Source organism: Lathyrus oleraceus, chromosome 2 (genome assembly GCF_024323335.1).
Source record: "Lathyrus oleraceus cultivar Zhongwan6 chromosome 2, CAAS_Psat_ZW6_1.0, whole genome shotgun sequence".
Classification (NCBI taxonomy): Eukaryota; Viridiplantae; Streptophyta; class Magnoliopsida; order Fabales; family Fabaceae; genus Lathyrus; species Lathyrus oleraceus.
This window is the reverse complement of record NC_066580.1, coordinates 337,964,044-338,085,939: the sequence shown is the minus strand read 5'-3', so window position 1 is coordinate 338,085,939 and position 121,896 is coordinate 337,964,044. Positions and strand designations below refer to the sequence as shown.

At 36.4% G+C, this 121,896-nt stretch overlaps 4 protein-coding genes and 1 non-coding gene across 10 annotated transcripts; 1 reads left to right on the top strand and 4 right to left on the bottom strand.

Moving 5' to 3' along the window:
* Nucleotides 1–2,459: 2,459 nt before the first annotated feature.
* Nucleotides 2,460–73,416, bottom strand: LOC127119392 (putative disease resistance protein RGA1). Of its 5 annotated transcripts, none has more exons than XM_051049619.1 (3): nt 72,401–73,416; nt 46,750–46,803; nt 2,460–5,013 (listed from the first exon to the last, which is right to left on the bottom strand). In XM_051049619.1, exons 1-3 carry the CDS (start codon nt 73,204–73,206, stop codon nt 2,586–2,588), a joined length of 3,288 nt encoding a protein of 1,095 aa, XP_050905576.1. In that variant the 5' UTR covers nt 73,207–73,416; the 3' UTR covers nt 2,460–2,585. The 5 variants fall into 5 exon arrangements, with proteins under 5 accessions (XP_050905576.1, XP_050905575.1, XP_050905578.1 ...); XM_051049618.1 differs by having other exon boundaries at nt 46,750–46,967; nt 72,565–73,416; XM_051049621.1 differs by lacking the exon at nt 46,750–46,803 and having other exon boundaries at nt 2,460–4,946; nt 72,280–73,416.
* LOC127119395 (uncharacterized) lies at nt 7,162–9,593 on the bottom strand. Its single transcript, XM_051049624.1, has 3 exons — nt 9,235–9,593; nt 8,708–8,875; nt 7,162–7,701 (listed from the first exon to the last, which is right to left on the bottom strand). The coding sequence occupies exons 1-3, from the start codon at nt 9,461–9,463 to the stop codon at nt 7,487–7,489; spliced, it is 612 nt and encodes a 203-aa protein (XP_050905581.1). The 5' UTR covers nt 9,464–9,593; the 3' UTR covers nt 7,162–7,486.
* On the bottom strand, nt 32,792–93,988 carry LOC127119394 (uncharacterized). Of its 2 annotated transcripts, none has more exons than XM_051049623.1 (4): nt 93,376–93,988; nt 34,173–34,380; nt 33,291–33,752; nt 32,792–33,207 (listed from the first exon to the last, which is right to left on the bottom strand). In XM_051049623.1, the coding sequence occupies exons 1-4, from the start codon at nt 93,932–93,934 to the stop codon at nt 33,123–33,125; spliced, it is 1,314 nt and encodes a 437-aa protein (XP_050905580.1). In that variant the 5' UTR covers nt 93,935–93,988; the 3' UTR covers nt 32,792–33,122. The 2 variants fall into 2 exon arrangements, with proteins under 2 accessions (XP_050905580.1, XP_050905579.1); XM_051049622.1 differs by lacking the exons at nt 32,792–33,207; nt 33,291–33,752; nt 34,173–34,380 and adding exons at nt 89,958–90,230; nt 90,314–90,775; nt 91,196–91,403 and having other exon boundaries at nt 93,376–93,986.
* On the bottom strand, nt 74,511–76,892 carry LOC127119396 (uncharacterized). Its single transcript, XM_051049625.1, has 3 exons — nt 76,536–76,892; nt 76,008–76,175; nt 74,511–74,988 (listed from the first exon to the last, which is right to left on the bottom strand). The coding sequence occupies exons 1-3, from the start codon at nt 76,762–76,764 to the stop codon at nt 74,774–74,776; spliced, it is 612 nt and encodes a 203-aa protein (XP_050905582.1). The 5' UTR covers nt 76,765–76,892; the 3' UTR covers nt 74,511–74,773.
* Nucleotides 93,989–94,067: 79 nt separating the features above from the next.
* Nucleotides 94,068–94,141, top strand: TRNAV-AAC (transfer RNA valine (anticodon AAC)). The gene has a single exon. It is a non-coding gene; the product is annotated as a tRNA-Val (tRNA).
* Nucleotides 94,142–121,896: the final 27,755 nt, after the last annotated feature.

The following is a 121,896-nucleotide window of genomic DNA, read 5'->3' as shown; positions in this document are numbered from 1 at the left end:
ATTTTGAATTAAAATATGTTGTCTCTTATTGGGACTTTATATTTCTTCCAACATGTTTTTATTTTTAATTTCAAGGGAAGATATACTAATTTTAGAGATGGAGACAAGATAATTAATTTCTTACATATGTGAAATAAATCATGATAAGATAAATGTTAAATTACCTTATCTTCTTCATGACCTTCCATGAGACAAATGCTACTTTTTTATCATCTGAGGATTCCATGTCATTGGTATTCCAAGCGATGTAGGTTTTCATGACCTCTCTTTAAGGTTTCTTGTACTTTCTCTAGTTCTAGTTCTAAGGGTGATTTTTTTTTATGTGTCATTTCTTTCCACAATGATAACATGTAGGGACAGATGATGACTTTCTTTGTTCATGTTTTAATCATTTTGTTGTTTTGAAATTTTGAAATTTGTTTTTCGTGCCTAAGAAATTTATTAAATTTGAGAAACATGAGATTTATGTCTTCATCACTTTCACTTTGACAATCTTTATTTTCTGACTCCATGTCTTTTACATTTGTAACTTTTAGAGCAAGAATTTTTTTCTTCTTGTCACCTTCTTCATTATCTCTGGTCATTTCACCTTTATCTTGTGTTCCTTCAATTTACCAAAAAAAGTAGCCAAGTCCATGAAAGACAGGTCCCATGATTCAGAAATCACTGTGACTTTTGGTTGCCAACTACTGTTTAAGCATCTAAGAATTCTACAACTCATTTTGAAATACTTTCCCTAGAGTTTGCATGTGATTCACAAAGTGAGTGAATCATTTTTGCATATCATAAATGTTTTTCTTTAGGTGTTATTCTGAAGAGTTCATACTCATGGTTTAATGTTTGCATCCTTGTAATTCAAAAATGATTTATAAAAAATTAAAGCAAATGTTTATGTTAGACCAATCAAAGAGAGATAAAATAGCAAAAATGAAGAGATTCAACATAAAGAAAAAAAATGTCTTTGTTAGGCAAATTTAGATCGTAAAATAGAGAAGAGAAATGTCTCGAGGATTTATCCTTAGAAAAACCTATATAAATAATTTTTATATGACATTTTTCTAGTAAAAAACCTCTCAAACTTGTATTGATATAATCAATTAACTTGCAATATATATATATATATATATATATATATATATATATATATATATATATATATAATATATATATATATATATATATATATATATATATAATGGTATCTACATTTTCATAGTCTTCTACCAATAAATAACTATGTGTACTCTCATTGTTGTTTAAGTTGTGAACTTTTTACATCATTAACATCTTCTACTAATAAATTTATATTATTTGTATTCTCCTTGTTGTCTAAGTTATGAACTCTACTTACATTATTAACATCTTCTCCTATTATATTTTCATTTCTGTCTATATTTATATTGTTAAGTTCTTCATCATTACCTTGCTCATAGATGAGCAATCACCTAAAATTTCAATTTTACTTTTTTTAATAAACTTTTCTAAATAAAAGCATCAACTCTTTTTTTTTAGGTTTCAAACCTCCGGATTCAAAAAAAAATAGTAGGCATTACTCTAAAACAAACTCTAATTAACACAAATATAAAATAAATAAATTAAAATACAAATTTAAAATTAAATTAAAAAAGGTTAGATAAATAAAATTTGATTTTATATTTTTGTGTTAGTTTCTTTTCTTTAACTTCGACAATTTCTGTACGTTTTTTCTTATCTTTGTATTTGCAAGAAAAGATATTGACAACCCATATTTAGAAAGATGAAAGAAAAAGATAAGAAAATAGGATGAGAGGTTTAAGAAGATGAAAGAAAAAAATAAAACAAATAGAATAACAGAGATTACATTATCTTATTTTATTTTATTTGAATATTTATTATTTATGAAAAATGCTAATAAGTGTTTCCGGGTCCTAGTTAAGAAATTAAAATGATAAATTAAAAATAATATTTTTTTTAAAATATATGTGTATTCAATGCACTGAAAATATACATAATCAATATTTATACAGAATATTAAGTGTACTCAATAAATCAGACATAACACATTTTATTTATCTGAGATTCTTAACCAATAATCGGGGCACCGGTTATCATGACCCATTATTTATTATGATCCATTATTTATTAGCAAAACAATACATTAGTAATAAGTAATAGATATTATTAATAAACTCAATATTGTACTCTTTATATTCCCTATAAAATAAAAATATCCAAACATAAAAAAAAAGATTAATTACTATCCTCAGTGTAAAAGTTTTACACCGTCGATTCATCACCATTATCCGTTTGTATTATTTTATAGATTTTTAAAATAAAAGTCAAATTTCTTTTAATATCCGACGTTTATAATTAATTGACAGTGTAACTTTTACACTGACGATGTATTTCAATTAAACTCAAAAAACAATTGCATCCAACAATATAATGCTCTTCAAAGACTCTTAAACACAAGCTCAGTATGTACGATGTGCAATTTTAGTTTTGCTTAACAAAATAATTAGAATTTGCTTTCACGATTTTTATTCATAGAGATCAAATACATTATTATAAAGGAAAAGTTTAAAATAAATAAAAAAAGAATTATCTTACACATGCATATAATCAAACCTACTCCATATGTCAATATCTTGAACGTGGGCTATTTTGTGCCAATCCTCACCAGTGTTCTCTTTACATCGTTTCCCTAATTCACTGCAAGCATGAATTCCCAATCTTTTCAAACTAGTAAGACCTTGAATGCTCATGGGAAGACATGTCACCTTTGGACAATTAGAAATAACTAATCTGTCAAGCAAGATTAGGTTTCCTAACCAGTCAGGTAAGGATGCCAGGTTCGGAAGATTAGCCAATAACAAAGATTGAAGAGCACACATATGTTGTAATGCCTCATGCAAACCTTCTATTTCTGGGCAACTGTAGACTGTCAAATCCTCAAGACAAGTGAGGTATTGAAAACTTTCTGATAGGTTGAACTTTTGGCACCTCTTAATACTCAATCTCTTAAGAGAGTGCAATCCATGTAATACTTCATCTGCCAATGACTTGAGGTTCTCGCAATCACTAATAAATATCTCTTGGATATCATTAATGTTAGTTGGAAGTTGCTCAAGTTTAGAAAGACCATCAATATCAAAAATCTTTAGAGAAGGGAGGTCTCTTAGCATCCCATCTGGAAAGAAAGTTAGCTCTTTATGATCTTTGAAACTAAGTTTTTCAAGACTACCGAGTGTATGAATTGAACTTAGTAAATGTTGGCTGCATTTCCCTTCTACAAGCAAATCATTAAGAGAAGGAAGGCAAGGCAACTCCAACAGTACAGGACATTCCGTAATTTCAAATTTTGAAAGGCACGGAAACATGTTATCTCTATCCTCGCTTGATAGCCTTACCAGATTCGGCAACTGCTCTAGTACCAATTTTTCTAGTTTTGTGAAACCTCCTGCAACTCCACCATTGCATGAATCCTCCTCATATATGTATTCTACATGGCTCATGTTAGATACTGTTAGATTCTTTAGAGAAGGAAGTTTCCCCAAGTCTGGAAGGTGTAAACAACTTTTGCAAGCAATGAGCTTTAGACTACTTAAAAAAATTAATGAAGAGCTAGACATCCATTGTGGAAAATAGGCACCTGTATATCCTCTCACTGTCAGACTTTGAAGTTGTTGGGATTGAGGTTCAAGAACTTCAAGAATCTCCTCAACATTTTCTTGTAATTGGGAATCTTCATTTGTCCTCCATTCCAATTCCAAATTGCTCACGTGCTTTCTTACCATATTAGCTTCTTTGGCACTCATCACACTTTTAACTCTCTCCAAGTGTTTAATGTAAAGGCTTCCTTTGAGGTTCATTTGTCCTAGTTCCGCCAAAAGAAATCCTTTTTTCTTTCCAACTACATACTTGGTTAATGTTTTTAGCGAAACCAACATCCCTATATGCGGAGGCAAGCTTAATAATGAGTAACAACCCTTTAAAGATAGATGTTGTAGAGCTTTCAACTGTACCAACCCATAAGGCAACCTTTGGAGCCTTGAACAATAATCTAACTTTAAAATCTGCAAATTCCATAACTCGCATAAAGATTCTGGAAGAGTTTTGAAATTTCCAAGGGAAAGATTCAAGTATCTTAAATGTTTCAAACGAAAAATCGAAGATGACAACTTTTCCATTCTTTCGAAATCAAGTACTCGTAGAGAATAACATTTTAGTACTTGAGGTGGGGAACCATTGTGTTCACGCGTTAAAAAGGTCCTTAATGATTTGATTCCATGCAACTGTGTTGAACTGACTACCATAGAGGATTTCTCATCATAAGTTGACATGTGGAGGATTCTTTTAGATAGGTTTGGTTTTGTACTGTAACAACTAACCTCTTCAGCGATAGATTGAGCAAGATCATGAACAAGGTCGTGCATTTTAAATTGTTCAATTTCACCAATATCATCTATCTCTATATCTTGAAAAAATGATCTCCAATATAACTCATTCCACACCTCATTGCCAATATCTTCTGCTTCCAGCATTGCATTGGATGAAATAAAACCATTAGCCATCCAAAGACCAATCAGAAACTTCTTGTTTATGATTTCATCTTTGGGAAACAGTGCACACAAGGCAAAACACGGTCTCAATTTTACCGGCAAATTCAAGTAGCTTAATCTTAAGGCAGGCATGACATGATCTTCACCTTGTAAGTTCCATAGCTGGCTTTCCTTGACATTGAGCCACTCTATTTCCTTTCTTTTGAAACGCAAGAGACTTCCTAATGCCATTGCCGCAAGAGGCACTCCCCCGCACTTCTTTACTATCTCCTTTCCTATGGCCACAAGTTCTTCCCTCTCTTCCTCATTTGGTCCAAAGGCTCTTTGTTTCAACAACTCCCAACAATCAGTGTCTGATAGGATTGATAAATCATGAGGGGGTATTGTTCCCATGATTGCTGCAACCTTTAGAAGACGAGTGGTGACCAAAATTGACGCGCCTTTTCTTCCACATGCTAATACAGATTTCAACCTCTGCCAATTCTCTTGTTCATCATCCCATACATCATCCAGCACTAGCAAATACTTTTTTCCTTTCAGCAAATCTAAAAGTTTTCTTTGTAAAGGCTCTAGGTCTAATTCCTCACAAGCATGGCCTGATGCAGATTCAATGATGGCTTTTGTCATTCTGTTCAAACTAAAATCTTCAGAAACACATACCCAGATTCTCAGCTCAAAATGACTGACTACCTTGTCATGATTGAATATAAGTTGGGCAAGTGTTGTTTTTCCAAGTCCACCAAGACCAACTATTGGATAAACAGACAAATCCTCAAAACTAGAAGCATCACCTACCAAAAACTCAATAATTCTATCCTTATCTTGTTCTCTTCCGTAGACTTGAGGTTGAGTAATGATTGAAGTTGTTTGGCGCCAGTTAAGGACTCCACTTCTCTTGTCTCTGACAATCTCAGTCAAATGAAACTTGCTCCTTTCTTGAGCGATTTCATCTAACCTCTCTCTTATCCTCTTCATTCTCTTAGCAATTTTGTAACGGAAAACGGCATGCTTTGGATGAAAAGAGAATAAGAAAGAGCTTTGTACCTTGTGTGACAGACCTTTGCACTCCATCTCCAAAACTTGAGTGGCGCACTCGTCCAAGATGTCATCGAGGACGAGAGCAGCATCTTTGAGCTTAAGAAGCCAGTCCTTGATAGCTCTATCAGTGAACTGTTTCTCCTCAGCATCTTCAAGAGTAGCCTTGATTGTTGTCAGCAAGCTGGAAAGACTATTAAAGTCTTGATCAAAACCAAGAAATAAGCCAAGCTCTTTTTGAATGAGTGAGCTCAAATTATTAAGGACAACTTCAATAACAGCTTCAGCCATATTTCAAATTTGTAACTGAAGAAGAATGTAAACGCGAGTGATGAGGATGTATTATGAGAAAACAAGATTATTAACAAGGAGTGAGTGAGTGGTAGGAGATGTTTTGGGATAGACTTTGTCAAGTCAACAACCCACCAACTATGACTAATGAAACTTTGAAATTATGCGCACAAAGTTGTTTGATTGAAATTTCAGAGACACAAACAGAGAAAAGAAAATGACAAGTTAGAAAAGAGAAATAAGTCTGAAACTTCAATCAATACCGACAGTATTGAGTAGGGATACGTGTCTGTTTCCAATTGGCCTGTACGAAACGGTTGTTTCCAATTTTATGGTTTCTATTGGTCAGTAAGAAACAAGGCTACGTTTAGAAGCATGGAATGAGTGGCTGTTTCAAATTTCCACAAGCATATTTGACATTAAAATTGGAAAGCATTGTTTAAATATTTGATTATTTATGTTTAATTGATCAATAACAAACATACCAATGTATTGCAACTTCTTAGGAATTCTTTTATACAAATAACCAACTTTTTAAAATAAATTTCTATAATAACCACTTTTCCCACATATTTCTGAAAATAATTCAGTTTTAAGTAAAAGAATTTTGAAACAAAGAGCTCTTGTAAGATGAATTGACGGTACCGTTTAAAAAAATCTGAAGTGTTGTCAATTGAATTGGCGACTGCAATGTTGTCAATTCAATGCATGACTCAAGTACTAGCATCAATTCATCTGGCGCATGAGTTTATTTTTTTAATAAAAACTATACTAGCATCAATTCATCTGGCGCATGAGTTTATTTTTTTAATAAAAACTATACAATATAAAAAAAAAACTAAATAATAAATATGAAAACAAAATTAACACTAACGAAGACGACCAAATTGGTCATATCGGTCACCGATTCCACACTCACTAGCTACTCTAACTCTTTGCACTCGTTGTTGATTCATCCCAAGTGTTTGAAGATTTGAGGTCTTTGAAACATCACCATCACAAGGTTCCTTAATAACTTATTTCTAAGTACTCTTATAAATGGAACGACGACTTAGTATTTCATAAATAATTACCAAAATGAATTTTTATTTCACATGAGTATAAGCATACCGGTCTGCAAAGTGAAACTAGCAGTTTTTTAGAGCTAAATTGATTTGAACATTATTTTCAGAGACTAAAATAAATCTATGCTTTTTTTTTCTGATAATGCTCCCTCTAGGATTTATACAAAAAGTCAAAGAGGCATATTATTTTTGAGGTACGAAGATTGCTTTTCCCCTATACCTCCATTCCATACGGGTAATCAAAGAATGATTTGTATATAGATAACAAATAAAGAGTAATACGGCATCAAATGAAGTGTATAATGTGATGTTTGATTAATATTTCCAAATTCTGCACAATACAGCATCTAGAAAGCGTTTAAATAAGATGAATGATAAATCTACACTTTTGCTATTCATATAATTCTAAAAGTATAACTAAAAGAATTTGTGATTGATGTTGGGTGAAGGATACTACTAATTGTGGAGGCCCTTTCATTAGACTAAAACATAAACATTACTGTAACATTAGTGTTAATTAATCTATCATGATTCATGAGGCAGCAGTTATTAAAACTAGGAATCTCGTTTCATCATTTCGTCCCTATCTATGAAACGCTCAAGCAGCTCCTTCTCTTGCAAAACCAAACAATCTTCAGCCTTGCCAAACCATTTGTACCGGTTTTTTGCTATATAATCATACACAGCATCCCTTATTGGAGTTGGTATCACCCACAGCCAGCTCAAAGCAGAGTAAGGTAATGGCAAGTATGACAGTACACGCAATGCAGCTGCATAATAATGTCACAATGAGATCGACACAAGAAAAATGACATGGAAAACAAGAGTAGTGAAAATGTAATTAACTTATGTTCATCTACTACCTAAATAATCTAATCATTTAGACAAAATCCTAAAGGATGCCTTTGGCAAGTTCCCTTAATAAAGAGCTCATTCATCATCATACAATACGAAAGATTATGGAATACACAAGAAAATTTACACATTCAAGGAAACAAATGCAACTTTTGAAAAATTCACAGTTGGCCAACAATAATCAATAAACCTCTCCCAAGTATACATACTCACTTGAAGATGAGAAGCATCATCATTGTATGATATAGTACATTGGAGAGAAGATCGTGAGTTAATGAGAAATGAACTAATTTTTCTCTTCATCCAAATTAGAGGACAGAGATTTTTATTTATATTTCTTGTGATTTTCTCTTCTTCCAAATAACCTTTGTCAATTTTGCTTCTCTCCATTGTCTTCCCTCTCATTTTCTTCTCTCATCGACCAAACAGGGTGTAAAAGCTTCTTGGTTTTTTATATATCTGATGTAGGGATCTCACTTTCTCCAGATTGGGTTGAAATCACTTAACCCATTCTCTTGTCCCTCCCTTTCCTTTTCCTCCAATTAAAAGAAAACGTCTCTGTATAAAACTAACACTCTTACTTGATTGTTAATTTTTTTTGTTAACTCATGTTTCTATTGCGAAGACAGGAAAAGGGGACAGTTGAATGCAATCCCTACACTCCCCACCGACAGTGGAAGCCTCAAGCACACTAGGTCACCCTTTATTTTTACTTTTATTTTGGTAACAAATCATGATTGCTAGATTGAGTAGTTAGTAAAATTCAGAGGGTTTTATATAAAGAGGTACGAGAAAGAATAAATACTTTGCATTATGAATATGGTTTAACACGATTGATGATAATTAGACACTAAACACTAACCTTTATCTAAACTATAACTAAGCTCATAATTCTAGTTAAATAGGTGAGTGAATTCTAACCAGTAGATCCCTGAGAGAATACATTCAAGCCTTCAATGAATAAAAAGCGACGTAGAACATCGTCTCGTTGAAGACCAGATGCTCTCAAGTATGGCTCAGCAGCATTAGACTGAACGCAGCAAAATTTGATCTTCCTATCCTTGTCAGCTCTGATCACCCATTTCACTCCTGCCAATACACAATTGTTAAAACTGTAATAAAGAACATTAGACAAATGAGCACAAACCTTCAACAATGCATAAGCTAATAAGATTTGGAACATTGACAAGCTAAACAGAATAAGTTATGACTGAAAATAGCTTATTCATTATTGAACTGAAAATAGCTTAGCTTATTCAATATTGATTATTAGATGCTTAAGACATGATGACATTGTAAACCCTAAAACCTTGCCCTAATTATGAAATTCTTAAAAAAAATCCCTTTAACAAAACCACTATGTGTTCCTATTAACAATCCATAAAAGCACATGAATGGAAGAGTGTTTCCTAAGAGAAAGTGAAGAGTGGGAATAAAACTGATAGTACCTTGGTGACAGAGATGGCAAACGCCGTCGTAAAGAACAACTCTGGGTTGAAGGAAAGTGGGAGTGACAAGCTTCGCGACGGAAGAAGCAGAGACGTCGACGTCGACGGTGGTGCTGGAAGTGGAAGAGAGTGAACGAAGGAACGAAAGTGAGGAGGATCTGAAAGTTGACGTGTCGGTCAAGCTTCTAGCGACGCCTCTCTTCATTGTAATCATATTCATCTTCTTCATTTGTGCGTTGGTGTGTGAAATTTGCAACCAAAAAAAAGTGCTAAATACCAATAGAGCTTATTTTCTTTACTCTAGAGCTTTTAAAAACATAAAGATTCTGAAAAGTTCTAAGAAAATCATGATACAAAAAAATTAAAACTATCATAGGTTAAATTGATATTATGCGTCTCTTAACCTTTATTTTGTGAAAAGAGAAATAAACTTGAGATTGACATTTTTTATTACTTTCTAAAATTTAATTTTTAAAGTTTGTTTTCTATATAAAGTTTTGTTAGTTTAATTTAATTAAAAAAAATTATAAAATGACATCTTTTTATTTTTTAAAAAGAAAAAAAATAACAAGTATTAATTCCATTGATTTGTATGGCGGGAAATAAATTGAGTCGAGTCAAATCTGATTTATTTAAGTTCGATTTGATAAGAATTTATTTAATTTAATTTATTATTAATTTTTTTCCGCTCGAACTCGACTCAATAAAATTTCATAAATAATTTGATTCAGCTCGATCGCTCGAATTCAGTCCAATTTATTAACTCAAAAAGGATCAAAAATTAAATATAAATAACTATAAATTAAAAAAAATTAAGGTTTAATGCATCTTTTGGTTTCTTAAATTAATTTAAGGTTTCACTTTCTTCCTTTAACAAATAAATATTTACCTCTCTTTCCCATACATGTCTCTGATAGTATGGTCCGGGTGTTGAGATAACAACGATAAATCGAACAGATGAAACACACAACCATTTTATTTTCATGGTTTGCTTATCAACCATAATGCCTAAAAGAAAAACACACAAACATTAGACATATGTAACATATTAGGTCAAGCAAAAAAATGCAGAAAGATGAATTCTGGAGGTGTATCTCCGGTTTATAGAAACACATTGCAACTTTGCGAAAATACATCTTAGTAAGGTTCTACAACTCAGCAACACATAAATGGCGGACATGCAGTTTGACCCAACATCCAAAATAATGCATTTTTCAATTAAAAAACCTATCAAACACATTGTTCATGTAAATGACATATCTAAACTAGGAATTTTTTTAAAAAAATAACCAATGTTTTCAAATAAAATCTCAAAATAATCAAATTTTCAAAAAATATTATAAAATAACCATTTTTCTACTGATGCGCCAGTTGTACTGGCGCATCCAACTAACCTAGAGAAGAGGCACCTAGAGCCATGGTGCATGCATGCAAAGCCAATGCATGTAGGCGCCACATACATTGGCGCATGCATGTGGGCGCCACATGCATTGGCGCATGCATACACTACATAGTGTATGCGCCAATGCATGTGGGTATGCTCCTTTCACTTTTAAAAAAAATTAATGTTAAAATTATAATTAATTAAATGAAATACTGAAAATAAAAATTATATTATATTATAATGAAAAATTACATAGAATTGACAAGAAATCCAATGACCCGCCCGATTGAAATGCCCCCATGTTCCACATCCAGGTGCGTTAGCCTGTCTTCGAGGTCTCCCACGATTTTTCTGAGGTGTTTGGGGTCTTTAAGTGCTGACATGATCCAATGGTGACTGGTGTGAAGGTTCGATAGAAGGTTCAATGGTATTTGATAGATGTGTCATCATTTGTCCCCAATAGCTGAGGGGGTTGTCGCCAACAGCGCTTCCGTAATTGAATTCAGTGTCCATGTTGTCGTAGTTGGGTCATTGTGGTTGGGGTGAATTGTGGATAATATGGTTGCTTGAATTAGGACATTGAATCGGTTTGAAAACGAATCAATGGTTCCTAGGGTGTACAATAGTCAAACAATGGTTAGGTGTTATGGCGATGAGGTGTTTGGATGGTCATTGGTGGGGGGTTACGATGGCATGACGATGAATCATATGAATCATCTGGGCTATAGACTTTTGTGATGGATGTGTATGGTTGTTGGTGGTTAGGTTTCGATTCTTGGTTTTGAGTTTTGGTGTGTGGCATGAATGGGTTGTAAGGTTTGGTGTTTGGTTGTTGGATGTATATGGTAGGGTAATGGTGTGAGGTTCGTCGTTGGGTTTGGGTGGGTTGACATTGTTCTTGGATGGGGATTTGTTGTTGGGCGTATGTTGACGAAGCTAGTTGGCGTGGATCAATCAAATACCTTGGCTTAGACACAAATTTTGGCGTTGTAACCGACCTAAATCATGCCATATAATGTTGAGTTGGTCTAACACTCTGTATGACTAGTTTGTTTAAGATGTGTTGTCGTTGATTCTTCCAATGACAACACATCTCTTTTGCGAAGTCTCTCCAGTCAGAATAATCCCATTGGACATCGAATCTTTGTTGATGCCAATCTCCCAAACACGTCGGAGGTTCTGGAATTTGTTGTTGCATGTCGAACTGCAGTTTTACACGACCACTCTGGTGCATCTCCACGGTAGTGAACCGGATAATTTGTGTTTTTGTTGTCCAAACTGCATCATCATCATGGTTAACCTGGTGATTAAGACCCGGATATGGCCTCCAGATAAACTGTACAAGAATATGACATGATTAAATGATATGTAATTGGATATTTTTTTAAAATCAAATATAGAGTTGTGTAGTAGTATTACATCGTCTGGTCCAATGTGGTATAATAGATTGCAATAGACTACTACAGCGTGTTTCAGACACCTGTTGTAGTTCATCCCTTTAACTGACCACCTAGATCGAAAAGATTTGAAAAATATTATTTATAGTTAGTTGTAATATAAAGTATAATAAATTAGATGGTAAAGTTTTAAACTTACTTTGTTGCAAAGAGGAATATGAATGGTTTCTCGTTTACCGGGGCGAGTGACGACATTCTTGACCAACCTCATGCTTGTAGCAAATACGCGCATGAATAAAACGTACAAGTATTTTTTTTTGGCATTTTTACACAATGCAATGTATAGATGGGCCAAAATAGCTTAACCCCAACTATATGTGTACCTTATTTATGTTTCTTAACAACGACAAATACATAATATTTACCGTATTACCAGTACTTTTAGGAAATAAAAAATTACTAAATAGAATCATAATAGAACACCGAGCTTTAATTATTTTTTCATACTCGCTAGATTCTTCGGTTAATGTTATACTCGCATAATATTATTTGAGATATTTTAAGTTAATACCTTGACCCATAGCTTGACTAGAAGTCTCTCTCGTAGTTGTGTCGTCACACAAAGTGTAACACCCTTCTAAAATACCCCAAATATTTAATTAAAATAACAACATATATCAATCAGAGTAATTATGCACCAAGGGTGTCACACAATATTTCACACCATTCACCATGATTATTTAGTCATGCTCATTATTTAATCAAAATAAACATTTTTGCATAAATCGCAGCGGATAGAAATCTCATCAAGCATATAAAACATGTAACGCATTACATGAAAATTTTCCAACAGGGAAAACAACCCGTCCCGATGTTACATCTATCAGAGCATGACCCACTAAGGAGACTACACTAAACTCCATAGCACTAGCTTCTACTCAACTCACTGCTCGTTACCTGAAAAATAGTTGTAAGGGTGAGTTCCTCAATCGATATAATAAGCATTATAGAACAACGTGTAATGCTAAGTAAATAACACATTTCATCACCCAAATCAGATTTACACATTCAGTAACGGCAATATCAACTCAACATCATACTCAACATCAACACAACTCGCAACATACAACACACAACACACATATAATACTGGAATACATCCATTCATATTATATGCCATACATACATTATGCAATGAGACTCCATGCATGCGGTACCGACTATTCATGAACATATAGTTCAACTCACCGATCAAACCCAGATACGGCTACCAAGCTCACTAGTCCCACTCATTTGAGACCTAGTGACTCACTCACTAATTCCTCACCATGGGAATTAGCTACCACCCCAAGGGCTATGCTATGCACGCTAATCACCTAGCATGCAAACATCACAACAATCAACAATGATCTACTCACTAATTCCTCACCATGGGAATTAGCTACCACCATAAAGGCCACAATATACATGCTAATTCACCTAGCAATGCAACATCATCAACAACAATCCACAATGGACACATGCTCACACTCTAAGCCATAAAACAGTCCATTCACAACACATGCATAATATATACATTCACAACATCATGCATTTTTCACACATCATCAACATATTTATCATATAAGCATATCATGCCATGCCAAATAATCAACCACGGTATTGGCACACTCTACTGATACCTATACTGCTCAAAACAGCGAGAAATTATCCCTATTACATCATAAGCCAACATAGGCCAACCCTCAATTAAGTTCACAACATTTAAAACACCAATTTTCCACTCTGCAACAGTGTTAACCGGTTAACGCCCTGGGTTAACCGGTTAACGCAGGACAAACACGCTTACTGCCCAAAACTTAACAATGTTAACCGGTTAACGCCCTGGGTTAACCGGTTAACGCAGGCAAAACAGCACTAATTTCACAATTTACAACAGTGTTAACCGGTTAACGCCCTGGGTTAACCGGTTAACGCAGACAAAACAACAGTTCCTGCGCTAACACAGGCAGAATGCAGAATTCTCCGCATTTTCCGCCGTTGGAGGACTTCCGGACCTCCGAATCAAATTCCGTAAAAAGCTACACGTCCAGTAAATTACGACACACACAATTATCGATTCAATTACCGCTTTTACACAACTTATTCATCACAATATTTCAGCATTTCAAATCCCAATTAGGGTCAAATCAACGGTTTATCACTACCCATTACATGCAATCCCATAATACCCATTAAACGACGATAAACCCCCCTTACCTGATTAATCCGGCAAATCTTTGAGCTCCAAGCTTTTCTCTTCTCCAACCTTTGCTCTTGCTCTTCCTCTTTGCCCTTTTCTCCACTTTCTCAATCGCTTCTCTGTGTTTTTCACGTAAAACCCTTTTTACCAATTGGAACTCATTTTCCTTATTTCTCACTTATATATTTTCCAAAATAATAATAATAATAATCCAAAATTCCAATTATTCAATTAAATTAATAAATAAAATATTAATTTAAATTAAATAATTATCTTATTTTAATTGGGGTGTTACAACTCTCCCCCACTAAAAGAGTTTTCGTCCTCGAAAACATACCTCAAGCGAATAACTCTGGATAAGACTCCTTCATCTGACTCTCAAGTTCCCAAGTCACATTGCCACCTGCTGGTCCTCCCCAAGCTACCTTCACCAAGGCAATCTATTTACCCCGCAACTGCTTCAACTCTCGATCCTCAATCCTCATAGGCGATGTTTCAACAGTCAGGTTATCTCTCACCTGTACATCATCTATTTGGACTACATGCGACGGATCAGGATTGTATCTCCTCAACTGAGACACATGAAAAACATCATGCAGATTCGCAAGCGACGGCGGTAAAGCGATACGATAGGCTACCTCTCCTATCCTCTCCAAAATCTGATAAGGACCAATAAATCGAGGTGTCAACTTCTTCGACTTCAAAGCTCGACCAACCCCAGTTATCGGAGTAACACGAAGAAACACATGATCTCCCTCTTGAAACTCAAGTGACTTCATCCTCTTGTCATGATAACTCTTCTGACGACTCTGAGCAATTCTCATCTTCTCCTGAATCATCTTAATCTTTTCTGTAGTCTGTTGAACAATCTCTGGTCCAACCACAGCACTCTCACCGGACTCATACCAACACAAAGGTGTCCGACATCTCCTACCATACAAAGCTTCAAACGGTGCCATACCAATGCTCGAATGAAAACTATTGTTGTAGGTAAACTCAATCAAAGGTAAATAACAATCCCAAGCACCTCCCTTTTCCAAAACACAAGCTCTCAAAAGATCCTCCAATGACTGAATCGTCCTCTCAGTCTGACCATCAGTCTGCGGATGATATGCAGAACTCAATCTCAGCTTAGTTCCCAAAGCCTTCTGCAAACCTTCCCAGAATTTCGATGTAAATCTAGGATCTCTGTCCGAAACAATACTCGACGGAATACCATGCAAACTTACAATTTTCTCAATATACAACTCAGCTAACCTCTCTAACGGATAATCCATTCTGATCGGAATGAAATGAGCCGATTTCGTCAATCTATCAACAATCACCCAAATAGCTTCAAAATTCTTACTTGTCCTCGGTAAACCCGAAACAAAGTCCATACTGATACTATCCCACTTCCACTCTAGAATAGCCAACGGTTGCATTAGCCCAGACGGCTTCTGATGCTCAATCTTTGACTTCTGACAAGTCAAACAGGAATAAACAAAACTTGCAATTTCTCTCTTCATTCCCGACCACCAAAATAACTTTTTCAAATCATGATACATCTTCGTAGCTCCAGGATGAATACTCAACCCACTACGATGTCCTTCTTCAAGAATACTCTTCTTAAGCTCGGCAACATCCGGAATACACACCCGATTACCGAATTTCAGAATACCATTCTCATCAACTCTGAATTCACCACCTTGACCTTGATTCACTAAAGTCAACTTATCAACCAAAAGCACATCGGATTTCTGACCCTCTCTGATCTCATCCAGAATACCACTCGTTAACTTCAACATTCCCAATTTAACACTATTGTGAGTACTCTCACACACCAAACTCAAGTCTCTAAACTGCTCAATTAAATCCAATTCCTTAACCATTAACATAGATATATGTAATGATTTCCGACTCAATGCATCAGCCACTACGTTTGCTTTACCCGGATGGTAATTCAAACCAAAGTGTCATACCCCGATTTTGACCCTGAAAATTTTCCATTTTTTCTTTTATTTTTTGCATTTGCATACATTCATCAGTATAAAATGGATTTTAATATCTTGACTCTTTTTATTTTTAAATTTGATTTTAATTTCAAATTAAGTTTAATTCCAATTGTCAATTTAATCTTAATTATTTATTTTTACTAATGATTAAAACTCTAACTGATTTTTATTTCCAAATGAATGTTAGTGTGGATATCCAAGTAATTTTAAATGAATTATAGATTAATTTGTTTTTAATTTGGTTTTGGCTGATTTGTTATTATCAATTAAATTGATGTTCAAACTAATATTGGATTATTCCTAAAAATCCACATCCATTTTTATAATCAAATATCCAAAACCCATATATTTTCATTCATAACATTTCATACAGTCAACTACATTTTCATTCATAACATTTCATACAGTCAACTACATTTTCATTCATAACATTCCATACATTCAACTACATTCTCATTCATAACTTTCCATGAAAATCAATAAAGAACCATTTCCATATCAATACATTGCTAGTATTTATCCATGAGAATGAGCATTGATACTAAAATGTGACATTACATGTTGTTCTTACAAAAAGTTCTAATCCTACACTAGACAATCCGTCCCATCAACAAGCCCACATCATAACCCGCGACACCTTACTCTCTTCTGCTAACTTTAATACTGCTGGAAACTTGTTCTCCACATCACTTCGAAGTACATTCTCCCAGTGTTTCAACCTCTCAGTCACTTGAGAGAGAATAGATAGGAAAGTGCCAATGCGTCCTAGATCAAAATCACGTTCAAAAATCCTGTTTATATTCCCTAACAAAATCAATATGCTCATTTACAACATCCGCTGAAAAACCATCCCTACAAACACCTGAGAGCTCTTTCTTGAGAGATGGAGGAACTTCTGCAGTCATAGATGTTGGATATTTGTAGCAGCCGTGATCGTTATAATTGTGTTTGCTGCTGTTGTTTCATCTTGTTGCAGCTTTGATGTCGGGTTGTTTCGGTTGCGGCGGCACTTGCAGTTGGCTTGGTAATATTGCTGAATGTATATTGGCGCAACCATTGCGGGAACAACAACAACAAGAACTATCCATGTGATTGAAACCGTTATACATATGACAACCCACGACCTGCACAAGAAAAACAAAAGCAGCAACAACCAACAATCCGCAGCAACTTTCCTCCACACCAACCATAACCTGCAAACCACAAACATGTCGCAAGACCATGTCAAATACAAATGCAGAGTCGAATGCTGTTCATGATAACCTTTTTGCATCTATAATTCTCAAGACCAACCAAATTGAAAACTTGTGAAGAAAATTACCTCAGCATTCATGTTCACAAATGAGAAGCGGATGTTACAAGAACAATACAAACATGCATCAAGGGACCGGTTGCACGGTACAGGTTCTAAGGATGTAGCATTCCAAGAATATGTCATACTCAAAATCCTGCATGAAACCAATTACAACAGTTCTACAATGCATACTTCACCAAGCTATGCAACACACATGAAAGATGGGTAAAGACCAAGAAGCTCACCATTTTTTTTCTATGTCGTGATTGTCCCTAAACCGATCTGTCATCGAACCTTGCAGCATACCTCAATCCTCTTGAAAATAACATGTTGTTATGGGAGGCAGTATCTAATCGTCAGATGCTTTCCCTTTACCAAGGCCTTGGAACGAAGAATCTTCAATCCTTCATGTTATGAATGATTCTTTTGCCCTTAGAGACTTGATTGATTTTCTCCAAAGGAGTCTTTGTTGTACTTCCTGTAATGGTAAATGAAGCAAATGAAGCAGCTATTAAATTTTCAAGAAAATGTCAGAAACACACATGTACTGAAGGGAAAGCGCCAGCTACCGAGTTCATAGCTTTTAGCAATTGCTTACATGAGAGAACCATGGGCGTAATTGCCTTGACAAGTAAGGTGCAGTGCATCACTTGGAAGAAGTGCGCATGAAAGCAATACGTCTGGTAGCAAATAAACTTTATCCTTTATCATCAATTTCTAAGCAAATAGAAGATTTTGCGAAGGAAATGATGTTCTCGGTGATGAGTAGTGATGCTTCTGAAGCTACAGATACGGAAGGGTCCATTGCTGATTCACAAAAGCTTCCAAATGAACCACTATCTTTGAGTGGCAGTACTAAGGATGTCTCAGATAATCGGCAGCCAAACGCATCTGAGGCCGCCTCACTCCTTTCAGTTTCTGAGGCTCAGAGGGGCATGTCATTGTATTTTGCTTTGTGCACAAAGAAACACTCCCTCTTTCGCGAAATATTTGTCATCTATAGAAACACATCAAAAGCAGCGAACCAGGCTATTGTTGAGGCGATGGAAGGGGAGAAAATGATTCACATAATTGATCTCAATGCTGCTGAACCTGCTCAGTGGATTGCACTTCTCCAAGTTTTGAGTTCGCGTCCTGAAGGCCCTCCGCATTTGAGAATCACCGGGGTTAATTCGAAAAAAGAGGTTTTGGATCAGATAGCTCATAGACTGATTGAAGAAGCTGAAAAATTGGATATACCATTCCAATTCGATCCTGTTGTTAGCAAATAAGAAAACTTCGATTTAGACAAACTTCGTGTAAAAACCGGGGAGGCATTAGCAATTAGTTCGATTCTCCAATTACATACCTTTTTAGCCTCAAATGATGAAACCATGAAGAGAAAATCTCCTCTTTCGTTGAAATCTCCAAATGGCACTCACTTGCAAAGATTCCAGCCAATCAACCAAACTACCTTAGGCGATTTGCTTGCGAAGGATATGGTTAACAAATATACCAAAAGTCCCGACTCAACCTGCATCATCAAACCAATGCTCAATTTCACTGCAGTAAAAAAAAGAGCACAAACTAATTAAGGCAGTGAAAATCCAGAAAATTCCCCAAATTGGGATCAAGACAAAATTCAAGAAAAAAGCTTAAGCTCTGATTACCTGTTCCAAAATCCATCATCAGTTAGGAAAAGCACTTCTGAGCGTGAAAAAGCGCTTCTGAAAGCTTTCTCTTTTGAGCCAATTACACTTCCAAAACCCTAAAGCTGTGAATATAAAGAGGAAGCGAGTGAGAGGCGAGAGGGGAGGGAGAAGCTTAGCAAAAACGAAAATTTTTAAAACGAAAAGAGAGAAGAGTTAACGGCAAACTGCAGAAAACCCTAAATCGAAAAATCAATCAAAAACAAAACCATTTCCTTTCGAGAGCACCAGTATTCGGAGAAGTGAAGGGGAGATTCCAGCTTTACCTGAGCTCGTCGTCACCGCCACCGAGGGTGAGTTTTTTTTTCGTTTAGGTTCCTCTGAGCTTTTGATGGGGAAGGATTGATTGGGTTTGAGAGCTTGAGTGAGAGAGTTTTAACGATTGAGAGATGGAGAGGACGAGAGAGAGTGAGACGAGCGTGTTGAGAGAGAGAGTTTGCACGCGAGAACCAGAGAGGAAGACGAATGAGTTCGTCTGCGTCCTTGATCTTTTTTTTTCTTTCTTTTCTTTTTTTTCATTGCTTTATTTATTTATTTATTTAGATTTAATATCACTTAGACTTTGTAGGATAATTAGAAATTTAAAAAATAATATTAGTTTAGATTTTTAAAATAATATTAGTTTAGATTTTGTAGGACATTTATTTAGATTTGATATCACTTAGACTTTGTAGGATAATATTAGTTTAGATTTTTAAATAATATTAGTTTAGATTTGGTAGGGCATTTATTTAGATTTGATATCACTTAGATTTTGTAGATTAATTAGAAATTTAAAATAATATTAGTTTAGATTTTGTAGGATATATTTAAAAATTTAAATTAGATTTAGGTTTAGAGTAAAATACTAATTAATTAGGTTTTTTTATTTTGTTTAGTTTAATTAGGTTTAATTAGGGTAGTCCAATAGTTTCCTATTTATTAGTTTTTTTTAGTTTTATTTCTTTTTTTTTTAATTTATTTTAGTTTATATATTTAAGTTAGCATTAAGATATCAATTAGTTGTTAAGTGGCCTGGTGGAGAGGAGTGGTGCTTAGGTCTTTAGTGTAGTGGGTTTGATACTCCTAGGTGTAGTTTTTCATTCTTTTAATATTTTCTTTTTATGCTTTATTATTCATATTTCTTTTTTTTTCTATTCATTGTTTAATAATATGATTTGTTTTTTCTTTTAATTGCATCATGCATTCGAAACCATTTTTTTTTAACTTATAAAAATCACATTTTCTCGATTTAATATCGAGCCCCCCTTTTCAAACCCTTGTAAGTCGATTGCTTTTTTAAGCATCGCCGCCAACCTCACATAGCTTACTCTTGGGCTTTCTTACAATGAGCCGGTTCTCTTGCACCTACACTCATGCATTATTTGTTTGGTTCCGATTTTATTTATTTTATGATTGTTTAATCCCCATTTGACAAATGTACCCCACTCCCCCAATGTGTAATAATTTTGTACTTTTATTTTTTGGTTGTTTAATTAGCTACTGACACAAGATTAAAATCAACAAATTTCAAAAATACAAAAAATATGACTCGATCCAACGTCGAGCTTTCTCTCAATAAACAAATCAACTCATTTCTTCCTCCTATTCCATCCCATCTCAAAACTTCATCAAATGCTTGATCCAACGTCAAGCCATTTTTCATAATAAAAACTCAAAAAATATTAATTCATATTCAAACCCTTTTCAATAAAGATGGAAATGGAACGTGGTGTATACCGCGCACTCCTGAGACTAGGATTCGAGATGTATATCTCGCCAATCCTAGCTCTCGCCATCATCCCAACTTATCACTTAGTTTTCTTTCAAACAATTATCCAAATCTTTCTCAATCGTTCATCAAAGGCTTGATCTAATGTCAAGTCATTTTCATAACAAAAACTCAAAATACCTAATTTTTATTAAACACTTTTCTCAATAAAGGTGGAAATGGAACATGATGTATATCATGCACTCCTGAGGTTAAGATTCGAGACGTATGCCTCGCCAATCTCAACTCTCGCCATCGCCTAAAAATTGTCAATGCGGTTTCTTCAAACCCTTTCTCAATCAAATTCCAAAATACTTAATTCTTATCTTAAACTCTTTCAATAAAGATGGAAATGGAACATGGTGTATACCATGCACTCCTGAGGCTAGGATTCGAGATGTATATCTCGCTCATCCAAGTTCTCGCCATCACTCAAAATACATCCAACCCATCAAACTTTTTCTCGCCGCCGTGCGATTAATCAAAAACCTTTTTCATAAACGAAAGGTATCTTGTCTTAAGTGATACAAAACAATGTTTCGGCCACGATTGTTGAGTAGAGATAAATGACGCTTTTCCGAATGTAGATTTATAAATCCGTTCGATGTGTGGTATGCGTCCACTCCTCATCTGTTTTGGGTAAAACAATGTTTTCGTCGATTAATACAGTATAGCTTTCGCTAAAATCGACCAACAAACAAACATTTTTCTACCCAGAACTACGTAAGCCTTGATTTCTCTTTTGAGATACGTAGGAGCAGGATTTGTAAATCTTGTCAGGCCCACTAATAAAAAACTTAGGTTTAGTCCTCCGTTAAAAAATCCAAAAACATTTCTTCTTCCTTCTATTCTTTCTTTCCCACCTAATAACTGAAAAGCCTAACATTTCAAACTAACATTAACGCACACAACCGACCTAATGGTTCCCGTTGAGTACAACGGACGTGAGGGGCTAATACCTTCCCCTTGCGTAATCGACTCCCGAACCCTGATATTGGTTGCGATGACCATATCTTATCCTTTCTTTTGTCTTGGGTTTTATCGATATTTCCCCTTTCCTTTTTAGGAATAAATAAAGTTCGGTGGCGACTCTGTTCAGTCCATCATTGCGAGCGTGCGATCGCGTTTCGCTTTGAAGTCGTATTCCCATAAATTGAGGTACGACACAAATTCATAATCCTTCAGAAACTCTAACCATCTTCTCTGTCTCATATTCAGCTCTTTCTGATCAAACAAATACTTTAAACTCTTATGATCACTGAAAACCTCAAATCTTGACCCGTACAAATAATGCCTCCATAACTTCAGAACGAATACCACAGCTGCCAACTCTAAATCATGCGTCGGATAGTTCCTCTCATGAACCCTCAGCTGTCTCGAAGCATAAGCTATAACCTGCTTATTCTGCATCAACACTCCACCCAAACCCAACAATGAAGCATCACAGTAAACCTCAAATAGTTCCGACGGACTCGGTAATATCAGAATATGAGCAGTAGTCAACCTTCTCTTTAACTCTTGGAAACCTTCTTCACATTTTGAGTCCCAAACAAACGCTTGCCCCTTTCTAGTCAACATCGTCAACGGTAACGCCAACTTAGAAAATCCCTCAATGAACTTCCTATAATAACCAGCCAAACCATGGAAACTTCGAATCTCAGCAACAGACTTCGGAGCTTCCCACTTAGATACCGCTTCTATCTTAGAAGGATCAACAGCAACACCACCTCTTGAAATCACATGACCAAGAAAACTAACCTCTTCTAACCAAAATTCACACTTGGATATTTTAGCAAATAACTTCTTTTCTCGTAGAACTCCCAAAACCACTCTCAAATGTTCAGCATGCTCCTCTTCAGATTTCGAATACACCAAAATATCGTCAATAAACACCACAACAAACTTGTCTAGGTACGGATGGAAAATCCTATTCATATACTCCATGAATACTCCAGGCGCATTTGTCACACCAAAAGGCATTACAGAATACTCATAATGTCCATACCTTGTTCTGAAAGCAGTCTTCTGAATATCCTCAGTTTTCACACGTATCTGATGATACCCAGATCTCAAATCTATCTTGCTGAACACACTCGCACCAACCAACTGATCCATTAAATCATCAATCCTCGGCAAAGGATACCGATTCTTAATCGTCACTTTATTCAGTTGCCTGTAGTCCACACACAACCTCATAGTACCTTCTTTCTTCTTAACCAATAACACTGGTGCACCCCACGGTGACACACTCGGACGGATAAATTTCTTATCCAACAGATCTTCCAACTGACTCTTCAGTTCAGTTAACTCAACAGCAGACATACGGTACGGAGCCATCGATATCGGCCTAGTACCAGGTACCAAATCAATCGAGAACTCAACTTCACGCTCTGGCGGTAATTCATTCACTTCTTCAGAAAACACATCAGGAAAATCACACACCACGGCTAGATCGCCAATCACCCGTTTATCTTTAGCCTCTAAAGTCGCTAACAGCATAAACAACTCTGCCCCATCTGCTACTTCCTCATTCACTTGCCTTGCTGATAGAAACAAACTCTTTTCTTCCTCAACCTCAGGAAAGATCACAGTCTTATCAAAACAGTTGATATGGACTCGGTTAAACACCAACCAATTCATACCCAGAATAACATCAATCTGCACTAGTGGAAGACACACTAGGTCCACTCCAAAGTCTCTACCAAAAATACTCAAAGGACAATTTAAACAAACTGAAGTAGTAGTCACTGAACCCTTCGCAGGAGTATCAATCACCATACTTCCAAACATCTCAGATATCTCTAACTTAAGTTTCACAGCACAATCCAAAGATATAAAGGAATGAGTCGCACCTGTGTCAATAATAGCTACAAGAGGAAAGCCATTAATATAACACGTACCTCGGATCAAACGATCATCTGCAGAAGTCTCAGAACCCGATAAAGCAAAGACCTTGCCTCCCGACTGATTCTCTTTCTTCGGCTTAGGACACTGTGGGCTGATATGACCCACCTCTCCACAGTTGAAACAAGTCACAGTCTTCAACCGGCACTCTGCAGCAAAATGACCACCTTTGCCACATTTGAAACACTTCCTCTCAGCACTGGTACACTCATGAACACGATGTCCAGCCTGACCACATCTGTAACACTTAGCAGGGGCACTAGAGTCTCCCCCACTAGGCCTCTTCATCCCACTCTGTCTCTGAAAACCTTTGCCAACTGCATACGGTTTTCCACGGTCATTCTGATTCTTGCCTTTCCTATCAACCCTCTGCTGATAGCTTTCCGCTCTGGCCTTGGTATCCTGTTCAAAACTCTTACAACAGTCAACCAAATCAGAAAACACTCTAATCCGCTGATACCCAATAGCCTGCTTGATCTCGGGACGTAACCCGTTCTCAAACTTCACACACTTTGAAAATTCCCCAGTAGCCTCATCATAGGGAGTATAATACTTCGACAGCTCTGTGAACTTAGCAGCATACTCAGTAACAGTCCGATTGCCCTGCTTCAATTCCAAGAACTCTATCTCTTTCTTTCCTCTGACATCCTCTGGAAAGTACTTCCTCAGGAATCTCTCTCTGAACACTGCCCAAGTGATCTCAGCATTCCCAGCAGATTCCAACTCAGTGCGGGTAGCAACCCACCAATCATCAGCTTCCTCTGACAGCATATGGGTACCGAACCTGACCTTCTGGTTATCAGCACACTCAGTTACTCGGAAGATCCTCTCAATCTCCTTCAACCACTTCTGAGCACCATCTGGATCGTATGCTCCCTTGAACATTGGAGGATTGTTCTTCTGGAACTCACTCAGTTGACGAGCAGCTCCCATTCCCACAACATTCGGATTCCCTCCAAGTACTCCAGCTAGCATACCCAGAGCCTCAGCAATCGCGGCATCATCTCTACCTCTTCCAGCCATTATATTCTGAAAACCCAACAAGCTAAAACAATAAGTACTGATAGGGTTACACAACACCTATCCCGTACAAGGGAAACAAAATAATTACGACTCGACTCGACCGACTATGCTCTGATACCACTAATGTAACCCCCTTCTAAAATACCCCAAATATTTAATTAAAATAACAACATATATCAATCAGAGTAATTATGCACCAAGGGTGTCACACAATATTTCACACCATTCACCATGATTATTTAGTCATGCTCATTATTTAATCAAAATAAACATTTTTGCATAAATCGCAGCGGATAGAAATCTCATCAAGCATATAAAACATGTAACGCATTACATGAAAATTTTCCAACAAGGGAAAACAACCCGTCCCGATGTTACATCTATCAGAGCATGACCCACTAAGGAGACTACACTAAACTCCATAGCACTAGCTTCTACTCAACTCACTGCTCGTTACCTGAAAAATAGTTGTAAGGGTGAGTTCCTCAATCGATATAATAAGCATTATAGAACAACGTGTAATGCTAAGTAAATAACACATTTCATCACCCAAATCAGATTTACACATTCAGTAACGGCAATATCAACTCAACATCATACTCAACATCAACACAACTCGCAACATACAACACACAACACACATATAATACTGGAATACATCCATTCATATTATATGCCATACATACATTATGCAATGAGACTCCATGCATGCGGTACCGACTATTCATGAACATATAGTTCAACTCACCGATCAAACCCAGATACGGCTACCAAGCTCACTAGTCCCACTCATTTGAGACCTAGTGACTCACTCACTAATTCCTCACCATGGGAATTAGCTACCACCCCAAGGGCTATGCTATGCACGCTAATCACCTAGCATGCAAACATCACAACAATCAACAATGATCTACTCACTAATTCCTCACCATGGGAATTAGCTACCACCATAAAGGCCACAATATACATGCTAATTCACCTAGCAATGCAACATCATCAACAACAATCCACAATGGACACATGCTCACACTCTAAGCCATAAAATAGTCCATTCACAACACATGCATAATATATACATTCACAACATCATGCATTTTTCACACATCATCAACATATTTATCATATAAGCATATCATGCCATGCCAAATAATCAACCACGGTATTGGCACACTCTACTGATACCTATACTGCTCAAAACAGCGAGAAATTATCCCTATTACATCATAAGCCAACATAGGCCAACCCTCAATTAAGTTCACAACATTTAAAACACCAATTTTCCACTCTGCAACAGTGTTAACCGGTTAACGCCCTGGGTTAACCGGTTAACGCAGGACAAACACGCTTACTGCCCAAAACTTAACAATGTTAACCGGTTAACGCCCTGGGTTAACCGGTTAACGCAGGCAAAACAGCACTAATTTCACAATTTACAACAGTGTTAACCGGTTAACGCCCTGGGTTAACCGGTTAACGCAGACAAAACAACAGTTCCTGCGCTAACACAGGCAGAATGCAGAATTCTCCGCATTTTCCGCCGTTGGAGGACTTCCGGACCTCCGAATCAAATTCCGTAAAAAGCTACACGTCCAGTAAATTACGACACACACAATTATCGATTCAATTACCGCTTTTACACAACTTATTCATCACAATATTTCAGCATTTCAAATCCCAATTAGGGTCAAATCAACGGTTTATCACTACCCATTACATGCAATCCCATAATACCCATTAAACGACGATAAACCCCCCTTACCTGATTAATCCGGCAAATCTTTGAGCTCCAAGCTTTTCTCTTCTCCAACCTTTGCTCTTGCTCTTCCTCTTTTCCCTTTTCTCCACTTTCTCAATCGCTTCTCTGTGTTTTTCACGTAAAACCCTTTTTACCAATTGGAACTCATTTTCCTTATTTCTCACTTATATATTTTCCAAAATAATAATAATAATAATCCAAAATTCCAATTATTCAATTAAATTAATAAATAAAATATTAATTTAAATTAAATAATTATCTTATTTTAATTGGGGTGTTACACAAAGGGGCACCTAACAATTCATTGCATATAGAGTTATCCTGGTTAACTCTACCATTTACGGTCTTATCATCGATACGTAGACCTAACAACATGTAGACATCCTCAAGTGTGACGGTACATGGTTGTACGGGAAATATAAAGGAATGCTACTGACGACAGTGACATAAGATGGCAACAATAATATTTTTCCAATCTCATTTGCCCTAGTTGAAGGGGAGACTGTTGAGGGATGGAGTTTTTTCCTAAAAAATCTTCGATTGCATGTTGCTCCTCAAGCTAACTTATGTTTGATCTTTGACCGACACCCTTCAATAGTATTTGCCTACAAAAACATTGATAATGGCTGGAAGGATCCTCCATCGATGCATGTCTACTGTATTAGACAATATCGCTCAAAAATTTATGTGGGATATCAAAGACAAAACGTTGCGGAAGAAGGTTGTCAACGCAGGTTATGCATTAACAGAACCTTCTTTCAAACACTACCGCGAAGACATCAGATTGTCAAATGCAGATGCAGTACGGTGAGTCGATAGTATTTCATTGGAGAAGTGGACTAGGGCATACAACAACGGTCAATGTTGGGGCCACATGACAACAGATCTTGTGGAATCAATGAACTCTGTCTTCAAAGGCATTTGAAACCTACCTACAACCGCTTTAGTGCAAGCAACATATTTCAGGCTAGGGGTGATGTTTGAGACAAGACGTTCCAAATTGAGTTCAGTGTTACAATCTAGGCAGTTGTTCAGTGATGCTTCAATGAAACTCATTAGACACAAAGCTGCCAAAGCTAACACACACGTGGTCATGATGTTTGACCATACTGAAGGTTGCTACGGTGTTGCTGACTCCATGTATCACAACGAAGGCATGTCGATGGGATAATATAGAGTAAAACTAGATAGAGGTTGGTGCGAGTGCGGAAAGTTTCAAGTCTTTCGTATGCCCTGCTCCCATGGCATAGCGGCATGTTCAAAGGTTCGACGGGATTCATCCTACTTACTATCCGAAGTTTACAAAATCATAAGCTTGTCAAATGTTTACAAAATTAGCATTTCAGTGGTAGCAAAAGAGGATTACTGGTCTGAATATCAAGGGGACATTCTCTGGCACAATGAAGTAATGCGAAGAAAGAAAAATGGTCGACTAAACAACACCCCTATTCGAACCGAAATGGATACGGCGAACAAAATGGTTTGATTATGTAGTTCATGTCACCAGCCGATCACAATCGTACTAACTGTCCTAGTGTTGGAACAAACACAACATGATAATTTTAATTGTACCTCTTTTGTTTTATATTAAAAATAACATTTTATTTCATATGATAATTTTGTGAGGAAATACCATCACAAACAAACACTACGCCAAAAACTGGAATAGACAGCGCACCTTAGAGGGCGCTTTATTACAAAAGCGCACTCTAAAGTGAAGCGAAAAAATAAGGAGCGAACAACTAGAATAGACAGCGCACTTTAGAGGGCGCTTTTGTAATAAAGCGCCCTCTAAGGTGAAGCGAAAAAATAAGGAGGAGATAGAGGGACAACAATACAGGGCGCTTTTTAGAAAGCGCCCTCTAAGGTTACCCTTAGAGGGCGCTTTTAAAAAAGCGCTCTATAAGTCCATGTGCATTTCCAATTTATAAAGCGCTTTTGGAAAGCCTTAGAGAGCGCTTTCATAAGCGCCCTCTTAGGCCCCCTTTAGAGGGCACTTTTTTGCCACAAGCGCCCTCTAAGGTCCCCTTTAGTAAACATTAAAATTATAACATACTGCATGTTTTGTTATTTCACTCTCTGTTATTTTCGTTCTTTTTCACGTTAGGGTTCTCACTGCTACGATTTTCGCTACTTCTAAGGCGTTCTCCTTCCACCTCTGTTAGATCTACGACGTTTCCTCCTTCTATTAATTCGTTGTTAGCTGTTCGATTTTGACACCATAGGTATTTTTCTAATCTTCATATTACTTGGTTTCTCTTCTGACGTTCGCTATTGTTCATTTTTGGTTTCATTTTTCTTGGTTCATACATTTATTGAGTATTCTCAACAATAATTATTGTGTTGCAATGCTAGCAATGGAGACTAGGCATTATGGGTTAAATTTCACCAACTGTTCCATTTTTTTAGTTCTTTATTGTTAACTATGATTAAAATGACTCTTTATTTATTGATTTATTGATGTTATATATATATATATATATATATATATATATATATATATATATATATATATATATATATATATATATGGTTAGGGTGAAACTTTTTTCGAATTGATGCAGATACTATATATATATATATATATATATATATATATATATATATATATATATATATATATATATATATATATATATATATATATATATATATATATATATATATATATATATATATATATATATATATATATATATATATATATATATGGTTAGGGTGAAACTTTTTTCGAATTGATGCAGATACTTGTGTCCTGAACCCTATCCGGAGGAGAATTTGGAGTTTCTTAAATCACAGAATATTCGTCTATTTCAATTTGGAATTGAGGGGAAAACGGTAATTTTTTATATTCGTATTCATCATATATGTGTTCAAATGTGTTTAATCATGTTATTTCAATGTATGATGTTTTGAATTGGGTTTTGATTGTTGTTAAAAAGTCTGTGATTGTTTGAATCATTCTGAATTTTGTTAATGAAATTTCATTGAAATCATGAAATGTGTGTGTATTACTCAAAGTTTGAATTTTTTCTGTGATTGTGTTATTTTTGCAGATTATTAGATTAGGGTTTTAGGTTTAATTGTATAATTAGGGGAAAAAGGGGGTTTGGGGTTTATCATAAATATGGGTTGGTGTTAGCTGCTAATAATCATGAAATTTGACCTATGTGGATTGGTGATTCATTTTTGGTTTTATCTCTTTTTTTTATTTTTATTTTAGAGTTAATAAATCTTTGTATTTTTCTGCAGGAAGTTTCTTTACCTATTCTCAGTGATTCTATTATGGAGGCTTTGAAAATTTTACTTGGTATTTGAAGCAAGCTTATTTAACTTTGAAATGCAGATTTTTTGTATATCTTTGTTGGTGTTTCTCTTGTTTGTTAGATATCTAATTCCTTAATTTTGTCTGGTTTCAGATGTGAGAAATCACCCTGTTTTGATTCATTGCAAACGAGGAAAGGTATAAGATTGATCACTTGCAAGTTTATCTTCTCAATTCTGAATTTCTGTTTTGAATTCCTAATTGTTTGTTCTAAAGATGATTTTTCTTCTGTAATGCAGCATAGAACAGGTTGTGTAGTTGGTTGCTTCAGAAAGATGTAGAACTGGTGTCTGTCTTCTGTGTTTGAGGAGTACCAGCGCTATGCTGGTGCTAAATCCAGGACAGCGGATTTAACATTTATAGAGATGTTTGACATCATAAATCTTAGGCAGTGCCTCTACAGCATCATCTACCAGTATCAAGGTGCTTCAAAGAAGCGCAGATTGATGTATTAAGGCGAGACTACGCAGAAGCCACCCCGTTTGACATCGTTTTAGCTGTTGCACTGGCTATCAACTCCATTTTTGGATTTGGTAGAGAACTCATACTTCAAAGTAATTTTTTGGAGTCTTTGAACATATATCCTTAGGGTTTTTAAAGATCTTTTGAGTACTGCTATTGACATGCATATTCTTAGAGATGCTTTTGCTACTTAGTTTTATTCATAGTTAACAATAAAGAACTAAAAAAAACATACATCTCAGAGATGCTTTTGCTACTTAGTTTTATTTCTTTTTAAGTTATGAATTGGTTGTATATTTAGAATCTTTAGAAGTTAAACGATTATATATCAGTGGATTGTTGTATATGTACGGATTGTTGTATATAAGGCTTGTTGAATGCAATGTGTGAAAAAAGGCTTCAAATTATACAGTTTTAGGTGTACTGCTTCAATATACAGGTTGTCTAAAATAAATAAAAAATATAGCGCTTTTTAAAAAAAAAAATTAAATAACCACCCACTTTAGAGGGCGCTTTCCAAAATAAGCGTCCTCTAAACCCTTTAATTTTCCACTTTAGAGGGCGCTTTCCAGTAAAAGCGCCCTCTAAACCCTTAAAAGTTTCCACTTTAGAGGGCGCTTTCCAGTAAAAGCGCCCTCTAAACCCTTAAAAGTTTCCACTTTAGAGGGCGCTTTCTTTAAAAAGCGCCCTCTAAAGTGGCCCTTAAAGGGCTTAAAGAGCCACTTTAGAGAGCGCTTTCACCAGGAAAAAAAACGTTGTCTTTACCTATGCCAGCGCCAGATTAGAGGGCGCTTTAAAGCGCTGTTATAGGCCAAAAAAAGCGCCCTCTTTTCCCTTATTTGGCGTAGTGAAATACAACACAAGAAACACATAAACAACAACACAACAAACTACAACAAATAAAATATCATTACTATAACTATGCGATTACAACCATGAAAATAATTTTGAACATATTATACATCATCATGTGAACGTCTTTGTCAGTCTTAATATTCACCCATACACGCATTTCTCCATTTTGGTTGAACGTGAACTCAAGCCATTGAATTCTTCTAATCCTTTCACCATCTGCAATTTCTCCATCTAACCAACGGTTCAACGTCTGATTAAGACGTTCCAACGATTCTATATTCCAAAATCGAATCTTTATCAGAGGTTGCACTGCTGAAAAGATTAAATCGACATTTCTCTTGTGAATGTATTCAGATATAGTTAAAGAACACAAAATTGAAGGAGATTGAAGGAAAATGAAGGAAATGGAAGGAGGGTAAGAAATTGTCTGAAAATATATGGGAGATGCGCATGGTATTTATAGATGAACTCATGCATGCATGCGTCAATGTCATAGGCGCCACACACACATGGTAGAAGCACACGTGCATGCGCCAGATGCATGGACGCACACACTCAACCACACATGCATGTGTCAATGTCATAGGCGCCACACACACATGGCAGAAGCACACATGCATGCGCCAGATGCATGGGCGCACATACTCAACCACACATGCATGCGCCAGCTCCAATGGCGCATAAGTGCAATGTCATTGCAAGCATGCGCCAACTCCAGTGACGCCTCCTTTGAATGGTTATTGGATGCGCCAGCTCAACTGGCACATCAGTAGGGAAAAGTGGTTATTTTGGTAATTAATTTGAAAAATTGGTTATTTTGGTATTTAAATTGAAAAAAGTGGTTATTTTAAATTTAAAAAATCTCTAAATTACCTATTACACAACCTAATGCTCAATTTCTATGTATATTGATGGAAAAATAAAAAAACTTACCAAATGTTACTAAAATTTGATGTTGAATGAGTTCTTTAATCGTTTTGATGTTGATGGAAGAAGATTTGAAGTGACTTGAATGATTGAGTAAATGTTAGTTAAGAGATTTTAAAAGATGAGAGCGGGATAGTTTGAGAATATTATGAGAAGTAAGGAAAGAGAAAGGATTTTGACACCCTTTTGATTAAATATCATTCGGAGTTACATCTTTGTAAGTAAAAAATGAAACATCAATATGTTGAAACTTGACGTAGATGCATCTCATTAATTGTTTTTTACCATAGCCTTAAGGTTTAATTCAAAAACGATTGTATCTTGGATGCGTCCGATAATGTATCTTCAAAATCTTAGAACAATTTTTATTTTTCACAAAGGGTGTGATATTAATCCATAAAATGTCTTTAATGATTCCCTTTTTAAAAAGTAAAAAAGAAACTCAAAACTAATCTTCTCCAAAACTCTTCAAAAAGACACTCTAAAAAAGATCCCAAGATTATGAAGAAAAAAAAAAGAAAACCCAAGAATCTTACATTTAAACTTCTACATTAGATAGTCACATAAACATCCCACTCGATGCCTTAGATATTAAAAAGAATGTTTTGATATTCATTACAATTAATAGGATCATCAATTTATAGTACAACGATACTGCACTAAGCCACTACTATATTGTACAGCAATAACAACAATCAAGTCTCATTCTTCTAAATAGTGCCGGTTACATAGATCAAATTTTGTTGTAATGTTCTGTCCACTTCACACTATGTCATAGAGATTCAACACAGTTTTACATGGTAAACTAATCAAAAATTGACTTTCAAGGCCAACTAAAAAGTCTGCTTGTATTCTGGGTGATGGTTTAGACTGGTCGTTAACAATTTCTAATTATCCTTTGAAGCCATGGCAGTTTTTGATCCGTACTTGGAGAAAACACCACTCAATACAGCCTTTTCCTTGATCTTTAACCTGCACCAGAGTCAACAATACATGAGAAATGAACACAAAATTGAATTCATGCTAAAAACAACTATGATGCACAGGGAAATCACCTTTTCGCAGATACAGGAACATCTAAAACCTTTTTTGCATTCTCTTTTGTACTTGGTTTTTGCTTAGGGGCGTTCTTTTGTCCAACTTTGACAGATGCTTTCTTCTTTCCAACAACCTGCTTTGAGGGAAGTGAACTGATTTCAGAATTATTTGCCATTTCTACTCTGTCATCACTATCCAAATTCGAAGCAGTGACAAACTCTTCATTCTCCCCACCACTTTCCCTTTGATCATCTGCATTATCTAAATCAGTTTCTTCCCAGGTACCTCGGGCAGAATCGTTCATGTCAAAATCCTCATTTGAATCTTCTTCGAAGGAAGGCAAGAGAGGTAGAGTAGTGTTGAGATTTTTTCTTAATTTCAGAGAAGAAGAGGAAGACCGTGCATTTACAAGCTCGCATTTTATCTGCTTCTGAATTTTGCCAAAAGTAATAGTTTGTCCGGTGTATAACTCTACAAACCTGAAGAATAGAGAGCAATTGAGTTAGTAATAAACTTAAGAGACTAGTATAGAAAAAACAACTTGAAAAAGCAGTACAAGAAGCAAAGTCTTTCAATGTCACAAATACAATGATCAAAATTTAATAGATCCAAATGCTACATGCATGCCCTCACTTCATTTAAGTCAAGTAAAATAACATAAAGAAGCTCGAACAAACTGGCCAAGAAAAGCAAACCATCTTTTACTAATTTCAAATATTTATCATTATGATAAACCCAATGTATTTAAAATAAAACACTTTTAACATTGTCAAAACTCATGAAGAAATCACCAATGATATATTTTTCATTACAATAATGTTATGCATTGTATGTATTAAATTTAAACATACTATTCCTATATTTTCCATTAATGTTACATGGTTGAATTCAGAACACACCTAACTGCATCTTCTTCATGCTTGAAATCAACAAAAGCAAAACCCTTACAGATAGGATCCCTTGTCTTCTTGTTTCCAATAACAGCAGGGACTATATTTACTATACCCGGAATCCCTTGAAAAGCTGATTTCAAATCCCTATCAATTTTCCTTTTCTTTGGTAGATTCACCAAACGCACTTGGCTTCCGATAGGAACAGCCTTTTCATCTGCAAAGTGAAATTTCATATTGTAAGCTCAAAAGGAATAGGAAGACAGTCTGGGACTAGACCCCAGCCTTTTTCTACAAGTCTTCAAATTCTTTCCAATAACCATTAACATACCAGCTGTGCAGTTTTGTACAAGTCAAATTACAAAAATGTTGAGAAGATAAAAAAACAGAAGTCTAGAGGCAAATATTTTTTTGAGAAATTCCTTTAAAACTAAGCACTGGTGCACAAGTTATGTGTTGATTGTACCAACCAATAAGCATTGATGCTACTTACGATCAGTGGCGGATCTTGAAGAAAATTTTGAGGGGTGCCAAAAATTAAAGTATATATATAAATCATTTTTAAAAAATTACCATAATTTGTTAGGTGATTTGGTGGTTATTTTGTGTTTAAATTTCAATAAGTATTAAAGTGAGATATGAGAGAGAAGAGATAGAAAGCTAAAAGAGAAAAGAGAGAAACTAATTCTATTTTTTTTTATATTGAATTGGAATGAAGCATGATGCTCTATTTATACAAGAGGAGTTGAACATTCAAGAGTTGAATCATTCAAGCTCTACATTTAAGGATGGCCTTAATTATTCTATAGTGCTGAATTTTTCTTATTCTATTAAATTAAGGCTGACCTTAATTATTCTATAGTGCTGATTTTTCATATCCTAAGATATAACTCTAATACTCCCCCACAAGCTCAAGGTGGTTGCAAAGGCTGACTTGAGGCAGACAGGTTGAGCTTGCTGTTGAGCTCCATAAATCTTGAACTTGAGAGAGGCTTGGTGAGGATGTCAACCGTCTGGTCAACATCAGGAATGTGGCAGACAGTGAGAGACTTATTAAGGACCTTTTCTCTTACCAAAAAGAGATCAATTTCCATATGCTTTGTTCTCGCATGAAGAACAGGGTTATGAGCCATAACAACTGTGCTTTGGTTGTCACAATAGATGGCTGGAGTTGTCAAGGGAATTTTTAGTTCAGCTAGCAAAGTTTGAACCCATAAAACTTCAGCTGTGGTGTGCGCCAAGCTGCGATATTCTGCCTCAGCACTAGAACGAGCAACAACAGTTTGCTTTTTAGACCACCAAGAGATCAAATTAGAGCCTAAGTACGCAGCTGACCCAAAGGTGGATCTTCTATCATCTCGGTCAGCAGCCCAGTCAGCATCACAGTAGGCCTGCAGAGAGAACGGAACAGTGGAGGCAGGAGTGAACAATAAACCCGAGGTGATAGTGCCTTTTAGGTAGCGTAGAATACGCTTGACAACTAGCCAATGGGACTCCAAGGGGTGTGCCATGAACTGACATACTTTGTTAACAGCATAGCAGATTTCTGGGCGTGTAATTGTTGCATACTGCAGGGGCCTTACAATGGACCTGTAGTGAGAGGCATCAGACAAGGCAGCAGACCCTGTTTTGATGAGTTTGGTGGTGGATGCCATAGGAGTAGCAACTGGATTGGAATTCTCCATATCAGTTTTGATTAGCAAGTCCCTTAGGTACTTAGATTGAGTGAGAAGGAGATTACCATTGGACAATTTCTTCACCTCAAGGCCCAGAAAATAATCCAAGTCACCAAGTTGTTTGAGAGAAAACACATGATTTAGTTGTTGAGTAATTTGCTTGATGAGAGGAGGAGAGTTTCTTGTGATGATTATATCATCAACATAAACTAGCATATAAATGACAACACTGTGATGCTTGTAGATGAACAATGAAGTATCACACTTGCTGTTCAGAAATCCAAAGGATAAAAGAGTGGTTTTGAGTCTTTCAAACCATTGCCTTGGGGCCTGTTTGAGGCCATACAAGGCCTTGTGCAAGTGACAAACCAGAGATGAATTAGGGGCAGTAAATCCAGGGGGTTGCATCATATAAACCTCCTCTTCAAGAATGCCATTCAAAAAGGCATTGTTTATATCTAATTGCTGCAGAGGCCAATTATAAGTGAGAGCAAGAGTCAAAATAATTCTAATTGTGACCGGTTTAATAACAGGGGAGAAAGTTTCATTAAAGTCAAATCCATGGACTTGATGACAAGAAAAATGGAAGGATTTAGACGAGGTAAGGGTACACCAGATTTAGTTCTAGTAGTCATAGGATGAGTATTGGTGGGGAGAGACTGAAGGTTAGGATCCCTAGGAGCAGAAATAGAGGAGGAGGATGGTGAAGTGGTAGTAGTGGGCTGATTGTTGGCCTTTGAAGAGGGTGAAGGAGTAGGATTAGTGCTGGCTGTTTGTGTTATAGGGTTGGCTGACACAGAGGCAGTAGGTGTGTGGCTGGAATTGAATTGAGAAGAAGAAGAGGAGTGTGAGGTAGTGGAAGCAGTAGGAACGGGAAAAACATTAGGGAGAGCTTGTGTGTTAAGGGTTACTTTAGATGAAGAAGAGGATGGAATGGTTGATGAGGGGAGAGAAACATTAGGAAAAAAATATCATTGTAAGGAAATTTGGACTCATTGAAAAGGACATCTTTAGAGATGAATATTCTACCACTTGGGGAGAGACATTTGTAACCTTTGTGAGCTGTAGAGTACCCTAGAAAAAGGCATTCATGGGATCTAAAGTCAAATTTCTGAGAGTTGTATGGGCGAAGGAGAGGAAAACAAGCACACCCAAAGACTTTGAGGAATTTATAATCAGGATTTTGATTGAAAAGGACAACATATGGTATATGTTGATTGAGAGACATGGTTAGTAACCTATTTATTAGGTAGACAGCAGTTAAAAAGGCATGATCCCAAAATTTGAGAGGTAAAGAGGCATGACTCAAGAGAGTTAAACCAAGATCAACAATGTGTTTATGCTTCCTCTCCACTACACCATTTTGGTGATGGGTGTGAGGGCAAATTAGACGATGAATAATGCCAAGATCAGAAAGAAATTTTGTAAATGGGCGAAATTCACCACCCCAATCAGTTTGGACAGATTTAATAGGAAATCCAAATTGTAATTTAGCCATGACTTTGAATTGTTTAAAGATAGTTAAGGCTTCAGATTTATTTTTGAGCAAATAGATCCAAGTAAATCTAGTGTATGCATCAACAAAGGTGATGTAGTAGGTAAAGTTTTAGGATGATTTGACTGGGGCAGGACCCCATAGGTCACTGAAAATTAATTCTAGTACCAATTTTTCTAGTTTTGTGAAACCTCTTCCAACTCCACCATTCCATGACTCCTCATATAGGTATTTTACATGACTTAGGTTAGATACTATTAGATTCTTTATGGAAGGAAGTTTCTCTAAGTCTGGAAGGTGTAAACAACTTTTTATCTCTTATATAACAAAATACCTGATTATACTTATTTTAAAAACTTTGTATGCTTGGCCTACGCCTCCACTATCCATAAAAACCACACTAAATTTGATCCATGTGCACACAATTGCGTATTTTTAGGTTATTAAGAAGGCACCAAGGGTTATTTACTATATGATTTCTCTCCTAACAAATTTCTTGTTTCCAAGAATGTTTGCTTTTATGAGCTTTGCTACCACTTCTCCACTTCCAATGACCATTTCCCTCTTCCCCCACCATACATCATTAATCACGACCCCACTGATCTTGAACCTATTGCTTCTGTTGCATCCCCACCTATTCAACCTCAAGATGATCCTCCACATGATCACCCTTCTACACCCACCCTTCCTCAACCTATTTTATCAAATAATCCTTCTGCCAATGACCTTTCTGCCACCTCAGAACCCAACTCTCCAACTGCCCTACCTCAACCTACTCCCATTAGGTGCTCCACTCAACCAACCAAACAACCCTCCTACCTGTATAACTATCATTGTAACCTCCTTAAATCTAACCAATCTTCCTATCCTGCACCTCAAGCTTCCTTCCCTCTATCCTCCGCTCTTTCTTATGACAACTGCAATACTGGCTACAATTTTTTTTGCTTATCCCTTTCATCCATACATGAACCCACCACCTTTAACCAAGCAACCAAGCATGCTTGTTGACTTCAGGATATGCAGATTGAATTAAAGGCTCTTAAGGATACCAACACATAGACCCTTTGTTCTTTTCCCCCAAACAAAACTCTTATTGGTTGCAAATGGGTATATTGCATTAAATATCTTGCTGACGGTTCTATTGGCAGGTACAAAACGCACTTAGTCGCCAAAGGTTACACCCAACTCGAAGGAGTGGATTACTTTGACACCTTCTCACGGGTGGCCAAGCTCACCACTGTCCGCACATTACTCGCTTTGGCTTCCATCAAATGTTGGCATCTCGAATAACTAGACGTTAATAACGCCTTCTTACACGGGGATTTACACGAGGACGTCTATATGGCGCTTCCTCAATGTTACAATCTCTTCCATTCCTCTTCCTCCTCACAGGTTTGCAAACTTAATAAGAATCTCTATGGCCTTAAATAAGCCAGCCGCAAATGGTACTTCAAGTTGTCTGAATCCTTAATATCTCTAAGTTATAATCATTCGCATGCTGATTATTCGCTATTTACCAAATGCCATGATAATACCCTTACTACTTTACTTGTTTATGTCGACGATATAGTTTTTATTGTAATTGTATCTCTGTGTGTCTAATATGATCACACATGGTGTATATTTATATGCAAATAGGGAATATACAATAGGAATTAATATCAATTACAGTTATGACTAATTGAATATCAATCAATACTAATTGATTGATAACATATTCTTAACACTCCCCCTCAAGCCGGATCGTATATATTGTATGATCCGAGCTTGTTACAAATACAATTCACTCGAGAACCCTTGAGAGACTTGGTAAACATATCAGCCAATTGATCTTCAGATTTTACAAATTCCGTGGTTATTTCTCCCGACAGTACCTTGTTTCTTACATAGTGACAATCTATTTCTATGTGCTTGGTCCGTTCATGGAAAACCGGATTGGACGCAATGTGGAGTGCCGCTTGATTGTCGCATATGAGTTTTGTGTTCTGAAGGTCACCGAACCTAAGTTCTGAGAGAAAATTCTTAAGCCAAGCAAGTTCTTTTGAGGTTGCTGCCATAGCCCGATATTCAGCTTCAGCACTAGATAATGCAACTGTGTTTTGTTTCTTGCTTCTCTATGAGATCATATTTCCTCCAATAAGAACACAATATCCAGAAGTGGATCTCTTATCCGACGGTGATCCTGCCCAATCTGCATCTGAGTAACAAGTGATTTTAGCATCACCCTTATCTTCATATAATAGGCCTTTTTCTGGTGCATTCCTTATATATCTGAGAATCCGAATAACGGCATTCCAATGAGTATCACAAGGAGCATTAAGGAATTGACTCATAATACTCACTGCAAAAGTAATATCCGGTCTGGTGACGGTAAGATAATTGAGTCTACCCACTAGACGTCGATATCTTCCCGGGTCTTTCAACAACTCCCCCTGACCCGGAAGAAGCTTGACATTGGGATCCATAGGAGTATCAAACGGACGGCAGTCAAGCATACCAGTTTCAGTTAGGATGTCTAATGCATACTTACGTTGGTTAATTGCAATTCCTGATGAGGACTGTGCAACCTCAATACCTAAGAAGTATCTGAGTGGACCCAAATCTTTTGTCTGAAAGTTTTTGAAAAGATGAGTTTTGAGTCGCTGAATACCGTCTATATCGTCTCCAGTGATAACAATCTCATCAACATAAACCACAAGAAAGATGTGTTGTCCGTTGGAAGAGTGAAGGAAGAAAACAGAATGATCTGCTTCACATCTAGTCATACCAAACTGTATCAAGGCAGAGCTGAAGCGACCAAACCAAGCACGTGGAGATTGTTTTAGCGCATAAAGAGATCGATTCAGCCGACAAACAAATCTTGAATTACCAGGAATAGTAAAACCTGGAGGTTGATCCATATACACTTCCTCCTCCAATTCTCCGTGTAAGAATGCATTTTTAATATCCAACTGATGAAGCGACCAATGATTAATAGCAGTCAATGCAAGGAAGAGACGGACTGAACTAATCTTGGCCACTTGAGAAAAGGTGTCACCATAATCAAGGCCAAATATTTGTGTGTATCCCTTGGCTACCAAACGAGCTTTAAAACGATCAATCTGACCATTTGGTCCAATTTTCACTGTATAAACCCATCGACAGCCCACTGTAGTTTTGTCTGGAGGTAAAGGAACAATGTCCCAAGTGTTATTTGAATGCAATGCAGTCATTTCTTCCACCATCGCCTGACGCCAATTGGGGTCAGTCATAGCTTCACCTATAGACTTAGGAATAAACACAGAATCCAAAGAAGACACAAAAGAAACATAGGAAGTAGATAGACTGTCATAATTTAAAGCACAAACATATTTAGGATTTGGATTATGAGATAGAATACCTTTTCGTAATGCTATTGGAAGGTCAAGTTCAGGTGACGTAGCTGGAGGAACAATTGGAGTAGGAGATGGTGTTGGTGGATCAATATCATCTCTAACTGCCGATGGACGCGCTGTGCGTTGCTGATATACCTGCAAAGGAGGTTTAATGGGTGTGAGGATGACAGAAGGGATATCTTGATCATCTAAATTACAAATCTCCTGGGAGGACGAAGAGGCAGAGAAAAAAGGAGAACCTTCAAAAAATGTTACATCGGAAGAGACAATGTACCGTTGAAGTTGAGGACAAAAACAACGATATCCCTTTTGTATACGTGAGTAGCCTAGAAAAATGCATTTGAGAGATTTAGCGGAAAGTTTGTCTTTACCTGGATTAAGATCATGAACAAAGCATGTGCAACCAAACACACGAAGGGGAATGGGGTAGAGATCGTGTTCCGGATTCAAGATAGAGTATGGAATCTGATCTTGAAGGACCGAGGAAGGCATTCGGTTGATAAGGTGACATGCGGTGAGGAGAGCATCACCCCAAAAACGATAGGGTACATTGTGGTGAAGAAGAAGAGTCCGTGCAGTTTCAACTAAATGACGATTCTTCCGTTCAGCAACACCGTTCTGTTGTGGTGTATGAGCACATGATGATTGGTGAATAATTCCCTGTAATGTTAAAAAAGATTGAAACTGGGATGACATATATTCACGAGCATTATCTGTGCGTAAAATTTTAATGGTAGTATTAAACTGGTTTTTAATTTCAGCATAAAACTCTTGGAATATACGGAAAACATCTGAACGATTTTTCATTAGAAATAACCAAGTGCATCGTGAGTAATCGTCGATGAACGTTACAAAGTAATAGTATCCTAAAGTAGACTTCACACGACTAGGACCCCAAATATCAGAGTGAACTAAAACAAAAGGTGATGCAACACTTTTATTTACTCGTTGACAATAAGTACTACGAGTATGTTTGCCTAATTGACAGGACTGACACTCAAAAGAAGAAAGCTTAGAAAGACTAGGAACTAAAAGACGCATTTTATTTTGACTAGGGTGACCCAAACGTTGATGTGTGAGTTCTTGAGAAGCAATAGAGGCACAGGCCACCGGTGGAGAAAGATGATATAATCCTCCAGCTTCACTCCCTGCTCCAATCGTCCGTCCTGTACGTCGATCCTGGATATGAACAGAATTAGCATTAAAAAGAACTGAACAATCAAGAGTACGAATAAGCTTGTGAACAAATATTAGATTAAAGGGACAACCAGGAATGTAAAGGACAGACTCTAAAGACAAGTTTGGAAGTGGATGTGCCTGACCAAGGCCTTGAACTTTGGCTTTAGAACCATCCGCCACAGTGACAGAAGGCAAAGAATCAGAATAAGACAAATGAGATAAAAGAGATTTATTACCAGTCATATGATCAGATGCACCAGAGTCAAGGACCCAAGGACCAAGTGAAGATGTAGAGACAATAGCTACAGGATTACCCGACTGAGCAACAGCGGCAGATGATGATTGTTGATGGACTGTTCCGGTCAATTTCTCACACGGAATAAGTGGAATTTTAGTGAACATGATGGAATCGGTATCTCCCATGATATTGGATGGCTCGGAACGAAAAACCGAGAGCAAATTTGGAAAAACGGCGACGGCTGGGGGCAGCGGATGCGCGGCTGATTGTCCGGCGCGTGAGATTCACGTGCGATGAAGGAGAGATGTGTGCAGACGCGTGCGGCGGCGGAAGGCAGTGAATCTGACCGATCTGTAGGAGACGATTCCGACGTATAGGAATCTCGCGGAAAAGTCGACAGGAGCGGCGGAGACGGCGGCGACGCTGTGGGTGGCCGGAAAAAAAAGGAAAATTTTTTATTTTTATTTTGTGGAAGACAGTAGGTCAACCAAACTCTAGATACCATATTGTAATTGTATCTCTGTGTGTCTAATATGATCACACATGGTGTATATTTATATGCAAATAGGGAATATACAATAGAAAATAATATCAATTACAGTTATGACTAATTGAATATCAATCAATACTAATTGATTGATAACATATTCTTAACAGTTTTAACAGGTAATCATCTCCCGGAAATTCAATATGTCAAAGCTTACTTCATTTCCAAATCCGTATCAAAGACTTGGGCCCCCTTCGATACTTCCTTGGTCTCGAAGTAGCTCGCTCTCAAACTGGTATTTTCATTAACCAACGTCACTATACTCTAGACTTACTCAATAAAACAGGTATGTTGGCTTCCAAACCCTCTCCTAACCCTTACAGCTCATCTCTTCCGCTACACTCTGATACTTCACAATCGTATCCGGATGTCACGCAATATCATAGACTTATAGGACAACTTATTTATTTAACAATCACACGGACGGACTTTTCCTTTGTTGTCTAACAAGTCAGCCAGTTTGTTTCAAACCTGACTATCACTCACTATCAGGCAGCTTTGTGTATATTACAATAGTTAAAAACCAGTCCAGCTCTGGGCTTATTTTATCCTGCTGCTACTGATTTATCCCTTTCAGGTTTTGTAGATCGCGACTAGGCTACTTGCCAAGGACGCACATATTTGTCACGGGCATTGCCATCTTCTTAGGCAAATCATTAATCTCCTGGAAGTCCAAGAAACAAACAACAATTTCTCGCTCCAGTTTCGAGGCTGAGTATCGCGCCCAAGGCAACCTCACCTGCGAAGTGCAATGGCTGCATTACTTGTTTAAGGATCTCCGCATCACTTTTCCCAAACCCACTTCCCTCTACCGTGACAATCAATCAGCTGCGTATCTTGCATACATCCAACTTTTCACGAACGATCAAAACATATAGAGATATATTGCCATCTCATTCGCGAAAAGTTGGGATCTGAAATCATCAAGCTCTGTCCTATTCCTTCTACTGCTCAAATTGTCGACGTACTCATAAAACCTCTAGCCAATCCTTTATTTTATACTTTTCTTCTCAAGCTTGGCATTTTGACTTTGCCTAGTCCAGCTTGTGAGGGAGTATTAAATCATAAATAGTCCTTTATTGTTAGTTATTTTTGCCTTGACTTATTCTTTATTTTTTCATGTTTTCCTTGCCTTGTGTATATATAAACACACCATACATTGTCTTGTAGAAATATCTTCTTTTTATTGATGAAATTTTGTTTTCTGCAATTCTAATAGATCATAATACTGATTTTTCTTGTGTTATATCTTGAGTTCCTCTCTTTTATGCTTGAAACTAAAACCTTGGTTACCATTATTCTAGAAAATTAATTTAAATCAAATGGGTTAAGGCTAGAATCGTGAATGAATCACTTTTTTTGTAAGTATTTCAAACACTCTCAAATGTCTTAGAGCTGCAATGTAGGAATACTCAGGATAATTTAACTTATACTTGAGTTTGCACAAGACCGATGAAAACTTGAATGTAAGGAAAATGAAATCTGGAATTTTGTGTGAAGATGATAGACTTTTGTGTTATGATTTTCGAATTCCGAATAATGTATTTATAGGCCATGTATGTGTTGTTTCATAAGGTTGCAATTCTTGATAAATAAAAAACAATAGTTTTGATAAGAAACTAAATGAAATAACCTATATTTCTTATTCACTTTGGCTAGAACTGAAAACCATAAGATTCATAAGCTCTTCCAATGATCATTCCACGATTTTTTACTTCGACGTGTTGAACGTGAGCTAATTTGTGCCAATCCTCACCAGAGTTCTCTTTACATTGTTTCCCTAATTCACTGCAACCGTGAATTCTCAAATGTTTCAGACTAGTAAGGCGTTGAATGCTCATGGGAAGACATGTCAGCTTTGGACATTTAGAAATAACTAATGTGTCAAGTAAGTCTAGGTTTCCTAACCATTCAGGTAGGGATGCCAAGTTTAGAAGATCGGCCAATTTCAAAGATTGAAGAGCAGTCATATGTTGTAATGCCTCGTGCAAATGTTCTATTTCTAGACAACCTTGGATTGTCAATTCTTGGAGACAAGTGAGGTATTGAAAACTTTCTGATAGAATGCAATCCTTGTAATACTTCATTTGGCAATGACTTGAGGTTCTCACAACCACTAATATATATCTCTTGGATAACATTAATGTTATTTATTTCAGTTGGCAGTTGCTCAAGTTTAGAAAGGCCATAAATGTCAAAAATCCTTAGAGAAGGGAGGTCTCTTAGCATCCCATCTGGAAAGAAACTTAGCTCTTTATGATATTTGAAATGAAGGATTTCAAGAGTATGGAGTGTATGAATTGAACTTAGTAAATCTGGGCTGTATTTCCCTCGGACACATAATTCACTGAGAGATGGAAGGCAAGACAATTCCAATAGTACAGGACATTCCATAATTTGAAGTATTGAAAGGCAAGAAAAGTTGTTATCTCTATCCTCCCTTGATAACTTTACCAGGTTCGACAACTCCTTTAGTTCCAATTTTTCTAGTTTTGTGAAACCTCCTGCAACTCCACCATTGCATGAATCCTCCCCATTTAGGTATTTTACATGACTAATGTTAGATACTATTAGATTCTTTAGAGAAGGAAGTTTCCCCAAGTCTGGAAGGTGTAAACAAGTTTGGCAATTCACAAGTTCTAGATAAGTTAAAATATTTAGAGAGGAACTAGACATCCATTGTGGGAAATAGGCACCTGTATATCCTCTCACTCTCAGTCTTTGAAGTTTTTTGGTTTGAGGTTCAAGCACTTCAAGAATCTCTTCAATGTTTTCTTGTAATTGGGTCTCTTCATTTCTCTCCCATGACAATTTCAAATTGTTCACGTGCTTTCTCAACATATTATCTTCTTTGGAATTCATGACACTTTTAACTCTCTCCAAGTGACTAATGGAAAGGTCTCCGATAAGATTCATTTGTCCTAATTCCGCCAAAAGAAACCCTTTGTCCTTGCCAACTACATACATGGTTAATGTTTTTAGGGAAGCCAACTTCCTTATATGGGGAGGCAAGCTTAATAATGAGTAAAAATCCTTTAAACATAGATGTTGTAGAGTTTTCAACTGTACCAACCTATCAGGCAACCTTTCAAGTATGAAACAGTAATCTAACTTTAAAATCTGCAAATTCCATAACTTGCATAAGGATTCTGGAAGAGTTTTGAATTGTTCGTAAGAAAGATTCAAGTACCTCAAATGTTTCAAATGAAAAATCAAAGATGGCAACTCTATCATTCTTTGGAGGTCAAGTACTCGTAAAGAATAACATTTAAGTACTTGAGGTGGCAAACAATTGTATTGACGCATTAAAAAGGTCCTCAATGATTTGATTTCATGCAACTATTTTGAACCGACTACATAGAATATTTCTCACCATAAGTTGAGAGGTGGCGAATTCTTTTAGATAGGTTTGGTTCTGGAATGTAACACCTAACCTCTTCCGCAATAGATTGAGCAAGATCATGAATAAGGTCGTGCATTTTAAAATTTTCAATTTCACCAATACCATCTTTCTCAATATCTTGAAAAAATGATCTCCAATATAACTCATTCCACACCTCATTGCCAATATCTTCTGCTTCCAGCATTCCATTAGATGAAATAAAACCATTAGCCATCCAAAGATCAATCAAAAACTTCTTGTCTATTATTTTGTCTTTGGAAAACAGTGCACAAAAGGCAAAACACGATCTCAATTTTACTGGCAAATTCAAATAGCTTAATCTTAAGGCAGACATGACATGATCTTCACCTTGTAATTCCCATAGCTTGCTTTCCTTGACATTGAGCCACTCTATTTCCTTTCTTTTGAAACGCAAGAGACTTCCTAATGCCATTGCTGCAAGAGGCACTCCCCCGCACTTCTTTACTATCTCCTTTCCAATGGCCACAAGTTCTTCCCTCTCTTCCTTATTTGGTCCAAAGGCTCTTTGTTTCAACAATTCCCAACAATCAGTGTCTGATAGGATTGATAAATCATGAGGGGGTATTGTTCCCATGATTGCTGCAACCTTCAGAAGATGAGTGGTGACCAAAATTGATGCGCCTTTCCCCCCACATGCCAATACAGATTTCAACCTCTGCCAATTCTCTTGTTCATCATCCCACACATCATGCAGCACTAGCAAATACCTTTTTCCTTTTATCAAATCTTGAAGTTTTCTTTGTAATGGATCTAGATCCATTTCTGCACAAGCATGGCCAGATGTTGATTCTATGATGGCTCTTGTCATTCTGTTCAAACTAAAATCTTCCGAAACACATACCCAGATTCTCAGCTCAAAATGACTGACTACCTTGTCATGATTGAATAAAAGTTGGGAAAGTGTTGTTTTTCCAAGTCCACAAAGACCAACTATTGGATAAATAGACAAATCCTCAAAACTAGAAGCATCACCTACCAAAAACTCAATAGTTATATCCTTATCTTGTTCTCTTCCGTAGGCTTGAGGTTGAGTAATGATTGAAGTAGTTTGGCGCTAGTCAAGGACTCCACTTCTCTTCTCTCTAACAATTTCCGTCAAATGAAACTTGCTCCTTTCTTAAGAGATTTCATCTAACCTCTCTCTTATCCTCTTCATTCTCTTAGCAATTTTGTAACGGAAAACGGCATGCTTTGGATGAAAAGAGAATAAGAAAGAGCTTTGTACCTTGTGTTACAGACCTTTGCACTCCATCTCCAACACTTGAGTGGCACACTCATCCAAGATGTCGTCAAGGATGTGAGCAGCATCTTTGAGCTTAAGCAGCCAATCCTTGATAGCTCTATCAGTGAACTGTTTCTCCTCAGCATCTTCAAGTGTAGCCTTGACTGTTGTCAGCAAGCTGGAAAGACTATTAAAGTCTTGATCAAAACCCAAAAATAAGCCAAGCTCTTTTTGAATGAGTGAGTTCAAATTGTGAAGCACAAGTTCAAGCACAGCCTCAACCATGTTTTAAATTTGTAACTCAAGAAGACGTTTGTTTGTGTTTGGTTAAGAAATTAAGATGTATTATGACAAAACAAGAGTATTAACAAATGGTAGGAGATGTTTTTGGATAGACTTTGTCAAGTCAACATTAGAGGCAGTATTATTGAGTAGAAGAGACAGAGAAATGAGAAATGAAAGTTTAGGAAAGGAAACAAACAGAGAGAAAAGGAGGAAATAGTAAGAAAAGAAGACACTGACACATCCATAACAATAGCAGATTTAAATACAAACATGTACTAATTCCAATAATAGAAGATTTGTATGATTGAAAAATGACTTGATGATAGTACTTTGGAATGAAACATGTGCATTCCTTATATACTGAAGTAAATTATTCAAAACACACATATACACGTTGAAAACGTATAATTTTTTCAAGTTCATCCCCATATTAGAATATTGTCAAGTTCCAATAATCCTCCGCTTGAATTTAAAAAAGTATTTAGAAGATAATCAAATATTTTAAAGGTTGTGCATAAATAGAGGTGTCTACGACTTGAACATTTGCATAGTAAGTACGATTCTGATTCAACAAGAATGACATAACTGTACTTGAACTCTATATAAGACATCAAACTCGCACACAACCTTTTTTCTTAAGGTGTAGTTTAATAAGCTCATGCTTCAATGGCCATGCATGCCTATATCAATTTAGTGAAGGCTCTAGGAATTATTCCTCGAAATTCCATAGGAACTACCTAAGTTTCAGAATCACACTGGTGAGTCTATCAAGAGTACTCTTATATGCAGTTACTCCCTCATATCGAGTATATATCTCATTAAGAGTTTCTATTATCTCATCCTCATATCTCTTCAGGATTCATGCTTCCCTTACATATTACTCATAACTTATCATTACACATTGAATCCATTTCTTAGGATCTCCATTCTATTAGGTTGGGTTACAATCATGAGAAACTCATTACTCTATAGGAATTAATCTCATCTTCTTTAGATGTATTATAAAATTTCTCTCTAGCTAATCCTTTCGTTAAAGGATTTGCTAAATTTTCCCTAATGCTTATATGATCCCCTCTTATATCTCCATTAGAGATACAATCTCTAACAATGTTGTGTTTCCTTCTTATTTGACGTCTCTTACTATTATAATAGTGATTCTCAATTTTTGTGATAGTTGTGGTACTATCACAGTGGATCAATATAGTTGGCATAGGTTTTTTTTCACAAAGGGATCTCAAGTAACAAGCATCTTAACCAACTTACTTCTTCACTAACAGTTGCTTATGTTATCATTTAAGACCCAATGGTGGACTTAACCAAGAGAGTCTATTTCTTTGATTTCCAAGATACAATACCTCAAACTACATTGAATATGTAGCCATCAGTTGCTTTGGGATAATATGATAAGGTGTTCCAATGCATCATTGTGTCCTTCAAATACATCAGTAAATCTCTAATAATGCAGACCAAGATCATGGTCCTTTTAAGGTATTACATGACGCGCGCAATAGCTTGTCAACGCTCATTACTTGATATACTAGTAAACATGCACAACAATCATACGACATATGTAATGTCGGGTCTAGCACAATGAATGACATAACTATGACTGCTAATGATGCTTACATACTTGGTTTGTCAAACAATATCATAATTGTTCTTAAATAGTTTTACACTTGGATTGTATGGTGTGCAAGCAAGCTTACAATTAAAGTAGTTATATTTCTTTAAGATCTTCTCCACATAGTGAGTCTGATTCAAAGGATTTCCTTGTTTGGATATAGTGATCTTGATACCAAGAATCATACTAACTTCTATGAGGTCTTTCATATTAAAGTTGTTGCACAACAATGATTTCACATCATTAACAACGTTAAGGTTTCATTTAAATATCACTATCTCGTATACATAGAGACATATGATAGTTTAAATGCCATTTTTAGATTTATAATAAACACATTTGTCACTTTCATTCACTTTGTACTCATTCGATATCATTAAGTTATCAAGTTTTTTATGTCAGTGCTTTGGATCTTGTTTTAGACCACACATAGACTTAACTTACATACCTTGTTTTCTTTCCCATGAATCACAAACCCTTCCAGTGGTCCATATAGATTTCTTCTACTGAGTCATCGTTTCAAAAATTGTTTCAACATCCGGTTGGTGTACTATTAACTTATAAATAGAAGAAATTGAAATCAATACCCTAATAGATGTAATTCTAGTGACTGGAGAAAAAGTATCAAATAAATCTATATTTTCTTTTTCCCCAAAACACTCGGCTACAATGTGAGCATTATACTTATCAATTGTTCCACCAGGATTTAGTTTCTTTTTCAAAATCCATTTTCGACCGATTTATTTAAAACAAGGAGGCAAATATACTAATTGTGAGATCTTATTAGATTCTAGAGAATTTATATCGTTAATAATTTCTTGTCATAAATCTGCATCTATACATGACAAGATTTCTTGGAGCTTCTTATAATGTATAAGCTGTATAATCGGCCTTATATTCTTTAGAAACACTTACTCTCTTACTTTGTCTAAGTTCTATTTCTATTTCGTTATTGCTTTCAATGCTTCTTGTCACAAGAATGTGAGTCGGTTTAGTTCCCCCACTATTTCTCATTTTGAAAGGGGATTTATCTCTATAGAATTCAACATCATTTGATTCCATTATCACTTTAGCATTTAGATCATAAAATTTATATGCCTCACTGTTTGCTACATACCCAATGAATACACATCCATAGGCTCTACTAGTGAATTTAACTTGCTTCAGAATCTGGAATCTTCTCATTAGCCAAACTTCCTAAATTCTAGACTAATACAAGTTTGATTTTGTTTTCTTCAATATCTCATAAGGATATATCTTATTTTTAGACTTGGGAACTCTATTAAGAACATACAAAACAGACAATAAAGTTTCCCCCCACTAGTGAGATGCAACACTAAAAATCAACATAATAGTAACAACTTAATTTAGTAAGAGTATTATTCTTTCTTTCCGCTTTACCATTCATTTCAAGAGAATATGATGCAATTGTTTCATTTATAATTCCATATTATTTATAAAATTCATTAAATAAACAAGAACCATACTTAACTCTCCTATCACTATGAAGTCTCTTAATTTTCTTACTAAATTGATTTTCAATTTCATTCACAAAATTCTTAGACATATTAAGCGCTTCATTTTCATTCTTACTAAATCTATTTTCAATTGCATTCATAAAAATCTTAAACATATAAGTTTCACACAAATATTATTCTCGGTAATGGTGTAAAAATATATCCTAATAGATTGACTAAATGTTTCCTTATTTAGGAGGAAACAAAAAAAAAAGATTCTTTATAATCTCAGGAGTATGCAAGAGATCCTTCAAGACTAAATTTTTTTGAAGGTGGACTTAGCTCCACTTCTCCAAAACCAAAAATGTTAGTGGTGTGAGCAACTCTCAACAACACTCTCTTATTCTAAATATTCATGTATGTTTTTAACATTACACGAGAAATGAGTCATTATCTATCCATCAACTATGTTGATTTCAATGATCATTGCAATAAATTTCTCATTAGTCAAGTTAACATGTGCATTAGGGAAAACACATAGTTTAGGCCTGATCTTACATTTCTTAGCCATATGGCATAGTTGTCCATAATTTAAGCAAGAGAAAATACCAGTGACATTTATTTGTGGTGGTGTTTGTTTCCTATCAATTAGAGTAATTGGGGCCCTTGAAGGGTTCTCATTCTTAATTTGGTTTACAATATTGTTGTTCTAATTCTTTTATGGTTTTCCAAATGGCTTTTGAGCTACACCAAATTTATTTTTATTGTTTAAAACAATCAAGACTTTTCTTTTTGATTTTGTATCTAATATTATTCTTTAATTTAAAGGTGAATAATCAGACTCTTAATTAAAAAAAAAAATTGTGGCAAAATAAAATTTTAAGATCAGTTTAAAATTGTTCATATCTTGCATACCTTTAGTGATGATCTCGTAAGAAATATTTTGTAGTACATGATGTTGAGCTTCCCCATACATTTTATCTACCATTAGAAACTCGAGGTAGCGACTAACAACATACTTTTTTGCTACAGCCTCTTCGGTATCATACTTCTTTTTTAAAGCTTCCCAAACCTGTTTTGTAGTATCAAAACTATTGTAATAATTATAAAGATCCTCTGCAAGTCTATTAAGAATATGATTTTTGTAGATATAATCATTTTCTTTCCATAAGAAAAATTCTTTATTTAAATCCTTTTCTTTAATATGTTCAACATATTCATATTCATCAAAATTAACTATTGCATATGAATCCACAAATTTATTAATGTTAGTGTGTTCTATTAATACAGTAGGAGCAAAGACAATGTCATAAGTAAAAACGTTGGCAACCTTTTTAAGGTTGAGAAAAATTTCATGTTCTGTTGCCATCATTTGAAGTGACTTCCCTCAAACTTGAACGATTTTTTTGAGGCAACTGTCACAGAAGTACCAATAATTTTTTGGTAGCCATGGGAGTTTGTAAACATATAAAAATTATAGTTATATATATTTTTTAAATTTCCACTGAGGAAATTACCAGGTCGAGTCGTGGATTAGGTTGCTCTCTTTAAGAAGTTTCCTGACACTGTCCAAATTATGCAATACAATCACCCAACCACGACACCTCTAAGATAAAATAGACATGTTCTATATTGTACAATTACTACTTGAACGATAGACAATCGATCTAGAAATACACTTTCTGATGGTACAAAGAATAGTCGAATATGATATAAATACTACTCGTAGTATCTGGTATAAAGACATGTCATAATAATTTTTCAAACGAGAAGAAATTCAAATGATTCTCCCAAAAGAAACTAGCCAAAAAACCTAAGCACTAATAGTTTACGTTAACATGTCGCTACAGACAACGGGAAGACATTGGATTAAAGAAAAATATTATTTTCATTAACGCATACAATTACATTCTAATGTCTTTAAATAGGGCTAATTATTGCACCCAAGGCTATGGCTAGAGTAAAATACATACTCGGCATGTGTCATACCATAATTTTGACCCTGAATCATCAAATTGATATAGTCATCATAACATTCGCATCATCTGCATAGTATAACATGCATTTCATTTTGCATAATGCTCCAAAAGTCAATCAGAATAAACTTTCATAGATTTCAATTACACAAATCCATGCAACAAGTACTCAGTAACACCCAAATAACTCATTTGCACAACCTTTATATAATGCAATGAAAATACAACTCAACTCATGCATGTGGTACCAACTCAACAAAGGTTCTTCATATGAACTAGGTCCTAACATTTGAACGTCGAGCCCCCTCATCTGAGCTCGGGACGAATCACTAGTCCTAACATATGAACTTGTAACTCTCCTTTTTCACAACAATGATAATATATGATGCATGTATAGTATAATGCACAACCACAACAACTCAATAAAATATTTACAGTTCCACATCCAACTATACATAATAACATCAAAGTAGTCCCTACACCTAAACTACTCACCACAATCTTAATTACATGTTCATCACATAATTATCTCGTCATTAACATAATTCAAAATCACTAGATAAATTAATCAACCAAAATTCAGAAAAACACACCAAACAACAACAAAACATCGACTGCGAGACAAAACAACACCAAAAATTCAACTCAACAAATCAAAACACACTCATTGATACGATGATGGGTAGCCTGTCGCCTGGGTGACGTCCGTCATCACCTTTCTCCCTCAACCCTCACCCCAACGATGATCGACAAGGCTCAACGCTTGCTTGGAGGCCTTGATGGTCTCCCCATCAAATCGTTGACACCCGTCAGGGCCCTAATCCACATGACAACCAGATCTTCATACAGGTGACACCCGTCACCCGGTTGGCAGAAGAAGAATTTGTATTCTACTATGGAGTTTAGTTTAAAACTCTGATTCTTCGCCCCAACCCCTTTAATCGACCATAAACATCAGAGAAATAACATGTCATCATTACAACATCATATACATATCGATTAACATGCAATTTCATCAATAAAATACAATTTTAACACTTTACTCATCATATTCATGTCAATCATATGAACGCAACTCATACCATTTTTATGAATACAAACATCTACTTTTCATGGTAAATAAGCACAAGAATTTCAAGATAGTCACATGAATCACATCATGTTATCATAATAATTTAATCCATATCATCAAACATTCAACCATGGAAGAAAATAGGGAAAAATCTAATGGAGATTAAGGACTTTTCCCTACCGATCATGCGATTAACACCATATTTAGAATAATCTCCCTCCTCCTTACCTTGGATTTCCAGCAAAGCAAGCGCTACAACAATTGTGATTCATCCCTTTTCTTCAAGTCCTAGGTTGCCTCTCTTGTCTCCTTCCTCAAAACAACATGTACCGACAACTCTTAGGTTTTCTAATATCTTTTTTATTTAAAAAGCCTAATTTAATCTTCTAGTAACTGTACTTTGGCCCAACTCCTCTTATAATTCTCATCACTTCCCTTATTTTCTCATAATTCCTATTTTCCACCTAAAGTCTCTATTTTCTATTTAATTTTAATATTACGTAATTATTTAATTATTCAATTAAATAAATAATATTTTTCTACCAATCCCAACATAACATAAACATTGCCAAAACACCAAATCATCAATCCAATGCACATAAATTCATTTAAATAAATAATTAAAACATAAATTAAATTAAACAAAACATTTAAAGAAAACTGGAGGTTACAGTTAGGGCATTAACTTTGATACATTTGATAAAGTAATTTACAACGACAATCAATCATTTTAATTGCCCTGAGACGATGGGAAAGGACCAAGGATGTCCATAACCCCAGCGGAGAACGACCATGGCACATTTATTTGGTGCAGGGGAAATGCAAGTGAGATTCGATGAAGCAACGTCATTGAGACTTTGGTTATTGTACTTATCTAATCAAAGTTTATGAGAAAGTATAAGAACCCTTACTTCATAAAGATCCATATTATCAAATTAGATCTCAATAACAAAAACAACATAAGCATAATCCAAAGAAATTTTTTATAAATGGCCAAACACTTACTTTTTACTTTTTATTTTAAATTCGTTATTAATCTCACATGATTTCAATAAAGTATATCTTATTTATAAAGTTTGAAATCTCAAAGTTTTTACACTTTCTATAGGATTTTTCCATCGTGTTTGTGACAACTATTTAAGTGTTAAACTAGGGATATAATCTAGTAGAATTTTTCATCTTTTAATAAAAGAGAAAAATATTATATAAATACGTTGAATCATTCAAAAAAAATATGTAGCTTTTGGAAAACAATTATCCATATCACAAAATACTTAATTTAAACTATGACAATCTCATGGAGTAAAAAATAATATATGATGAATGTCAAGAAACCTTTTTTATACACTTTGATGTTTCCCTTTTGTAATAGACCGGTATCTTAACCTTACTCTCTTAGGTACTAATATCAATACCAATATTACTTATTTCATTTATAATTGTTTCATTTACTTTAAAAACTCTACAAAATATTCAAATATTTATATTGGAATGGAAAAAATTATTGACCAAGTGAATCCAAACACAAGGGTAGAGGAGTGAATTCTGACATTTGAAATTCAAAAAATACTTATAAAAACTTAAAATAGACGTTTATGTTAGTCCAATCAAACATAGATACACAAACGAAAAGAAAAAATTTAGCATAAATAAAATAGGAGATAAGAGTTAGGGAGATTGCACTAGAGGTTTATACATGTTAGGCCTAACCACTTAGACTACTATTATCCCTAATAGTCTCTTCTTGAGAGTGTCTATTAAAATATTACTTGAGATTTTTACAGGATCTGTCCAAGAACCTTCTTACAATAAATAGATCTTTTTACATGCTAAAACCTCAAACCAAACAAAGTTTTATACAGGCTAAAATACAAAGCAAACAGAGTTTTTATACAGGTTAAACTTCAATCCAAGCAGAAATAATTCTCAAGAGAATCACACTCTTGAATAAGAACTAAATTTAGCACCCCACCAATACAATACAACTCTCACAATGGCCTCCTAATTGATTAAACAAGATAGTAATCAATTAAGTATGCGTGCAAAAAAAATTCATTCATTTTGACATGAAAAAAATAATTTAAAAAGCTTTTGAGTGTGTGTGAATTTCCATAGTATATTGATAATAACTATAATACATTTAACATTAAGTTGATCACTCAGACACGTGCTAAACGCGAGTTAGACGAGCTTTCATACTTACTCTCTTTCAGAAATTCATGTCTTCAAGTTCATTGCATGATACAATATTGATTTATCACTTCAATTGGAACTTGAATATTATAATTGATGAGACTTGGAATATCTTCTTGAACATATGCCTTCATAAGATATTGTTCGGTAATAGATATCAAGTTTCCTTTTGATAATTGTTACCAAGGAGTTCACCAAACGTTGTTTGACATAGTGTGTTTTCATCATCAAAACCAAATGTTATTTAACATAAGGTGTTTTCATCGTCAAAATAAAATATCGTTTGATATAAGGTGTTGTCATCATCAAAAACAACAACATAAACGGATGATTATACATGTACAACACAAAGATTCATATTCTCCCCCATTTTGATGATGACAACGCATCTCTCAAGGAGGTGGTAAAATATAAACACATTGATAAAAAAATCGGAGTGATTAAATCCTCCTCACAGATAAAAGAGAGTATACTCTACTCACATTATTAATATACTTCTTTTTCTTTGAAATTATAAAAAAACATAAAAGGAATGAGTTACCTGATGAAGAGATGTAAAAATAAGCAGAGATGGGGAAAATTAAGCAGCACATAAGACCATACTTCTCCCTATAACTGGAAACTTCCAGATTTGAGATTTGTTCTTTTTAGCATAAGTCTTTTGCTGATCTTCTTCTTCTTTAAAAAAAATTATTTTCAACATATTGTTAGTAGAAAAATAAATATAATGAATATGCGATAATTTAGCCCTTGTTAGAAGAATAGTTAGAGTTTTATGAGTTTATTCTCTACCGAGTAACTTATCTCTTACAAAATAGTAGGGAAACTTTTAGAGAAATTCTTCCTTTTTGTTCTTTCTGGCCAAATTCAATTATCTTTGAAGCTCTCTAAATCAAGAGGCAGTTCTAGAATCCGTTACTTTTTGGATGAGATTCTTTCCAAAAATAGTTCTTCAAGCATGAAATCACTTTTCTTTATGACATCTTTGGACACATATTTTTGACAAATTTGATTCGACAATTTGCCTTTGATGTTGCAAAACATTTCTCCTTCATCTTTGTTTATGTATAACTTTTGATTTCTTGTTTACATTCCTTATGTTAATTTTATAAGGAATTCTTCCTCTGATTAATGATTTTGCAACCCAAAAGACTCATTTTCAAAGGAATTCTATCAGCAAGTCGTTTTAGCATTTTTTTATGTTCAACTAGTTTCCCAAACAACTTTGTGATATCTAAAGTACTAAGACTGTTAGATTCTTTTATGGCGGTAACTTTTTATTGCCACTCCCTACACATTGATCCAAATATTTTGTTAGCACATTCTTTGTTAGAAAAGAATTTTTATAAGATGTTTAGTTTGTTGATTAAGTGGAGGAACTGAGTCTGCATGGAATCCACAAATTCTCTGGGTTCCGTATGGAATAATTCAAACTCCTTTATTAACATGTTGATCTAAGAATCCTCGACATCTCTAGTTCCCTCATAAAGGGTCTAAAGAGCGTTTCACATAGCTTGTGCGCTCTTATGATGTGAAATTGAGTATAATAATTTCACGCTTAATGCGGTAATAAGTATCTTCCTCGCTTTCAAATCATATGAAACCTTTTAGGTTTCATGACCTGTCCCATCTTTTGGGTGTTTAACAATGTCATCACCGCCTTTCTGGATAAAAGGCCCATCGATAATGACTACCCATAGATTTTTGTCAATTGATGATAAATATACATACATGTTCTCTCTCCAAAAACATAATGTCATACCCCATTTTTACCCATTGTCCATTTCATGCATTCATCTTACGCATGGTTTTATTATTATTTTTTAAATCAATGCAAAGTCAATCATGCCACTTTTTGGTCTTCATTGTTGTAAAGGCGTTTTTCATCTATCATTTCATTCCATCTAAAAATCATATTTGATTTAAATTTTAAATTCAAAGTGGAGGTTTAAATTCATGTTGATTTAATCATTTTTGTTTTTAAGTCTATTTTGACTTTAATTCAAAAGCCATTTTACAAGTCACTTTTCCATGCCATGTTTCTCACTTTCAAGCCTTTTAAGCCAAATTTCAATTCACTTTTTCAAGCCATAACCAAGGGCTACAATCAAAACCTCATTTGGATTGCAAAATTTTCCCACTAATTGCCACATCTTTTCCCTCCAATCTCAACAAACTTCAACTCTAATGCATCCTACTTCTCCCTCTAATTTCCACTCTGAATTCATCATATCTCAGCCTATAAATAAAGCTTTAAACCGAGTTGTACAGGGAGGTAGAAAAGGGACCAAAAGTTCTACAAAACTTATCCATATTTCCTCCAAAATCCTCCACACGCAAAGCTCACATTGAAGCTCTAAATGGCCTGAGCTAGACCCTCACAACAATCAACAGAACAACCTACAAGCAGACAAATCTAGACAAACAACACAACCAGAATTTCGCAAAGAGGAACGAGTAGAAGATGATCGCGTTTATGCATTAGCAACTGAAAATTCGATGCATGTTGAGATACAACTATTTGATATTGTTACATTTAAATTGAATTTGAATCCTACGTTTTGAGTCTTAGATATTGATTGTTTGTTTCTCTCATATATCTTATCTTACTTCGTGTTGATTTTATTTCTATCACCTATCCTTATTTTATTTCTCATAATATTTTCCATTTGGCAAAATATATCCTCCATCCTTGATTTTGTATTGTGTGATTATTTTTATTGCTTTCCTTTTTGTTGTTTTGTTATTTTAGTTAATTTCCCGCTTAAGATTAAAATCAACTAATTTTCAAAAAGAATAAAAATAGACTTAACCCAACATCAAACTATTTTCCATTCAATTCAATTGAACACAACGCAAGTGCTTGATCCCAACGTCAAATACCTTTTTTTCTGCTCATTCAAATCTTTTCATAACTCATTAAATACTTGATCCAACGTCAAGTCACTTTCAAATCTTTTTCACAATAAAATTGAAAGACAAAAGACCGAGAGATTCACATCTCTTTAAACCCCTTAATAGTCGAGCGCTCGGTGCACACATTGTTCAAAATGACTATTAGTCTTTCAATCCAAAACACCTTAATCAAACTTGAAATAAAGGGACAATTGGAAGCATATCCATGTGAATCCTGAGTAAACACGCATTTGGTGCACATCTATGCTCAAATTATTACTCTTATTCTGCAAAGATAAAATATTCATATAAAAGCGATTCAACCTATCAAACTTGTTTTTTCCCTTGCACGACTTCGAAAATCTTTTTCAGAAATGACCATGCTCTATCCATTTTGACGCGAAACAAATAAAGGCTTCAACCTTCAAGAGCGAGTAGCAAGCAAAGGTTTAACCACTCGAAATGTATAAAGCAACGCTCATTTTAAAATCAATCAACCAACATGTAGTTTTCTACAAAGAACTATGTAGCATTGAGTTCTCCATCGCACCTAGATATACGTAGGAGCGGGATTTTGAAATCTTGTCAGAAAAAATAATAATAATAAACCTTTCTTTTTTCTTTCTCGCTTAATAGATAGAAGATCTCAAACTAACATCACGCTAACACTCATTCACATAACAAACTAAATGGGTCCCGCTGAGTACAACGGATGTGAGGGGTGATAATATATTCCCTCTGCATAACCAACTCCCGAACTTTCTCTTGGTTGTGACGACCATTTATTTTCTTTTTGTGGGTTTTATCGATATTTTCCCTTTCCTTTTGGAATAAATCAAGTTTGGTGGAGACTCTGTTGTATTTCGAGCGTGCGATGCGCTCATGTATTTTTTCGTGCCGCAACACATAATTCTCGCCTTTAAAAGTTGGTGCTCTATTGTACGCTCCCTTTTGATCGGCATCGTCGGCCATATTCATAAACTTTGTAGTCACTTATACCTGATCAAAATACCATCTTTGAGGTCAATTGTTGGGTGAAAATACGGGGAAGAAAAACGGTCTAGATGGGGTGATTGGAACCTTTTAAAAACTCGACCTATATTCCAAAAGAAAAATCAGAGTTTTTAAACGCGCAAAAGTCTCAAAGCGAAAATAAAGATCTTATGCTTGTATTGGAAATCAATCACGATTACAAATACAAAATTCACAAATATCACAGATTATTCAAAGACAATAAACAAAACTTACACGTTATATCCAATTGACAATTTTTAATTTACACGAGATGTGTCCTTTACAAAAAGTCAATTAATGTAGGATTCTAACATCAAATCTGCAGATTTTAATAATCACTAAAACACAATTAGGTTTCAAATCTAACAAAACCTAAACTTACGTAATAAATCTCTATCAATAGAAATTAACGATAAACTACACAAAGAAACGATAACTTAAGAATTCAATAACCTACGTAAATTAAAATGCAAGGATGGAACTGAGAGAGAGAGAGAGACACACACACACACACACACACACACACACACATACAGAGAGAGAGAGAGAGAGAGAGAGAGAGAGAGAGAGAGAGAGTACACCAGGATGTATAGTGGTTCGACTTTATCGTCCTCGCAGAAGCCTACTCCAATGGTTTCCCATTGAAAGTATTTCTTCCACTATGTTTTGACAAATATTATACGAGTTCATACAATCACCAATCCACAATAATGCTGAGAAAGTTAAATCTTTATTTGGATCTTAACTTGTAAACAACCTTTATGCCAAACTTTCTGCGAAATCTTTACTCAATTCTTGTTTCTTGAATCTTCCAGCTTCACCAATATGCTCTAAGTCTTCATATATGGCAATCACTGTAACACCTCAAAATTTGCCCTCCTCTCTTGGGACTAGCTTAGCATATTGCATTTCATTTGTAGGACATTAGTCATTGCATCTTGGCATGTCATATGGAGACAATAAGCAAGTCATCCTCCCAAGTCTTGTTCAGAAGATAAAGAGGTTAAGATGCAAGCTAGAGGGTCTCAAGAATTGTTCACTAATCATCTGAGGGTTTGTGCTTCAAATTAGGGTTTCTTGGCTCCTCAAGGAGGTTGATCATTATCTTGGATTGGAATGGTACATCATCATCATCATGGTCTTATCATCACCAAGAGGTTCATTGTGCTTGATCAGATTCCTTGAGATTAGGGTTTTGACCTCTGGTCAACCCTAATCAGCTGCATTGTGCCAATCAGGGCTTGTCAAGGAGAAGAGGTCTTCATTGATATAGAGGGTCATCATATGGTTTTAATGAGCTTGTGGAAGCTAGGGTTTCATTTTGGAGCCATTTCATCAGGAGATTGAGGCTCAAGATCAACAGTCAAGCTGAAATTCATCCATCAGTCAACAAAAGTCAACCACAAGTCAACTGATGGATTTGGAGGTGGGAGAGAGTTAGAAACACTTAATTCATGTCCAAACAAGTTTCATTTGACATTTCAAACATCAACATTGAAGAAAATAAAGTCAGATCAAACTTTCCAAAAATAGAAAGTGACTTGTAATTCAAAATTGCCAAAAATGGAAAGGTTTTCTCCTCAAGATTACATGTCCAAAAATGCTTCAAATGAAATTTTGTCCAACATGAAAGTTGAAGATCTTGTTCTCCCATTTCCAAAAAGTCCAAGAACATGAATTTCTCATGTGTGGTTGACAAGTTATGGATCAATCTTGGTCAAGAAAGTTTGAACTTCAAAAGTGCATAACTTTTGAACCAAAAGGCCAAATGGAGTGGGATTTTTTTCCACATTCGTGTTTTGACATGCTCTATCCAATTCAAGCATCATAATCCATGAATTTCCATTGCAAAAAAATTTGATTTTTCATTTGAATTTGGAGGGAAAATTGCAATTTGAAAAATAGGCATGTTTCACTTGCTATCACATGCATTTGGCTCCAAATATCATTTCCAAGTGAATTAAGACAGAAAATGAGCATTGTTACATTTCTTTGCATGCATGAGGGGTGAATTCCCAATTTGGCATAACACCTTCATTTCACTAATCATTTGCATTTTGGCTAATTGGGATTAACAACTTCATTAGCACTCCATATATAAACATAAGCATAACAGAATTCAGATCTAGATCTAGTTTTCCAAAAAACTCTTCAATTTTCTCTCTCACTTTTTCTTCAATTTTCTTCACAAGCCTTGCTATTTCCTTGATCAAACCATCATCAAGAGGCATAATTGAGTTGAATTGAAGCAAGATTCGAAGGATTTGGTGCTGAATTTGGAACTGTTGGAGCATGTGTTCATCAATGGCAAATGGAGATTTGAGCTAGATCGTGCCAATTTAACTCTCAAGCATTCATCCAAAGCATCATACAAGAGTGTTAGATCATTTGTTTTTGCTTGCCAAGGCCTGAATCCAATATTTTCACTTCTGCCATTCAATTGAGGTTAGAATTCGACTTTGATGATTCATGAAATTGATTGATGTATCTTGTAGATCTTTCTTAGGAGGTTAATCTGCAATTTGAATCACTGAAATCCATGGAGAAATGAGGTAGTTACATTGATTAGAAGATTGATGCATGAAAATGTTTTGCTTCGAAACTTTGAACCTAGGTCAAATTAGGTTAAAATAAGCTTGGATTGATGATGTACGTTGAAAGAGGATTCCAATGGTATTGGTTTCATGAATTTCTGAGCACAATTTTTCTTGAGCACATGAATGTTGATGAACACATGAAAAACCCTAGGATTTTTTCCAGAATTCTTGTTTGATCCTGTTTAGCCCGCGTTTGCATGTATTTCGTGTTATTGGACCATGCATTGGTCCACGCTGGCAATTGCTTGGCAAAATGATAGGACCAGCTCGCTTCACACGGCCACATCAGCCTTAATGAAACGGTGAGTTTCATGAAGGCGCGCCTCAATTTGAAACCGGCCACACTTCGATTCCCATCCCAAGCATTTCCACATTTGGCATTTGCATTTTTACTCATTTCACTCACATGTTCATACCATGCTTCTTCCATGTTTTTTTATTTTTTTTATTCACTTTGAAAATTAATATCTCAATGAATATTAATCTAAATAATGTGTGGTTTTTTTTGTTGTTTTCCTCATGATCTCTAGAATTTTATGGTGATTTTTCCAGAAATTGTGCACGCATGAATTTTTATTTTACTTAGGGATTGTGTAGGTGTATGCTTTCATGACCTATCTTGCCATATCCTTCGTGAAATGATGAGATTTTATCCAACACTCTGGAAATTTTGCATGCTTAAAATAGACACCTTAATGGACATTTTGGTATAGAGTTTGCATTTTTATCATTTCTGGTTGATGAGTTATGACATGATTAATGTAGGTGTGACAATGTGTGTCACACCTTTGCTTGCTTGACTTGCTGATTTTATTTACCATGACAATTCAATGCCAACGAATGTGAATTTTTGCATGATGCTACTTCTGGATGTTAGGATTGCTTGTGAACTTTTATGAAATTTTTGGATGCATTTATGATTTGTTTGAGATTTTCTCTTCTGACTTGTCATTTGTGGACTTTTTGAGAGTCATGAACTTAGATGATTTGTGAAATGCTTGATGTTTATCATATGGAATTGAAATTTTGCACATTGATTCTAGACACTTTGAAGTTTATCTTGGCTTTGGTTTGAGACATTTATCATGTGTGGATTCTGTTTTAGGCTTGTGTGAAGTTGATGTATGAAATTGTGCTTTATTTGAGTTTGTTTTGCCTTGCCTTGCCTTAGGGAATTTATTTGACATGCTTCCACTTATCCAAATGCCTTGAATTTTGGTATGATGATCATGTGATGAGTTTTGTTTATCCATGATTTTTCTTGGGATTTATTCAATCATTTTTGATTTGATTTGGATTGGTTCATTCTGTTTGCTTCAATGAGCTTTCAAATTGCATGCCTTGCCTTAGATGCTTTATGAAATGAAATTGGTTGAGGATATGGACATGGGACCAATTGGATGATGTTCTAATTTGATCGAACTTGATTTATGCCAATTTTCATGTTCTGTTTTGAATTATTTCTCCCTCTTTGACCCTAGGCCTTGTCCTAGTGGTTAGTGCTTATGTTTGAGTTGTGTTTTCAGGACAAGAAGCATATGGCCTTGAGGAGTTTGATTCATTTGCTCATTTGGATTGATGTTTGATTGATATTGATTAACATTAAGTTGTTTTGCAGGTGGATTAGCTCCTTTGAGTTGAGATTGTGCTTTGCTTTGATGCATTGCTTGTTGTCTGTTTGTACAGTTAACTGTTGACCATTAGTTTGTCTGTTTGACTGTTTGAGTTGAATACTAACTGAGCTAGATTGTTTTCAGGTACATTAGTTGCTATAGTTCTTTTGAACTTGCTTTTGCTGTTGCTTGGTTGCTTAACCAATTGAGGTATAACTCACTGACTTCATGTAGTCTGGAAGACCTGGCCTGTTACTTGGTCAGGCACCTGTCTGAAGTCCTCCTTAAGAGGCAATGCTTGTGATTGTTTATCTTTGTGCCAAGCAGGAAAAGACCTTTGATAAGGCAATTGGCAGATACAAGAGATGTGCAATCCATCTCCTGCTATTCAGTTGAGTCATCCCTTTGCTCACACAACTGGTGTTGATGCATTGTGGATATTAACCCAAGATCTCTGTTGAGTCAGTCATAAGTGTAGAAGGGTTCCCACTTTCTGAACCCACACTTTCATTTGTCTGAAGCTCTCCCTGGCCAGGGATAAGAGCTGTGAGGCACACCCCTCACTTCCTATTTCATCTGCTTCACCCTAACTCTCAATGTTAAGGTTAAGAGCTAACATCACCCGATTCCAGTTGGCTTGTGTTTCACAGCCTAACCCTTGTGTGAGCCCACTTTGTTTGTATATAGTGTGTGCTAATTGTGTATGTTTGCTTTGTTTTGCTTGTATGCTTTGCTTTGCCTGTTTAGGATAGCTTGCTGCCTGTGCAAGTTAGATAGAAAACTCAACCTAGGACTATTGTGGAATACATGATAACTATTAGGCTCGAGTCAGTCTCCCTTCTAGTTTGTCATTTCCCAGTCTCTGGTTAGGAGAAAGTTTCTCCCCTGTTCAGGGGAACTACGTTGCCCTGATCCTCATACCAGATGAGGTACGTAGGCAGGAGGTCGTACGAGATCTCTCCGGGCACCCTTTTTCTTTTTTGTGTGTGTTTGCTTGACAGTTGCTAGGCTCGAGTGCCAGACTCCTTAGTAACTTGTTGTTTGTTATCTTTCTTGTGTGTGTTAGGAGATGGATGTAAGCCCAGCGATTGGCGTTCCGTATCCTTTTGTTTGGTTCGGAGTCCGATATAAGTCCAGCAATTGGCATTTGGTTTCCAGTGTGGGTTTGTTTGGTTCGGAGTCTGATGTAAGTCCAGCGATTGGCATTCGGTTTCCATGTTTGCCTGTTTGCGTGTGTTTTGTTTCGGCGTGCGTGAGCCGAACTACGGTAGCTCTGATTCTCATTCCAGATGAGATACGTAGGCATAGGATGCGATATCCTAGCGAGCCCTTTCCCCTCTTCTCCCACCTGTGTTGTTCCAGTGTGTGTGTGTGTGATGTTTGTGAGCAGTTTTAGCAACCTTATCCTGTCTTTCTGAGCGTGGATCCCGTCGAGTACGACGGATGCGTAGGGGTGCTAATACCTTCCCTTCGCATAACCGACTCCCGATCCCATCTCTCTTTGGTCGCGAGACCATGTCTTTCCCAGGTTTACTTCGAGCGTTTCCTTTCCCTCTTTTGGGATAAATAACGCACGGTGGCGGCTCTGTTTGTTTTTGTTTTAGCCCGCCGGTTGTTTTTCGCGGATGCGACAGCTGGCGACTCTGCTGGGGACTATAGAAGTTGACCTATTGCTGGTCCATCTGCCCTAAGCGAGTCTCTCCTAGCGTTCTAGGATAGTTTGGGTTGCTTGTGCTGCTATTTATTGCATTGATTATTCTTTTGTGTATATATTTGCATAAATATTTGCATGCATCATACTATCATTCCGCTGTCCTCTGTACAGGTGGTTCCTCTATTTTGGGATGGGTGTTCTGAGTGGGGCTAAAACCCAGGCCCGAGTATACACCTAGGATTAGCATGGTCTCATGTGCCTTTCATGTTAGGTCAACATGTTTTGGGCGACGTGACACACCACAAGCCGGACGAGGTTTATTTGAGAGTGCTCTTCCTTTGTGGAGTATCCACTCTGGTTGAGTCACCTCATCTGAGCTGTTGACTTCGGTGACCGATCTTTCCCGGATCTTTGATTTAGATGATCTTAAGAGAGCTACAACGGCACACCCGAAAGGGCAAACCCGTTGAGTATCTTTGCCCGATTGTCGACACCATTATCCGCCTTAGGATAACCTGATTAGAATTCACCTGTGAGGGGAGGGTTGATTCTTACAGATGCATGTTCTGATGGTGACTTTGATGGTGACTATTGGTTCCGTTGATCAGAGTCCTATTTATAAGTCGGATTTATGGGCATTTATTTCTGAGACGCCGGAGTTCTGTCTGTGGTATTTATCAGTGGGGATCCGTTTATTTCAGGATTCCTCGGGTTGGTTCAGAGGTTCTTGTGGTTGTCTGCTCAGAGATTGTTTGATGATGATGGTGATGTATCCTTCAGTTCCATTTATTTCGGAACCCCAAGTTGGATTTGTGGTTGCTCAGTACCTCAGATGGTTATGATCAGTTCAGAGGCTGTAATGAAGGCTCATGATTCAAGTCATGTGAAAAGCTTGATTTGAATAAAATTAGTCAGAAGCAAATAGGAAAAAGTGAGAACGCTTGTGATTCGAGTCATATAGGATGTGTGATTCAAATCGAATGGGCCAGTGTCTAACATGAGATGTGTGATTTTAATTAAGTGCAACTTGTGATTTCAGTCACAAGACTGCATGATTCGAATCATGTGTAAATTGTGATTCGAGTCACAGACAACAAATCTCAAATTTTCAAGTTTTTAAAAATAGTTTGAGATTTCACTTTCCACATAACTTGAACCAATATAAAATATGGTTCTTGTTCCATTAACTCAACCAAATGACTTAAAACATTATGATCATACTCAAATACAAACACTTGAATTATGCATGCTAAAAAACGAATAGATTCAAAACCCAATCCAGATATGTGGAAATGACGAGGAGGCTCAATAAACAAAATAAACGAAAGCTTATAGGACAAGCGACAAAACCGTATTAGGGATCTCCCCTGAATGTAATAGAGACATCCAACTTCACTTGGCAGGTTCAACTAAAACTTCATGAGAAGAGAAAATATTTTGAATTAAAATATGTTGTCTCTTATTGGGACTTTATATTTCTTCCAACATGTTTTTATTTTTAATTTCAAGGGAAGATATACTAATTTTAGAGATGGAGACAAGATAATTAATTTCTTACATATGTGAAATAAATCATGATAAGATAAATGTTAAATTACCTTATCTTATTCATGACCTTCCATGAGACAAATGCTATTTTTTTATCATCTGAGGATTCCATGTCATTGGTATCCCAAGCGATGTAGGTTTTCATGACCTCTCTTTAAGGTTTCTTGTACTTTCTCTAGTTCTAGTTCTAAGGGTGATTTTTTTTATGTGTCATTTCTTTCCACAATGATAACATGTAGGGACAAATGATGACTTTCTTCGTTCATGTTTTAATCATCTTGTTGTTTTGAAATTTTGAAATTTGTTTTTCGTGCCTAAGAAATTTATTAAATTTGAGAAACATGAGATTTATGTCTTCATCACTTTCACTTTGACAATCTTTATTTTCTGACTCCATGTCTTTTACATTTGTAACTTTTAGAGCAAGATTTTTCTTCTTGTTGTCACCTTCTTCATTATCATTTGATCATTTCACCTTTATCTTGTGTTCCTTCAATTTACCAAAAAAAGTAGCCAAGTCCATGAAAGACAGGTCCCATGATTCAGAAATCACAGTGACTTTTGGTTTCCAACTATTGTTTAAGCATCTAAGAATTCTACAACTCATTTTGAAATACTTTCCCTAGAGTTTTCATGTGATTCACAAAGTGAGTGAATCATTTTTGCATATCATAAATGTTTTTCTTCAGGTGTTATTTTGAAGAGTTCATACTCATGGTTTAATGTTTGCATCCTTGTAATCTTCACCTTAGATGTTCTTTCATAGGTAACTTGAAGGGTGTCCTACTTTTATTTTGCAGTCTCGTGGTGAGAAACATGCAAAAACTCATCAAGAACAAGAGAAGTATTGATGATAGTTTTAGCTTTCAAACTGCACTACACTTTTTCTCTTTCTTCTTTGATCCAATCATTTTCATCTTTGTTTACCACAACAACATTAACTTGATTTGTCAGAACAATCAGACCATTTTTAATTATCTTCCAAATATAAAAATTCATCCCCCGGTATATATTTTCATCTTATCTTTCCACAAAACATGCCCTTATTCATTAGATGATGGAGTTTGTTTCGTGAATTGTTTGAAGTCATTCATTTCTTATGGAATGATTAGTCTTAAAATATGAGTTAGACTCTGATACCACTTATTGATCAAGTCACACCAAATACAAATGGATTTGGTGAATTGTAATATTTGAAATTCAAAAATGATTTATAAAAAATTAAAACAAATGTTTATGTTAGACCAATCAAAGAGAGATAAAGCAGCAAAAATGAAGAGATTCAACATAAAGAAAAAATAGGCAACTTTAGATCGTAAAATAGAGAAGAGAAATGTCTCGAAGATTTATCCTTAAAAAAATCTATATAAATAATTTTTATATGACATTTTTCTAGTAAAAAACCTCTCAAACTTGTATTGATATAATCAATTAACTTGCAATATATATATATATATATATATATATATATATATATATATATATATATATATATATAATGGTATCTACATTTTGATAGTCTTCTACCAATAAATCACTATGTGTACTCTCATTGTTGTTTAAGTTGTGAACTTTATTTACATCATTAACATCTTCTACTAATAAATTTATATTATTTGTATTCTGCTTGTTGTCTAAGTTATGAACTCTACTTACGTTATTAACATCTTCTCCTATTATATTTTCATTTCTGTATATATTTATATTGTTAAGTTCTTCATCATTACCTTGCTCATAGATGAGCAATCACCTAAAATTTCAATTTTACTTGTTTTAATAAACTTTTCTAAATAAAAGCATCAACTCTTTTTATTTAGGTTTCAAACCTCCGGATTCAAAAAAAATTAGTCGGCATTACTCTAAAACAAACTCTAATTAACACAAATATAAAATAAATAAATTAAAATACAAATTTAAAATTAAATTAAAAAAAGATTAGATAAATAAAATTTGATTTTATATTTTTTTGTTAGTTTCTTTTCTTTAACTTCGACAATTTCTTTAAGTTTTTTCTTATCTTTGTATTTGCAAGAAAAGCTATATTGACAACTCATATTTAGAAAGATGAAAGAAAAAGATAAGAAAAAAATAAAACAAATAGAATAACAGAGATTACATTATCTTATTTTATTTTATTTGAATATTTATTATTTATGGAAAATGCTAATAAGTGTTTTCAGATCCTAGTTAAGAAATTAAAATGATAAGTTAAAAATAATATTTTTTTTAAATATATGTGTATTCAATGCACTGAAAATATACATAATCAATATTTATACAAAATATTATGAGATTCTTAACTAATAAATAATATTATGAGAAAATATTCAATGCACCGGTTATCATGACCCTTTATTTATCATGACCCTTTATTTATTATGACCCATTATTTATTAGCAAAACAATACATTAGTAATAAGTAATAGATATTATTAATAAAGTCAATATTGTACTCTTTATATATTCCCTATAAAATAAAAATATCCAAACATAAAAAACAATTGCATCCAACAATATAATGCTCTTCAAAGACTCTTAAAACACAAGCTCAGTATGTACGATGTGCAATTTTAGTTTTGCTTAACAAAATAATTAGAATTTGCTTTCACGATTTTTATTCATAGAGATCAAATACATTATTATAAAGGAAAAGTTTAAAATAAATAAAAAAAGAATTATCTTACACATGCATATAATCCTCACCATATGTCAATATCTTGAACGTGGGCTATTTTGTGCCAATCATCACCAGTGTTCTCTTTACATCGTTTCCCTAACTCACTGCAATCGTAAATTCCCAAAGTTTTCAGATTAGTAAGGCGTTGAATGCTCATGGGAAGACATGTCACCTTTGGACAATTAGAAATATCCAATCTCTCAAGCAAGATTAGGTTTCCTAACCAGTCAGGTAAGGATGCCAGGTTCGGAAGACTACCCAATGACAAATATTGAAGAGCACACATATGTTGTAATGCCTCATGCAAACCTTCTATTTCTGGGCAACCGTGGACTGTCAAATTCTCAAGACAAGTGAGGTATTGAAAACTTTCTGATAGGTTGAACTTTTGGCAGCTCATAATTCTCAATCTCTTAAGAGAGTGCAATCCATGTAATACTTCATCTGCCAATGACTTGAGGTTCTCGCAACCACTAATAAATATCGCTTGAATGTTATTGATTTCAGTTGGCAGTTGCTCAAGTTTAGAATAGCCATCAATATCAAAATTCTTTAGAGAAGTGAGGTCTCTTAGCATCCCATCCGGAAAGAAACTTAGCTCTTTATGATCTTTGAAATGAAGGATTTCAAGAGTATGGAGTGTATGAATTGAACTTAGTAAATGTGGGCTGCATTTCCCTCGTACACGTAATTCACTGAGAGATGGAAGGCAAGGCAATTCCAACAGTATAGGACATTCTCTAATTTCAAATTTTGAAAGGCACGGAAACATGTTATCTCTATCCTCCCTTGATAACTTTACCAGGTTCGGCAACTCCTTTAGTTCCAATTTTTCTAGTTTTGTCAAACCTCCTGCAACTCCACCATTGCATGAATCCTCCTCATATATGTATTCTACATGGCTCATGTTAGATACTGTTAGATTCTTTAGAGAAGGAAGTTTCCCCAAGTCTGGAAGGTGTAAACAACTTTCGCAACTCACAAGTTCTAGATGAGTTAAAATAGTTAGAGACGAACTAGACATCCATTGTGGAAAATAGGCACCTGTATATCCTCTCACTCTCAGACTTTGAAGTTGTTGGGTTTGAGGTTCAAGCACTTCAAGAATCTCCTCAACATTTTCTTGTAATTGGGACTCTTCATTTATCTTCCATTCCAATTCAAAATTGTTCACTTGCTTTCTCAACATATTAGCTTCTTTGGCACTCATCACACTTTTAACTCTCTCCAAGTGTTTAATGCAAAGGCTTCCTTTAAGGTTCATTTGTCCTAGTTCCGCCAAAAGAAATCCTTTCTCCTTGCCAACAACATACATGGTTAAAGTTTTTAGAGAAGCCATTTTTCTTATATGTGGAGGCAAACTTGATAGCGAGGTACAATGCTTCAAAGATAGATGTTGTAGAGCTTTCAACTGTACCAACCTATCAGGCAACCTTCGGAGACTGTAACAATAATCTAACTTTAAAATCTGTAAGTTCCACATAGTACATAAAGATTCTGGAAGAGTTTTGAATTCTCCATTAGAAAGATTCAAGTATCTTAAATGTTTCAAACGAAAAATCGAAGATGGCAACTCTTTCATTCTTTCGAAATCAAGTACTCGTAAAGAATAACATTTTAGTACTTGAGGTGGGGAATAATTGTATTGATGAGTTAAAAAGGTCCTTAATGATTTGATTCCATGCAACTGTATTGAACCGATTACCATAGAAGATTTCTCACCATAAGTTGAGAGGTGGCGAATTCTTTTAGATAGGTTTGATTTTGGAATGTAACAACTAACCTCTTCCGCAATAGATTGAGCAAGATCATGAACAAGGTCATGCATTTTAAATTTTTTAATTTCACCAATAACATCTTTCTCAATATCTTGAAAAAATGATCTCCAATATAACTCATTCCACACCTCATTGCCAATATCTTCTGCTTCCAGCATTCCATTAGATGAAATAAAACCATTAGCCATCCAAAGATCAATCAAAAACTTCTTGTCTATTATTTTGTCTTTGGGAAACAGTGCACACAAGGCAAAACACGGTCTCAATTTTACTGGCAAATTCAAATAGCTTAATCTTAAGGCAGACATGACATGATCTTCACCTTGTAAATTCCACAGTTGGCTTTCCTTGACATTGAGCCACTCTATTTCCTTCCTTTTGAAACGCAAGAGACTTCCTAATGCCATTGCCGCAAGAGGCACTCCCCCGCACTTCTTTACTATCTTCTTTCCTATGGCCACAAGTTCTTCCCTCTCTTCCTCATTTGGTCCAAAGGCTCTTTGTTTCAACAATTCCCAACAATCAGTGTCTGATAGGATTAATAAATCATGAGGAGGTATTGTTCCCATGATTGCTACAACCTTTAGAAGACGAGTGGTGACCAAAATTGATGCGCCTTTTCCCCCACACGCCAATATAGATTTCAACCTCAGCCAATTTTCTTGTTCATCATCCCACACATCATCCAGCACTAGCAAATACCTTTTTCCTTTTAGCAAATCTTGAAGTTTTCTTTGTAATGGCTCAAGATCCAGTTCTGGACAAGCATGGCCAGCTGCTGATTCTATGATGGCTCTTGTCATTCTGTTCAAACTAAAATCTTCTGAGACACATACCCAGATTCTCAGCTCAAAATGACTGACTACCTTGTCATGATTGAATATAAGTTGGGCAAGTGTTGTTTTTCCAAGTCCACCAAGACCAACTATTGGATAAACAGACAAATCCTTGAAACTAGAAGCATCGCCTACCAAAAAGTTTATGATTCTGTCCTTATCTTGTTCTCTTCCGTAGACTTGAGGTTGAGTAATGATTGAAGTAGTTTGACGCCATTCAAGGACTCCACTTCTCTTCTCTCTAACAATCTCCATCAAATGAAACTTGCTCCTTTCTTGAGCGATTTCATCTAACCTCTCTCTTATCCTCTTCATTCTCTTAGCAATTTGGTAGCGGAAAACATTATGTTTGGGATGAAAACAAGATAAGAAAGAGCTTTGTACCTTGTTTGAACGTCTTTCCTTTAGTCCTTCATACTCCAGTGCTTGAGTGGCGCACTCGTCCAAGATGTCATCGAGGACGTGAGCAGCATCTTTGAGCTTAAGAAGCCAGTCCTTGATAGCTCTATCAGTGAACTGTTTCTCCTCAGCATCTTCAAGAGTAGCCTTGATTGTTGTCAGCAAGCTGGAAAGACTATTAAAGTCTTGATCAAAACCAAGAAATAAGCCAAGCTCTTTTTGAATGAGTGAGCTCAAATTATTAAGGACAACTTCAATAACAGCTTCAGCCATATTTCAAATTTGTAACTGCAGAAGAATGTAAACGCGAGTGATGAAGATGTATTATGAGAAAACAAGATTATTAACAAGGAGTGAGTGAGTGGTAGGAGATGTTTTGGGATAGACTTTGTCAAGTCAACAACCCACCAACTATGATTAATGAAACTTTGAAATTATGCGCACAAAGTTGTTTCATTGAAATTTCAGAGACACAAACAGAGAAAAGAAAATGACAAGTTAGAAAAGAGAAATAAGTCTGAAACTTCAATCAATACCGACAGTATTGAGTAGGGATACGTGTCTGTTTCCAATTGGCCTGTACGAAACGGTTGTTTCCAATTTTATGGTTTCTATTGGTCAGTAAGAAACAAGGCTACGTTTAGAAGCATGGAATGAGTGGCTGTTTCAAATTTCCACAAGCATATTTGACATTAAAATTGGAAAGCATTGTTTAAATATTTGATTATTTATGTTTAATTCATCAATAATAAACATACCAATGTATTGCAACTTCTTAGGAATTCTTTTATACAAATAACCAACTTTTTAAAATAAATTTCTATAATAACCACTTTTCCCACATATTTCTGAAAATAATTCAGTTTTAAGTAAAAGAATTTTAAAATAAAGAGCTGTTGTCAGATGAATTGACGGTACCGTTTAAAAAAATCTGAAGTGTTGTCAATTGAATTGGCGACTGCAATGTTGTCAATTCAATGCATGGCTTAAGTACTAGCATCAATTCATCTGGCGCATGAGTTTATTTTTTTAATAAAAACTATATAATATAAAAAAAATTAAATAATAAATATGAAAACAAAATTAACACTAACGAAGATGACCAAATTGATCATATCGGCCACAGATTCCACACTCACTAGCTACTCTAACTCTTTGTACTCGTTGTTGATTCATCCCAAGTGCTTGAAGATTTGAGGTCTTTGAAACATCACCATCACAAGATTCCCTAATAAGTTATTTCTAAGTACTCTTGTAAATGGAACGACGACTTAGTATTTCATAAATAATTACCAAAATGAATTTTTATTTCACATGAGTATAAGCATACCGGTCTGCAAAGTGAAACTAGCAGTTTTTTAGAGCTAAATTGAGTTCCACATTATTTTCAGAGACTAAAATAAATCTATGCTTTTTTTTTCTGATAATGCTCCCTCTATAGGATTTATACAAAAAGTCAAACAGGCATATTATTTTTGAGGTACGAAGATTGCTTTTCCCCTATACCTCCATTCCATACGGGTAATCAAAGAATGATTTGTATATAGATAACAAATAAAGAGTAATACAGCATCAAATGAAGTGTATAATGTGATGTTTGATTAATATTTCCAAATTCTGCACAATACAGCATCTAGAAAGCGTTTAAATAAGATGACTGATAAATCTACTCTTTTGCTATTCACATAATTCTAAAGATATACTAAAACAATTTGTGATTCATGTTGGGTGAAGGACACTACTACTTGTGGAGGCCCTTTCATTAGACCAAAACATAAACATTACTGTTACATTAGTGTTAATTAATCTATCATGATTCATGAGGCAGCAGTTATTAAAACTAGGAATCTCGTTTCATCATTTCGTCCCTATCTATGAAACGCTCAAGCAGCTCCTTCTCTTGCAAAACCAAACAATCTTCAGCCTTGCCAAACCATTTGTACCGGTTTTTTGCTATATAATCATACACAGCATCCCTTATTGGAGTTGGTATCACCCACAGCCAGCTCAAAGCAGAGTAAGGTAATGGCAAGTATGACAGTACACGCAATGCAGCTGCATAATAATGTCACAATGAGATCGACACAAGAAAAATGACATGGAAAACAAGAGTAGTGAAAATGTAATTAACTTATGTTCATCTACTACCTAAATAATCTAATCATTTAGACAAAATCCTAAAGGATGCCTTTGGCAAGTTCCCTTAATAAAGAGCTCATTCATCATCATACAATACGAAAGATTATGGAATACACAAGAAAATTTACACATTCAAGGAAACAAATGCAACTTTTGAAAAATTCACAGTTGGCCAACATAATCAATAAACCTCTCCCAAGTAGAAAGGTCACGGAGTATACATACTCACTTCAAGATGAGAAGCATCATCATTGTATGGTATAGTACATAGGAAAGAAGATCGTGAGTTAATGAGAAATGAACTAATTTTTCTCTTCATCCAAATTAGAGGACAGAGATTTTTATTTATATTTTTTATGATTTTCTCTTCTTCCAAATAACCTTTGTCAATTTTGCTTCTCTCCATTGTCTTTCCTTTCATTTTCTTCTCTCATCGACCAAACAGGGTGTAAAAGCTTTTTGGTTTTTATATATCTGATGTAGGGATCTCACCTTCTCCAGATTGGGTTGAAATCACTTAACCCATTCTCTTGTCCCTCCCTTTCCTTTTCCTCCAATTAAAAGAAAACCTCTCTGTATAAAACTAACACCTTTTCCTCCAATTAAAAGAAAACCTCTCTGTATAAAACTAACACTCTTACTTGATTGTTAATTTTTTTGTTGCGAAGACAGGAAAAAGGGACAATTGAATGCAATCCCTACACTCCCCACCGACAGTGGAAGCCTCAAGCACACTAGGTCACCCTTTATTTTTACTTTTATTTTGGTAACAAATCATGATTGCTAGATTGAGTAGTTCATAAAATTCAGAGGGTTTTATAAAAAGAGGTACGAGAAAGAATAAATACTTTGCACTATGAATATGGTTTAACATAATTGATGATAATTAGACACTAAACTCATAATTCTAGTTAAATAGGTGAGTGAATTCTAACCGGTAGATCCCTGAGAGAATACATTCAAGCCTTCAATGAATAAAAAGCGGCGTAGAACATCCTCTCGTTGAAGACCAGATGCTCTCAAGTATGGCTCAGCAGCATTAGACTGAACGCAGCAAAATTTGATCTTCCTATCCTTGTCAGCTCTGATCACCCATTTCACTCCTGCCAATACACAATTGTTAAAACTGTAATAAAGAACATTAGACCAATGAGCACAAACCTTCAACAATGCATAAGCTAATAAAATTTGGAACATTGACAAGCTAAACAGAATAAGTTATGACTGAAAATAGCTTATTCATTATTGAACTGAAAATAGCTTAGCTTATTCAATATTGATTATTAGATGCTTAAGACATGATGACATTGTAAACCCTAAAACCTTGCCCTAATTATGAAATTCTTAAAAAAAAATCCCTTTAACAAAACCACTATGTGTTCCTATTAACAATCCATAAAAGCACATGAATGGAAGAGTGTTTCCTAAGAGAAAGTGAAGAGTGGGAATAAAACTGATAGTACCTTGGTGACAGAGATGGCAAACGCCGTCGTAAAGAACAACTCTGGGTTGAAGGAAAGTGGGAGTGACAAGCTTCGCGACGGAAGAAGCAGAGACGTCGACGTCGACGGTGGTGCTGGAAGTGGAAGAGAGTGAACGAAGGAACGAAAGTGAGGAGGATCTGAAAGTTGACGTGTCGGTCAAGCTTCTAGCGACGCCTCTCTTCATTGTAATCATATTCATCTTCTTCATTTGTGCGTTGGTGTGTGAAATTTGCAACCAAAAAAAAGTGCTAAATACCAATAGAGCTTATTTTCTTTACTCTAGAGCTTTTAAAAACATAAAGATTCTGAAAAGTTCTAAAAAGATCATGATACAAAAATATTAAAACTATCATAGGTTAAATTGATATTATGCGTCTCTTAACCTTTCTTTTGTGAAAAGAGAAATAAACTCGAGATTGACATTTTTTATTACTTTCTAAAATTGAATTTTTAAAATTTGTTTTCTATATAAAGAAGAAGTAGTAGTAATAGGTTGAGTGTTTGGTTCAGGTGTTTCCATGTGTAAGTGGTTTTCTCCCTTACTTACTTTCTTTACTAATATTCACACCATGTGCACCCCTTCTTCTTAACGAGGCTCTGATACCATACTGGCCGGGAGCCTCACATATCATGAAACTCAGTCTCAACTGAATCGTCATCAAACAGTCAACCATAGGCATAACACAGACTATCAATTAAAACTGATATTCCATAATAGTGAGGACCGTAGCATGGATCGAAGGTCAGATGTTTTCTGATACACAAGATCCTCAGTTGAGGCAGGTGTAGAGCATACTTGCATCTATGTGGGGGATTATGATATGAATATAGTAACTAAAGCTTTTAGGGAGAAAGAGAGGATATTTAGAACATAGTTGTTCTTGAACACACAAAGAGTTTTTATTTATGATTGCTTGATCAAAATATTTTACAAGAGCCCTCCTTTTATAGGCAAGGAGGAGCATAAAAGACAAAAGCAATACTATTACAAGCATGGCACTATAGAAATGCCTTTTCCAAAAGTCCGACACCCTTATCTCTAAAGCATACATAATAGAGTTACTTTTACACAAAAAGACGAGAAAATACTATTCATAAGCATGCTAATGGCCCATAAGGGACACTTGTCACCTAGTCTTTGAAAATGGGTTCATGAGATGGGGACATGTTCTGATCGGATAAGTTCTCATCAGAAAAACAATCTCCATAACGTGATGACTCATGTTGCCAGATGTCATCCATCATGTAAGTGTGATCCATCAATTTTCTATTAGCTTCTTCCACTTGTCCTTCTGAGAATTCAGCTTCCATTGGAGAATCTGGATTCTGTTGTATGGCTTGAGTTGAGCTTTCTCCAACTTCTGGTCTTCTGAATTTTCCATGACTTATACAAGTTGTATTATCATCAAAGTTCTTTGGGTCATAAAGATGGATGCAGTTGACATATTCCATTAATTCCCTTGTGATTTTTAGACTGGGAGGATAATCATCAATTGTTTCCCATAAGTGAACATAACTCTTACAATTAAGTAACTTTGTTTCGGGATCCGTCTGATAAGGCCTGTGTAGAAAGAAAACAGACTTGAGCTTGTTAATAGCTTCTAAGGCTAATCCTCTCTCTTTGACCTCGTCTATGACTGGTTTTAATTGAGTCCTCCACCATTGCAATGGAGAATACCATTCAAGAGTAGTCCAAATCAAGGACTTGTGATTTTCGGGATTCATCAGGTGTTCATACATGGCTTTGGTGGGAATAAGAACGGGCATATAATATAATACTGTGGCACACCAGATATACCATAAATGGTTTTTTGTGAATTTGGCATTTGGGTTTATTAAAATTGGTAGGAGGAAAGGTGTGTCAGGGAAATAAGGAGTATGATCCGGGAGTTTATTCCTTATGATTTTTGTCATGTAATAGAAGAGATTGTTCCTGGCATACTGTTTGAGCTGAGATGGAGAAGAGGAGACTGTTATTCCTGGAGGGAGATTTCTGGTTGTGGATGCATGAATTGGTAGTGGTTTGACCATAAGAATCAAAGGGAAAGAGTGTTTGGCTGTGATGATCTGGACAGGTTTCATAGGTCGGGATAGTAGATCCGGAATCACATTTTGGGTCCCTTTGATGTGTTTTACCGAGAAATCATATCTGGAAAACCAATCTTTGAGGCGAAGGGTTTGAGGATCCGGTGGCATCTTATTTTTGAATTCAAGGATCTTGGGAAAAGATGAATTATCCATCTGTACTTCAAACTGGTAGCCTCTTAGGTGGAAGTCAAACTTTTGAATTCCCATTTTTACGGCAAGAGCTTCTTTGTAAGTGGTGTGGTAGTGTTTTTCAGCTTCTTTAAATTGGCCACTGGCATGACCACAGTAGTATCTTTTCCCTTCAAGTTCCTCTATCAAAACTGCTCCCCAATAGTGATCACTGGCATCAGTCTGTAGGATTCTTTTCCCATTTCCAGGGATTTTTAGGGCAGGTGGAGTTTGTGCGATCTTCTTCAAGGCTTTTACTGCTTCGGTTTGCATTGTTCCCCACGGTGGGGGATTTTTCTTTAACATTTGTGATAGAGGGCTTGTGTATTTCGCCAGTCTTGGAAGGAAATCTCTGATATAATTAATTATACCAAGAAATTGTTGGATTTGTTTGACAGTGAGATTTTCATCAGGAAAGTTTAACAGTTCTTGGGCAATATGGGGTTGAGGTTGGTATTTCCCTTGGGAGAAATGCATCCCTAAAAAATCAATCTCTGTTTGGCCCAATTGACTTTTCCTTTCAGAGAGCATAATTCCATGTTGTTGGGCTATTTGAAGGAATCGGCCCAATAGTTGTTTATGGGTCTTTTCATCTTTTGAGAACAATAGCACATCATCAATATAGATGAGGATACTATTAAGAATGGGTTCAAAAATTCTTGTCATGGCCTTTTGAAAGAGTGACGGCGCAACTTTAAGCCCAAATGGTAACACAGTCCATTGGTACTGGGCGTTAGGAATGCAAAATGCTGTTTTGTAACGATCCTCTGGATTGATACCCAATTGCCAAAATCCTGACTTAAGGTCGAACTTAGAATAGATTTGGGCATCTTTGATGAAAACATTTAAGGAAGAGGCCTTTGGAATGGGAAATTTATCATCTTTGAGAAAATAATTTAGAGGTTTGTAATCAATTACTAGCCTCTTTTTCCCTCTTACCTTTTCAGATCTTTTCTCCACATAAAATGCTTGACAAGCCCATTCTGATTTGGTGGGCTCTATCAGACCTTGCTTGAGCAACTGGTGGCATTCTTCCCTTGCCAATGAATAATCTGATGGACTCATTCCTGGATGAGTGGCCTTGGTTGGGTTAATATCTTCATTTAGCTTAAAAGGAAGTTGAACAAAAAAGTCCTTATTTTTCCACAGGGGTTTCGGATGGCGGAATTCTTCATGGCTGTCTGCGCAGAGTTTGAGTAGGTTGGACTTGATTTCTTCATAACCAACCGGGATCTTAGACAAGGAATATAGTTTCAATATTCCAGAATAAGGCTTGAATTCTCTCTTGAACTTGATTCCTGTGGGGAGAATTTGAAGTCTGCTTGCTGCTGAATAGACATCCATTCCTACTACAATATCTTTGTTTGGAAGATTACTGCCAATGACCCTGGTCCAGACGATGCAGTCGGGGAAGAATTTAATTCCTATTTTCTCCTTGGTCATTAGATTTGTCTTAAAAACCTTCCCATCTGCTGCTACAAAGTATGCGGCATGTGTTACCCATGATTCGGCTGGGAGAATGCTAGGGTTCATCATTGTAATCTGGGCCCCAGTGTCCATGTAAGCTATAACTTTCTTTGGACGTGAAAACTTCGTCGCGAGGACATGAACTTCGACACAAGGGAGAGGTGGAGTAGGAAGAGAACTTCATATCTCTTTGAAGGAGTAAACAGGGAGATATCTGCCATCTTCCGACTCCGAAGATGATGATTCATCAGACGAAGAGTCTTGGAGGGCAAAAATTGTTTCTTCGTCAGCAGAGCTTTGCTCAGAATACAATGATTCTAAGTCTCCTTCTAAAGGTTGAAGGGAGTTGACCAGTTTTGCAGCTTTATGAGTATTATTAGGACATTCTTTAGAGAAATGTCCCTTCTTCCCACAAATAAAGCATCTCTCATTTTTCCCTTTTCCTCTAAAAGGTTTTCTTCTGAAGAACTTCATATTCTTCCTTTTCTTTCCCTTGAAGGTCCTATGAGATTTGGTGTATTTTTGTCTTTGGTGTTTCTTTTTTGTTGTACAGCTACACCTTTTGTCTTTACACTTAATCTCCAGGTAGGGTTTTCTACACGCGTGTGTGAATTTTGACTTTTGTTCTATAACTTCTGAAAATTGGTGATGAAAACTACAAAGCTTTTCAAGTGCTTCTATTGTCACCTGGTGAATTTGTCTAAGACTCATGGTTTGGATATCTCTTTGAGTTGTGGCTAACATTCTATGGATTTCTGGCTGGAGTTCTCGTGGTAGAGAGGAAACATAGGTATTTTTGAGACTAGGGTCATTATATCCATTAAGGACATAATATCTTTGTGCCATCCTGTGATAGTGTCGGTCGAGATCCTTTGTTTTGAGGGAACAACAATTCATCTCAAAGAATTCTTGTCTATTCTTCCTATCAAACATCTCCATATCACCGATAAATTCACGATGAAGCACACCAAGAACATTAGCTGTAGTTTCTAAACGGTGTAACTCATCTTGTTTGAAGGTTCCAAGATTGTGATACCATTCTTTCATTGTGCCTGTCATCCTACAGCAAAATTCTTCAATGATCTTATAGCTATCTGCACTTGTTTTCATCATCTGGGTGTCAAGCCAAGCTCCAAATTCAAGTAGTCTTTTTCTCCAGCGACTGGGTGGAATGTCATCAAAGGTGAACCAGGGACCGCCATTTGGTTTAATCTTTTCAGGGATCAGAGTTTCTTCAGGGGACTCTTCTTCAAAAAAGGAATCTTCCTCTTTTATATTTGCCATGAAGAGTCTTGGGATATAGTTGTCTTCAGATTCTGATTTTGAGGAAACAGATCCTGGTGTCTCATCAGTAGATGTTTCCTGATCAGAGTTATTGTCACTATCTGTCGAGGACTCATCTTCCTTGCGTGTCGATGTTTCAGCAAGGTGGTGATTTTTCTGGGAAGATTCGTACTTTCTGGTGATCGCCATGGCTTGGAAACCTTTATCTGGAGTTTCTTCTTCTTTTTGGATTTTTGGAGGAGGTGTTTCAGGGATATCCTGAGAGTCTGAGGATGAGGCGCTTAGGCAGGAAGCTTTGCCTTTTGTCTTGGAGGTCGAAGGAGTTGAAGTTCTAGTAGATTTTGGCCTATAAGCTGTAGGTATGTATCTAACCTGATCTGGTGGTGATGAAGCATAGGTAGGGTAGAAAGGAGAAGGCCTTTCTGGTTGTTTAAAATATGTAGGAAAAGCAGGAGGATCAAAGAAAGAGTTTTCAACGGGCTTGGGCTTTCTTTCATGAGAGGCTTTTAAGAAATCATCTATCTCTTTTACTTGGCCTTGTAGATTTCTGATCTCTCTTTCCTTTTGGTCAAAGGTTTTGCCAAAAGTTCTCTCTTCTAACATCTGCCGCAAATCACGATCCAGCTGAGATACTTGGGCTTTTAAGCTCCTGTAGTGCTTCTGCATTTTTTGGGATAAAACCTTGAGATTATCATCTGTCTCATCAATTTTCTCAGCAATCTTATCCACCCTTTTGTCAAGGCTTTGGAGAATCTCATTTTGAGAAACCATGTTTTCAGATTGCCAGTTTAGCACTTCTTCAGCTTGAGTTAAAGGCTTAAGCTTCCCATCGGGCTGGACTTCACTGGGATGGATGAAGGGTTTAGATGTTCTGCCTGTGATTGGATCCATTTTCCTTTCCAGGGAAGGAAATTGTCGTTCGTACTCTGGAGTTGCAGCTGAGTACATAAAACAAGGAATTGGTTGGACGACAGTTGGAGGATGTAGTGACTTACAATGGTCTGTTGGTGACCATGTAACAAGGGTTGGATCGTCAGGTGGTAACAATCCTTCTTTCCTGAGGATTTTTAGTCCTTCCTCGTAGACAGAGAGGGGTTTCTTTTTCCCATGGATTCCTACCCATGGACCATTGTCTGGATCAAATCTTCTTTGAGGAGGTGGAGAGGGTTTACACCTCCCTTTTTTATTTGTTTTGGGAAGAATGATATCTCGGTCAATATCATGGTCGTGCACCCAGCAATCACAATCTGGGTCACATCTTGTAGGATCAACATCCCAGATGAAGTGACCATCTATTTTGTCAGTGTAGATGGGTTTTCCTTCTGCTGTAACAGCATGGACAGGACACCAGTCTTCCTTTAAAACTGGTTGGATCATCATTGTCTGGAAGATTGGGGATATTGAGGTTGAACCTTCGTCTGGCTTTTTGAAAATCGTCTTGACCCTCTTGTCAGTAGATCTTCTGAAAGTAGCCTCTTGGGATTGGATAGGCCTTCTATCAACATGAAGTCTCTCGTAGTTGGTAATCCATTCAAGTGGAATTAGTTGAGTTAACTCTTCCCTTGTAATTCTTCTCGGAATTTGGACTATAGAGGGTATGTCTTCTTCTCTATTGGTGACAACCAATAGTGAATCAGAAGAGCAACCTGAGAGAGGGAGATCTATCGAGTGATTCTGCAAGCGGTATATTATCTGGTGATGGAGAGTGGCTGACATAGCTTCTGGTACTTGGTCAGTTCCAGTGATTTGAACCTGTACTTTAAGTCTCGTGGATAAAGTATTATCACTGAGACTTACGTTATAATTAGGAAAAATGGTGAGGACTACACTCCCTGCATGCAGTGTGGTGAGAACAGTTCCTATCACAGCGTTTTCATAGTGGAGGTAGCTCGAGTCCAATAGAGCTATTTTGCAAAAGACAGGTTGGTTCTTTCTTCCGTGTATGGAAAGGATGAGCCTGACAGCCCCAAAGTGTAAGGCTGTATATCCTTCAGTCTTCCAGTGATTTATGAGATATTGGGGAATCTCCAAATCTACGTACTGCTCCTGGTTCGTAGCCCTTAAGCTACATTGGTCTAGTCTAGACGACTGGACATATTCTTTCATATGAGGGCGGTTCGTAGAGATAAGATTTCGGATGGATCTGGTAACACTTCTTTGTCTTTTGAAGATGTTGTACGGACTTAATAGATGAGGTATTGTTTCGGAAATTTGAGCATCTTCTGGAACATGAGAATACTCAATAAGGTTTTCTATTTTATGAGAATTTATCTTTTTACAGAGTTTAGGGAGAGATAAAGAAGAAGTAGTAGTAATAGGTTGAGTGTTTGGTTCAGGTGTTTCCATGTGTAAGTGGTTTTCTCCCTTACTTACTTTCTTTACTAATATTCACACCATATGCACCCCTTCTTCTTAACGAGGCTCTGATACCATACTGGCCGGGAGCCTCACATATCATGAAACGACATCTTTTTATTTTTTAAAAAGAAAAAAAATAACAAGTATTAATTCCATTGATTTGTATGGCGGGAAATAAATTGAGTCGAGTCAAATCTGATTTATTTAAGTTCGATTTGATAAGAATTCATTTTATTTAATTTATTATTAATTTTTTTTCGCTCGAACTCGACTTAATAAAATTTCATAAATAATTTGATTCAGCTCAATCGTTCGAACTCAGTCCAATTTGATAACTCAAAAAGGATAAAAAAAATAAATATAAATAACTATAAAATAAAAAAATTAAGGTTTAATGCATCTTTTGGTTTCTTAAGTTAATTTAAGGTTTCACTTTCGTCCTTTAACAAATAAATATTTACCTCTTTTTCCTATACATGTCTCTGATAGTATGGTCCGGGTATAGAGATAACAACGATAAATCGGACAAATGAAACACACAACCATTTCATTTTCACGGTTTGCTTATCAACCATAATGCCTAAAAGAAAAACACACAAACATTAGACATATGTAACATATCAGGTCAAGCAAAAAAATGCAAAAAGATGAATTCTGAAGGTGTATCTCTGATTTATAGAAACACGTTGCAACTTTGTGAAAATACATCTTAGTAAGGTTCTACAACTCAGCAACACATAAATGGCGGACATGCATTTTGACCCAACATCCAAAATAATGCATTTTTCAATAAAAAAACCTATCAAACACATTGTTCATGTAAATGACATATCTAAACTAGGGTTTTTTTTTATAAAAAAAATAACCAATGTTTTCAAATAAAATCTCAAAATAATCAAATTTTCAAAAAAATATACCAAAATAACCATTTTTTTATACTGATGCGTCAGTTGTACTGGCGCATCCAACTAACCTAGAAAGGAGGCACCCAGAGCCATGGTGCATGCATGCAAAGTCAATGCATGTATATGCCACATGCATTGGCGCATGCATGTGGACGCCACATGCATTGGCGCATGCATGTGGACGCCACATGCATTGGCGCATGCATGCCTTGATGCCACATGCATTGGCGCATGCGTACACTACATAATGTATGCGCCAATGCATGTGGGTATGCTCCTTTCACTTTTAAAAAAAAATTAATGTTAAAATTATAATTAATTAAATGAAATACTGAAAATAAAAATTATATTATATTATAATGAAAAATTACATAGAATTGACAAGAAATCCAATGATCCGCCCGATTGAAACGCCCCCATGTTCCACATCCAGGTGCGTTAGCCTGTCTTCGATGTCTCCCACGATTTTTCTGAGGTGATTGGGGTCTTTAAGTGCTGACATGATCCAATGGTGACTGGTGTAAAGGTTCGATAGAAGGTTCAACGGTATTTGATAGATGTGTCATCATTTGTCCCCAATAGCTGAGGGGGTTGTCGCCAACCGTGCTTCCGTAATTAAATTCAGTGTCCATTTTGGCGTAGTTGGGTCATTGTGGTTGGGGTGAATTGTGGACAATATGGTTGTCGGAATTAGGACATTGAATCGGTTTGAAAACGAATCAATGGTTCCTAGGATGTACTATAGTCAAACAATGGTTAGGTGTTATGGCGATGAGATGTTTGGATGGTCATTGGTGGGGGTTACGATGGCATGACGCTGAATCGTATGAATCATCTGGGCTATACACTTTTGTGATTGCTGTGTATGGTTGTTGGTGGTTAGGTTTCGATTCTTGGTTTTGAGTTTTGGTGTGTGGCATGAATGGGTTGCAACGTTTGGTGTTTGGTGTTTGGTTGTTGGGTGTATATGGTAGGGTGATGGTGTGAGGTTCGTCGTTGGGTTTGGGCGGATTGACATTGTTCTTGGATGAGGATTTGTTGTTGGGCGTATGTTGACGAAGCTAGTTGGCGTGGATCAATCAAATACCTTGGCTTAGACATAAATTTTGGCGTTGTAACCGACCTAAATCATGCCATATAATGTTGAGTTGGTCTAACACTCTGTATGACTAGTTCGTTTAAGATGTGTTGTCGTTGATTCCTCCAATGATGACACATCTCTTTTGTGAAGTCTCTCCGGTCAGAATAATCTCATTGGGCATCGACTCTTTGTTGATGTCAATCTCCCAAACATGTCGGAGGTTCTGGAATTTGTTGTTGCATGTCGAACTGCAGTTTTACACAGCCACTCTGGTGCATCTCCACAGTAGTGAACCGGATAATTAGTGTTTTTGTTGTCCAAACTGCATCATCATCATGGTTAATCTGGTGATTAAGACCCGAATATGGCCTCAAGATAAACTGTACAAGAATATGACATGATTAGATGATATGTAATTGGATAATTTTTTTAAAATCAAATATAGAGTTGTGTAGTAGTATTACATCGGTTGGTCCGATGTGGTATAATAGATTGCAATAGACTACTACAGCGTGTTTCAGACACCTGTTGTAGTTCATCCCTTTAACTGACCACCTAGATCGAAAAGATTTGAAAAATATTATTTATAATTAGTTGTAATATAAAGTCTAATAAATTAGATGGTAAATTTTTAAACTTACTTTGTTGCAAAGGGGAATATGAATGGTTTCTCGTTTACCGGGGCGAGTGACGACATTATTGACCAACCTCATGCTTGTAGCAAATACGCACATGAATAAAACGTACAAGTATTTTTTTTTGGCATTTTTACACAATGCAATGTATAGATGGGCCAAAACAGCTGAACCCCAATTATATGTGTGTACCTTATTTATGTTTCTTAACAACGACAAATACATAATATTTTACCGTATTACCAGTACTTTTAGGAAATAAAAAATTACTAAATAGAATCATAATAGAACACCGAGCTTTAATTATTTTTTCATACTCGCTAGATTCTTCGGTTAATGTTATACTCGTATAATATTGTTTGAGATATTTTAAGTTAATACCTTGACCCCTAGCTTGACTAGAAGTCTCTCTCGTAGTTGTGTCATCACACAAAGGGGCACCTAACAATTCATTGCATATAGAGTTATCTTGGTTAACTCTACCATTTACGGTCTTACCATGGATACGTAGACCTAACAACATGTAGACGTCCTCAAGTGTGACGGTACATGGTTGTACGGGAAATATAAAGGAATGCTACTGACGGCAGTGACACAAGATGGCAATAATAATATTTTTTCAATCTCATTTGCCCTAGTTGAAGGGGAGACTGCTGAGGGATGGAGTTTTTTCCTAAAAAATCTCCGATTGCACATTGTTTCTCAAGCTAACTTATGTTTGATCTTTGACCGACACCCTTCAATAGTGATTGCCTACAAAAACATTGATAATGGTTGGCAGGGTCCTTCATCGATGCATGTCTACTGTATTAGACAATATCGCTCAAAAATTTATATGGGATATCAAAGACAAAACATTGCGGAAGAAGGTTGTCAACGCAGGTTATGCATTAACAGAACCTTCTTTCAAACACTACCGTGAAGACATCATATTATCAAATGCAGATGCAGTACGATGAGTCGATAGTATTTCATTGGAGAAGTGGACTAGTGCATACGACAACGGTCAACGTTGGGGCCACATGACAACAAATCATGTGGAATCAATGAACTCTGTCTTCAAAAGCATTTGAAACCTACCTATAACCGCTTTAGTGCAAGCAACATATTTCAGGCTAGGGGCGATGTTTGAGACAAGACGTTCCAAATTGAGTTCAGTGTTACAATCTAGGAAGTTGTTCAATGATGCTTCAATGAAAATCATTAGACACGAAGCTGCCAAAGCTAACACACACGTGGTCACGATGTTTGACCATATTGAAGGTTTCTACGGTGTTGTTGAGTCCATGGATCACAGTGAAGGTGTGTCGATGGGATAATATAGAGTGAAACTAGATAGAGGTTGGTGCGACTGCGGAAAGTTTCAAGCCTTTCGTATGCCCTGCTCCCATGTCATAGCGACATGTTCAAAGGTTCGACGGGATTCATCCTACTTACTATATGAAGTTTACAAAATCATAAGCTTGCCCAATGTTTACAAAATTAGCATTTCAGTGGTAGAAAAAGAGGATTACTGGTCTGAATATTAAGGGGACATTCTCTGGCACAATGAAGTAATGCGAAGAAAGAAAAATGGTCGCCCAAACAGCATCCGTATTCGAACCGAAATGGATACGGCGAACAAAATGGTTTGATTATGTAATTCATGTCGTCAGTCGGTCACAATCGTACTAACTGTCCCAGTGTTGGAACAAACACAACATGATAATTTTAATTGTACCTCTTTTGTTTTATATTAAAAATAACATTTTATTTCATATGATAACTTTGTGAGAAAATACCATCACAAACAAATACAACACAAGAAACACATAAACAACAACACAATAGACTACAACAAATAAAATATCATTACTATAACTATGCGATTACAACCATCAAAACAATTTTGAACATATTATACATCATCATGTGAACGTCTTTTTCAGTCTTAATATTCACCCATACACGCATTTCTCCATTTTGGTTGAACGTGAACTCAGCCATTGAATTCTTCTAATCCTTTCACCATCTGCAATTTCTCCATCTAACCAACGGTTCAACGTCCGATTAAGACGTTCCAACGATTATATATTCCAAAATTGATTTTTTATCAAAGACTGCATTGCTGAAAAGATTAAATCGACATTTCTCTTGTGAATGTATTCAGACATGGTTAAAGAACACAAAATTGAAGGAGATTGAAGGAAAATGAAGGAAATTGAAGGAAATGGAAGGAGGGTAAGAAGTTGTTTGAAAATATATGGGAGATGCATGGTATTTATAGATGAACTCATGCATGCATGCGTTAATGCCATAGGCGCCACACACACATGGCAGAAGCACACGTGCATGCGTCAGATGTATGGGCGCACACACTCAACCACACATGCATGCGCCAATGCCATATGCGCCACACACACATGGCAGAAGCATACATGCATGCGTCAGATGCATGGACGCACACACTCAACCACACATGCATGCACCAGCTCCAATGGCGCATAAGTGCAATATCATTGCAAGCATGCGTCAGCTCCAGTGACGCCTCCTTTGAATGGTTATTGGATGCGGCAGTTCAAATGGCACATCAGTAGGGAAAAGTGGTTATTTTGGTAATTAATTTGAAATTTTGGTTATTTTGGTATTTAAATTGAAAAAAATGGTTATTTTAAATTTAAAAAATCTCTAAATTACCTATTACATAACCTAATGCTCAATTTCTATGTATATTGATGGAAAAATAAAAAACTTATCAAATGTTAGTGAAATTTGATGTTGAATGAGCTCTTTAATCGTTTTGATGTTGATGGAAGAAGATTTGAAGTGACTTGAATGATTTTGAATAAATGTTAGTTGAGAGATTTTAAGAGATGAGAGCGAGATAGTTTGAGAATATTATGAGAAGTAAGGAAGGAGAAAGGGTTTTGGCACCCTTTTGATTAAATATCATTCTGAGTTACATCTTTGTAAGTAAAAAATGAAACATCAATACGTTGAAACTTGATGTAGATGCATCTCAGTAATTATTTTTTACCATAGCCTTAAGGTTTAATTCAAAAACGATTGTGTCTTGGATGCGTCCGATAATATATCTTCAAAATCTTAGAACAATTTTTATTTTTCACAAAGGATGTGATATTAATCCATAAAGTGTCTTTAATGATTCCCTTTTTAAAAAGAAAAAAAAACTCAAAACTAATCTTCTCCAAAACTCTTCAAAAAGACACTCTAAAAAAGATCCCAAGATTATGAAGAAAAAAAAAAGAAAACCCAAGAATCTTACATTTAAACTTCTACATTAGATAGTGACACAAACATCCCACTCGATGCCTTAGATATTAAAAAGAATGTTTTGATATTCATTACAATTAATAGGATCATCAATTTATAGTACAACGATACTGCACTAAGCCACTACTATATTGTACAGCAATAACAATCAAGTCTCATTCTTCTAAATAATAGATCAAATTTTGTTATAATGTTCTGTCCACTTCACACTATGTCATAGAGATTCAAGAGAGTTTTACATGGTAAACTAATCAAAAATTGACTTTCAAGGCCAACTAAAAAGTCTGCTTGTATTCTGGGTGATGGTTTAGACTGGTCGTTAACAATTTACTAATTATCCTTTGAAGCCAGGGCAGTTTTTGATCCGTACTTGGAGAAAACACCACTCAATGCAGCCTTTTCCTTGATCTTTAACCTGCACCAGAGTCAACAATTGATGAGAAATGAACACAAAATTGAATTCATGCTAAAAACAACTATGATGCACAGGAAAATCACCTTTTCGCAGATACAGGAACATCTAAAACATTTTTTGCATTCTCTTTTGTACTTGGTTTTTGCTTAGGGGCATTCTTTTGTCCAACTTTGACAGATGCTTTCTTCTTTCCAACAACCTGCTTTGAGGGAAGTGAACTGATTTCAGAATTATTTGCCATTTCTACTCTGTCATCACTATCCAAATTCAAAGCAGTGACAAACTCTTCATTCTCCCCATCACTTTCCCTTTGATCATCTGCATTATCTAAATCAGTTTCTTCCCAGGTACCTCGGGCAGAATCGTTCATGTCAAAATCCTCATTTGAATCTTCTTCGAAGGAGGGCAAGAGAGGTAGAGTAGTGTTGAGATTTTTTCTTAATTTCAGAGAAGAAGAGGAAGACCGTGCATTTACAAGCTCGCATTTTATCTGCTTCTGAATTTTGCCAAAAGTAATAGTTTGTCCGGTGTATAACTCTACAAACCTGAAGAATAGAGAGCAATTGAGTTAGTAATAAACTTAAGAGACTAGTATAGAAAAAACAACTTGAAAAAGCAGTACAAGAAGCAAAGTCTTTCAATGTCACAAATACAATGATCAAAATTTAATAGATCCAAATGCTACATGCATGCCCTCACTTCATTTAAGTCAAGTAAAATAACATAAAGAAGCTCGAATAAACTGGCCAAGAAAAGCAAACCATCTTTTACTAATTTCAAATATTTATCATTATGATAAACCCAATGTATTGAAAATAAAACACTTTTAACATTGTCAAAACTCATGAAGAAATCACCAATGATATATTTTTCATTACAATAATGTTATGCATTGTATGTATTAAATTTAAACATACTATTCCTATATTTTCCATTAATGTTACATGGTTGAATTCAGAACACACCTAACTGCATCTTCTTCATGCTTGAAATCAACAAAAGCAAAACCCTTACAGATAGGATCCCTTGTCTTCTTGTTTCCAATAACAGCAGGGACTATATTTACTATACCCGGAATCCCTTGAAAAGCTGATTTCAAATCCCTATCAATTTTCCTTTTCTTTGGTAGATTCACCAAACGCACTTGGCTTCCGATAGGAACAGCCTTTTCATCTGCAAAGTGAAATTTCAGATTGTAAGCTCAAAAGGCATAAGACAGTCTGGGACTAGACCCCAGCCTTTTTTCTACAAGTCTTCAAATTCTTTCCAATAACCATTAACATAACAGCTGTGCAGTTTTCTACAAGTCGAATTATAAAAATGTTGAGAAGATAAAAAAAACAGAACTCTAGAGGCAAATATTTTTTTGAGAAATTCCTTTAAAACTAAGCACTAGTGCACAAGTTTTGTGTTGATTGTACCAACCAATAAGCATTGATGCTACTTACGATCAGTGGCGGATCTTGAGGAAAATTTTGAGGGGTGCCCAAAATTAAAGTATATATATATATATATATATATATATATATATATATATATATATATATATATATATATATATATATATATATATATATATATATAAATTCATAAAAAATGATCATAATTTGTTAGTTGATTTGGTGGTTATTTTGTGTTTAAATTTCAATAAGGATGAAGGTTCTAATGTTGGTAACAACACTTTTTTTGAAAAATTAATATAAAATTGGTGGAATCAAAAGTGAACTCCTGACCTCATGTAGAAAAGAGGTAACCTCTAACACTCGGCCATATGAATTTGAGGGGTGCCATGGCTCCCTTCGGCCCCATATAATCTGCCACTGCTTACAGTATATCTATATTTTTATTCCTTTAACCATGCTCCACCTACTTAAGTTGTTGGATTGGTGTTAGAATAGAAATATTTGGCGCAACAATACGGCTGCTGCCAGCCTCTTCACTTGTGGAGGTAAGACTACCTACATCCTCCATCCCCAAACCTCCCACATGGTGAGAGCCTCGTGCACTGAGTTGCCTTTTATTGGTATAATTGTTAGACTTCTATGCTAACCAAATGACCTAAACATAATGAGTCTTGATACACCGATAAAAAGTGGGTGTGCCACAAGTTGCCCACAAGCATCATTCTCTAAGACAAATTATAATGTGCAGTTCTCAATGAAATAAGGAAAAATCAAGCAAGCTTGTATCATCGAAAATGAGAAATTACTTGGTCATGGATACTCGAAATATAAAGGACAACTAAAGGAAGAGTCAGACTATAAGTAGCCTACGCCAGAACAAAGAGATCCCGCCAAAAGATAACAAGGGAGAGCATTGTCAATTCGACCTGCAACATTAAGGACAACTCAGCAAAACTAGGCCCAACCCCGATAGGGAAAGGATAACCGCAAAAAAAATATGTATATTACGGTCTCTCACTTAAAGCATCTCACCCCTACGGGCCTCATGCTTGAGGGACTATGTACACCCCAGATAATTTATAAGGTTGGGCTCTGGTCCTGGATCTAGAGCAACTCACCCCTCTTATAAGGGATGATCCAAGAAGGCATAAACGGGTTAGGCGTGTTAGTGGACCGGGTACTCTCATAAAGCATCTCGCCCCTACGAGCCTCATGCTTGATGGAGTGTGTACCTTCCAGATTTTTAGGAGTCGGGCTCCAGTCCCGAGTATGGGTTAACTCGCCCAATTTGATAGACCAGCCCATAATCGGCATATCCAACTGGGAGATATTACACATCTGCGTGCGGATATGGTTTTAAATATACATTAAGCAATCATGAATGGACAATGATAGACATGGGAACATGAGACTTAAATCTCTTTAATCCTCTATGCTAGACAAGTGATACATGGAAGGTCTTCGCTGACCCTCGCTAATGAGGTTAAATCTGAGTTTCACTGGTCTCGGTCTCACACCGGTGAGGTACAATGGTGTACTTTTGCATACAACTTGCTTTACCCTAAAGAGTGAGTTGCTCATTTTAGATGAACCAACTCTCACGGAAAAATGCTTAATGCACACATTGTCAACAAAACCAACGAATGATCAGAACCCCATCATTAAAAGCATAATAATTCACCAAACAAATCATTATAGCTACTAGGAGCCAAAATTTAAAACAGTGAATTTGGATGGGTTACCTATCTTCTTCTGAGCATCATTTTTGGAGGCAGTGTTGATAGGGTTTGTTTTAAGCCTTTTCAAATTAGCAGCTTGTGCTCGTTTACTTTGCTGCAATTCTTCAAGCATCTTATCTTCAATTGAAGTGTCATACTCTTTCCCTTCACCAAACCCCTTCGGCTTCTTTTCAAACCACTCTCTCATCTCATCAGACGCAACTATCTCTTCTTCCACATCATCATCATCATCATCATCATCAGCAACCTCTTCGTCGTCCTCTTCATCGTATTCGAAACTAACATCCTCGTCATTTTCGTCGTCGAAATCCTCCTCAATTTCAACTAGGTTCACGCTTCCACTTCCTCGCTTCTTCGCAGCCTCCGGGTCGAATCCAGCACCACCGCGTACGGCGCGCAGACACTTCACGCGGAGTTGCCGGAATTGTAGGAGACCGAATCTCGAAACGAAAGAAGAACGAGGATAAATAACACGTGTGGTTTGAAGATAACGACACGTGTTGTTTACAGAGGTAACCGCCACGGAATTGTTCGGTGCCGGAAATGCAGTTGCTCGGAGCATTATTTTATTTGTTAGTCACAGCGATAGTGTAAACTTCACCCCTTCCGGATAAAATGTTTATAAGAAGTTTAAAGTTTTCAAATTTTTAATAGTTATTATGTATTACAATTTTAAAATAAATTGATATCAACAAGGTTTCGTGGTGTAGTTGGTTATCACGTCAGTCTAACACACTGAAGGTCTCCGGTTCAAGTCCGGGCGAAGCCAAATTCAAGTTTTTTTCAATTTAAGTATATTATTATGCATGAATATTTTATAAATTTGCTGGACATTTTGTAACTTCAAAACTTTTGAAGTATAAATTTTCAAAATATGTTTATAATGTGAATAATTCAAAATAATAAATTAGGAATATACTCATGTAAGATTTTTTTTTTAAATCTAAAAGTTTTTATTAATAGAATCTTCATAGTAAAAGACATTCTAAATTTTTCATTTATAAACAATTTGGAATATGTTTTTTTTTAAATATATATAAACTATAAACTATTTTATAATGTTTTTGTACATTTCATAATATTAAAATATTTAGAGTGTAAAATTTTTTTTTTTTCTTTTTAAAAGCTTCAAAATATTATGATATGAATAATTCAATTATAAAAAATTTTGAGTATAGTATAATCATTTATGAATTTTACAAAAAAAAAAAAAACTTCTAAATTTCTTGTTATCATTTACGTATTGGTACCAAAATTAGTATCGATCGATGATAGAGGATCCTGAATTGATGGTGTCAATCTCCGATGCGATAACGTATATTTGCAAGGTTAGTGCTCCAAGGTACAAGTCAGTTCATGGTATAATATGAGTATAGTGAAAAGTGGAGATTAAAAAAGTGTACATTGAATCTCACATGTATTGACTTTATACATTGGATTATTTTGTGGGGCTTGTATCTGGTCAGGCCTTTGCTTAGGGCCTCTAGTCGGTGCATAACAGTTGCCCAAGGCTTTGTCGGGTGAGAACCAACCAAAAAAGTCTTCAAAGTTATGTTCGGCATCTAGCAATGGTGTTTAACCTTGGAGAGAATCAGAAACGTTTTGGATCAGTTAAAAAATTAGTGGGAAAAAAACACATTAAATGCTTTCCCATCATTGAAATATTTCACATATTTTTTTCTACGCGTGGTTTTAGGTAATTAGTTTAGAGTATGACGCTTGAGTTCGTTTATATTCCCTAGGAAAAATATAGTTGTTGATCTTGTAACTTCTCACTCCCGATGATCTGGTCTGTTGATTGCCTTCTTCTATATATAAGGGTTTTTGAGATTTGAGAGAATTTTTCGCTCTCTTTGAGAATCAGTTTCCACTTGAGAATGTCTTTACTTCTTCCTCTCCAAGAATATTTCTCAGAGTGATTGTCATTCTTTAAATAAAGCTTCCATTCTCCTATTTAAATTTCGTCGTTCTCGCTAGATTCTACTTCTCCCAAATACACTTCTTACCTTAAGTTTTCCCATATTTTCAGCATTTTCTTTATCATAGCCAATATGAACGATAGCCCCAATAGTTTGTCTAGCAATTATGGGATTGATGATTCCTCTCCCTCAGTTAGGACAGAAATATCTTCTGGTTCAAATCCTTCCCATTCAATCATTGACCAATCAGCCCATGAGGTCATATATGTAACAGACGATTCTACCTCGGAGAAGCTCTTTAGAGGCTCTCTGGACAAGGTAGCTTCTTCCAGTGATTCTTCTCTCAAAGCTCTCTTCTTTGACAAATATGAAAAAGATGATCACACAATGACTCATGAGCCTGCTTCCTCCTAAGTAATAGGAATTTTGACTTCGCCTGCTTTGTTGACTATAGAAATGGAGGTTTCCATTTTGAAGAGGGGGATGTCAAATATGATTATGTTAGGGATTTTCTAAAGGGCTTGTGGTCACGACCCTAGGGATGCTTACATCAAGGATCATCTAAAACACGGAGCTCGACCGGACAGTGTTAGTTGGCTTAATGCCTTCGAGATCTTTAAGGCGGGTGAGTTGTCCTTGAAAAGGGCTACATTGGTGGAGCCGAACGACACAATAAAATATAATTGGTTGGACTCAGGGATAATGGTAACCCCTATGTTTTAAGTGATCGTACGGTTGTAAGTGCGACTAATATCACAGTTGGTCGTTCTTCTGATAGGTCGTTCCTATCGATGGATCCGGAAAAAATATAAATATCCCCTTTGAAGGGTGTTTTGTCCATTTTTTATGAGTGTCTATTCACCAAGATAAATTTGTGTTGCCTCTGCCTTAATTTGAGGTGGACATGTTGAAGTACCTAAAGGTTTCCCTTTCCAAGCTTCAGTCGGGTTCTTAGGCTTTCATAAAGGTGTTCCAATGTTTGGCCGAGCATAAGTCTTGAAAACCCTCATACCAGTTGTTCTTCAATTTTTTCACAATATACATATTTCCCGAAATAATATATAGGATCAGGGACTTATTGAGCTATGTCAACATGTTTCCTTGTTTAACACTTTCTCTAACGACTTTGGCGACTTTCTGGGGCACTTTGTGATGGTGAGACCCCGCACTCGGGAAGCTCACTTTGCATTATGCTTTATCCATATTAAATCTTATCTCCCTTGTAAGGTTCAGTTTCTGAAATAATGGGTTTGGCTCCACTTCCATCCAGAGCCTCATTCGTATGGTATCAAGATAGACTCTCTTAATGTTGAAGAAATTATTATGAATAGGGATCTGGAGTCTCTTTATTAAGAACATAGCTATCATGAGGGTTTTGGCCCCACCAAAGTGTCATCTTCCAATAAGAGGAAGAGATCAATTGATACATGTGCCATTGTGAGTGCAGTCAGCCTTCCAGAGAGGAAATAGATCTTTTGTGAGGATAAAGTCATCCTTTATTTATTTTTGGAAATGGGTGTTTGTACTTGCAGATAAAATGACTCTTTGCGAAATCTAGTTCCTCGACTTAGGTTGTTACGCCTTATTCTACAATACTCATTGTATCTACTACTATTGAAATTTTTTCGGCCGCTCTTGGACCTTACCATTCTCTAACTGTCAGTGTTTCTTATATTGTGAAGGGTCGACCTTGATCTTCTACTACCCCAATAAAGATGGACCGGGATCAAATCAAAGTGCCCTCTTAGAGTAAGATTCTCCTAAATTGGCTTGTGTGTCCAAGAGTGGTGCTTCAGGATCAGTTACCCCTCGCATCAAGCTTCTGGCTATCCTTCCTTCCCAGATTCCCCTTACTCCTAAGAAAAGCATTGTTATTATGTCTAAGAAGTATCCGATCTACGTTAGGAATCATCTCGAGGAAAATAAAACAAAACTTGGTTTCGAGGCTACCTTCTCCACCTACCAGGCAAACTCTTTATATTCTCTGGGTGTTGTTGGTAGGGGTGATGTCCTAGCCATGGGTAATCCTTCCAAATAGAGGGACACCTGGAAGGAGAAATGTGAAGCTATGGATCAAAAATGCCCTAATTTTCAGAAGAAGATATCCTCTCTTAGGTAAAAGATCAATTGTGCATAGGCTTTCTAGAAAGAGGGAAAGATCCATGGTTCCCCTTATACTTTAGCTACCAGAATTGCTGAGTTTGAGTCTTCTTTAGAGGATGAGAAGAATCATCATAAGAAAATATTGGTTTCCTCTATAGAGGAAAAGTCCCATTTTAATGAGGCTCTAAAAGGCCTTTAATAGGAGAAGGAGTCTCGTGTTGAAGATCATAAGACTCATGATGACCAAGTGGAAGAGATGAGGAAGAGAGTCGATGAGTCCCTCTAGCAAACTCTTACTAATATGTATCAGGCTTTTGATCAGGCGGTTGACTAGGTGAAAAGGCTTTGCTCAAGCGTCTCCATTCCCCGTGCGGAACTGGATTCGTTCAAGAGTGTTTTATACGAGGCTTTGGTGGATAACTGTGGCGCAGTGTCTCAGAGTGATGAAGCTTAACTTTCTATTTTTTTCTTCTATTTTTTCTATATCTAATGCTAGCAAGGTGTTATATCTTTGAAAATATAATAATATTTATATATTTAGCTTTCCGTTTGGTGCCTTTATTTATGTTCTTGTGCATGATATGATTTTGTTAACTTCTTCATGGTCTTTTGACTCTTCATAACTAATTAATGGATTCAACCCCCGCCATGATTCGAGTTTAATTATCATCTCTGAACCTTTGAGCTACTTGCCGACCGAGTGGCGGTATTTGACGTATTTAATGACTTTGTGCTCTCGATCGGGGTAATGTAGACCTAAAACATTCTTTAGCCTTACTAGAAACTGTCCTTGGTCAAAGGTAAGGTTCATATCCATTCCCCCAGGTTTTTCCTTATTCGGGGTGTACATCTCTAAGCTCTTCCGCTTATACTCTTGGAGTGGTTAGTTCCTAAGAGAGGTGTGCACCAACTACGCTTGAAGCGTGTTCACTAAGTGAGTAATCTACTTCAGAAGACCGGTTTACACCGTCTTGCAGAGGATTATAATAAACTTTGGGTTTTCAATGTTTCTCATAGTTAGAAAATTATTTATTGAAATTGTACAGAACCATACAAAATATTTATATTGCCGAGAGAAGTGCAAAGGAAGCATAGTTTGTATCTATCGGGCGGTTATATGGAACCTTGTTTTGCAGGGGACATCCTTTTAACAGGGACATCAACTTTTAATAATTACAACTAAGGTTTTATGATAAATCAAGCATGAACGATTATTCTCTGTTTGGTTAAGAGGATAAACTTAGTTCATTGTTTGGTTGTAAGTTAATCATTAAACTTCAAATCCTCTTAAAAGGAGGTTTGTGGATATATCATTTTAAAATCTCTCAAAATAGTGAAAACTCTCAAGAAGAATCCTCAAGAACAAAAGTAGGACAAGTGGTTAGGCTGAACATATATAAATCTCAAGTGTCTTTCTCTTTCCCTTATCTCTTTTACTTTATTTTATTTCCTCCACTTTTACATATATTTAATTTTTGGCTGCTTATTTCTCTGTTTATTTTACAAATGAATTTAATATCTGATTTTCGCAAAGATTTTGGTTTTAATTAACATTTTTCAAACCTCCATAATCAACTCCCTTATTGTGTTTGAGGTCACATGTCCAACATAGTATCCCAAGATTTTGTTTCGATTAGGGAAAGCAATGGGAACTAGTTTACTTTGTTTGATGCAGTAAAAAGATTTAATAAATGGAAATATATGATTTGTATCACCAGAGCCTAAAACCCATAATGTATGTTTGGGGAAAGGGTTACGTGTCTTTGAGAGACTAGAAATCATGTGTGATTCTTCACTAATATAATTGTTATTGTTTGCAATTTGGGATGCATAATATTTAGAGGACTTCAAGTTGACAAGGTATTAATAATGTTATTTTCTTATGGATTTTGATTCATTTGTGGATGTGTTGAAATTAAGTTTGTTGTGCTTAACATTATCCTCATTTGAAATTTGATTCTTCGTCATATATCCTTGTGGAAACCCATGCTTTAAGTAACAATTTTCAACAATATGGTTGAATTTCATGCAGTGACTTCACTTGAGTTGCCAATTACCTTTGCTCTTTCCTTTATTGTTGGAATGTCATTCTTTGATGGGGTTTATGTTCTAGGAAGCAAGAATGGTAGGTCGATGTGAGAAATATGTGGTGAAGGATCCTTTTGAATAACAAAGGAATATATTTCGTTGATATATGGTAAAGGGTCCATAAGAAGAGTTTTTGTTGTGATGTTGTTATAGTTATTATGAAGGCTCTTGAGATTATGTATTAAAGGTATTTGTATTTGTGCACAGATGAACCCAAGGAACAAGAATACTCCGGTAAACAAATGCAAGAAGATGTTGGACGACAAAAATTGAGTTCGTCCCAAATAATTTTTAGATTAGTGAAATAAAGAGAAAGGGTACGATCACCTTGCTTAATTTAATGTAATTCTTTAAGTAAATCGGAGAAACAAAAAATGGTTACCTTTGGTGTAACATGTAACACCCTAAAACCCCAATCCTTAATTTAAAAGAAGTAAACACTCATTTTAGGATGTTACTCAAACAAAACATGCATATTCTTTTCAAATAGTTTCAGAAACTCGCTCCGGAACTTAATAAATAACACATACTTCAATTTATCTCTTCAAACGGAAATATTTAATTAAAAGGGTTTAATATATTTATGGTCCTCCTAAATATCTCAAATTTAGTTTTTTGTCCCTCAAAATATTTCCTTCAAAGAATGGTCCTCCTAAAATTATTCTTCCACACTTTCGATCCCTCCTTTAACTTAGCAACGATTTTTATAACTTAGCGACATAATTAGTGATGATTTTAGCGATGATTCATTACTTAGCGATTGAATTAGAAATAATTTTAGCGACGATTTTAGTATTAGGGACCGAAAGTATGGATGAAAACATTTAGAAGGACCGTTCCTTGAAGGAAATGTTTTGAGGGACTAAAAACGAAATTTGAGATACTTAGGAGGACCACAAACATATTTAATCCTAATTAAAATAATATAATCCAAACATTAACTCGGACAGTTAAATGACATGTTCCCAGATGTTACAGATCAGAGCAATAATCTAACTAAACAACGATAAAGCAATAATTAAATGAAGATAGCTCCAAGGCCATCTTCTAACTCACTACAACACTTACTCCACTTGAGTATCAGTACCATATTGACTAAAATAAACAAAGGAGGGGGTGAGAAATATGCTTAAATATATTAAAAGTGTAAAAGAATGCAAGAGTATAATTAATAACACAATCGTCACACAATAAACGTTTATACACAACAACCAATTCCCAAAGCCTCTATGTATACAATATGACTCATAACTCGACTTAATGCATGTGGTACCAATCTGGACATCAGAAGTTTATTACTTATTGTCATACCCCAATTTTGCCCCTCATTCAATAAATCGATACATTCATCATGAGTTTCGCATCATCTACACATCATAGCATGTATTTCATATTGCATAATGTCTGAAATGTCAACCAAAATAAATTTTCGAATTTACAGATAAACCGATTGAATCATTCCTCAAATGTACGTAAAATTATAGGGCTAAAAATTTTAAGATCGATCTTGCAGACGTCAATTTTATTAATCTACGATTCTTGTAGTTTAACATGGTGTGCTTATTTTAATTTTTCGACTACTTTTTCAGTTACAATTCGGTCAGTCTGAGCCTTTTAACCGGACAAATTTTATTTCAAAATTGGCTCAAACGCTGTATGTTTTCAAGAAGTTTATTTCGTTCTGACAATTTTGGTGTATTCAGTTTATATTTTCAAGCAATTTTTCGTCCGATCTTTTATTTATTTTGACTCTGTTAATTTTTTTTTGTTAAAATGTTTAAAATAAATAAATAGAATTAACGAAATAGTTATTTTAATTTTATCTTGTTTTAGAAACATTTGGTTTTTATTTCACTTAATTATTGTAATTTCATTTTAAATTCAAATAAATATCCAAGGGTGGATTTGTCACTTGTTGAGAATTAAAAACCCTAAATTCATAGTATATATACTAAGTTTTGGCAATGAATGAAGGGGACGACGACGACACATTCTTTGATGAGATATTCACTCTCTCATTTTGCAAAAACAAAATGAAAAGAAAAAGAGAGTAGTTTCTTCACAGACCAAAAAACGTTAAGGCATAGAAAACTTACTCCATTCACTATTCATTAAAAAACTTTTTCTAACACCTTGTATCAAGATCTATTACATCAACTTTTCCATATCCCTTTATTACATTTCTTCTTCAAATAATAAAGTATCATAAACTCACATATTTGTTAACACCACAACCATATCATAACAACCATATTTTTTTTCATCCTACCATTACCATACCTCTATCTCATATAATGAAAAACCATAAAAAAGAAAGTTTTTAAAAATAATAAGATGTTATCTTCTTTTCTTCTAAACAATATACACTTCTTCTTCCATTTTTGACAAACTCACACTATTGTGTACAAGCTTCACATAACTATTTCTCTCATACAGTAACATATATTCCTCCCTCCTTCTTGACACAAACGCACTACAACACGCATTGTCCATTCACTTGACAAAATCATAAAATTCGGCCAACCATACAGACGTCATCACCACTCAAAGCTCTAGCCGCCACTATTCCATCAACACCTAGCGGAGTCGTCATTTTTCTCTACCGGATCTAAACGCCTCGCCGTGGTAGTTTCCTTTCCCTATTTATTTCTTTAATTTGATTGTAGGATTGTTGTTGTGGTTGTTTTCTTATGAAATTTTTTTGTAGATCTGTTTAGTTTTGTTTCAAAAATTGATGGATTTGTGAAGCAAACTTTAACTAAGAAATAAGTTTTGAGAGAAGTTCCTTTTGTCGGTAGTGTAACGCCCTTCTAAAATACCCCAATAATTAATTAAAACAACAAAATATGAATCAGAGTAGATATGCAATTTCAGGGTGTCACACTTGACACTTCACACCATTCACCAAAATAACTTGTCATGCTCATTTATTAATCAAAATAAAACATTGCACAATTCGCAGCGGATAGAGATCTAACAACATGCAAACCATGTAACACATTACATGTAAAATTGTTCAACAACCAAAAATGAAAACAAGTAAAACATCCCGTTCCGATGTTACATATACCAGAGCATGACCCACTAAGGAACTACACTAGACTCCCAACACTAGCTTCTACTCAATCACTGCTCGTTACCTGAAACATAGTTGTAAGGGTGAGTTCCTCAATCGATATAATAAGCATTATAAAATATCATGTAATGCTAAGTAAATTAACACATTCATCACCCTAATCATATCACACATTCAGCAACGGCAACACCAACTCATAATCATACTCAACACAAACACAAAACACACGTATAATATTGGAATACATCCATTCATATTATACGCCATACATACATTATGAAATGAGACTCCATGCATGCGGTACCGACTATTCGTGAACACATAGTTCAACCTCACCGATCAAACCCAGATACGGCTACCAAGCTCACTAGTCCCACTCATTTGAGACCTAGTGACTCACTCACTAATTCCTCACCATGGGAATTAGCTACCACCATAAAGGCTATGCTATGCACGCTAAATCACCTAGCATGCAACCATCAACAACAATCCACAATGGACATATGCTCACACTCTAAGCCATAAACAGTCCATCCACAATTGCATACATAATAGATATATTCACAGCATTATGCATACCATCATACATCATCAGCATATTTATCACAGAATCATATCGTGTCATGCCAAATGATAAATCATAGTATTAGCACCCTCTACTAATACATATACTGCTCAAAACAACGGGAAATGATCCCTACTATATCATACATCAGCTAAATTACATCACTCAGCTGAAACGACCAAAACTGCACAACAACAGCTCAGCAAAATCAAACTTCTGCCCATACACATTCATGCAATATATCATTCACCAATATAGGTCAATCATCAAATATGTACACATAATTCCATTCCCAAAACGTACACAATATTTAAATATCAATTTTTTCACTTTTCAAACAGTGTTAACCGGTTAACGCCCTGGGTTAACCTGTTAACGCAAGACAAAATACAAATTTAACAGTTTTTCAACAGTGTTAACCGGTTAACGCCCTGGGTTAACCGGTTAACGCGAAACAGAATACGCTTTTTGGTAAATTATAACAGTGTTAACCGGTTAACGCCCTGGGTTAACCGGTTAACGCAAAACAGAAAGCTGTTTCTGCGCTAACAACGAACAGAATGCAGAATTACCCGCATTTTTCGCTGTTGGAGGACTTCCGGACCTCCGATTTCGATTTCGTAAAAAGCTACACGTCCAGAAAATTACGACTCACCAAAATATAGATTCATTCACAGTTTTAACCTAATTTATTCATCACAATTTGCAGCATTCATCATCCTAATTAGAGTCAATTCAATGGCTTATTACTACCCATTACATGTTAACCCATAATGCCCATTAAACGACGATAAACCCCCCTTACCTGAGTTAATCCGGCAAATCCTTTAACTTCAAGCTTTTCCCTTCTTCAACCCTTTTTCTCTTGCTCTTCCTTTTTGCCCTTTTTCCACTTTTTAGTCGCTTCTCCGTTTTCACGTGTAAAAACCTTTTTACTAAATGGGACTCTTTACTGATTCCAAAAATCGTTCCAATTCCAACTTTATTATTCCAATAATAATAATCCAATAATATTCAAATTATTTAATTAAATTAATAAATATACTAATAATAATATATATGAATGGTTTATCCTTTTATTTTGAAAAATAATACCCTCTCATTCATATTATCATCATAATATACTATTAAACTTTAATTAAATAATTATCATATTTTATCGGGGTGTTACAGGTAGCATTGCTTTTGAATGAAAAAACAAACTGAATAATGTTTTTAAATGGTCAAATTTAATTGTTTTAATATGTATTTATTATGATAACTTTATTTTTTTTCTCTTGGTGTTTAAGGGTAAAATATCTACTTTAATGGAAATTGATTGTTGGTTTGTGATGTCATTATTGTATCTTATTCATGTTTTTGTTTCTATGATTCATTATTACTTCATTATTTTTATAAAAAATATATTAAATATATTTTTATTATAAACCGATGGTTTGGTTTGTAGTTTTATCATGAAAAGAAATTTTTCATTCTCCAAATTTGATTCTTTTTTGGCCATTATTATTTATGATAAGATCTAGACCATTAAGGTGGGCCTTTGGCCTTTGAATTTTGATCGCTTTTTTTTCACTATACAACCCCCATTTTAGTTTATTTAGTTTTGCTTTGATTTTTTTATCATTTATTTTAATTGGTTAACCAAATTAGTTAATGTGTGACAAGTTAAATATAAAAAAAAACAAACTATTCCTCAACCATTTTAAATCTTTTTCATTAACGAATCAAACCTCGATCGACATCGAGTGACTTTTCTCAATCAAAAGTATGTTGCAAATCTTTTCTAAAATAACATGAAAGAAGAGGACCACTAGAATCTTGCATTCTGGTGGGAACCCTCGAATGATCGGTCCCGAACCACGCGTTTTGGTTTAACCGTTCATTCTTTTCGTTCCTACTTAAAACACTTAAATTAATTTGGACAAATAAGAGTCGTTGGGATCAAGCATTCTGGTGCAACTCTTTGAACAATTGATTCTTATCAAGTGTTCATTGTTGATCAAACAATTTTTTTAAATAATTTGAATGAAAAAGGACCGCTGGAATCCAGCATTCCGGTGGAACCCCGATTGATTGATCCCGAGACATAGGTCTTGTTCTCATCGAGCATTCATCATTAATTTAAAATATATTCAACTAATCAAACTATTTTCTCGCCGCCGTGCGATTAATCTTCAAAGTCTTTTCATAAATGAAAGACATTTTGTCTTAAGATGATGCATATCAATGCTTCATCCATAATTGTTGAGTTGAGATAAGTGACTTTTTTTCCGAATGTTGATTTGTAAATCCATTCGATATGATGTATACGTCCGCTCCTCACCTGTTTTGGGTAAAATAATGTTTCTCGTCGATTAATACAAGATAGCTTTCGCTAAAATCAATCAACAAACAAACATTTTCTACCCAGAACTACGTAAGCCTTGAATTCTCTATTGCACCCGGAGATACGTAGGAGCAGGATTGCGAAATCTTGTCAGGCCCGTTAATAAAAAAAAAATAGGTTTAGTTCCTCTCTGCCCCCTAATAATTAAAACCTTTTTAGGTCCCCTTCTCATTAAAAAAAAATTAAAAACATTTTTCTTCTCCCTTTTTTCCTATCTCAAATAAGTAGAAGATTATAAACTAACATAAGCTAACATTCAATTCAAAACTAACTAAACGGTTCCCGTTGAGTACAATAGACGTGAGGGGTGCTAATATCTTCCCCTTGTGTAACCGACTTCCGAACCCTGAAATTGGTTGAGATGACCATATCTTATCCTTTCTTTTAGGGGTTTTTTCAATATTTTCCCTTTCCCTCTTTGGGAATAAATAAAGTTTGATGGCGACTCTGTTCAGTCCATCCCGTGAGCGTGCGATTGCGCTCCGCAAAGTCGTGTTCTCATTTTTCGAGGTACGACAGATGGCGACTCTACTGGGGACAGGAACATCTCCTAAGCGAGTCAACCCTAGTTTAGTTAGGTTTTCGTATGTGTGTTAGCTTTGTTTTATTCTTCTTTGCTATATGTTTTCTTTATATATGTTTTATCGCATTTTTATATCTGTGCATATATATATATATATATATATATATATATATATATATATATATATATATATATATATATATATATATATATATATATATATATATATATATATTCATATGTGGGCTTTGGGATTTTGATATCATGAATAAAGCTCTACACCCGAGCTTTGGAAAAAGAAGAGAGAACACATAAGTCTAGAATTGGAAGTTGTGTAGTGTTAGTCCCCAATGGCCACTCCTTGTGTGCCTAGCATGAAGACTCCCCTAGAGTAGACCTGTTTGTAGATCTCGTTATAAGACAGCTAGCCTGTCGCATGACACTGATTCATGAAGGGTCCATGACCATAGGAGCCCTCTTAGAACCAATTTCTGCTTTAGTGGTTGTGTAATGTTGGACTTGTAAGACCCTAACCAGAGACTGGGAAATGACAAACTAGAAGGGAGACTGACTCGAGCCTAATAGTTATCATGCAATCCACCATGGTCCTAGGTTGAGGTTTCCACCTAACTTGCACAGGCAGAAAGCTATCCTAAACACAACATAATCAGTCAAAAGCACAAAGCAAGCACACACACTATATACAAACAAGGGGCTCACACAAGGCTAGGCTTTAGTCAAGGGGTCATGTCAACCTCGACAAACAAGCCACTGTATCAGGGTGATGTTAGCTCTTAACCCTAACATTGAGAGTTAGGGTGAAGCAGATGAAATGTGAAGTGAGGGTAAGACCTCACAGCTCTTATCCCTGGCCAGGGAGAACTTCAAACAAATGAAAGTCCTCTGAACAGATAACCACAAGACCCTCTGAACCAGCCCGGGGAATCCTGAAATAAACGGATCCCCACTGATAAATACCGCGGACAGAATTCCGGCGTCTCAGAAATAAATATCCATAAATCCGACTTATAAATAGGACTCTGACCAACGTCTGAACCAATAGTCACCATCAAAGTCACCATCAGAACAATGCATCTGCAAGAATCACCCCGCCCCTCACAGGTAAATTCTAATCAGGTCATCCTAAGGCGGATAATGGTCTCGATAATCGGGCAAAGATACTCAACGGGTTTGCCCTTTCGGGTGTGCCGTTGCAGCTCTCTTAAGATCGTCTAAACCAAAGATCCGGGAAAGAACGGTCACCGAAGTCAATAGCTCAAAAGAGGTAACTAGACCAAAGTGGAATACTCCACAATGGAAGAGCTCTCTCAGATGAACCTCGTCCGGCTTGTGGTATGTCACGTCGCAACAACATGCCCAACCAACATGTGAGGAACGTGAGACCACGCTAATCCTAGGTGTATACTCGGGCTTGGGTTTTAGCCCCACTCAGAACACCCACCCCAAGATCAAAAGAACCACCTGTACAGAGGACAGCAAAATGATAGTATGATGCATGCAAATATTTATGCAAATATTTATGCAAATATACATATGCATAATATAATAAACATAAATACAATAAATAGAGCAACACAAGCAACCTAAACTATCCTAGAGAACGCTAGGAGAGACTCGCTTAGGGAAGATGGACCAGCAATAGGTCAACCTCTATAGTCCCCAGCAGAGTCGCCATCTGTCGCATCTACGAAAAACAACCGGCGGGCTAAAACAAAACAACACAGAGCCGCCACCGTGCGTTATTTATCCCAAAGAGGGAAAGGAAATGCTCGAAGTAAACCTGGAAAGGAAATGGTCTTACGACCGGAGATTACAGGGTACGGGAGTCGGTTACGCAAGGGGAAGGTATTAGCACCCCTCACGTCCATCGTACTCGACGGGATCCACGCTCAAAAAGATAGGATAAGGTTGCTAAAAGAAACTGCTCAAAGAATGCACACACACACACACTGAAACAAAACAGGTGGAAGACGGAGGAAGGTAACTCGGCAGGATATCGCATCCTGGTCCTATGTAGTTTTTCAAAAACAAACATCAGAGTCAACGTAGTTCGGGACAAGGAGAAACATGCTCAATAGGATATCGCATCCTATGCCTACGTATCTCATCTGGAATGAGAATCAGAGCTACCGTAGTTCGGCTCACGCACGCCAAACAAAACAAAACACAAACACCGGAAACCGACTGCCAATCGCTGGACTTACGTCAGACTCCACACAAAACGGGCAAACATGGAAACCGAATGCCAATAGCTGGACTTACATCAGACTCCGAACCAGCAAACCCACACTGGAAACCAAATGCAAATTGCAGGACTTATATCGGACTCCAAGCACACAATAACCAAACAAGTTAATAGGGAGTCTGGAACTCGAGCCTAATAACTGTCAAGCAAACACACACAAAAAGAAAAAGGGGTGCCCGGAGAGATCTCGTACGACCTCCTGCCTACGTACCTCATCTGGTATGAGGATCAGGGCAACGTAGTTCCCCTTAACAGGGGAGAAACTTTCTCCTAACCAGAGACTGGGAAATGACAAACTAGAAGGGAGACTGACTCGAGCCTAATAGTTATCATGCAATCCAAAATGGTCCTAGGTTGAGGTTTCCACCTAACTTGCACAGGCAGCAAGCTATCCTAAACACAGCACAATCAGTTAAAAGCACAAAGCAAGCACACACACTATATACAAACAGGGGCTCACACAAGGCTAGGCTTTAGTCAAGGGGTCATGTCAACCTCGACAAACAAGCCACTGTATCAGGGTGATGTTAGCTCTTAACCCTAACATTGAGAGTTAGGGTGAAGCAGGTGAAATGTGAAGTGAGGGTAAGACCTCACAGCTCTTATCCCTGGCCAGGGAGAGCTTCAGACAAATGAAAGTGTGGGAGTCTAGAAAGTGGGACTCTACTCCACATGACTGACACAACAAAGATCTTGGGTTAATATCCACAATGCATCAACATAAGGTGTGTGAGCAAAGTGGATGACACACTGAGTAGCAGGAGATGGACTACACATCTCTTTTATCTGCCAATGCCTCTTCACTTAGGAGGTCTTTGATATGTACAGGGACAAAGATAAACAAACACAAGCATTGCCTCTTAAGGAGGGCTTCAGACAGGTGCCTACCCCCATAACAGGATAGGTCTTCCAGACTACATGAAGTCAGAGAAATTATACCTAGATGGTTAAGCAACCAAGCAAAAGCAAGGTCACAATGAACTTAAGCAACTTATGTACCTGTTGAAACATCACACAAGTCAGTTAAACTGTACAGACAAACAGACAATCATAAATATCAACAGTCAAACAGTCAAACTCAATGAGCAAAGGCCTAAGCCACCAAGTCAAACTCAAATGAGTTAACAACCCTACAAAACACACAATGTTAGTAGTCAAAATCAAGCATCAAATGCTCAAGTGAGGTTGCATCATGAACCATATAACCTGGATGTTCAACCTGAAATCAAAGCTCAAAGATGAGACAAACCACTAGGTCAAGGCCTAGGGTCAAAGAGGGAGAAATAATTCAAAACAGAACATGAAAATTGACATGAATCAACTTCAATCAATTAAGAACATCATCCAAAAGATCTCACATCAATATCAATTATCAATTTCATTTCATGAACAAAATATGGCAAGGTATGCACATTGTAACCACATTGTAACACCAGAATGAACAAATGCACAATAAATAAAAAATGATTCAATTAATTTTGGCAAAATTCATGGTTAAACAGAACACACCACATGATCATCACACCATAAATTAGAGCAATTGGACATGATTAGGCATGGAAATCAAATTCCATAAGGCAAGGCAAGCATAAACAAGCTCAAATAGAACACCAAATGCTACATCAACTTAGCACAAGCCTAAAACAGAATTGGAACATGATAAAAACCTCCAATCAAAGCCAAAACAAACTTCAACATGTCTAGAACTAATGTGCAAAATTTCACATTCATAGGATAAACAACCAGCATTTCCCAAATCATGGAAGTTTAAGACTATTTAAAAGCTCACAAATGGAAATCCAGAATGAAAAATATCAATAAAATCAAAAATGAATCCAAAAATTCCACAAAAAATCATGAGCATTCACAACATGCATATCAAGCACCATACAAAAAATCAGAACAATTGGAATTCATTTGCCATGGTAAATGCATCCATCAAGTTGGACATCACAAGGTGTGACACAAATTGTCACACCTAACTTAGAAAAATCATAACTCAGCAATGGCAATTGATAAAAATGCAAACTCAACACCAAAATGTCCAGCAAGATGTCTAGTTTCATCATGCAAAATTTCATGAGCATTGGATAAGAATTGAGCATTTCACAAATGATTTACCAAGGCATGGTCAAAACATGACATGTATACACAAACCCTAAGGCAAAACAAAATCCAGCCAGGCACAATTTTGGAAAAAATGATCATAAAATACTATACAAAAAATGTGACATAATGAAAAAAACCACATATTTTTTGGAGCATTTATCAATTAGATATGAATTTTGGAAGATGAAGAAAAAAATAAAAAAATCATGTGAAGCATGGATATGACATAGGATGGAAATGAGAAATATGTGAAGCATATTTGAATAAATGGAAATGCGGAGAATCGAACTGGGCGCCTTTTCAAATTTGGTTTTGGCGCCCAACCAAAACGACGTAGTTTTGGTCACAAGCCCTAAAGTGGAGCGCTGCATGGCTTTTAGTGAATCCGCAGGAAACTTCGCAAGTAGCACATGCATTCCGCAGGTAAATTTGTAACTAGCCTATGCATTCTGCAGGAAACCTCATGCGTTTCGCAGGAAAAAACGCAGGAACCTATGCGTTCCGCAGGTAAATCCCCAGGAAAACTGGAAATGTGCATGCATCATGAAGAACACGATGAATGTTCTTCATCCAATTTTTCCAGAAATTCTCAAACATTCCAGAAATGAAAAATAAGTATATCATTCAACTTAACATGCAACATACAACAAGAATTCAAGATTTATTCATGAAAAAACACACAAACATGCATGGATCGAAGGAAAAAAAGTTTATCATCAAAACTTCAAATGACCATATCTCACTCGTTACAACTCCAATTTGCTCCATTCAAAGCTCAGTTTCATCATCATTAAAAGATCTACATGATAGGCCTAATGAATTGAAGAATTAAAGAGGTCGAAAAACCTACCTCTTGATGAGCAGTCCCTTGATTCACGCGTTTCCAAGGTTCTTGATGCTTAAGATCTTCTCCAATATACTCCTTAAGATGAATGATGATGAATATGAGGCTCAAATGCTCTTGAATCTTGCTCAATCTTCACTTGCCATGGAAGCTTCACCTCTTGAACATGAACTTGAATGCAACAATTTCCTCTGTTTCCACGTCCAAAGATGCTTAATAATAGCTTAGGATGATGAATCAACCAAGGAAAAGTGATTGTGATTGAAGAAATTTGGAGAAAAAAGTGAGAGAGAATTTTGAGAATTTGAGAATTCTAGATCTAGATCTGAAATTATGAGTTGTTAATCTGAAAAACAGTTATGGTTATGCTTATATATGCTCCACTAATCATGTTTAATTAAGCCTTAAACCATTTGCTAATGAAATGAATGAGTTAGGGAGTGTAAGTGCAAAATGAGTTTTCATCCTATGCATGAAAATGCATGGTGAATAGTGCATGAATTTCCCTTCAAATTCACTTCAAATGATGTTTTGGAGCCAAATGCAATGGTAGCATGTTCAAATAATTGACCAATCTTAAACTACATGTTTTCCCTCCAAAAATCAAATGAAATGCAAATATTTTTGTAATGACAATTGGTGTAATGCAATTTATGTTTGGGAAACTAGAGGTTAAAAGGAGAATTTAGCAAAAAGAACCACTTGAATTGGACTTTTGGTTGAGAAGTTATGCTCCTTTGAAGTTCAAACCATTCTTTGCCATGCTTTGACCATATCTCCTTAACCACACATGATAAATTGATGATCTTGGACTTTTTGGAAATGGGAGAACAAGATCTACAACTTTCATGTTCAACAAAATTTCATTGGAAGCTTTTCTTGATGATGTAATCTTGAGGAGAAAACCTTTCCATTTTTGGCAATTTCAAATTACAAGTCACTTTCTATTTTTGGAAAGTTTTGTCCTGACTTTATTTTCTTCAATGTTGATGTTTGAAATGTCAAATGAGACTTGTTTGAACATGAATGAAGTATTTCTAACCACTTCCCACCTCCAAATCCAACAGTTGACTTTTTTCAGTTGATAGATGACTTTGGCCATGCACAGATGAATTTGAGCCTCAATCTCCTGATGAAATGGCTCCAAAATGAAACCCTAGCTTATACAAGCTCAATAAAACCGTATAATGGTCTCCATCTCCTTGAAGACCTCATCTCCTTGGAAAGCCCTGATTGGCACAATGCAGATAACTAGGGTTGACCAGAGGTCAAAACCCTAATCCCAAGGAATCTGATCAGGCACAATGAACCTCTTGGTGATGATAAGACTATGATGATGGTGATGTACCACTTCAACCAAGATAATGATCAATCTCCTTGAAGAACCAAGAAACCCTAATTGAAGCACAAACCCTCAGATGGCTAGAGATCAATTTATGAGACCCTCAGGCTTGAATCTATTAACCTCTTTATCTTCTGAGAAAGACCTAGGAGGATGACTTGCTCATTGTTTCCACATGATATGCAAAGATGCAATGACTAATGTCCTACAAGATGAAATGCAATATGCTAAGCTAGTCCCAAGAGAGGAGGGCAAATTTTGAGGTGTTACAGCTGCCCCTATTCAATCCAATGTGAACCTGTCGATATGAATAGCCTTGGCTTTCAGATGATCAGGGTGAAGAGTGATTGAATACCAAGAACAGACGAACAATTTGCACTCTGATGGGAAATAATTAACAACGCCTGTCAGAATTGGCGAAGAAACAATCTCAAAGGAAGAATCCGTCAGGTACGGAGAAAAGTCGGCCTGAAAACCGAAAAGGAATATTGGTCTGGATACCAAAATAAATGGTAACACATGGATAACCATGGCCCGAGCGCCGGTCATCAGTCTGACTACTGAGCATCAGAATATGAGAGTATTGAAATCGGTCTGAACACCGAGAGATTGGCCTGAATGCCTGAAAACTGGCTTGAATGCCAAAAACTATGCCACTTCGGTCTGGATACCGGGAGATTGGCCTGAATGCCATAAGCTGCATCGATCTGAACTTCGGAAGCTTCTTCGATCTGAAAATCGGTAACTTTGGTCTGAATACCACACCTCGGTCTGAATACCGGAAAACTGGCCTGAATGCCACAAGTACTTCGACCTGATCGTCGGAAACTTCTTCGATCTGAAAATCGGAAACTGGCCTGAGTGCCACAAGTACTTCGACCCGATCGTCGGAAACTTCTTCGATCTGAAAATCGGAAACTGGCCTGAGTGCCACATCGGTCTGAACACCGGAAAGCTCGTCATGCCTATCGGCATCGGCAGAGATAAAAACAGTGATAAATGAGTCGGCACGCGTACCAACGACCCATGTTGGGGATAACAAGTCGTATGACTGCCATCTTCTATTCAACCCTAGCAAACGAACACTTTGCATTTAGCTGGGGATTATTCTTTCTCTTGTTTGCCTTTTCTTTTTGGACCCCGAAACTCCTCTCGATTATCATTTCCATCTCCGCCTGACAGAAACCCTTCCTCCAATACCGCACTACTGGGGAATTACTGCTGATTAAAATCACGATGCCAAAACCCCTAGGAGTACACCTTCACCTTCGGGCGAAACCACCTCTCAAACAGTAACCACGGCTCGAGTAACTGATACTTGCAATGCTGCTGATTTTCCAACTAGCAAAACCACTCCTCAAACGGTAACCACGGTTTGAGTAGCATCTTCACCTACTGGCGAAACCAAATCTCAAACTGTAACCACGGCTTGAGACTAGCTTATGCTTGCAATGATGATGCATGACTTTTTCAGCGTAATGCTCCATAATCATGGAAATGCTACGCAATTTATTATTCAACATGCTATGCTTATCTACATGATGAATGCATAAAAAGGTATCCCCCTCAAGGGACTCTTCTGGGGAGGTCGAGGCACTCTGCTGAGGAACTCGTCAACACTCTGTCGCATCCGTGAAAAACAACCGGCGGGCTAAAGTAAAAACAACACAGAGCCGCCACCGTGCATTATTTATCCCAAAGAGGGAAATGAAACGCTCGAAGTAAACCTGGAAAGGAAATGGTCTTACGACCAAAGAGAATGGGTACGGGAGTCGGTTACGCAAGGGGAAGGTATTAGCACCCCTCACATCCGTCGTACTCGACGGGATCCACGCTCAAAAGAAATAGAATAAGGTTTCTAAAAGAAACTGCTCAAAGAATGCACACACACACACACACACACTGAAATCAGACACAGATGGAAGACAAAAGAAGGTAACTCGACAGGATATCGCATCCTGGTCCTACGTAGTTTGTCAGAAACAAACATCAGAGTCAACGTAGTTCGGGACAAGGGGGAACGTGCTCGATAGGATATCACATCCTATGCCTACGTATCTCATCTGGAATGAGAATCAGAGCTACCGTAGTTCGGCTCACGCACGCCAAACAAAACAAAACACACACAGGAAACCGACTGCCAATCACTGGACTTATGTCAGACTCCACACAAAATGGCAAACATGGGACCCGAATGCCAATTGCTGGACTTACATCAGCACCCGAACCAAACAAATCCACACTGGGGAGAAACGTACGACCTCCTGCCTACGTACCTCATCTGGTATGAGGATCAGAGCAACGTAGTTCCCCTTAACAGGGGAGAAACTTTCTCCTAACCAGAGACTGGGAAATGACAAACTAAAAGGGAGACTGACTCGAGCCTAATAGTTATCATGCAATCCACAATGGTCCTAGGTTGAGTTTCTATCTACTTGCACAGGCAGCAAGCTAATCCTAAACAGGCAAAAAGCAAAGCATACAAGCTCAATCAAAACAAAGAAAACATACACACGTAGCACATACTATACACATACAAAGTGGGCTCACACAAGGGTTAAGCTGCAAAAGCGAGCCAACTGTAATCGGGTGATGTTAGCTCTTAACCCTAACATTGAGAGTTAGGGTGAAGCAGATGAAATGGGTAGTGAGGGTGAGACCTCACAGCTCTTATCCCTGGCCAGGGAGAGCTTCAGACAAAGGAAGTGTGGGTTCAGAAAGTTGGAACCCTTCTACACTTATGACTGACTCAACAAAGATCTTGGGTTAATATCCACAATGCATCAACATGTAATGTGAGAAAAGGGATGACACACTGACTAACAGGAGATGGATTGCACATCTCTTTTATCTGTCAATTGCCTTATAAAAGGTCTTTTCCTGCTTGGCACAAATGTAAACAATCACAAGCATTGCCTCTTAAGGAGGGCTTCAGACAGGTGCCTGACCAAGTAACAGACCAGGTCTTCCAGACTACATGGAGAAGAGATGTTATACCTAGATGGTTAAGCAACCAAGCAAAGTTCAAAGAACTATAGCAACTAAGGTACCTGAAAACAATCCAACCCAGTCAGTATACAATACAAAATAAAATCAACAGTCAGACAAGTCAACAGTTAACTGTACAAAGTCAAACAGACAAGCATCAAGTCACAAGCCAATGTGCTCAACACAAATGACTTAAAAGCCACCTACAAAACAAACTCAATGTTAATCAACATCAATCAAATAAACCGTTCAAGCCAAGTGAATCAATTGCCTCAATGCCATGTGCCTTTGGTCCTGAAAACACAACTCAAACATAAGCACAAACCACTAGGACAAAGCCTAGGGTCCAAGAGGGAGAAATAAATCAAAACAGAACATGAAAATTGGCATAAATCAAATCCAATCAAATTAGAACATCATCCAAGTGGTCTCACATTCATATCATACACCAATTTCATTTCACAAGGAAAATAAGACAAAGTATGCAATTTCAAAGCTCATTGAAGCAAACAGAAAGATCCAGTTCAAATCAACTCACAAACAATTCAATAAATCTCAAGAAAAATCATGGCTAAACAGAACACATCACATGTTCATCATACCAAAATTCAAGTCATTTAGACAAGTGGAGGCATGTCAATCAAATTCCACAAGGCAATGTATGCACAAACAAGCACAACTAGGGCACAATTTCATGCATCAACTTCACACAAGCATAAAACAGAGTAGGAACATGATAAATGCACCAAACCAAAGCCAAGATAAACTTCAATGTGTCTATAATCAATCCACAAAATTTCAAGTCCATTGGATAAACATCCATCATTTCACAAATCATCTAAATTCATGACTCATCAAAAGTCCAAACATGGAAAGCCAGAAGAGAAAATCTCAAACAAATTGGAAATGCATCCCAAAAATCCACAAAAATTCACAAGCAAGTCTAACATCCAGAAGTAGCATCATGCAAAAATTCACATCAATTTAAGTTCATATGGCATGGTAATGAAAATCCACAAGTTGGACAAGAAATGGTGTGACACACATTGTCACACCCATATTGATCAGAGCATATCTCAACAACCAAGCATGCTGAAAATACAAACTCAATGCCAAAATGTCCCTAAGTATGTCTAGTTTGCACATGTAAAATTTCAGCTTCAATGGATTAAGCATCATCATTTCACAACCAAAATAGAAAGCAAGGTACAAGAAGACATAAGCATGAGCAAACCCTAGGCAATATAAAAATCCAGGCGTGCACAATTTCTGTAAAAATCACCAAAAAATACTAGAGATCTTAAGGAACATGGCACAAAAAATCTCATGTGAATTGGATTAATAGTTTAAGAGTTATGAATTTTTAAGTGTGGAGAAAAATTAAAAAAATGCATGATGAAGGCATATGAACATGGAAGAAGAATGAAATAAAATGCTAAAAGGCCAAAGTGGAAATGTCTCAGAGCGGGATCGAACGCGCTCCACATTCAAACGAGCGCGCCACTTAATGAAACGCACCGTTTCATTAAGTGAGGTGGCCAAGCGCTATTGGTTGCATGGGAAACAAACACGAGAAACATGCAAAACAGGCCAGGCGAAGATCAAAACGATTTTGGAATCTAAAACCCTAGTGTTCATCATATGTTCATCCACATTCATGTCTCAAGAACAATTTCTCACAGAAATTAACAAAACGCATATCATTGGAACCGTCTTTCCAAGCACATCACCAATCTAAGCTTATTTTATGCTAAATCTTCCTAGATCAAAAGATTCGAAGCAAAACATATTCATGCATGAAACTTAAAATCCACATAACTTGTTCATTTCTTGATGAAAATCAATGATTCAACTTGCAGTTTAACCTACTCTCAAAGATCTACCAAAAGCACCTAATTATTTCATGAATCATCACATTCGAAAACTGACCTCAATTGGATGGCAGATGTGAAATAGGTTGTTTCAGGCCTTGGCAAGCAGAAACAACAAATCCTCAGCTCTCATATGCATGAATGAAGCAAGGTTTGAGTGTTGATTGTGCACGAGAAGTCCAGAAAATCAAACTGCCATTGATGAACACCACTTGCAACAGTTCCAAATTCAGCACCAAATCCTTCGAATCTTGCTTCAATTAAACTCAATTATGCCTATTGATGATGATTTGATCAAGGAAATAGCAAGGCTTGTGAAGAAAAATGGAGAAAAGTTGAGAGAAGAAGTTGAAGAATTTTTGGATTTCTAGATCTAGATCTCAATTCTGTTATGATTATCTCAAAAGCAGTTAGGATTTAGCTTTTATATGTGATGCTAATGATGCTAGTAATCATGATTAGTGTTAATGCAAAAGGATTAAGTGATATCAAGTTTTATGACCAATTGGTAATTCACCTCATGTAAGCCAAAGCAATGTAACAGTGCACCTGTTCTGCCTTAATTCATTTGGAAATGTGGTTTGTAAGCCAAGGCAAGTGGAAAAACATGAAAACAATGCATATTTTTCAAATTGACATTTTCCCTCCAATTTTCAAATTCAATTCAAGTGAAAATTTCAATTTTTTTGTGATGAGAATTCATGAAATGTAATGCCTAATTTGGATAGAGCATATCAAGAGTGAAATGTTGCAAAAAACCCCACTTCATTTGGCCTTGTGATGTGAAAGTTATCCCCTTTTGAAGTTCAAAATTTCTTGACCAAGATTGATCCATAACTTTCCAACCACACATAAGAAATTCATGTTCTTAGACTTTTTGGAAATGGGAGAACAAGATCTACAACTTTCATATTGGACAAAATTTCATTTGAAGCATTTTTGGACATGTAATATTGAGGAGAAAACCTTTCCATTTTTGGCAATTTTGAATTACAGGTCACTTTCTATTTTTGGAAAGTTTTCATTTGACCTCAAATTCTTCAATGTTGAGGTTTGAAATATCAAATGAAACTTGTATGGACATGAATGAAGTATTTCCAACCCTCTCCCACATCCAAATTCAACAGTTGACCTTTGGTTGACTTTTGTTGACTGATAGATGAATTGGCTATGCACAGATGAACTTGAGCCTTAATCTCCTGAAGAAATGGCTCCATGATGAAACCCTAGCTTTCATAAGCTCAATAAAACCATATGATGATCCCCATATCCATTGAAATCCTCATCTCCTTGCAAAACCCTGATTGGCTTAATGCAGATGATTAGGGTTGACCAGAGGTCAAAACCCTAATCCCAAGGAAGCTTGTCATGCACAATTAACCTCTTGGTGATGATAAGACCATGATGATGATGATGTACCATTTCAACCAAGATAATCAATCAACCTCCTTGAAGAATCAAGAAACCCTAATTTGAAGCACCACCCTCAGATGGTTAGTGATCAACTCCATGAACCCTCAGGCTTGAATCTTTTGACCTCTTTATCTTCTGAGCAAGACTTAGGAGGATGACTTGTCTATGTTGCCACATGATATGCAATGATGCAATGACTAATGTCCTATAAATGCAATGCAATATGCTAAGCTAGTCCCAAGAGAGGAGGGCAAATTTTGAGGTGTTACAGCTGCCCCTATTCAATCCATTGTGAACTTGTCGATATGAATAGCCTCGGCTTTCAGATGATCAGGATGAAGAGTGATTGAATACCAAGAACAGACGAACAATTTGCACTCTGATGGGAAAATAATTAACAAGGCCTGTCAGGATCGACAAAGAAGCAATCTTGAAAATTAACATCTGTCTGGTACGGAGAAAGTCAGCCTGAATACCGAAAAAGGAATAGGAGAGTATTGTTATCGGTCTGAATACCGGGGAATTAGCCTGAACGCCACTATGGTCTGAACACCACTTTGGTCTGGATACCGGGAAATTGTCCTGACTGCCGGGAGATTGGCCTGAACGCCATAAGCTGCATCGATCTGAACTTCGGAAGCTTCTTCGATCTGAAAATCGGAAACTGGCCTGACCACCACAAGTTCGTCAACCTGATCGCTGGAAACTTCTTCGATCTGAAAATCGGTAACTGGCCTGAACGCCACATCGGTCTGACTACCACCTCGGTCTGAACACCGGAAGACTGGTCTGAACCCCACCTCGGTCTGGATACCGGAAAACTGGTCTGAATACCATAAGTTCTTCGACTTGATTGTCGGAAACTTCTTCGATCTGAAAATCGGTAACTGGACTGAACGCCACATCGGTCTGACTACCACCTCGGTCTGAACACCGGAATATTGGTCTGAATACCATAAGTTCGTCAACCTGATTGTCGGAAACTTCTTCGATCTGAAAATCGGAAACTGGCCTGACTGCCGCATCGGTCTGAACACCGGAAAACTCTTCATGCCTATCAGCATTGGCAGAAATACAACAGTGATAAATGAGTCAGCACGCATGCTAACGACCCATGTTGGGGACAATAAGCCACGAACCGGCTATTCCCCATTCAACCCCGAACAAATTATGCTCCGCTGGGGATTATTCTCTTTCTTATTTTTCTTTTTGGACCCCGAAACTTCTTTGATTATCATTTCCATCTCAGCCTGATAGAAATCCTTCCTCTAATATCGCACTATTGGGGAATTACTATTGATAAAAAATCATGATGCCAAACTCCTCGGAGTAACACCTTCACCTTCGGGCGAACCACCTCTCAAACAATAACCACGGCTTGAGACTAACTTATGCTTGCAATAATGATGCATGACTTTTTTCCAGCGTAATGCTCCATAATCATGGAAATGCTACGCGATTTATTATGCAATATGCTATGCTTATTCTACATGATGAATGCATAAAAAGTATCCCCCTCGAGGGACTCTTTTGGGGAGTGCGAGACACTCTGCTGAGGAACTCGCCATTGCTCCAACTCCACCCTGCTGGGGAATAGTACTGATGCTGGGAAATAGGTAACCCTTGCTGGGGAAAACCTCCTCTGCACTCGATCCGCTTGGGGACATCGTTGGGGCATAAACCACCAACTCCCTGTGGGGATAATCAACGGTCTCCGACTTGTTGGGGATACAACAATCCCGACTCTGCTTGGAGAAACCAACACTCACAGATACCTCCGTTGGGGAAACAGCAACCTTCGGGCCTGGCTGCTGAGGAATCACCGATCTCAAACCTGCTGGGGATAACCATCCTGACCCTGCTAGGGGAGACACAGACCTGGAATCTGCTGGGGAATTAGAATCCCAACTCTGCTTGGGGAAAACCGAGAAAGTCTGGTACTGAACACCTGTCGACTCGTCGGACCTCGGTATTCTCGACTACCCCGTACTTTACGGAGAGCGAACTCCTGAGATTTATACAATCTTTTTAATCTTCAGACTTTGAAGAGTCTTCTTGATTAATTCTCAAGGATCTTCGTACGTCTCGCCGTCTTTTCACCATTTTTTCTATCTTTCCGTCCCTGATTGGACTCCATGGGGGATTTCTTTGGTCAAAAGCTTCCACATCACAACCTGCAAGTGAGTGAAAATATCTAACAGCACCTGCAAAAGAGATCGTTAGATAAAAACGTGCCCCAGGCGTGTCAAGATCTCCACACTTGGGTCACTTAACCTTCCGAATAAGATTTCAAGTTTTCAATCTTATAAACATGCATTGGAAGGGACCTGTATGTCTTAAAATGCAAAGATTCTTTATCAAAATAATTGGATGTTTTTGCAATCAAAGCAGTAATGAGAAACAAAAACAAAAACAAAATTATTTGACTGAATATGCATTTTATTGATTGAAAAAGTGTGGCTCAAATTGAGCGATACAAAAGAAGCAATTCCTGAAAAGAGGTAATTGCGCACAAAAGGAAAATCTATCCTAATGGCAATGTGAAATCCGTGATCTCATCGAGTTCCCACTCGGTTACACCCCATATGTCCTCAGACTCTCTGTGCTTTCTGCCTTCTGAACAAGATGTTTCCAACTGTTCCCTACCGGGAATCATACATGTGCCATAGTCGAAGTACAAACGATCATGCCAGACGCAGTTGTTCGTTTCAACCCCTCTTTTGCCTGGACCGCCCTTTCGGGTCTTCAGTCCACCGGGATACCCTTTTTTGCCCAAGCCGCCTTTTCAGGTTTTCGACTTGCCGGGTGTACATTTTTTCATTTTTTATCCCTAATTTTTGCCCGAACCTTTTCTTTCTGTTTTTTTTTGGTTCGCCGGGATGCCCATTTTTGTCTGGACTATTTTATTCTTTTCGTCCAGCGGGTCTCTTTATACGAAGTATTTTTTAACTGCGTCTGCATTCACAGGGGATGGAAAATCCTCGCCATCCATGGTCGTTAACAACAAGGCTCCGCCAAAGAAAACCTTCTT

What these genes read in the sequence shown, in the direction of transcription:
- LOC127119395 (XM_051049624.1), bottom strand. Translation starts at nt 9,463, where the DNA reads ATGAAGAAGATGAATATGATTACAATGAAGAGAGGCGTCGCTAGAAGC. An exon ending in TTGCCATCTCTGTCACCAAG is followed by an intron (nt 8,876 to 9,234) that starts GTACTATCAGTT and finishes GTGTATTGGCAG; the next exon opens with GAGTGAAATGGGTGATCAGA. An exon ending in ATTCTCTCAGGGATCTACTG is followed by an intron (nt 7,702 to 8,707) that starts GTTAGAATTCAC and finishes ATTATTATGCAG; the next exon opens with CTGCATTGCGTGTACTGTCA.
- LOC127119392 (XM_051049621.1), bottom strand. Translation starts at nt 73,206, where the DNA reads ATGGCTGAAGCTGTTATTGAAGTTGTCCTTAATAATTTGAGCTCACTC. An exon ending in TCACCACTCGTCTTCTAAAG is followed by an intron (nt 4,947 to 72,279) that starts GTTGTAGCAATC and finishes CGTCTTCTAAAG; the next exon opens with GTTGCAGCAATCATGGGAAC.
- LOC127119396 (XM_051049625.1), bottom strand. Translation starts at nt 76,764, where the DNA reads ATGAAGAAGATGAATATGATTACAATGAAGAGAGGCGTCGCTAGAAGC. An exon ending in TTGCCATCTCTGTCACCAAG is followed by an intron (nt 76,176 to 76,535) that starts GTACTATCAGTT and finishes GTGTATTGGCAG; the next exon opens with GAGTGAAATGGGTGATCAGA. An exon ending in ATTCTCTCAGGGATCTACCG is followed by an intron (nt 74,989 to 76,007) that starts GTTAGAATTCAC and finishes ATTATTATGCAG; the next exon opens with CTGCATTGCGTGTACTGTCA.
- LOC127119394 (XM_051049623.1), bottom strand. Translation starts at nt 93,934, where the DNA reads ATGCTCCGAGCAACTGCATTTCCGGCACCGAACAATTCCGTGGCGGTT. An exon ending in TGATGCTCAGAAGAAGATAG is followed by an intron (nt 34,381 to 93,375) that starts GTAACCCATCCA and finishes TTCACTTTGCAG; the next exon opens with ATGAAAAGGCTGTTCCTATC. An exon ending in GTTCCTGTATCTGCGAAAAG is followed by an intron (nt 33,208 to 33,290) that starts GTGATTTCCCTG and finishes ACTCTGGTGCAG; the next exon opens with GTTAAAGATCAAGGAAAAGG.